The following is a 144179-nucleotide window of genomic DNA, read 5'->3' as shown; positions in this document are numbered from 1 at the left end:
ATATAGCTAATCCACTTCACTTGGAAATTTCTCGGCATATGCGAGATATGGGTTAATCCTTTAACCTCTAGATGCTTATGCTCAGGTTTCAAAGATCCATCAACACACATTTATCCTAGGGTACTATCCATCTCTAAGGTTCAAATTTCTTGTACAAAACACTTAAAATGAGTGAAAATATTATTAATAAGAAGTACCTTTGGAGGAATTTGAGATTGAGCTCCATTTGGATCTAGTGACTCTGCAACTGCTAGTACCAACTTGAAATTTGGTGCTTTCCATTCCACGCCTTTTACAAACATTTTGGAACCTCTTTTTGTCTTGCTTCTACTACTTCTAGATGCCATGGTTGCTCAGTAAATGAGAAAATTCTTTGAAAAAATCTTTGTTGCAAATTCACTTGAGATTGCTTGGATGCACTATAAAATCACTCTACTCTAGGTATACTGAAGTCACGATGAAAAATGAAGTCAAATTCTGCCCTTTTTGATGAAAATTTTCTATTAATGCTTGGTGCCATAATGACATAGTGCATGACAAATTTTTTGGAATATTCAAATAGGAAGAATTCTTCTGAGAGGGGGGGGGGTGAATCAGAAGTACTGTATTTTATCCATTAAAACTTTTTAACTAAAAGTAGATTGCATGCATATGAACATATCAGACAATTATGAAAAACACATAAGCATCACCACATAACACTTGAGATTTTGGTAACCCAAAACCCTCTAGGAATAAGAAGGTAAAACTGGGGTGGGGATGATACCCATAAAATCACCGTAGTAATAATATTTAACCACTTCTAATGGTCTGCCCTGTTAAAGGCCTGCCCTGTTAAAGGCTTTACACTGTATTTATAGTGACCTAGTTAAAGGTTTTACAAACACTTTACATGAAGTGTCATCCTGTTAAAGGATTTAATCACCTATTTAAAGGATCTACAAAATAGCTGTTAAGCTAACCTATCACCATAGGGTTTTTCATTCTAATAAAATTGCTAGAGAGTATTAGGTACAATAAACCTGATAGCTTGCAATCCTTTGTTTGCTGAATACAGACACTTGATCTGCTTTCTCTAATCTTGATCCTCTGAGATCTGATACTCTTTTCTCTAAAATAGTGTTCATTCCACACCCTTTGTACATCCATTCCTTTTTTTTAATGAGATTTCATCTTCCTTATAAAGACATTCGAAGAATTAGGGTTAGGTATGGATCTACGATCCATATTGAATCTTTGCTTCCCACTCATTCCCTGCACTTTTCTTATTGGTTGCATGCCTTCTCCATTTTTCTAATTGGCTGCATGTAGATTGCATAGAAAATACAAAATATTGGATCTTATCATTTAATCCTTCAAGATTCATCATATGTTAGCCATGAAAATGGTTTACATATGAATCAATGAAGTTACAAACTCATATGTACATTTTGTGTTACTCGACACTTGCTAATTTTAGATGCTTGGCACTAATAACAAACTGGCTTACTCGACTCCTGTTGCATTTTTGTATTGCTTGGCATCATCTGTGACTCGGCACTTAAATATCACTCTGCACTTGTATCATGCTCAACACCTAAAGTCATTCAACACTTGAACTTTTCTCGGCACTTGATCTTCACTCGACACCTGAAGGCTACTCGACACCTGAAGATCACTCAGCACCTGAAGTCTTTCCTAAATTGGCTCATGTTGTGGCTCTGCATACATGGTGTACTCAGCTCCAATATAGAAAGTGGTTAAGTGTATTGGCACTCAAGTGTCAAAAACCATTATGAGGTTAACAATCTCCCACTTTTGACATGAGTGACAAAAACACTTAATTGATCTTATGAGTACATTAATTAATCTGCTTGGTATATAAAGAGGTTTTAAAAACCTTTAATCAAAATTTGTGTAACTTACAATATATATACCTCAAAATTATTGTAACTCTCCCTGAGTTGGTTGTTTGTGCCATTATTTGTATATCATGCTCCCCTTGGTTTTATTTGGTTTTATCTCCCCCTTTGGTTTTATCTCCCCCTTTGGTTAATAGGATATATATCTCCCCCTTTTTGACACTTATGTCAAAGGATTTTAAGGGTTAAGATCATATTGTGCCAAAAATGTGCTATTTACCTCCATAATCATCTTGAGAGTTGCATCCCAATTGTTCAAAGCAATTTCCAGTGAATTGTGCTAGATGGCAGTCTCTATAGCAAGATGAATAAGTCCTTTTGAAGTAGAAAGATTGGGATCTTTCTTGAGAACAGTTTCTGCATAGACTTGTTCCTTATGGAGTATTTCTGAATGTGGGGTAATGGAGGACTAGAGCTATATCAGTTTTGCCTTGATATTGGCCTCATCTACTAATAATATAGCTATTTCTTTCTGAGTGTGAAGCAATTGAGAAAAATGCTTCTCACTTTGAGCTGGATCATTTGGTAGCTACATGCTTGAAATATTTAAATTTCTTTCCAAGCTCAATATCTTTTGGCTTGTCTCTTGTGTGAAGTATGAAAAGTCACACAACTTTTTGTACAATGAGAATATATTCTCAAGTACCTTTTTCACTTTGTCTACAAACTTTTCTAGTTCAACCTGGGAGAGTGCAATTTGACTTGATACTTGCTCATTTACTTTTCCCTGGAATTTTCTTTTAGACTATTCTACAAGTTTTACATTTGTCTCTTGGTCTTCATTTGTCACCAGGTCAACAATATCTAATAATTGCTCTATGATATGCTTTGACTCATTTGGTGACTACAAACTAAAGGCATCCATAAAGATTTCCTTAATCTCATCTAGTGTTTGATTTTGTTTATACTCCCTCTTGAGTATCTCTTGTCTCTTTCTCCTATTCAGTGCTTCCTACACCTCATTGATTTGATCAATGGTTATTGTTTTTGAGTCATATCCTAGTATGACTATCTCCTCATCTAATTTTGGGTCTCCATAGTGAAGTACCCTTGCAAATTTTGTAGTACTGGATCTTGGTGCAGATATTTGCAATGGCTATTGTGAAGGAGTTCCCAAGGTAGGAAAATTTATCAATGTTTGTATTGCCTCTTGCTCTTTAAGAGTTTCCTCTATTTTCTCCTCTTGTTGTCTACTTCCTTGATCAATTACGGTAATCTTAGGAAGTGCACCTTGTGTTTTTGCTGTAGGATCAGATGTAAGAGTCTGTCCTATTTGTTCTATTTCTTTTTCTAGAGCTACACTCGGCTTCTGTATTAAGGTGTTAGCTATGCCTAATGAAATAACTATGGGCATTTGAGGTTGATCACTAGTAGTTGTAGAGATGATGGAAGGTGGTTCTTGTGGATTCACCTTTTCTCTAACTATGCTTTCTACTAGTTTTTGAAGCTCATCCATACTGACCAATACTGGATCTATAGATAGTCTTGCTTGCTACATAGATTGGTCAAGGATTCTTTTGAGGTCTTCTATAGTTAATGGATTGATGTTTTGACCAGAAGTGTCAAGAACATCTTTTATAATTATAGTTTTTGCAGGTGTGATGGGTACATGAGGAGGGCTAGAGGGTGGCAATTGTGTGTCTTGCACACTCTGGTCTGGTTGTTGCTCTTGCTTAGCTATTTCCATTACATCTTGTTCTTGTGTCTCTTCCCCCTCTCCATCTTTCTTTTCTTCTTCCTTCTTCTCTTCTTCTTCTCCTTTCTTTTCTTCTTCTTTCTTTCTTTTCTTCTTCTTTCTTTTCTTCTTCTTCTTTCTTTTCTTCTTCTTTCTTTCTTATTCTTTCTTCTCTTCTTCTTCTTTCTCTTCTTCTGGTGGAGCAACTACTTCTTCCTTGTATTCTTCTTCAAGAAAATCTTCAATCTTTTTGTACAAATTTTTCCATGATTTCATTATTCTTTGAACAATTTCTTCCATCTTGTTTTGGAGAATAAAGAATGCCCTGTACTTAGGTGTAAATCTAGTCTTTCTTTATTTGTTCCTTAGTCAAATTAGGCAACACACTTGCTATGATTGATTCCCTCATCTCCTTCTCCATTTTCAAACAAAAATGCCATCTATCTTCTACAATTTTAGACAGTTCTTTTGGAAATTGTCCATCTAGTTCAAGAGGAGTGTACTTGAACTGTGCCATCATTCCATAACTGTTTCCTCTATCCTATTCTGTTCTTCTTTAGTAAACTTATTGAAATCAACTTTATTTAAGTTGCTTAAATCACCATTTCCAATCATTTTACATAAAGTATCAACTGAAAAATGGCTTACCTTTTCAGATCGATCTTCTTCATCAATATTAGGTTGAGCCACATATCTTCTTCTTTTCTTCGGCTCTTCCTATGTTTCCTTGATTGGTTTCTTCTTTTTAGCTTCCTCTATAGCCTTTTTAGTGGAGGCCCTTGTTGTAGCTTGGGTTGTTGGATTTTGAGGTGATGACATAGCATATTTCTTTGGTTTTTGTTGAGCTGGAGGCTGATCTATTGCCTTCCTTTTCTTTGACTCAGCTTCAGTTGGTGCTTCCTTGGCTTCTTCTTCCTCTACACCTTCCTCCTTGTCTTCACCTAGGCCTTGGGTCAATTCCATTGGGCCTTGTTCTTGTTCATCTTCATCATCATCATTGTCATCTTCATCTTCTTCTGCTTCAGCCTCAATTTCTTCACCAAATTTCTTCTTAATCTTCTTCAACAATTTGTCTTTCTTCTTTAATGTGGAGGTAGTATTTAACTCCATATTTATCTTTGATCTTACTACATCATAAGTGCCAAAGTGTGGAGCATTTTTATTTGTTCCTTCTACTAATAATGTAGTTATTACTGCAGAAGTTTCATCTATATTAATTTCATAACCAAATGACCTTAGCCATCTCACCCTTGGAATTACTGCTTGAATATAGGTAAAATCAATGTCAACTAAGAAGCACAAATTATTAGTATATTTTTCCACTAAGGAAACTGGTATTCTTGATCTTTGCTTCATGGATTTCTTGAAATCCTCAAAATAACTTGTCATCAGTGTATCAAAATTTTCTCCCATCTATTCTATATATTCATTGATTTGGGTAATGATAGTCTTATCATTCCTCCATGTAACTTTGCCGAAAGAGGGAAACTCATTCTGAACATAAAAGAATATGCAAATTAGAATTGCTCCAAATTTGCATTGAGCACCCTTTGTCCTTCTTATGGCAGCTAGGTTTTCAGTAATCTGTTGTAGTTGCAGTTCTGCAAGATCATAAGTATGACCCTTTTTCACCAATTTGTAACCTACATCTACTGCAATACATGGAACACTGTTGAGTCTACTGGATTGATAGAATTTATGGGCTATGACTCTAATAGCAAACTCAACTAGAGGATCCTAGATGGTGTGAATTGTCATTCTTCTTTTATTCCACTGAGCACCAGTGTTCTTTTCAATAACCTCCTTTGATTGACTTCTCAAAGTTTTGAATCGATCTAGGGTAGGATACCCAATTACCCTATGTATGATTCCTTTGGTTAATTTGATGGGAATATCTTCCAACCAAAGACTTCCACCATGAATTCTGCTTAACACAAGTTTAACTCATTCTGTCTTAAATACGGTGGGAAAGCTCAAAACTTGGGTCAAACCCTTCCTTTCAACAATTTTGAATTCATCTTTTAAGACTCCATCTATGCACAATTTTTCATAGGCTTTCCTTATCTCCATATCTCTTAGGGCTCCTATCTTACAAATGTAGCATCGTCTCACGTCTTGAACCATTACAACTTTTGGGGGTATTTGGGAGAGAGCTCTAGCTGGGTCATTTTTGTATGCAACTTTAGGGATGGGATGAAACTCAAGTTGCTTGACCTCATTTGACACTAACTAAACTTCAAATGACTCTTTCTCCTTAGTTTTCTTGGAACTTGATGCCATTTATGCAAACTAGGGTTTCCTTTTTTACGAAATATGAAACTGCATAGCTCGGCACAAATGAAAATACCTCAAGATTGATGAAAATGCATTGAGAGGTGTTGTAATCTACTTCAAATGCTGAATCTTCTTCTATGAAGTCACTCTGCTCTCTTTCTCTTCTTTGCTTCTTGATTGCGATGAGGAAAACTGATTGGAATCACGATAATATACCCTATTTTCATCGCATTAAATGCTCAACTACCAACTCAACTTTTGATGGAGTTTAACATTACTTGGCTTATAGTACACTTCCACTTTACTTGGCTTGCATTGGAGTTAACCAACTCAGCATCAGTTATCAACTCGGTCACTGTTGGGAACTCGACATGTATTGGAGTTTAGCTCGACATCCAAAGATAGCTCGGTAACATCATTTAGATTTTGTTTTGAAATCTTGTCTCATGTAGATTTATACTTTGCATTGCTTCTTTGTCTTGGGATTGATGTGTGATATAACTTTTTATATCAGTCCCATATACTTCTCATGCTTAGTTTGATGAAGTGTGATCACTTGACCCATTTGGTGAAGTGATCCCTCCACTTGATGTATTGCACTCATCTTTCTTTTTCCAAGTCTTATTCATTTGCCCCCTTTATCTTTTCAACATCAATCTTTTCTTTGCTCTTATTTTCTTCAGTCTTGGGTGCCTTTGACCTTGTAGGACAGTTTCTACTGGTATGCTTAGTTTTCAGACAATTGAAACATGCAGTTTGGCTCAATCATCTTTTATAGTTTCCCTTGAAATGTGTTCTTATCCAATTCTGGGGTGTATGTCCATATTCCTGACAATAATGACAACTATACCTGGTGTTGTAGTCCTAATGATAGTGACTTTTATTTCCTTTTGATTTTGCTGGTTGATTTGATGTCCACATAGGCTTTGATCTGCATTCAAATGCTTTATGTCCATACTTCTTGCAATTATGACAATGTCCTTCAAATCTTTGAGTCCTTGTGGCATTGGATTTGCAATCTTGTGTTACATGTCCTTGCATGTTGCACTTGTGACAATAACTCTTGCTCTTGAGTGTATTTGTTTGATTGAATCTCCTACTCCTACAAATGTTAGCAATATGTCCCTTTTTATTACAATAATGACAAGTGGGTTTAGAATCCTTACCTTTTTCACTTCTTTTCTCAACACTCTTTGATGATTCTCCAACTCTAGTGCTATTGTATCCAAGTCCTGATGTATCATGGGCAGATTTTGGGGATTTCAGCAACTGTTCAAAATACTTGATGGCTTCACTTGACTTGTTGAGATTCTTTGCTACCTCTTTTTCTCTTTTTAATTCATTCTTTAGTTGTTCATTCTACATCTTCAAAGTAGAGATCTGAATATCTTTCATATTGAGTTCATGATGAAGGTTCATCATTTGGGTAAGTGTATCCATTTGCATGTTTGAGATCCTTGATAATTCAGTACATTTTTCTTCAAGTCTGTTTGCAAGATTTCTTTTGTCATTTTCCATCATGACTTTGTCCTCAACTACTCTTTTCTTTTGTTCAGTGATTTCACATAATATTATGGCCTGTGATTCATGTTCCATTTTGAGAGATCTTATCTCTTCTGCTTGAACTTTGTTTTTGTCCATTAGTTTTGCTATTGCTGCATCAAACTCTTTGGTGTCTCCATTGGCACATAGTTTTGTGGTATCAATCTCCTTGTAGTTTATATCATTTTCAGCTATGGCTATATCCTTCCTTTTCTTCAAGGATTTTCTCAATTCCTCCCTTGCTTCCTCTACTTTGTGTAGAGCCAGTTGCACATCAATCACTTGATTGTCAATAATCTTCCCAAGTTTGAAGATTTCCATCTTTAGATCTTTTTCTCCAAGTTGTTAGACTTCTTCTTGTGAGAACCTTGCTCTGATACCAATTGTTGGAATATTCAAATAGGAAGAATGCTTCTGAGAGAGGGGGGGGGGGTGTGAATCAAAAGTACTGTATTTTATCCATTAAAACTTTTTAACTGAAAGCAGATTGCATGCATATGAACATATCAAATAGTTATGAAAAACACATAAGCATCGCCACATAACACTTGAGATTTTGGTAACCCAGAAACCCTCTAGGAATAAGAAGGTAAAACTGGGGTGGGGATGATACCCATAAAATCATTGCAGTAATAATATTTAACCACTTCTGATGGTCTGTCCTGTTAAAGGCCTACCCTATTAAAGGATTTACACTGTATCAATAGTGACCTGGTTAAAGGCTTTACAAATACTTTACATGAAGTGTCACCCTGTTAAAAGATTTAATCACCTATTTAAAAGATCTACAAAATAGCTGTTAAGCTAACCTATCACCATAGGGTTTTTCATTCTAATAAAATTGCTAGAGAGTATTAGGTACAATAACCTGATAGCTTGCAATCCTTTGTTTACTGAATACAAGCACTTGATCTGCTTTCTCTAATCTTGATCGTTTGAGATCTGATACTCTTTTCTTTGAAATAGTGTTCCTTCCACGCCCTTTGTACATCCATTCCTTTTTTTTAATGAGATTTTGTCTTCCTTATAAAGAAATTTGAAGACTTAGGGTTAGGTATGGATCTATGATCCATATTGAATCTTTGCTTCTCGCTCATTCCTTGCACTTTTCTTATTGGTTGCATGCCTTCTCCATTTTTTTAATTGGCTGCATGTAGATTGCATAGAAAATACAAAATATTTGATCTTATCATTTAATCCTTCAAGATTCATCATATGTTGGCCATGAAAATGGTTTACATATGAATCAATGAAGTTACAAACTCATATGTACATTTTGTGTTACTCGACACTTGCTAATTTCAGATGCTCGACACTAATAACAAACTGGTTTACTCGACTCCTATTGCATTTTTGTATTGCTCGGCATCATCTATGACTCAACACTTAAATATCACTCGGCACTTGTATCATGCTTGGCACCTAAAGTCATTCAACACTTGAACTTTGCTCGGCACCTGAAGGCTACTCAGCACCTGAAGTCTTTCCTAACTCGACTCATGTTGTGGCTCGGCATACATGGTGTACTTGGCTCCAATATAGAAAGTGGTTAAGTGTATTGGCACTCAAGTGTCAAAAACCATTATGAGGTTAACAATATCCCCCTTTTGACATGAGTGACAAAAAAACTTAACTGATCTTATGAGTACGTTAATTAATCTGCTTGGTATATAAAGAGGTTTTAAAAATCTTTAATCAAAATTTGTGTAACTTACAATATATATACCTCAAAATTATTGTAACTCCCCCTAAGTTGGTTGTTTGTGCCATTATCTGTATATCATGCTCCCCTTGGTTTTATTTGGTTTTATCTCCCCCTTTGGTTACTTGACATACCTTTCCTCCAGAGGTACACCTTGTTTGAAATGTGTTGGTTTTGAGTCATGGATCATCGATGACTTTCTCCTCTATGTCCTCTTTGGCTAGAATAATCATTGTCCTTCTCATCATGAGACTTTCTCCCATATCTAGAGATACTTCTTATTGGAATTCATTGTTAGCTTGGGCTAGGTTCACTGTGGATGGCCCTCCTTGATTCATGTCCTGCATGTTAAAATTGGAACATTTGAAAGCCCAATGTCCTTGTCCGCACCTAAAACAAGTGAGAGGCCTTCTCTAGTTTTCCCAGCCTCTTTCACTTTTGTAGCATTGACCTCTCTGGAACCCCCTTCCTCTTTCTTGATTTGAAGGATCTTGCCTAATGTCTATATTTTTCTCAAAACTTTGAAAAATCTCTCATTGACCATTATTAGCACCTCCCTAAAATGGGGTTGAGGTACCCCTTCAACCACCTCTATTCCTCTGGTTTTATATTGCCTATTCTAGTTTTCTTCAACCTCCAAAGCTAATTGGTAGGCTTCCTCCATACTGTTAACATAGTGCATGCTCAATTCATCCTAAATAGAGAATTTTAGGCCATTCACATATTTAGTAGCCATCTTCTCATTACTTTCTTGATGCTCTATGCACATGCTTGTAGAATTCATTTGTATAGTCTTGCACTGAAGACAAGTTTTGCTTCAAATTCTAGACTCTATGAAAGAGGGTTTGTGAATAATCCACGGGTAAGAATTTTTCTCTCAACTTTTTCTCCATCTTGATCCATGCATTAATTTTTTCTTTTTCATTTCTAGTTCATTCCTTTTGGAGGTGATCCCACCATATCATTGCATGTCCTTTTAACTTTGTGCATTCAAACTTCATCTTTTTTTCTTTTGTCATAGGCTTCCATTCAAAAAATTTTCCCATCTCATTTAGCTACTCTATTAGTTCTTCTAGCTTAAGACTACCAACATAGTTGGAAAAATCAATCTTTATTGCATCACTTCTTCCTTCTAAAGCCCTGAGAACTCTATCTTCATAGCTCATCTCTCCCAACCTTTCATCTACATTTTCTCCCTTTTCATTAGAGTCATTTCCTCTTTGTATTTCTTGATTATCCATTCGCTCATTGAGTCATTCAATCTCCCTCTACATATCCAACACCAATCTTTGCATTGACATAATGCCTCCTCTTCATCTTCCTCTTCCTCTCCTAGCTATCTTGTTGCTCTGATACCAAATGATGTAACCCTCAACTCTTCAAAGAATAAATTAGAAAATGACACAACACAAAAATTTTAGAATGCCATAATCTTTCATTAAACTTTCATAGCTCTACTCTCCTCTACAATGAAATAAAACTCCTACTTATTACAATTCCAAAGATTACCATATTTGGAAATTCTTTAGGAATTTTTTTTCTATTTTTGGTAATTAAAAAAACCCATCCTACAAATCCCATTTTTTCATAAGAAAAGCCACAACTAAGGCAAGATGAATTGCCAATTAATTGACGAAATCAAAAAATAGATTTTGGATTCATTACAAAAACAACTTTCTCAAAAAATGGAAAAAAACACAAAAAGCCAATTTTGGAGGTCAAGATGATCTTTTAGGCTCTCAAAAAAATGTTAAAACAACCACCTATCGAGCTGAGCTAGATTGACAATCCAAATAACTCCTCCTCATGTAATTTCCTATAAAATCTCAGACAAAAGCCACATCCGAGTCAAAAGTTATGACCCCCATAAGTAAATTTTGACCAAAACCCACATTTGACTCAACAACCTTGACCCTCAATGCCCCTACATCAATATGTGTCATAGAATCCTACATTTGGCATATTATGTAATATTTTTCATTGACATTCCAAAGAATATCATGTTAAGTTACACACTTGTATTGACAAATGTCCATCCCCTCATTCATATCTAACCTCTTGCATTTTGGCTATAAATTGAGCAATCTTACTCTCATTTTCCCCTTAGAACCCATTAGGTTTGAACTAGGCTTCTTGTATTCTCAACAGAATTCATCACATCAGTTTGTCATTAGCCTTTTGCTTTCAATTGTGTGTGCACTATAGGAAATTGGAGCTACATCAACAATGGATAATAAATAAGGGTATGGTAATTACACTTGAAAAGGGGGTTTTGTTGTTTTCAATCTCCTTATTTTTAATGATTCTAAAGGTAGATTAGAATAGATTAGTATATTTTATTTGAGTTTGTGGTTTCTCATAGTATGTTGTTATAAGTATTTTCTAGTCCTTCAAACACTAGACTTTAACTTTTCCTTTCCATGTTCTCAATGACAACTGTAGTCACTTGATGTATACTATATGACTAACTAATTATTAACATAATCACAACATACATGATTGTAAAATAATCAAACCAATATTATACTATAATAGTCCAAATCATTCAAGTGCCCATTGAATGCCAATATTGATTAAGTCTATCATCATACTTTCTTCAAATCTTCTTCATCAATAAAAAATGGTACTCTATTGAATTAACATAATGTATAACCAACTAAGGCTTGACATAAATGATAACATAATAAGTGATATGAATCTTTTACATACAATAACAAAATTATCAATTACATTATTAGTTGAGCCTAAAAATCCCTTCCTTTGGCATTGATGACAACACATAAAGATAATATTTTATATTATAAAATATTACACATAAGATAATCAAATGAATGCATTGACATTAATATAACTTTTTAGCTCTCTGACTTTATTCAAGTTCAATACAAAAAATTCACCATCAGAATTCAATTGGTCTATATGTTTAGCACCTTCATCTTTACAAATTCTCAAGTTATGATAACCCCCTTTACATAACATCCTCTTACTAATTCTCTCCTCTTATTATTTCTCTTCATCTTTAGTCATTCTCTCTCCCTTTGACAATAATGCCAAAGGTAAATATAAGTCTCAATGTGCAACTTATAAAACCTTGTACCTTTCATGTACTATTTACATTAGTTTCATTACAATCACTTTTACATCTTTAGGAAATATCCCTAAAGAGTGGAACTCTTGCATCGACTTCACAAAGATATATTTGATCATCTATGAGTTGATGTAATGTACATCTATGCTTAGTTAATCTTGGAGAGGGGAAGGAGCCTATTTTAACTCTTAGATATTCAAAAGAATCCTTAAGCAATGGCTTGGTAAATATTTGTACAATTTTTTCTTTAGACTTCACATATTTAAGCCTCACTTGCTTCTCTTATACTTTCTCTCTCTAGTAGTGAAACTTGATAGATATATTCTTTGATATGTTAATTGCACTAGTATTGTCATAGTAAATAGTAATAGGCTCAACTACCTCCTCTTGTATTCCTTCCAATAATTTATTCATCCAAATAATTAGAATAATTAATTGTAGAAACAACATACTCAGCTTAAATAGTATAATATGAAATAAAACTCTATTTCTTGCTTAACCATGCAATCAGTCTTTCTCCTAAGATGAAATCTACACCACTTGTACTCTTTATGTCATCCATATTACCAGTCTAGTTTGCATTAGTGTAAACTTTAAGTGTAAATTCACCATCTTATCTTCACCAAAATTCAAAATATTAAGTTCTTTCTAGATGTCTAAATATCCTTTTAACACCCATCATGTGTGTTTCCTTAAGATTAGAGAAAAACCTCGAAACAATTCCAACTACATGCACAATATTAGGTCTATTATGTACAACATACTATAATTTTCTAATTAGTGATCTATAATGTGTTTCATTTACCTTAGCTATAGAATCCTCCTTTAATAATTTTTATGTCATAGGTGTATCGATTGGTCTTGATTCATCCATTTCAAATGTTTTTAGGATCTCCTTCACATACTTAGATTGTGTCAATACATACCACCTTTTGTTTGATGAATTTATAAGCCAAAGAAAATTTTGATCTCACCAAACATGGAAATTTCAAAATCTTTTCTCATTTGATCAAAAAATGATTTGCACAACAAATTATTCCCACCAAATATGATATCATCCACAAACATTTTAGTGATCAACACCATATTATCAGTTTCCACTAGTACATTGGGGGGTCATTTTCAACCTAGATTTTTGATGGTAGACCATTTTGACTTGTCAAATTCATTTTTTTATAAAAATATGATCGCAATAATGTGACAAGTTAGATGACAGTTAATTTTATTATCAAAAGTTTGATGAAAGTTTAAGTTTATCATCAATTTTTTTTACATTGTTAGGTATATAAACAAAAAAAAGAAAAGTGAAACTTCATTTATCAATGTAACAAAGTGCAGGAGGTAGGCTTTAGAGGTGTGATGAAGATCTTTTTAGTGCCACTCAAGGTAATGGTTCATGGATTAACTTTCATTCTCATCCTCTAATATTTGGAACTTTCTTTCAAGGTAAGGGTTCATGGATTAACTTTGATTTCTACCAGATACATTGCCATAATCATTTTTTTTGCACTTTCTTTTAGTCTAATAGGAGGAAAGGGAAATTGTCCAGCTAAAAATGGCCTAGTGGAAAATTCCTTGACTCTATTTTCTTTTTTACAATAATTGCACCAATCTACATTGAAAACATTAGGCTCCTCTAGTTTTCACCCAAAGCTCTATGTCGATTTGCCTCTCCACTATAATTTGTTTGTCACTACATAGGCTTTATTATCTTTGCCTCAACCATATCAAAAAAACCCTCTCTAATTTTCTTGGCTAGTATTTTGGATAGGTAGGAGATGATGTGAGTGTTCATTCTCTGTTAGGTTTTATCATAGAGCCAGATAGATTTTTAACAAGCATTAAAAACCTTTGGAATGCACTAAGCAGGAAAGTTAATAAAAGTGTGGGTGAAGAGCGTGATGTCCATACCGTTTTGCCATTACTAGAGGCTCTCATTATCCCTAGCTCATGCTTTAAAGAATTTTATTACTGGGAAAGTTACTTGATAATAAGGTATTTATGAGATTTTTATGCTTCTATCTTCTATAATGTATAAGAGTTAAAATTATATCCATAAATTGATAATCATTAATAAGCACAATTATTTTAGAACAGTTTCTTGACAACCCCCATGATTCACTATTTTCTTTCATTTAGTTGGTTGGTAGAGTATCACACCCATGAATATATTTTATTTAGTAACTTGACAAAATTGCACACCCTTAATGAATCAATTAGTCAATTAATCCTAACTTTCACAACTAACTATTAAGCTGATAAACACTTTCAACCACAATTGTTTAATAGTTAGTCACAACAAGCACACATTATTAAATTAATATTAAGTAAACCTTTCCATCCTCAAAATTTTAAACAATAAAATTGAATATATTGCTAAAGATCAAACTATTGGAAGTGCAATAGCAACCTTATAACATTCTCAAGGCCATGAAGCTCTTTAGCTATTTGTCTGGGGCTTACTAACATGCCATAATTCTATCTTACTAATAGAATATGGTCTACTAGGCCAGTAGGTGGCTAATAAATCAACAATTATTGAATATGGTCTACTAGACTAGTAGGTGGCCAACAAATTGACAATTAGGAATGACACATGATTTTATGTAATTATGTAAATTTGGATGACAAAGGTTGCTCTAAACAAGTTCAATGTATGTTGTGTCAGAATACCCACCAACTAAAATAAGAATGAAAGATCTTCTAGCTAAGCTATCCGTCCTTATATGGGTTTGGTTACATGTGTAGGGATATGGTATGGCGGTTCACTAATGGTTTTGTCCCATGTTCCATATGATTTGGTCAAGGCAGTACAAATATTCTATCCATTTATATAAAATTAATTATAGTATACACTGAATAAATAAATTAAAGCACAAGATAGTACCAAAGGATGATGATATGATGCTATGAATCAGAAAATCAAAATGGTTTATAAAGTTATATCTTCTAGTAAATATAGGATAATAGACACTAGTCAAACTACATAGGACACATAGAAACTCAAAATAAGTCATTTTATTGCTCTTCATAAAGTGCATCAACATCATTGATCATATTTTGAAAGAAGCTAAAAGCCTACCAATAAAATTTGAAAAATTTATCTATAGGCATGCTTAGCAAGAAGTGAATTGGATATCTTGGATAGGAAGGGTATAGTTTTAGATGCTTTAATTTCTTTGACTAAATCCATGATGGATGATTGTTCAAAATTAGGTGGTTGTAAGATGTGGATCCCACCCCATAACAAGGTCCATTTTCATCCTAGAAGTATCTGTGGCCAATTTGGAAACCCTATAAAATCTATGACCAACTAAGTGTAAAAGGAAGCACAAATCTCTTAATGTTACCTTGACATGGGAGATGGTGGTCATGATTTGATAAATTAAAGGCTAGATCTTGAGTAGAAGCTTAATTAGATCCCAAAAAAATCAATTAGCTTCAACACTATAATTAGAAGTGAACAAATCTGAGGAGTTTTGGCTAATCTAGTTGGACAATTGGGAACCTTCACTTCAAGTTCATTCATCAACTTGAAATTGCATGATTAGTGAAGATGGTAGGTTATTAGGTACTAATTATCTCTTGTGAATATCCTCTTCAATTTTGGAAGTATCTAGGTTGATTTTTGCTCTCGTGAAATCTTAGCTAACTTGTAATCCTAAAGAAGTAGAATATCAGGGAATATTAAATTCTCTAATCTAGCCATACTCTACCTAGGTTCAAGATGAGCATCAATCCTTTTTTTTTTCAAAATATTATCAAGTTTCTTGAAGTTTCATTACCAGAAGAAAAATGGATCATATCATTTAAATTTATATCTTGAGAATCTTTATTGCTGCAAAAAGGTGACAAAATGGGTCAACAATATTGTTGGGAAGTAGAAACATCTAGAGTCCTACTTATGTTTTCTAGTTATAGATTGTTTGCATTAGGCAAGGAAAATGCACCAAATTCTGTGAGATGCATAAGCTTTAATGGTTCATTCTATTTTCATTTGTCTGGAGACAACCTCATGCAATGAATGTAAAGTTCTTCCACTATGAAACCCTTTTTTTCCCAATCTCTTTTATTCATAGTTTCATTATTTTATTTTCACGAATCCATATAGTGACAAGAATATAGAAGCCCTAGTAGATAGATTACTATATAAATTTAGCAGTGTCTATTTCAAGAAGATTCAGAATAGAAGAGTTGAAAAACTCACAACTACCCAAATATATTACCTAGACAATATAAAAAATAAGTTAACTCTTGAATCTTAGCCTTAGGCATTCCCAATTCTACTTCTCTAAGGTCCATTTGACTAAATTTAAAATAAAATTAGTAATCCTTTGTGCTTTCTATAAGCATTTTGAATTCCATGTCAGATCAAGTATCCCAATGTAATTTGAGGTACATTTTTCTGTGTCAATAACATAATGTGAAACTAGTGACATGAAGAACATAATGTGAAACCAGTAAGTAGATGTTGTAGACCCAGACATAAGATAGTAGAGAGGTATGATAAATGTTTCTTGGAACATCAAGTTTGTTCCCAATTCATAGAAATTCAAACAACTAAATTAATCATACCATTGACTTCTAAATAACAAAATCTCAAAAAGATGACTAGTGTCATTCAAAAGGCTATTTCTGGAAGCTTTCAAGTTCCAACAAAAAATTTCATGAAAGTTCTCACTCAATAATGTTGAAGTTGAGTTGCTTGAATCACATGTACTATTTTTTGTCCTTTTCCTAAAATGTCAAGATTGCCTAAAGTTTGATGCTTTAAAATAATGGTGTCTAGATTTTTTTTATCCTTCATACTATGCCTTCTACCTTTAAGTATTTCACATTGTACTTTGACTACTATATATGGTGGAATGTATATGACATGGATTAGTTTCAAAACTTATCGATGCATTATTTCTTATTTACTAAATTTTACATTTTTCTTAATAGGGAAGGTAGACAAAAGGGGAAATTCCCTTGAAGCCTCATTAATATTGGACCGAAAAATGTAAGCCTAAATGTTTCTTTACATGACTTTATTTCTTTAACTTATCCTTTCTAAATTTTTTTGTTTGATTAGTATCTATGTTATGACTTTGTCTTTTTTTCCCCTATAATTAACTTATTGAATTTATCTAAAATGACATCTAGTTGCATGCATATAGATGAATTTGATATGATACTTTTGAGGGTTGTATTATTCATTAGCTAATACTTAAAAATTCTTAATTTTTTTGAAGAAACTCTTTCCCTTGTTGCAGTATTCCCCTTTTGCCAAATTATTAGTTCTTCTAACTCCTATATTACAACCTAAAAATTTAAAGATTCATGCCAAGAATTACATGTATGCATATCCCAAAAATATAAGTTTACTCTGATTCAATGAAGAAAATGATAGGAAATAGAGACGAATTGTATTATCTTTACAATGTAAAGCATAAAAGTTTAACAATCAAATCGATCAAAATAAGGCAACAAACACAAAATGAATAAAGCATATGTATAATAAAAATTATAACTTTTTAAATAGAGCACTTTTATTTTTCATCTCTTAAGATTCCAAGTATAAGGAACTTATTTTCTATCTATAACTTGTATACCACTCTTCTTTATATCATAAATAAGTGTTTTTAATATTGACAAAGACTAATTTGTAAGGAGTATGTTGCTCAACAACAATTCTAATCTATAGTTGATAATGGAATTTACCTCCAATCAAAAATATTGACTTTATGTCCCAATTTCTTTATCCCATGTAAATAATATTGTAATAAGTTGATCTAATATATGTATTTCTATTCCTTATGTCAGCCTTAATACAATAGAATTACTACCCAATTTGTTGACATAACTAAGCCTTGATCTAATATATATATGGTATTCTTTATTGAGATTTTTACTATTGATCTAAAATATATCCAACCAATTTTGATATCTCTATGGTCTTGTATGAATCCCAGGAAGGATAATTAACATAGAAATGTGCAATACCAATATCATTGTTTTGATCTACTCATTCATGAGATGATTTTTCTACTTCAGACGTTGATTTTATAGAAAAGCCAGTCTAAAGTTCTTTTTCTTTGTCCTTGATATGATGCGTATTGCTCATACTATGTTCTATAGTTCCACTGACTAATCCAAATCTTCTCCATGTCATTGATATCTTTTATACCTTTACTAATCGTCTGATCTATATATGTCTTGATGTCATCAAACAGAATAACCATTTAACATACCATGAAGGAAAATCTGATGCAAACAATATTATGAACCCCTGATAAAATTACTACCATCAATGATATGGGTATTCATTAAACATAGTAGTCTTTATTTCTTCTAATGATTATGGATGAATTTATGGTCCCTGTTGCAATGGTTATAAAGTTTGTAGTAATTGTGTGCAATCATATTCTTTTCTTAGAATTGAATAATTCAAAGTGCTAGAAGAAAATTGTATCATTGGTTTTCCTATTTCCAAATTTTAGGTTCTTTGAATTGGAAGACTTTTGTGGATGTATAGATATTTCAATGCTTTTCGTATATGCAAATTTCCTTCAGCATGAACAATACCCACAATAACTAGTTTATTGGCACATATTCTATGTCAATATGGTGTATATTAGCTTGTGTGATATATTCCTCCATCCAATGTTTCTTCCTTTTTCCTCCCTTGTTGACATTGTCCAAGATAGGTCTACACTATGGGTCAACCCTTGTCTGAGACTCCTTCATTTAGATATTATCATGTTGTTCATATTCACCTTTGTGGTCATGACTGGTTTCAATAAAAAATATGTATCTCCTTGTTGTCATTGGCTTGGATATAATTTAATAATGTCACCTTGTTATTCCTTATTGCTCATTCTTTTTTAAACATTCATTTCATTTATTTGAATATCTCTACAGAAAAGTCTTGATCATTGATTTAGTTTTCTATACACGTTGCCACCTTCATAAACTTAGGCAAAGTTCATGTCTCCTTTTCTCCTTGTGGAAATAGTGGATTCCTCAATATATTCTATTGTTTTGGAATATAATTCTAATCTCTTTTAATATTATGTTTGACTATTTTGGAATGTATATTTCACTATCCAACCCTCACTATCCACGTATGGCTCTTTCTATCCCTAATTTTTATTTTGTGCAAAAGAAATTATTTTATACATTAAGAAAAAAATGAAGAAAAATCCTCATTTTCATTTAGAAACCATTATATATAGAGAGAGGAAAAATATGTAAGCACGACTCTAATCTAGGTAACCAACACATCAATGTGACTAATTGTATCTAAGAGTGATAGAAAAAAAGATAAATAGGGCTCTATTAAAGTCACAAATTTAGTCAAATAGTTTATACACAAAGTTTGTAATGTTTATTTTATATAGCACCTTGATAAACACCACACACCTTGTTTTTTTTGCATACTTGATGAAGAGAAAATGTCCAACATGGAGTTCTACATATGAAACCTCTTGTTTGACATTTTATCAAACAAGTCATGTGTAAAGGAGTGATTAAATGGTTGGTGTGTGGATGCAAAGGAATATGGACCCACCACAAACATTAAAAAGGATTTAAAAATAAAAATGAATATTATTAAAATTCTTGATTGGTTTGAAAGTGCTACAACACTTATTCATGCCCCCTCACCCCCACCCTGTAATGTTTCTTGATCCTAACCCAATCTTGCCAAAACCATCCATACCTTTAGTCACATTTGTTGCACCAACATATTTCGAGTGGAAACATACATAAATGAATTATTTCTCTTCAAAATCAATCCCAATATATAATAATGTTCAAAATCAATGCCAATATTTATATTTATAATTCATTTGATTTGTTTAGATGCCATCTTTACTAAAGAGATAGTAATATTTAATTAGTTAATTATTATCAATTATATACAAGATACTATTAATTCTTGTATGTTTATATTTTATATAATTTTATAGCCCAAATATTTTCTTGTGAAGAAAGTCCATGCCTAAAAATATGAATCCATAACAAAAGGTGACAATTGCTAGATTGTGGTCTCAATTCAAAAGAAATGACGATGGAAAATTTTATTGTCCTTGCAAAAAATGCAAGGGCTTAAAGAATCAAATATTTATAATAACAATAACTCAAAAAGACATTATAGGAAACATGATCACATTGAAGGGGGAAAGGATTTTTTTCCTTTAGTGAATGTGAATTTTGAACTGGTGGAACATGGAGGTGTGAATATTGAAGAAGAAGGTAATGATCCCATGGAAGAAGATGATCCTAAGATAGAGAACACAATTGAGTATGTTGGTATTAGTGCAGCTGATAATGTGCTAGAGGACAAGATTGAAGAAGAAGTTACTAGCACAACTGATGAAGATGATTAAGATAATGATAGTAATGCATCGAATGATGATGATGAAGAGAATCTTGATATACCTATAATTGATAAGACATATGAGCCCTTGACCAAGGCTTCCAAAAAAAAATTCTCTCCAATATATTATTGCTGGTAAACTTCAAGGTTATGAATGGTATATCCAGTCTAGCAATCTCACCTATGCTAAGGTATAATGTCATTTTTGTCATCTTCTATGTTAGCGTACCATTAATGTTCTTTATATTAACAATTCTTTTCCATAGGTTAATAGGGTAAGTGTTTGTTACCACCATCAAACATGCTACCTCACTCTTACGAAGAATTATTGACCATTATGAAAGATATTAGAATGGGGTATCAAACAATAGATACATATCCCAATGATCATATTATATATCATAAACAACATTAATTTGCAACAAAATGCACCAATTTTCACATTAGTAGATATCAAAAAGATTGAATAGGTAATACATTAAATATTGATGATATTATGCAAAAAATGTAGGGCATTAATTTTAATCTAGAGCTCATAGAAGAGGACAAATAAATTGGCTTCAAGAAAGGGTATAAAGTAGTGGTTACCCACCACCACATAGATTCTAGTGGCCAAACATATGTATAAGATTTTGGTGCACTGGTTCACACATAGGTAAATTTTACCTAATAAATAATAACATTAATTGAGAACTTCATGAGAAATAATCTATTTGATGTTAATTTGAAACAATGATAACAATGTGCACATGACATTTCATTATAGCCTACTACTTTGGGCACTGATCTTACTTATGATGACAAAGGAACTGATCCTACACATGACAAAGACCTTTATGTGCATCACAATGATATAGGTACATATTCAATTTCTATTGAAAGTTAATCATATTATTATTAATACAATTTAACATCTTAAATTACAATTGGTGTAACCTCTATGTGATAATTTTTGAGTATGTAGAGCATGATGTTAGTGTCGATCATGTTGAGGTTGGGGCTGAACAAAATGTGAGAGTAGATGATGTGGCACTACCAAGTGAATAAAAATCCCTATTATGTTCTTTAGATTAATGAAATACTTAAAGCATTAAAAAATGTTTACAATCAAACCTATTTATTTCTTATTGTAGGGGCACATCAACCTTGTCCTTGAAAAAAGAAGAGGAAGCCTCATGTTGTAATATTAGAACCACAAGAGCCACAAGATAATGCCAAAGATAGTTATGATGTTCTTATTAGCCTTTATCTTCAATAAGAGAAAAAACAAAAGAACAAATTAACGTTAAAAACCTTTTTTGATGGTGAATGTGTTGATGAATTTTTATGAATGTAATGTCATGTTGTTGAATATTGTTATGTGATTATAATGACTAATGTATTTATGAATTATTGATGAATGTTTATAGGTATTAATGAATTATATCACGTTAATGAATGTTATGTGAATATAATGATTGATGTGTTCATAGATTATTGATGAATGTTTATACATATTAATTAATTGTATGTCATGTTAATGAATGTTATGTGATTATAATGATTCAATGATATACTTCTAAAATGAATGAATGAAATATTTACTTAGTTGTTAATGGGGAATTTAGAGTGATTTGGTGGGGGGGGGGAGGAGAAGCCAAATGAGCTTCCACCTTCATGTGGTTGGCCTTTTTAAGTAAAGAATACAAAAGGATTCTCCAAACCAAGTGAAGCTCAAACTAAACCTACCGAGTTGGGAGAAGACCAGACTTTCAGCTTGGAGGCAAGTGACATCCTATAGTGGATTGGGCTAAAAGTAAACTAGACACTTTTTGATTTGGGTTATGTGTTTCAAGGTCTAATATTAGGTTATATGATTTTCATACATGATTGAGACAAATAATTTTTTATCAACTATGATGTGTTTTTAATGTCATATGATTTTCTTTTTGAAATGCAGGTTAAAATTGCTTTTGTTAGCAATCTTCCAATCAATGATAATGAAGAGTTTTAAAGAAAGTTGTTTGAACCCTTTGGAAAGGTATAGTTTTTTCTTCATTCTTTATTATAAAATGAAAATTTGACAATGGCCAATTTTCTTAGCTAGTTTTTGAGATATTTATGTGTGGCTACAGTTAGAAAGAGTCACTATATCCAGAAAGAGTAATGTGCCTGTTGCCTTTGTTCACTTCTCGACACATGCTGTAAGTTTAAAATCATATGTCACAACAATAATTTGTCATAAGTATGCTTTGTTGTTCTTTGATGTCACAATTTGATTGATATAAAATTACAACATTTTTGAACACATTTGATGTCTAATGTATTCTTTTGACTTATTTTTTCACATTCTATAATGGTTGTTATGCTTGGTTTCTTTGATGAGTGCGAATGGTGCATATTTTGTGGTTCATTGTAATAGGACCTTGATAAAGCAATCAAAGAACTTGATGGAAAAATGATTGATGGTCTTGATAAAGGTCCTAAGTTCATGGTACAAGTTATTTTTAAAATTTTGGAAGCTGAAAACTTTAGTAGATATGTGGATTTGTAGATTTTGAAGTTGAAAAGCATACAGTTCAACTAGGTAGGAAGAGTTTTTAATCCAAACTTCTTAAGCTGAGTGCATTTTATTTTCTAAACATGGTTATCTATTACAAAAAAATTATTTACCTTATTGTAGTACATATGGTTTGGGAATGTCAAAACTTTAAATTTTTTGTGCTATGATATTCTCCTCTCCCACTGCAAGATTTGGGTTATCCTCCATATTTGTTTGTCGATGAGTTTTAGAACTTTTTTCTTTTTATGTTATGGTAGCAAGATTTGTTCTTTTTATTTTTGCATTATGCTTTTCTTTTCATATTATTCCTTTACATTTTTATAATTTGAAAAAGAAGGGAAAGAGAAAAGATATTTCATCTAATTATGTTTCATCATGACTGCCTCCAACCTTGTCCATTGTATTTTATTTTTCCTTCTCACATCTGTATCTTCAAGAGTTAATGCCATCTTTAATTATGAAATAGATATCACATGAGGCACTCAGAATATTAATATATTTAACAATGGTCAAGCTGAAATTTTCTCTCACTACAGATTTTGGTATATATTTGATTTAATCCTTAACAAATATTAAACACATTGTAAAAAATGGTGATTCTTTTATTGATAGAAAGATTTTACAATAAATAATATTACTCCACATTATTTTCATATTTCACTATGTCAAATTTTAATATGAATATTTTGGATTATATTCATGATTTCTATATCTCAACTTCACTTTATATTTCTACAAGAATAGATGAATTACTCCTAAATCTCATTTTAGTTCATGATTTACACAAATAGGTTCACTAACTCACTTATAGCTAATATTTTCCTAGCAACTCACTTATAGAAATTTTTATGTTCGTAGTTGCGGAGATAAGTTGGGAGTGCAAATCACTCTTTATCACTATCAGTGTAATGTAAATTAGTCTATATTTCATCCATATGAGTATGTAGATTACAAGGTAAAGGTTGGATTGGGAAGCTAGGTTTTAGTTCTATGGAGAGATCTCATCATTAAGGTTTCTTGACATTTGGGTTAAATTATAATTGATAGAGAAGAGGTTAATTGTCTTCTCTTCCCTTCATTGTTGATATAATCTAATTATATTTATGCATTTTTTTAGTAAGGATATGTTAATATTTCATGCACTATGTTTTAAAGATTTGTAACATCCATGGACTCTTTTTGAATGGAATTATCAACAGTCTTATAACAAACCTCACTAAATATCTATTTGGTGGTTTTATCAATGTGGCCAAATTCATACTTGGTTCATGGTAGAATTCTTATCCATAGCCAATGGGAAGCTCTATCTCAAGCTATATAGCCACATATATCATGCCTAAACATAGCCTATCCTCACCTTATTTATATTCTTCTAAAAGATCATTTCAAAATGATGTACTTCTATTCATAGTGATGAGGAGATAATCAGACTGGATTATGTGAACTTAAGTAATGGGCCCTCAAACATGCTTAAATAGACAACTAGGTTCATACCCCTTGATATGGTAACTCAAATACTAACTGTTCTTGAGGGAAATTTAGATTTAAACAACTTTATAGAGGCCTATTTCAGATTGCAAGACTCAAAGTTCAACCCCTTAACTATTTGCATGACAAGATTCAAGGATCATTATCTCTTGAGTGTATACTCCTCTCCACTAAGTGGTAAAACAAGAATCTAGTACTTCAAGCATGTGTAGACCCTCAAGCTCCTATTCTTAGTCATTTGGATGCAAACTACCAAGGTTCCCAAACTTATTCTTTCTCCAAGATTTGAACTCTACACTTTAGGCCTAAAAGAGACCTAATTACAATCGTTGACCTCTCACCTACATATAACACAATATGAGCTTCAAAAAGTGGTAAAATCAAGAGGTGTTGTAATGATAAATGTAAAAAATGATGTTATTATAACCGAAAAAGAGTCAAAAATTATACATATCTAGTAATGATGTTATTAGCCTCATATACAGTGAGACTATTTGATTTTTTTAAAAACTCTAGCTGTCATCGATATTTCAACACGACCTATTGTTGATGTTATGATAAGCCCATCAAATGATCTCTAGATATCATCGATATTTCAACATAGATAGACATTGATGATATGCAAAACTGGATGAATCTTCTCTAATGGGAGTCAATATTTCAATTTGACCTACTATCAATGGTATGGCAAATTGATTGAATCATCTCTAATTATCATCAATATTTCAACATTTGGAACTAGTAGTCTGACACAGCCATGTTACTTAGATGGGGTTGATTTTTGATGGAGTGGCCTATCAATAAATCAACAGCCACGGGGTGTGTCCAATTTTTGACACAATTCTAGTGACATTGATTTTTGATGTTTAAGTGTCAAAATTTTGACCACCCATACATCAAAAAATAGGTCCAAATTTACTAGTGTTCACTTTTACAATATAGATGGCTATTCACTTGTTCTAAGAAATCAAATTTTAATCAATTACGAATACAACCTTTTGTACCATGCTCTTGGTGCTTGTTTTATTCCATAGAAATCTTTGTTCAATTTTCAAACCATGTGCAGACGTCTCATTAGGCTCAAAAAATCTTTTTGGATGTTCTATGTACACTTGTTCTTCAAGTATTCCATTTAAAAATATTAATGTAACATCCATCTGATATGTCTTTAATCTCTTGTAAGTAGCCAACAAATTTCTAACTCCCTCCAATATTGCAATATGGGAAATCATCTCAACATATTCAATGCCTTATTCTTTGGCATAACCTTTGCAAACTAGTCTTGTCTAGTTCCTCACAACTTCATCATCTTCATTCAGTTTGTGTCATGTCCCCTTTTCAAATAATTAAAAAAGAAAATCTTTGCTAAGGCAGGCAGGCCCAAGAAAGTGAAGTTTTGGAAAAGGGGGGTTAATCTTTGGAAACTGTTGGACTAATAAATGAAAATTATTATTAAAATAAGTTTCATTAACCTCTCTTGGACGTGAGTTACAGTTATGCCCTCTTTTAAGGGGTTTGGAGGCATTTTGGGCTCATTGCAGAACTTGATTTTTGCTCATTCTTTGTTATTCTTCAGAGGCTGCCAAACCTGTGGAGAAGGAGACCCAAGAATGGGAGTTTGCAGGTTTCCAGGGAGACCCAAGAATGGGAGTTTGAAGGTTTCTAGGAAGGCTAAGGATAGGAGTTTGAATCCATTCCATGTGCATGCTCATACAGAGTTTGCCTTTGTGCTGAACAGTGTAGATTTGTGGGTTTTTGGGTGTGTTTTTTGCATGAGTTTGGTGTTTTCAGTTGAGCATTTCATATCAATTTTGGTTGCTGCTATATTTCAGACTTTAAGCTGTTAAAATAGAGCTGAATATATGTATTGGGACATGATTAAACTTCTGAGATAGTTTATTAGTGTTGTGTGGTGTTTCCGGGCATTTTTGTGTTAATTTTGGGAGCCCGATGAGCATAGTTTTTGTCCTACATTTGAGAACTGTTGTGTAAAGGTTATATGGATCTGGAAATTTCATTTTGTAGGCTGTTATGCTACTCAAATTTCTGTAAAAATGTCCACTTTCAGATTTATTAATAATTGGTGAAGCTGTGAAGCTTTTGGCACAATTTTTGGCATACCCGATTTGGGGTTTCTTGAGAAATTTGGAGGATCTTGTGATATTAGTTGTTTGATCTTAAAGATTTGATTAAAGGTTGGAAATATCATACAAAAATCAGAAAAGGGGACATTTTAGTGGTATCAGAGCCATGATCTTGCCAGCCTGAGGGTTTGTAGAAGTTGCAGGTCAATTTTGACAACTACCCAGATCTTGCATTTCAGTTTTTAGAACTACCCAAATCTTGCATGCCATAATTTATGGTTGCATGTTGCTTCTAATCAAATGAATGTCAAAATTTATGGTTGCATGCTACTTAAAATCATTTTCATGTTAGTTCTTGGTGAATTTGGTGGTTGTAGAAGTTTGCATTTCAGTTTTGACAAGTACCCAGATCTTGCATGTCAGTTTTGACAACTACCCAGATCTTGCATGTCATAATTTGGTGGTTGCATGTTGCTTCTAATTAGTTTCATGTCAAAATATATGGTTTCATGCTACTTCTAATCATTTTCATGTTAGTTCTTGATGAATTTGGTGGTTGTAGAAGTTTGCATGTCAGTTTTGACAACTACCTAGATCTTGCATGTCAATTTTGACAACTACCCAGATCTTGCATGTCATAATTTGGTGGTTGCATGTTGCTTCTAATCAGTTCCATGTCCAAATATATGGTTGCATGCTACTTCTAATCATTTGCATGTTAGTTCTTGGTGTTTGAAGAAGTTATATCCTATTGGGGTTACACTCTACTTTATCTAGAATGGACAGGTATAGTACAGAGTCTCAGAGGACACGATCTTGGACAATTGATAACCAGAGTCAAAATAGTAGAAAGGTTGGTTATTTAGACATTCGAGATAAACTTATGAAAATAATCCATGACATGTCTGAACAGTTGGTTGAGCACCACCGTATAATGAATGACATGTTATCTGACCCAGCTAAGGTGGATAAGTTGACTGGATTTCTATTTGGCATATTTTCTCACAAGACAGATGACACAATTCCCAAGAAGTTGCATGAGGAGTTTGAAAAACTAGCTGATATCCAGGTAGAGGTCTCAGATTCTACTCTACCACAGGAGGTGGTGGGAAAGGATATTACACAGATTGATAGTAACGGTCAACTTGATACTCAAATTGAGACAATTGTTTACAGGTCGTCAAAGGGTGATGCCACAGGTATTCAGGATGGTATAGTTACAACAGGCAGTGACTACAGTGTAGTGGGTTTAGATGATGATTATGAGGATGTTGTTGTGCAGGATGGTGAGATACCTGGTAGAGATGAGCAGACATTGAGCATTCATGACTTTGCTGAGAAAGAGTACCAGACACAGTTAGATGCTTCATCACATGAGGTTGACGCTGGTAGTACTTCACATGATTTGTCCAGCCAGCTGAAGGTGAACAAAGATAGTAGTGTGACTTCATTATCTCATCATGATAGGTATGTGGAGTTAGTTGGTATTGGTCATATTACTCAGGTGAGGAGTTTTCTTGAGTTACCAGTTGATTCTAGTTTACGGATATGGACTCGAGATTGTTATATTGGCATTTGGGATTCAGTTGACTGGAGATCTTTAACAATTTTTGGTAGCAGTGTTTGTTTGGGTGCTATCATGGATTTGATTAGCAGATTACACGGTGTTGTCTTTTCTTGTGCCAGTATCTTGTCTGATGTTGGTATTAGTTTTTATACACCAATGTTGGGCTTTGTTCATATATCTAGTCGGCCATACTTGTTGGAATGTGTTGATGATATTTCATATTTGGCAGTGTGTATAGATGAGTCCCAGGATCATATTGGCATTGATGACATCCAGAAGGATGCAGTGGGCAGTTTTGAAGACTTAGTTTCCTTGGGTATAGAGGAGTTGGACAACAATGCTAATGTTTTTGATACTCCGTATGTTGATATGAGCTTTAGATTTGATTCACAGGATATGGATGGTAATACTCTAGAGACTAGTAACTTTGAGGACACTCCTTTAGACAGTGCATCAGAGGAGGTTTTTAGGAGACAGTCAAGCCAGTGCCATCATGTGTCTAATCAGTTGAGAGTTAGTGACCAAGACATTGCTATCACTTGCTAACATTTCGATGCTGCTCATCAGTTGTTAGCAGTTTATGGATGGGGTTCTCCTACTAGTGATGAGCAAGGAGGAAGTTATATTTCCTTGATAGAGATCCACTCTTTATGGGAGGCTATTCGGATTTTGAGACAGAATTATATGCAGTTGGTAGCCGACAGAGATTATCTTATGGAGTGGGGCAGTACAACATATGATGCATTGTTGGCCAATGAAGATGAGGTGAATGATCTTACTGAGCAGCTTGAGGTGACTTCTGAGATTCTTGAGAGTACACAGTTGGCTCTCAAGGAGTCATAGTTTCATTTGGCTAAGGTGACCATGGAGTTAGAGCGACTACAATCTTTACCTGATTCTCTACAGTCACAAGCTATGGTGTTTGGTGATTCGAGGATGTCCATGGCTGAGATTGTTAGAGACAGTGGAGATGGGGATGCATCCATCCTTGATACTAACATTGGCATATCAGGTTCATTCCCACTAGAGTCAGGTTCAATTGAGTTGGGTGCTGTAGCAGATTTTTGTGGTGTGCCTGACATGGTGGTGACCTCTAGTACTAATGGCACGAAGACTAGAGATGTTGTATCAAAGACCATGTGTGATGTTGGTGAGCTGATAGTTGGCATGGTTCCTACTAGTAATACTACTCCCTTCGCAATGTCTTTAGAGGTAGTAGTCAGTTCCAACTTGGTTAATGATCAGTTGCAGTTAGTTACATCTGGATTGTAGTCTGAGCCACTAACTGAGATTGGTGCATTCTATCGGCATTACACTGTGAGGTATGCTCATCTATCTACCTTTGATGACCATGTTGATGAGATGATGATACAAAGATGTACTTTAGTTCCTAGTGCTTATCATCAGTTATGGGATAGTTTGATGCCTCGGGATGAGAGTTGTGATGGGCATGACATGGTGATAGGTCCTGCAATTGACAGGTTGATAATACATGACTTAGAGCAGGAGTTTTGGAGTGATGCTTTAGCAGGGTATGTACATCAGTTAGCATTTGATCCTTGTGCTAAGGAGTTGATGGAAGACAAATTTGGTTTGGATTCCTTTTCTTACTCTTTATCTTGTAATGTCTTTTCACCATCAGTAGTGTATGGGAGTTATGGTTATGAGATAGTGGCCGATGATTTGCAGAGTTGTGTTGACTGCAGGAGTTGTACATTGTGTGGATTCTCCATACTTGGTACAGTTTCATTCAAGAGGGTTCACCATTGTTGCAGAGTTGGATTGTACATTCCATATAGGCCAGTGGGATGCGTTGATGGTATTTACTATGTTGGTAGTTTGATTTGTCCACTTTACTTGGGTTCTGATGTTCTAAGAGTTTGTGCCTCATGGGTTTTTGATTGTGGTAGTGGTGATTTCGAAGTTTGGTTGAGCTATAATTGTCAATTTGATTATGGATTCCTCTTGGTCATATTGCAGAGGATATTACAGGAGCCTGTGTTAATTGGTAGTAGTATAGTTCATGACTACATTTGGGATCCAGGTGGATTGATTGGTTTATTGTTCAGCCATTGCTTGAGGACAAGTAATGATTGGGAGGGGAGGACTTGTCATGTCCCCTTTTCAAATAATTAAAAAAGAAAATCTTTGCTAAGGCAGGCAGGCCCAAGAAAGTGAAGTTTCAAAAAAGGGGGGTTAATCTTTGGAAACCGTTGGACTAATAAATGAAAATTATTATTAAAATAAGTTTCATTAACCTCTCTTGGATGTGAGTTACAGTTATTCCCTCTTTTAAGGGGTTTGGAGGCATTTTGGGCTCATTGCAGAACTTGATTTTTGCTCATTCTTTGTTATTCTTCAGAGGCTGCCAAACCTGTGGAGAAGGAGACCCAAGAACGGGAGTTTACAGGTTTCTAGGGAGACCCAAGAATGGGAGTTTGTAGGTTTCTAGGAAGGCTAAGGATAGGAGTTTGAATCCATTCCATGTGCATGCTCATACAGAGTTTGCCTTTGTGCTGAACAGTGTAGATTTGTGGGTTTTTGGGTGTATTTTTTGCATGAGTTTGGTGTTTTCAGTTGAGCATTTCATATCAGTTTTGGTTGCTGCTGTATTTCAGACTTTAAGCTGTTAAAATAGAGCTGAATATATGTATTGGGACATGATTAAACTTCTGAGATAGTTTATTAGTGTTGTGTGGTGTTTCCGGGCATTTTTGTGTTAATTTCGGGAGCCCGATGAGCATAGTTTTTGTCCTACATTTGAGAACTGTTGTGTAAAGGTTATATGGATCTAGAAATGTCATTTTGTAGGCTGTTATGCTACTGAAATTTCTGTAAAAATGTCCACTTTCAGATTTATTAATAATTGGTGAAGCTGTGAAGCTTTTGGCACAATTTCTGGCATACCCGATTTGGGGTTTCTTGAGAAATTTGGAGGATCTTGTGATATTAGTTGTTTGATCTTAAAGATTTTATTAAAGGTTGGAAATATCATACAAAAATCAGAAAAGGGGACATTTTAGTTTGTCTCTAAAAATTGATTTTGTTTCTATTATATTCTTATCAACATGCCTCTATGTTTCATTTTTCAATGTGATCAATCTCTTCATTCATGGAATTTATCCAATACTCATTAGCAAGTGCATCTTTAATAGTTCTTGGTTCCTTTTTTTTGTCCATATCATTCTTGTCTGAAAACTCATCAATTCTTATATTTGCACATTCAACCATTATACTAGTAACCTTGTTCAAATATTTATAAGCAAGCACTTAGAAGAATATCCAAGGAAAACACCTTCATCACCTTTTGAATCAAATTTACCATTCCTTACATCTTTATGCATGTATCATCTACTTCCAAATATCTTGAAATAACTCACATTAGGTGTATGACCATACCAAAGTTCATAAGGTGTATTGTTTGTTCCTTTATTTAATTGAACTCAATTAAGAGTGTAGCATGCATTGCTAATACCTTCTCTCTAGAATATTTTAACGATTCCTTTCTTAATTAACAATGTTATTTCACAATCCATAACTGATCTATTTCTTCATTCAACAATCTCATTCTATTGTTGTGTCTTGAATGCCGACTTCTCTCTTAATACCATGCTTAACAACAAAGTTTGTAAATTCAATAGACATAAAATCACCACCTCTATCACATCTCAAATATTTCAATTATTTATTGGTATCTTTTTCAACTCTATCTTTATATAATTTGAACATATCAAAAGCATGTGACTTCAACTTCTTGAACATAATTGTCATCATCCTAGAATAGTTATCAACAAATAATATGGAATATTTGTCACCATAATAACTTTCTACTCGTGTTGGTCCACATAAATCAATATGCACTAGTTCTATAATTTCATTAAAAGTATGGATCTTACTTAAAAATCTTGAGTTTCTCATCTTACCAAGTTTTTATTGTTTTCACATTGTATTCTTAGGTTTATGCAAATTTGGTAAGCCTCTAACTCTTTTTTTCTACTGATCTTCACCATATTCTTAAAATATACATGACACAACCTCTTATGCCACAACCACACATCCTCAACTCATGGAAATAGACATATACAAACAATAGGATCAAGATAAAATTGATTATATTTAGCTTTCTCACTAGTGCCAATAAGATTTCCATCATCATTATAGATATTGAATTTCTTATTCCAAATTTCTAGCTTATGACCTATATTGTTCAATTGAGAAACACTCAAAAGATTAAATTTTAGTCCTTTCACCCAATATGCATCATCACATCTAATTTTATCATTCAATGCCAATGATCCTCTACTTTTTACTAAACATGGAACATCATTACCTAATAAAATAGTTCCACCATCACAATCCTTGAATTTTTCAAGCTTACTAAGATCTCCAATCATATGGTGTGAGCATCTACTATCAATTATCCATTAATCATTCTTACTAATATGTAAAATAATATCTTTATCATCCTAATACCTTTCCTCATTTAGATCATCTTTAACTACAATATACACTACTTCCACTCCTTTGTAATCTTCATTATCTCATTCAATGTGATCTTCCTCAATAATATATCATAATTTATTCCCTTTGTCCTTGTAGTCTTTGTTCCTTCTATAATTGTGATCTTTCTTATCATTTTTGTCACTCTTTCTCTTGTTAGGGCACCTAGCTACAAAATGATCTACTTGATTGCACTTAAAACATTTCCGATGTAATTTACCTTTCAATTTAGCTTTTCCTCACAGCAACCTCCTTGAAAGAAACACTTCAATATCATCCATATCAATTTTATATTTAGACTCACTTTCATTCTTACTACTCTTCTCTATCTTTGAATTACCAATGGTTAGTGAAGACTTGAAAGCATTCCCAATTGTAACCACACTATTATAAAAATTACTTAACTTGAATGTAGTCAACCAACCAACTAAACCATCAAGTGTAAGATCATTACTAGACATAACTCCAAGTCTCTAACCTATTGAATTTTAGATACTTTAATAGCATAAATAGGTAGAAGAGTCTTGAGAACTTTACTTAGAACTTTTATAGCATTGATGACTCCTCTAGAAAATTTGATTGCACTCACAACTTGATTTGGTTCACATACTCGACAACATTCTCATCTACTTTCATTTGCATGTCATCATACTTGCCTCTTAGAATTTTATCATTTTCTCTCACTGCATTATCATCACTACCATGCACAAGTACAAAATTGTCCCACATCTCTTTAGCAGTAATACAATTATTGACATCATCAAACTTGACATCATTTAGGGAAGATGTAATCTCAATCATAAAAATATTATGTTCTCTCTTATGTGTAACCTCTTCCATAGTCATAAGAGGGGTAGGAGAGACATAAGCATTGTCTAGCTAGTGTGTAGCATTATCTCCAATTCTATATAAGTGTAGCCTCATTCCGTTCTACCATGAGGATAAATTCTCCATGTTTATCTTAGGTACTTGTCTCTTGTACATCTTTAAATATTTAGCTCAAGTTCCTTCAAACTTCTTCCTCCAAGCACTTAACTTTGATACCAATTGTTAGATAATGGGGGGGGGGTGAATCAGTTATATCTAGTTATTCTACAAGCCTTTCAAACACTTTAGTACCAATTTGAACTTCTTGCATTGTCATAACAATACCTTAGTAACCAATTTCAACTTCTCAAATCAAACTTATAATATTTTATCATTAAATTTTTATCTTAAAAATAACATGAAAATCAACTTGCAACACCTAATAAATTAGGCATTTGACATAGATATTTTAATGTGGAAACCTTGTAAAGGGAAAAACAACTTGGCAATTGGCAACCCAAATATTTCACTCTTTTGAAGTGGGCACTATTAGGAGAAAAAGTTGTTAAAGGTTACATGCACATTTTAGTGTGTCCTAGTTAGAGGATTTTAACCAAACATCATTTAGACCTTATCACTCCTTGTCATTACCAAAGAGTGGCATGTTGTAAAAGACTTACAAATATCATTAATTTATGTTTACATATAGGATTTCAAAGACTTGTTAGGTCCACTTGTTTAAGATATTCTATCTACTACAATAGTAAGAAAGTAATAGTCAAATGATCTACTAGGTTTAGTATGACCTTTCTTGTTTAGATATCTACTTCATTCTATCTTATTTCTTATGATATTTCTCTAACTAATTCACACTCTTTCTCTTTTACTTTGCACTTTGTCTTCTTGATCTTTCTATTTATTCTCTTCTTGGATCACGTTGTTCTCCTTTCTTCTTTTTCACCTTCAATAGTTCAAACTTAATAACATCCATCAGCACCAATCAAAGTCTCAATCATATTCTTAAATAGATAACTTCTTCATTTGACATCCTTCTAGATTTTGTTTCTTAATCACAATCGTTGATCTCAAATTCATTGAACTTAGACATTTTTAAAATAGAACTTCCTTGAAATTTTTGCTCATTTTCATCTAGCATAAATATACTTCATCATATCTTATTTACATTTTCCAACCATAGATTGCATGACTAACTATTACTTTATCCTTTGATGTTCTAGATCATTCTTTATTTTTAGCATAAGTTGGCCCTAGATTCAATCTTTCTTAACTTGTTCTTCCTATTTATATTTAGTGAACATTTCAACTTAGTCAGGCAATATAACACTCTGTTAACACTAAAATTACTCAATTTACATTGGACTATAAATTTTCCTTTTCATCTTCTTAGTGACAATTGTAATCACTTAGTGTATATTGTATTTCTTCACTAAGCAACCAACAAGTTATGAACCTAATCACAACATACATGATTGTAAGAAAATCAAACAAAAATTATATTGTCATAGTCCAACTCATTCAAGTACGAATGTGGATCAACTCTATGATCATACTTTCTTCAAATCCTCTTCATCACTCAAATTATCTTTATTAATCAAATTATATGGTTCTCTACTGAATTAACATAATGCCTAACCATATAGGGCTTGAGATCAATGAAAACATAACAACTGATATGACTCTTTTATATACAAGAACAATGTTATCTAGTTATATTATTAGTTGGGGCTAAAAAATGCATGTGCAAAAAATTATATCTATATGAATGAATGAGTTGTGATATTTTATGTGTAGTGAAGTTTGGTTGTGTTATTAGAAGCTTTACCCTACTGAAAATGAGACTCGAGTTAATCAGTGCATAGTCTTGCTCAACTGGTAATGCATTAAATTCTATTGTGTAATGAAGGATATAATGAATTTTTCAGTTCATTGTTTATTCACACATTCAAAGAGATAGTGCAAAGGCTACAAAAGTGATCACTTGCAAAATTTAAGGAGATCTAAGCTATTGGGAAATATATTTATTGGTAATTTAGTGAAAAATTATGAGTCATTTTTAAAGTTTACTATTAAAGCCCTATTTTAACAATTTAGAAGGTATTTATATAATATTAAGATTAAATATTGTTGTTTAGTATGGAGCTTGATTTCCCAAGTGGGAGATTGTTAGATTGTGGTGACTAATCAAGAAAATACTGTACATACTTCATACTATACAAAAAAAATTTGGGTTTTGGCTGACGTTGTTGCCAACATATGGCTGACATGTTGTAACCCTAAAATGGTATAAAATACTTGTATAAAAGGTCTTAGGGTTAGGTATTTTCATTAAGTTGTGATGCAAAATTGGTTCTTGTGGCAGTACTGAGCAGTAAGGGATTACAAATTGTAATAAAGCTGTAATCACTAAATCATAATAATATCAAACTTGTTGTTTGGTGGACGTAACCTAGGGATTGGGTAAACCACATTAAATCTGGGTGCCTTGTGTTCTTTTTTGTGTGATCTATTATTTTTTTTTATTGGTTATATTTGCATGTAATTGTTATTTTTGTCTGTGGTTTAATCCTAACAAGTGGTATTAGAGTGAGGTTGTCTTTCAGTTATCCTCTGTGAGAAAGTATCACAATTAAGTAGGAGTCTCATGGTTGAGTGGGAGCGATGGTAGATGAGGCTAAGCTAAGGGTTGATAGGTTTAATGGGCAAAACTTCTAGTTATGGAAGATGCAAATGGAAGACTATCGTTATCAAAAGGATTTATGGAAGCCATTGGAAGGTAAAGCTAAGAATTAGGGATCTATATCAAATGTGAATGGGATCTTTTGGACAAAAAGGCACTTAGAAGCATTCAGTTATGCTTGGTACCATTAGTGGTATTTAATATTACAAAAGTGAAGATGACAAAAGAGCTGATAAAAACCCTAGCAACACTGTATGAAAAGCCCTCTGCTTCAAACAAGGTATTTCTCATGAAGCATTTATTTAATATGAAAATGGTAGAAGGTGGATCTATTGTAGATCATTTAAATGAGTTTAATACTATTACTAGTTAGTTATCTTCCATGGGTATCAATTTTGATGAAAAAATTAGGGCTCTCTTGATTTTTTGTTCTTTGCCTGAAAGCTAGAATGGCTTGGTAATGGCTATGAGTAATTTTGTTCCTAGATCTAGTACCCTAAAATGTGAAGATGTGATTAGTGTTGTTTTGAGTGAGGAAACTCATAGAAAAAACTCAAGTGGATCTACATCAAGAAGTGCTTTGAATGCACAAAGCAAGGGCAGAATGACTGAGAGAAGACGTAACTTTGGAAATTGTGGGAAATCAAGAAAAAAGTCAAAGGGGAGGAGGTCTCAATTGAGAGGACCGAATGACTACTGGTACTGTGGGAAACCAAGTCATAAAAAGAAAGATTGCTAGAATCAAAAGAAAAATGGAGATAAATTAGATGGAGACAAGGAGGCAAATATGGTAAGTAACAAATTTGAAGAGCATGATTTTCTTCTATCTTTAGAAAGTGTTGATGATTCATGGGTGTTAGATTCTGATGCTTCATTTCATGCTGCATCTCACAGAGGTTATTTCATTGATTATGTCCAAACGGATTTTGGGATTGTCTATTTGGGGGATAATGAACCCTATTAGATTATTGGAAAGGGAAAAATTAATATCAAGTTGTAGAATGGGAATCATTGGCTACTACATGAGGTAAGACATGTTCCAAGGCTGAGTAGGAATTTAATTTCAGTAGGAAACTTGGTGATGAGGGTTGTGTAGTTACTTTTAATGATAAAAATTGGAAGGTTTCAAAAGGTTCCCTTGTAGTAGAAAAAGGTGTGAAAGTAGGCACCTTATATCTTTGTATAGGTCATATTGTTCCTTCTACTTTAATTATTTTGGAGAAAAATGAATGTTCAAGAACAATTGCTACAGTTGAGTAGGGAGAACAAATAGCTATTATAGATTCTAATACAACGATGTGGCACAATAGACTTGGGAATTTGAGTGAGAAAGGTATGAAAGTACTTCATTCAAAGAAAGTTATACCAGGTTTGAAATGTGTCAATATGGATTTATATGAAAGTTGTGTTTATGGAAAACAAAAGAGGGTAAATTTTGTGAAGACCGGGAATGAAGACAAAAAGGAAAAATTAGAGCTTATGCATACAGATGTATAGGGACTAGCTCAAGTATCTTCCCTTGGAGGCTCTCATTATTATATTACATTTATTGATAACACAACTAGAAAAGTATGGGTTTATTTTCTTAGACAAAAATTTGATGTATTTCAAACTTTTAAGAAATGGAAATGCTTGGTTGAAAATGAGACTAGTAAGAAATTAAAATGTCTCAGATTTGATAATGGTGGTGAGTATTGTAGTCATGAATTTGAATATTATTGCTCCACTAATGGTATTCATTGATAGAAAATTGTTCCAAGGACTCCATAGGAAAATGGAGTGGCTGAACGCATGAATAGGACTATAATGGAGCACGCAAGGAGCATGAGGTTACATGCTGGGTTACCCTTACACATGTGGGAAGAGGCTCTCAATACTACTACATATTTAATTAATAGAGGTCTCTCTACTCCTTTGGGCTATGGTATTCCAGAGGAAGCATGGACTTGTAAGAAGGTGAGTTATTCTTTTCTCAAGACCTTCGATTGTGAAGCATTTGCTCACATACATTCTAAAAATAGAACCAAGCTAGAAGCTAAGTCAAAAAAATGTGTATTTGTTGTCTATGGCATTAATAAATTTGGTTATAGGCTTTAGGATTTTGAAAATCATAAAATTTTAAGAAGTAGTGATGTCATATTCAATGAGAAAGTGTTGTACAAAGATCTTTTGCAACAACATGAGAAGAAAGAAGATGATTATGTAGTTTTGGATAATACTCCAAAAGTTGTCATTCCAGCCATTCCTCATGATGTGCAACAACCGCAACAATGAAAGACAAAATGGACTCTCTACTGAAGAATAAGACATGGGATTTGTGTAAGTTTCCTACAGGTAAAAGAGCTTTATAGAATAAGTGGGTTTATAGGTTGAAAGAAGAGGAAGGGGGTTAGAAAAGATTTAAAGCTAGGTTAGTTGTAAAAGGATTTGCACAAAACAAGGAAATTGATTTTGATGAGATATTTTCTCTTGTTGTTAAAATGACTTCTATCCGTATTGTTTTAAGTCTTGTGGTTACTGAAGATTTGCATTTAGAGCAACTGGATGTTAAAATAGCCTTCCTTCATGGTGATTTGGATGAAAAGATATGTATGGCTTAGCCACAATGATTTGTAGTCAAAGGTAAGGATAACTTAGTGTACAAATTGAAGAAAAGTTTATATGGCTTGAAGCAAGTACCTTGACAATGGTATCTAAAATTAGACAATTTTATGCATGAGCATGGTTACAGTAGGTGTCATTCAAATCATTGTGTCTACTTTAAGAGGTTGGATGATGATAGCTACATTATTTTATGTTTATATATTGATGATATGCTTGTAGCTGGGTCTAACATGGATCACATTAAGGGGCTGAAAAGTCAATTAGCACATGCATTTTCTATGAAGGATTTTGGGGCAGCAAAAAAAATCCTTGGTATGAAAATTTGCAAAGATAGGAAGAACAAAACATTGAGGCTATCTCAGGCTGATTATGTGGAGAATATGTTGCAATGTTTCTCTATGGAGAATGCTAAAGCTATCAACACACCTTTACCTGGTCATTTGAAGTTGACTAAGGAGATATATCCTAAGACACAAGAAGAGAAGGATAAGATGTCCAAGGTACCCTATGCTTTAGCTATAGGAAGCCTGATGTATGCTATGGTATGTACTAGGCATGATATTACATATGCAATGGGAGTTATTAGCAGGTATATGAGTCATCTAAAAATTAAGCATTAGAATGTAGTCAAATGGATTCTCAAATATTTGAGATCAACATCTAATAAGTGTTTACACTTTGGGGGCTCTACTATTGATTTATAGGGCTATGTTGACTCAAATTTGGTAGAGGATATTGATACTAGGCAGAGTACTATAAATTATGTCTTTACTGTTGGTGGGGCAGCCATGAGCTAGGTTTCTCGATTACAAAAGGTTAATACTTTATCCACTATAGAGGTAGAGTATGTTTCTACTATAGAGGTAGCCATAGAGATGATATGGCTTCAGTTCCTTTTGAAAGAATTGGGATACCCTCAGAGGGATAATTATTTTTTTATAGATAGTCAAAGTGCAATTCATCTTGCAAAGAATTCAGCTATGCATTCTAAGACCAAACACATATATTTGGGGTACCATTTCATTCAGTTAGTTTTGGAGGATGGATAGTTAAAGTTGGAGAAGATACATACAAATGATAATTCAATAGATATGTTGACAAAGGTAGTAACAAGGGAGAAGTTGAACTCCTCTTTAGCTTTGGGTGGTCTTCTAGACTAGCCATGAATAAAAGAATAACAGAGTTCAAGGTGGTTAGATCTAGTGGGAGCCCCATGTAGTAGTGGTATAGCTACAAGATTAGTCTCCAAGTGGGAGATTGTTGTTTAGTGTGGAGCCTAATCAGTCCCCAAGTAGAAGATAATTGTTAGATTATGGTGACTGATCAGGAAAGTATTGTACATACTTCATAAATTCTTTGGGGTTCAGGGCCACAACTGACATTGTAGCTGACATGTTGTAACCCTAAAATAGTATAAAATACTTGTATAAAAGGGCTTAGGGTTAGGCATTTTCATTAAGTTGTGATGCAAAATTGGTTCCTATAGTGGTATTGAGCTGTAAGGGATTACAAATTGTAATTAGGTTGTAATCACTGAATCATAATAATATCAAACTTTCTATTTGGTAGTTGTAGCTCAGGGATTGGGTGAACCACGTTAAATCTTGGTGCCTTGTGTTCTTTTTTGTGCGATCTATTATTTTTTGTTATTGGTTATATTTGCATGTAATTGTTATTTCTATTTATGGTTTAATCCTAACAAATATAAATCATGGAAACACATATTGATGTCAATGTTACTAAGGTACCTAATCAAAATTTAAAAGATGTCCCTTCAAGTTGACAAATATTGATCACATGGATTCCCTATGATGTGATGCACATTGAGGATGTGAGAGGCTATATCTAATATGACCTATATAATCTTGGTGTGATGTGTTGGAAATGTAAGAGGAGTAATTGAGAGGGGAGGGGTGAATCAATTACTATAAAAATAAATATCAGATCCCTTAGATGTTAGTACAAAATGCAAATAGATAATTGAATATTGCTAAAGTTTGGTAAACATGTAGAATGTTGTAACTCGATAATAATTGCATTATCTTGATAAATGATTAACAAATAAGCCTTTAGATGTTATTTCTGATTACCATTACTTTAAATTAGTTGCAAACATATAAAAGAAAATAGAAAAGATTTAATGTGGAAACCCAATTTGAAAAAATCACCAAATGCAGCTAGTTATTGTTTTCACTCTTCTGAAGTGAGCCCTATTAGGAGCCAACCCTATTAAAGGTTAAAAAATACACTATTATGTGTGACCTTGTTAAAGGATTTAATCACCCTATTAGGAGTGGCCTTGTTAGAGGTCTTGAGAACAATTCAATGAAATTGCCACCTTGTTAGAGGATTTGCAAATAGTTGTTAAGCCAACTCTATCAGGATCTATTAGGAGATTTAGATCACTACTGCAATGGTTAGAGAGTAACAATGAGATGACCTAATTTGAATGCAAATGATTTTTTGATTACAAATCTTTGTTCTAGCTTGTACTTGATCATTCCTAATCAAATATATCTTTGTTTCTCCATAAGGATATTTTTCTTATCCTTCAAATTTGGTTCCTCTTCTCATCATTAAATCTTCAATCACATCACCATCACTTTCACACTTTGAAATCATAACTTGACCTTATACTTATATCTTTCACTCTATCAAGTCAGCTCAAATACAACTTAGAATAATCAATATTCATCACCTTAGTCGACTGGAATCAATAAATAAATCGATTAAGCTTAATATGCCTAAATAAGAAAATCCTTTGTTAGTTGACCTAGCTTAGTAGAAACTAACTTAGAAATGATTTCCTTTTGTTAACCAACAAAAGCTTGGTTAACACTACAAACTTGTGAAAATTCTTTGTCAACCAAGTGAGCTCAGTTAACACTCACTTTTTGCAACTTTTCCTTTGATTCCCAAGTGAACTCAATAGACACTACCTTCTAAACTAGGCAAACAAAGGAACACTTAGTAGACACTGAGAACTATCTTCACTACTTAAGTGAGCTAGGCATATATTGACTGATAATGATATGGCATTTGTGTAACATCAAATAAAACACACAATCAATCAATTGTATCCAAAAATCTCCCTCTTTAGCATTAATGACAACACAACATGTCATAGCACAATGAAATTTTTGATTTGGCCTTGAGAACTACCTTTGTCAATATGAACTCTTCCTTTTACTAGATTCTATCTGCAATAGTTTCTACCAAGTTCATTCATAACATACTACCTCTTTTAGCAAACTTCTTCTTTGTAAAAATTCTCCCTCTCTAGTTTCTCATTGAATTCTAGCTTCAAAAATAATTTCTCAGAGATATGAAAATAAACTTCTCACTCTTTGACAACACATGCCAAAGACAATATTTCTATAAAAACCAATGTACCTTAAGTACTGATCCATCTATAATATGCCCTTGCTAATTCTACACCAACCTATCAATCTTCAATAGGTTTTGTTTGATGCATTCACTAAACTTCATTTAGTAAATTTCAGAAAGGGGAATGACCCCTAGCTTACCTCTTAGATACACAAATGCATCCTTAGGTAATGGCTTGGTGAATATGTCTACAATCTATTCTTTTGCATTCACATAATCCAATTTGACTTTATTTTGCACTAATTCTCTTAAGAAATGATATTTTATAGCAATATATTTTGTTTTGAAATACATTATTGGATTCTTTGATATGTTGATTGCACTGGTGTTATCACAATTTATGACTACTAGATCTTTGATCTCTACCTTCATTCCTTCCAAAACTTTTTTGAACCAAATAATGTTAGACAATTGACTATTGCTACTACATATGTTGCCTCTACTATGGATTGAGATGTACAATATTGCTTCTTTCTTGTCCAAAATACTAGTTTCTTACCAAGAAAGAATGCTCTAGTGCTAGTGCTTTTTCTATCATCAATACTTCCTGCCCAATCAGCATCAATAAACACCTTCAAGTCCAAATTGCCTCCCAATTTGTAAGATAACCCATATTCTTTAGTACCTTTCAAATATCTCATGATTCTCTTGATTGCCATAATGTGATTTTCTCTTGGATTTGCTGAGAATCTTGCCACCATACCAATTGCTAATGCAATATCATGCCCTATATGCATTACATACTACAATTTTCCAATCATTGATCTGTATGTGGTTTGATCTATTGCCTTGGAATCATCATTTTTGGGAAGCTTATGTCGAGTAGACATAGGGGTTCCAATAGGTTTTGAATCTTCCATTCCAAATTTCTTCAGTATCTCCTTGATATACTTGGATTGAGTGATGTAGATACCATCTTTGTTCTATTGTATCTACAACTCAACAAAGAATTTTATTTCACCAAACATGGACATCTCAAATTCTTTACTCATTTCTTCTGAAAATGTTTTGTATAAGTCATCATTTCTTGTAAATAGAGTATCATCAACAAATATTTCTGCCAACATAATCTTCTTATCTAGTCCTTCTTTGATATACAAACTACTATTGTCATTTGTCCTTTGAAAACCAATCTGTACCAAGTAATTATGCAGTCTTTCATACCAAGCTCTAGGGGCTTGTTTGAGACCATATAATGCTTTGTGTGGTTTGCAAACCATGTCTCTTTTGCTAGGATCTAGAAAACCATCTGGTTGTTCAATATAGACTTCCTCATCAAGAATTCCATTCAAGAATGCATATTTAACACTCATTTAATATACTTTAAATCCTCTATGTGTTGCATATGCTAGTAAAGTTCTAACACCTTCTAGTCTTGCTATAGGAGCAAAAGTCTCACCATAGTCAATACCTTCTTGAGAATAAACTTCACATACTAAGCTTTCTTTATTTCTTGATACTTTTTCATCTTCATTCAACTTATTTCTAAATACCCACTTTGTACCAATTACTTTTTTATCCTTAGGTCTATTAAAAAGAGTCCAAGTTTTGTTCTTTTCTATTTTTTCTATTTCTTCATTCATTGCTTCAATCCAACTTTCATTTTCCAGAGCATCCTTAACACTTCTAGGTTCAACTTCAGCAAACATGTACCTTTTAATTTGCTTCTTGTCATTGTTTCATATGAATTGTCTCCAATGATCTAATCAAGTGCATGATGCCTTTTGACATATCTTGCTAACATAGGCTCCTTGGTCTTTAAATGAGTTCCACCATCTTCTTGAATTTTAGTTTTAATATCAAGCCCTTCTATTTATGACTCGGGTCCATTAGGCTTGGTTTGAACTAGCTCGATAGCCTCTGCTTGTGACTTAGGTCCTTATAGCTCAGGTTACACTATCTACAACTTGGTAACTATTGAAATTTTTTGGAACTTGAGAGATGAAGCTTCTTTTCTCTTAGATATATTTGTTAGAGTATCAAGTTCATAATAAACATATCTTCTATAATCTTTAGGTTCCTTGTTGCTTTCTTCTTCACTCTATTATGCAAATACATCAATTATGATTCACTTTCTATAATTTTGTGAGTTGACAAATTCAAACATTTGTATGCTTTACTTCTATATGAGCATCCTAGAAATATGCCTTCATCACCTTTTACATTAAATTTTCCTTTTCTAGATTCTTTCAATATATAACATTTGCTGCCAAATACTTTCAAGTAACTTACATTAGATTTCTAGCCATACCATAGTTGATAAGGTGTTTTGTTTGAATCTTTCTTCAACTGAACTCTATTCAAGGTATGAACTACAATGCTCATAGCTTCCTTCCAATGTTTGAGAGAAACATTCTTTTTAATCATTAGTGTTCTTGTATAGTCCACGATAGATCTGTTTCTTCTTTCAGTTATACCATTTTGCTGTGGTGTACTAGGGGTTGATACTTGTCTTTTGATTACTCTTTTAATGCATAAACTATTGAATTCATGGGAGATGAATTCATCACCTCTGTATGATCTTAGCATTTCAACTTCTTTTTTAGTTTCTTTTTCTACTCTAGCCAGATACCACTTGAATTTTTGAAAGGCTTCTGATTTTTCTTTTAGGTACCTTACTGTCATCATTCTAGAGTATTCATCAACAAAAAAGAATGAATTTTTTTTCTCCACTATAACTCTCTATTCCAATAGGTATACATAAGTCTGTATGAACAATTTCCAAGACTTCTTGTAATTGATAGTCTTTTCTCTTGAACCTTGTCTTTCCCATCTTACCAATTTGGCAATTCTTGCATAGACCCATGTTAGGTTTCTTCAAACTAGGAATACCTCTTACTCTTTTATGTTTTCTTATTTTAACTAGATTATCAAAATTCACATGACATAGCCTTTTGTGTCATAACCAAATTTCCTCTAATTGAGCAATAAAACATGAAAAAATAACGAGAATAGGATAAAATAGATTACCTTTTGTTTGCTTGCCAAATCCAACCAGATTTCCTTTCTCATCTAGTAGTTTGGCCTATCCATTCATGAATTCTATCTTGAATCCAATGTTGTTCAATTGTACCACACTTAGTAGATTATGCTTTAGTCCTTCAACCTAATAAGCATGATCACATACAAGTTCTTTAGTCAACAAGATACATCCTTTTCCTTTTATGTTACAAGGTTCATTGTTTCTAAATCTTACACTACTTCCATTATAATATTCCATATGCTCAAATTTTTTTTTTGTCACTAGTCATATGATGTGAGCAGTGACTATTAATAATCCATATGTCATTTTTTCTAACATGAGAGATTAGTGTCATCTTATCTCCTTCATCATCAAATTCATCTTTCATAGTAATATATACCATTTCATCTTCAATGCTATCAGAATCTTTAGCTATAAAACAAGATTTCTTACCTTTGTCTTTGAAGTTCTTGTAGTTCTTGGAGTCCTTCTTGCCTTTATGCTTGTTTCTTTTCTTCTCATCCTTGATTTCCTTATTTGGACACCTAGTAGTAATGTGACCAACTTCTTCACAAGAAAAATAGATTAGAGTAATTTTACCTTTGTACTTTCCTCTACCTTTGGAATACTTCCTTGCAAGTAGGGCTTCAACAACTTCAAGATCATTGCCTGAAATTTCTTCTGATGTTCCATCTTCTTCACTTCTTGATTGATTGGACTTTGACTTTTGACCCTTTTCTTTGAGTGTGAGCTTAGCTTTAATTGTAGATTCAACATTCTTTGAAGCAGGAACATAGTTATCATAGTTATCTAATTCAAAAGCTGTCAATCTTTGAACTAGAGCATCTAAGCCTATTCTATTATTTAGATCACATCTCTTTTCTTGAATAACAAACACTCTAATTGCATAAATAGGAAGAAGAGTTCTAAGCACTTTACTTACAACAATTTCCTTAATGTCTCCTCTAGATGCTTTGATTGCATTTACACTAGCCTTGATTTTTTCCACATATTTTGCAATGTTTTCATCTTCTCTCATTCTCATTTGATCAAATGGTCCTCTAAGGCTTTCTAATTTGGTTCTTCTTACATTGTCATCTCCTCCATATATATCTTTTAGTTTGTTCTACATTTCAAAAGCATTTTGCAATCCTTTACCTCATCAAATTCAGCATAACTGATAGCAGATGCAATGTCAATCATCATGATATTATGATTCTATTTTTTAGAAATATCTTCAACTAATAATGTTCCTATGGGAGTTTTGTATTCAGCATCCAGATATTTGCAACCTAAATCACTGATGGTAGCTAGATGTAATCTCATTAGTCCTTGCCATGCTACAAAATTGTCTATGTTCAGCTTGGGAATCTTTCTTTTGTAAGACATCCTGATCTTTAGCTTAGGTCCTTGAAACCTTATCTACAAGCACCAAAAGCTTTGATACCAATTGTTGGAAATATAAGAGGAGTAACTAAGAGGGGAGGGGTGAATCAGTTAGTACAAAAATAAATCTCAGATCCCTTAGATGTTAGTACAAAATGCAAATAGATAACTAAATATTGTTGAAGCTTAGTAAACACATAGAATATTGTAACTCGGTTATAACTAGATTAGCTCAGTAAATGATTAGAAAATAAGCCTTTAGAAGTTATCTGCGATTACCATTACTTTAACTTAGTTGTAAACACATAAAGAAAATAGCATGAACACATTTGACACTAGGATTTTACATGAAAACCCAATTTGGGAAAAACCATTAAATGCAACTAGTTACTATTTTCACTCTTCTAAAGTGACCCCTATTAGGAGCCAACCTTGTTAAAGGTTACAAAATACACTATTAGGTATGAACTTGTTAAAGGATTTGATCACCCTATTAGCAGTGGCCTTGTTAGAGGTCTTGAGAATAATTCAATGGAATTTCCACCTTGTTAGAGAATTTGCAAATAGCTATTAAGCCAACTCTGTTAGGATATTTAGATCACTATTATAATGGTTAGAGAGTAACAATGAGATGACCTAATTTGAATGCAACTGATTTGCTAATTATAGATCTCTATTCTAGCTTGTACTTGATCCTTCTTAAACAAATATTTCTTTGCTACTCCATAAGGATATTCTACTTATCCTTTAAATTTTCTTCCTCTTCTCATCATTAAATCCTCAATCACATCATTGTCACTTTCACACTTTGAAATCACAACTTGACCTTATACTTATTTCTTTCACTTTGTCAAGTCAGCTCAAATACAACTTAGAATAATCAATATTCATCACCTCAGTTAGCTGGAATCAAGATATAAATCAATTAAACTTAATATGCCAAAATAAGAAAATCCTTCATTAGCCAACCCAACTCAGTAGAAACTAACCCAGAAATTATTTCCTTTGTTAACCAACATAAACTTGGTTAACATTGTAAACTCACAAATTATCCTTTACCAACTGAGTGAGCTCAATTAGCATTGGATCCATCCAACTTTCCTTCATTAATTGAATAAGCTCAATTAACATTCACTTTTTTTAACTTTTTCTTTGATGCTTGAGTGAACTCAATAGACATTGCCTTATGAACTAGGCAAACACTGGAATGCTCGATAGACACTGAGAACTGTCTTCACTACCTGAGTGAGCTTGAGATATACTAACTGATAATGATATGCAATTCATGTATAGTTAGTTGTAACCAACAATAATGATAATATTTGATCAATACAAGGACTATGAAATGTAAATTTAGTTTTAATGGAAGAACATAAGGTCTTTTTTGATAAAGGATTGATGAACATGATGTATTTCCTAAAAGACTTTGAGGATGTGTAGATAAGGTATTTCTTGCCAAAATTTCATCACCATTTCATGTGGTTTTACCAAACATACAAGATCGCCAAGGAAGCAATCCATGTAGTTATTGGATAATATGTTAGTAGTGAGGTCCCCACACTTAGAAAAAAACAACAAGATGAGGTCACCCTGTTGACTAGATCTAAATGGGACAAGAGAGAAATGATAGTGAATGACACCACTGATTCAGTAGTAAGATTTACTTTAATGATAATTGGTTTAACATTATTTTAATCAAGTAGAATGAATATCATACCAACAACTACCTACATATAAAATGGTTGAGGAAAGTGAAAAAATAATAATTTGTGTGAGGCAATGAGAGAAAAACTATGTTCTAATCTAAGAAATATCAAAAACAATAAAATATAACCATTAAAGTATAATCAAGTTCTAATAGGTTTATTATTTTACTTCAAAAATTTACTTCTTGGCGTAGGTGTTGTCAATTAGTATTGTGCCTATAGCAAGAGGTGATTTCTATCTATCTTGTTGGAACATGTAAACACTCTTAGGCTGTGGATAAACTATAGGAAGAATAGATTTCTAGATTAAGGTCTAGCTTCCGTTGATGATCACCCATGCTAAAATTATATGGGAAAAATAGATAGGAGGATATGCACATGAAATTAAATATAAAACTAAAGGGTGATGCACCAATTTAATTCACAAACTTAAAACTAAAACTTCATATAATTATTCATAAAAGAACACCACAAATTAAAAAATCAATTAGACAAACCTTATAGAAATGAATCTAAAAAATGTTTTGGTATTCTAATGCTTGAAGAGGAAAAACTAATATTTTCCTATACTCAATCATCAAAATATAAAAACACAATCATAAATTTGCATCATGGGATATTGAATCTACATGTAACACTTATAAGGATATTGACCAAATCAAGGTTATGAAAACATAATACTTGATTAAATAGCTCACAAATGAATGGGATCAGAAAAAAATAGGGAAGGAATAATCTCTACATATAAATAATCATGAAATTAACTAAAATTTGCATGCCCAAAAATTGTATTATAATTTGTGAGGTGTGAAATTATGTCAAAAAGTTAGAACCCTCTATAATGAGGTGAAAATATAATAAATAGGTATATAAACCCCAAGAGTCAAATAGAAGATGAAAAAAGGAGGGGTCAAACTAATAGTAACATGGAGTTGACCACCTCAAAACTCCCCTAGAGCCAAGTACAAATAATGTAGAAACTCAAACTAATGTACAACTTCTCATAGCTAACTCAAGGCTTCCAAGAATCATGTAAAAGTCATGAACTCATATGTAAGAAGAATCCCATACAAATTGGGAACATAACTAACAATAAATAAAGTCAAATTACTCAAGAAGGTTTGCCAATGATAAAGAACTCAAAACTTGCCTCTAACTACCAATAAGTGATCTAAGATTAAAAAAATCTCTTAAAGAGTCCACTAATTTTGCAAGAAAACAAAACCCCCTCTTTGACCATATCTTCATGTATAAGAAAAATAAAATACCCTCCATTCCCCTAAAAAATGGACTCAATTCATATGAAAACAAACTAAAAAACTCCATGCACAATGTTTTGTATTTTAAAATTAAATATTAATAAATTAGTTTATAACATCACCATTTAATTAATCTTAATTACAATATGACATGCAAAATAGAACTAATTTCTAAGATCTATTTCATGCAAAAATAGGCTCAAAGAATAAATCTAATTTGACATTGTATCCTCTAACCACAAAAAATGTACTCCACAAGTGCCCAAAAAATTAGAACTCCACTCCACAAAGTCAAAATATCACTTGGAAGGTTAATAATAGAAGAGCTCTTATTTTTATCATAGTATAGTTTTCTTGCATTCAACATTTAATACATACCATTTATTTCATAATTCGTCATATAGTAAATATTTATTACAAATTTATTTTAAAGAAAGAAAAGAAAAGGAATATATTTTATATTGATATATATTCAAGAAATATGTATATACATACATACATACATATATGTACACACACACATATCAAAAGCCATATATAGATGAAACAAAATAAGAAAGAAATAAAGGTACAAAATTTCCTTTGGCTAATGTCATATTAGAAAAAAGAAAACATTAAAGAAACATTCATTACATTTCATTTAACCTCTCACTTTCTGGGGACTTCTTCTCTGTCATTGTGAGGATTTTGGACTTTCAACATTTGTTTATGAAGGTTCTTGAAGGCTTTGATGATGTTAATATGGTTTGCAAATATAATGTAAAATTTGAAGACTTCTAGTCTTAGTCTAAAGGTAACACTACTACATTTTCCATGATTTGTAATGTTTCTCAAATATATGGCATTGAAAACTAATATTGTGGAAACTCCACCACTTATGGATATATTATTGTTATGGAGTTTTCTAAAAAGTTTGTGCTATGTAATAAGATCACAAAGAATAAATATGCATGTGGGTTTTTTGAGAGAAATTTTTGTGATGAGTGTATTTTGAAAATAACACATTATTCAACACTTCCCAATTGGTTTTAACATCTCATGAATTCTTGCAGACAATTACTAAGTTGTGAAACACCAAAAGTGATAGAAAAACCAATAAAAAGTCATTTGTTCACCAACTTAAAAACTATATCTTGGCACAAAGTCATGAAAAAAAATTTAAATAACCTCCTATCAACTTCCCTAACAATATTTTCAACTTCCATGGTCATTGGGTGAAGTTGTCCCTTCATCTTCTAAAAGTTGTCAATGTTACCAAAAAGTTGTCATGCAACTTTTTGATAACTTTTATAAAAATGTTACAACTTTTGTCAAATTGCACATTTATTCATGCCTATTATGTCATTGGTCTCGTAAATGGGTCTTATTACATTTTTACTTGTTACTTAAGACCTTATTATCTCCCAAAATAAACCTATTGCATCTTGATTATTCATGGTTCAATGTTGCTAGAATGTTGTGCAACATTTTGACAACTTTTGCAAAATTAGTGCAAATTGACTTCAAAATTGACCAATTTTTTTTCTCAAGTAACTAAAAACACTCTAAAACCCTATCTACCCTATTTTTAGACTATCTAGGACCTATTGACCAAGTTTGACCATGATTGATTATACATACCTATGATGTCATTGGTTTCATTTCTACTTGTGCCTTAAGACCTTATTCTATTTCAAAATACACCTATTAAATCCTTATCAGTCATGGAATCTCATGAGCCTTCAAGTGATTGTATGGTCTTCATAAGGCTCGCTTGCAACAAGGTCCTAATAAAATTTTATTTTGACCCATGCCTCTTCAAGAACTTCCCTTTGAACCTCACTTCTCATTATGTTACATAAATCAATATGTGTGTGTATATATGTATGTATGTATGTATGTATGTATACACACACACACACACACACACACACACACACACACACACACACATATATTGACACGTGTGTCTATATGTGTATGTATGTTTATATACATATATAAACATATATAGACATATATATATATATATATACATTTGTATAGATATATATACATATACATACATACATACATATGTATGTATGTATGTATGTACGTACGGATGTATATTTTGTCACATGTTGGGAGGGTAGAAACCTTGATGGTCCCTCTTGTAGAGAATTTTTATTCTCTAGTCACATTAATACCATCTATCTTACTTTTATTAATTAGGAGAGAGGTAAAGAATTAGGAATTTAGTGTGTTAAATAAATCAACAATTATTTATTAATCTAATTTAGATGCATAATTACACATTTTAATGATAAATTATTGATAAGTTTCTTAGTAGGAAACACTAAGACTAAGCCAAATTTACATTTCTCAAATGCAATCCAAAATTTATTTGGGAATTTCAAAGCAGACCGAGAAAATTTCCAAAATAGGACAATACATACTTCCATTATTTAATTAGGAAAATGAAAACATTTATTTAATTTAATTCATTTCAAATTTTATTCCACTTTGAATTCAAATTAATTTTGAGTCAGATTCCTATTCACACGTCACTATTATTGTACATTAACTACCTCTATAGCCTTCTCTAACTAACCTTATCCTTCTTCTAAATATGTCTACATTCTAGTAATTACCTACCATAAGTAGAATTTCATATAGAAAGACACTTGTCATGGGTACTTTTTCCACTTGCTCCTTTAGTGGCTTCACCCAAAGATTCAAGTTATTCTCATAACTTCTCCTCAACTCTAATGGAACATATTTGAAATTTTGTCCATAAATATGAATTTTCCTTAATTTTGCCAAAATTGGGATGAAAGAAAGCACCAGTCTCTAATTTAGTTATTTTGATACCTAGTTTAGGATAACTTTTTGATTTTTTGATTTCAGAAGAACAAACTCCCATGAAGAGAAAGGATTGTTTGATTTCATGATTTAGCAAGGATCCTTAAAATATGAGTTCAAAGTTTTAAATTTTGTAATTTCAAAAGAGAATTTGCATGGTAGATCCTTCTTCTGGTATTTCTATGCAAATAAAACCAAGAAGGAAGCCATAAAAAAATCCTTAAAGAGTTGACCTAGGAAACATAGTTGTTACTAATATTTTTGTAGATGTTGAGCTTATAAATTTTTTAGAAAAACATTATGAACATGCCACCAGAAGAGTGAGAAAACTAGATGGTATGCCCTTCATAGTAACTACGAAGTCATGTATGGAAAAATGTTTTTGATCGAGCACTCAAAACATCAAAAGATTTAGAGAGAACTGTAGAAGCTCAAAAATGGTTCGCATCTACCTTTTAATCACTTTTTCATACTAACTCATCCCATTTTCTCATTTCACTAATTCTGATCTTTTGGCGAACTTGATTATCATTCGAGCATAGTTTGACAATATCCTTCATTATTTGTATCCCCTTTCAAATCAATTGTAGACCACTTTGAAACTGATTCCCATTTCATCCAAACTTTTTGGAATTAACTCAAAATCATCTCAATCAACCCAAAATCACCCCAAAGACCCCATAATAACCCCAAAATTTGTCAAATTTCTAAAATCAATCATCATTTTCCAACCCTAGGCATTGCCATGTCCCTCAGTGCATTGACAACCTATCAAATCTTATCAAAACCATCAAATTTGACCTTAATATTGTCATGTCCCTTAGTGCTAGGTCAAATATATCATTTTCATCATCTGATATTTGAAATTTTCAAGTACCTAAGTATTAGATTGTGACATTATCCAATTAATTTAATAACATTGACATTCTTCATTAATGTTGTTATAATCAACGCTATCAATCAATTTGGATCCTATAGCATTTGCAATGTCTAATAAATGTTACATATCCTTAATTTATGTCATGTGTCCTTGGCATGTTATCAATTCTAATCAATCAATCAATTTGATCATGGCTTTGATCTACCACCATCATCCTAGTCAATCTACATAACCATCACATTTCATCAAAGGATATTATCACATTTATCTAATCAAATTGGCCAACCATTTACTAATTTATCCTATAGGATTAGATAACCCATAATTTAATCCTATGTTGGTTCAATCATTTTCATCATGCACCACTAATTATTCTTGCTAACCAACATTCTTAATTAATTGATATTATTAATTAATTGGTTCACCTTCACAAACTACAAGAATTCTCATTTTCTTAAGTACTATTTTCCACCTCTAACTTCCGTTTGTGTGGGTATATGGATTTTTAATTCAAATATGCCACCTAGCCTTGACACGTGGACATGATGCATCATAGATATTATCCCTATACTCGGCTAAAATATGTGATATTTTGATATATTTTAATCCTTATACATGTCTATAATAAGCCTCTATCATCATAGATTCTTGGCTACAAGTGGCTTTGAGGTGTCATATGCACATCATAGATTCTCCTCCACTTTTAGCCATCTTGACTTTCATGTGTCATAGAATCCTACAAGTGGCTTTGAGGTGTCATATGCATATCATATATTCTCCTCCACTTTTGGTAATGTTGACTTTCATGTGTCATAAAATCTCATATTTGGATTATTGTGTCATGGTTGTCATAGATATTCTAAGGAATATCATGCCAAGTTGTCTCTCCTCTTGCACATTGGTTATAGATTGAGCCATCTTGCTCCCATTTCTGATCCTAAGAGCCATATTATTAGAGTCTTCATCTTTAGCATTCATTAGGCTTGAAATCACTCTTCTAGTATTATTAATAGAATCATTTCATCAATAGGACTTTTCTTTTAATTGTGTGCACTATAGGCAATTGAAGCTATATCAAATGAAGAAGAAAGAAGGACATGAGAGCTACAATTAAAAAGAGGGAGTTTTATATATATTGCTTTCTTTTTTTAAGTTAGATTTTATGGTAGATTAGAAGGGGTTTAGCATATGTTTATTGAGTTTTATGATTTCTCATAGTATGCTAGATGTTAATGCATTTTCTATTCCTACAATTGGTGAACCCGACATGAAGATCATGCTTAACTAACATGGCTTTCTTTGTTTTGTGCTTGTAGGTGCAAGGAAAGAGCTCATTTGGAGGGGTATAATGCTTATTTTATCTCTCTTATCACACCTAGTCTAATTAGGAGGTCCAATAACATGTTCATGTCCTTCATTTATGCATTTCTATAGCTTGTTGTCTTAGGTGTGCACTCTTCTCTATCAGAGCACACTTGGGGGCCTTTAGGAAGCTATTTTAGGGGCCTAGGATTCACCATAACCCCTATTTTCTATTCATACATGACCAACTACACTCCAAATACACCAAATGAACCATTATGGTCCCCAAGTGCACTAGGGGCACACTCTACACTATCTTAGGACACTTGGTTGAGTAGTTTTAACATTTCAAGTTCCGAGTATTATTTTGGCCTCATTTCCCCACAGTCTGCCCTCACTTTTCCAATTGCACTTAGAAACTACCAAATATGCTCAAAATGGCCCTAATTGCAACAAGGTCACAATTAGCACTATCTGAGTGCACTTGGGAGCCTCCTTAGTCTTTCTAGCATTCTAGGGCACAATTTTCTCTACTAGAGCATAGTTGGTTTACATAAAGCACATGTTTTAATTAGAATCTATATCTAGGGTCTCAATTTGATTCTAGGACCTCGGATAGATGTTTTTATATTATTTATCATCTATTTATAGTATGTGGAAATTTTTTGGAGAAGATGTATCAATTACAAACTACTTATGCTTTCTTTCAAGATGTTGTTGAAGACCTATGTGCTTGTCTAAACCTTGTGTGTGGATTTATTAGATTAGATAACACCTCATTTGGTGCTCTAAATTTTTTTTTTTTTCTATTTGGTCTCCATGCATTGTTTAAAACCCTAGGAGTTGCATAGACATATCCTCTTACCTTGCCATTTTAGGATCTTGGACGCAAGAGAAATCTGTGTAACTTATTTAGAGAGGCCAAACATAGACACAAGACTCACCACTTGGTAAGCCCTAGGGATGAACTCAAAGCAGTAATGGGCCAAAGCTAGGTCAACATTCTAGCTACTTTAAAAAACTCAATATGGTTAATGTCATGTTGGTGGTATTGATGTGTGATAACTCTCCTCTAGTACCCTTGTGGTGTGTCAAACCCCAGTTCTCAAGGCTGGGAGACCTTTTGTGGAAGTTTATCATTCACTTGTTGAATGGAATGCCCAAACTAAATACCTTGTCTTAGATGCCAAAAACCTTTCTATCCACTAGCTCAGGGGGTCACCTATGCCCATGAAGACATTCCACATACTCATGGTCCTTAGTAGAGGCAACAATCACTTCAGAACTAATGTAATGCCCCACCCAGAGATCCTTGGAATAAGGATGAGATACAAGAAAGATATTTTTTTTTTAAAACCAAGTGTAAGTGCACATGATAACAACCTACATAGATCATAAAGATCATAATGGAAGATTGACAATCAACCAAACACCAAAAGATCTCCAAACACCACTAATAACCAAAACATAAATAAGAAATCATTTGAGATCAACTAAGTTGATAGACAAATGCTGACTCCTAAAAATTGGCTAAGTTTGAAATCTTGATGCCCTAAAATTTGGCTAAGTCTAGATTTTTGAAGTCCTAAAATTTCCTAGAATCTTTATCTTAGTTCATAGAGGTCTAGAACCTATCTCAAATGAATCGTCACATATATTAAAATATATCTTAAGTATAAAGAATTAAATATATTTCAACTTATACTTCAATAATATATTTTAAACCCCTTAAGAAATTTTTTTTGAACTAGGAAGGTGTAAAACAAAAAGTATACCCAAAACCAAACTCTAAACTTTTTCCTGACAATCCTAGATAGCCCCTATTTTCTGTACGAAGCTCAAAAATACTAGATTTTTGAACAAAGAAGTTCCTTCTCATGCAAAGAAGTGCATAGTGTCATGTGAAGAAGTGTCCTCTCACACAAAGACTTATGACCAAAACACCTAGACTGGTGTAAGGTTTTGTGTAATGAATTGACTAGCCACATAAAGAAACCCACCACACTACATGAAGACTTGCATCCTCACATGAGAAAGTGCAATCTTGCACGAGAACTTAAATCAACATGCAAACACAAAAAGAAATAAAAAGCTAAGGAAACTACAAAACAAAGTTCCTCCACACTGGGGAGTGTCAGATCCACATATCAAGGTGAGAAGACTCGAATCATAACAAAAAAATTGGAAATTGGAAGAAAAGTCTAACCATCTAATCAACAGCAAAGGAAATGACAGAAAGAAACATCGTAGTGTACTGAAAGCAACATCACATTTAAACATAAATAACACCATAATGAGAGAAATAACCAAACTAGGTACGTGGTTCCTCCCAACCATAATAGCATCATTAGACCATCATAGGTCCTAGCCATCCCCCCCATGTAACATTCCCAAGCCACCAATCAAATCGTTAGTACTATCATAATGGAAATGTCACTACTAAACATGCTACAAAATGCAAGGGAAATCTAACATGCTAGTAGTAAAGCATAAGATAATATTACAAATTAGATAACATAACCTACCACATGCTAGTCATCATAATAAGGAATGCATTAAAACTAGCATCATCTAAACACGATAAACAACATCTCAATGAAAGCATAAATTGCAAGGAAGCATACTCCATAAAATAAAGTACCAAGTGAACACATCCAATAATGATCACACTAGGACAATAGACCATCTCTATACACTAGTCCCTAGTAGTGGTGAAGGTAGCTACACCTCCCAACCATGGGGCACCTATAGGCCCACACTCGCCATGCTAATGGAGGTAAAGATCCAACCACAAACACACCCAAAACAAACATCCATGGCTAACACTCATGCCAGGAAGTATGATGACTGAAACCAAGATAAAGACAATGCATAAACTATAAGTCCTAGTTAGACATCTCAATGGGCTACTATGTAGGGACTGACATCATGGAGAGTCGCTTGGCATTAACAAGTCCAAGCTTGGATCATGTATTTCAACTCCTGAACGAAGGGCCTTGCACACACATTTTATTATCTTAAGTTTTATTACCACCATATGTTTTATTTAATTATCACTTATTTAAATCTTCTTCATGCCAACCCTATTATACAAGGTCACCAAGCTGTGAGATAGAAGCCCCCTCCATATGCTACCCTACCCTACCCATGCTCATCTAGTGATGAGTGCCTGTAGGCATGCAAATTTCCAACCCAACCCCAATGATCATAACTTCCAAAAGTACCATGGAAGATCAGGCCCCATAGGTCATCGACAATTGTATGTGTACATACTTTTGTGTGGCACACCACCATCACTAAGATCAACACAAGCATCACTAAGATCAACACAAGGACTAGATGAGAACACAAACCTAAAGTCACTCAACCGAAACAAACTCAGGAGGACAAACACAATACACATCCCAATGCAACATAAAGTGAAAAAGTGGTATGTTGGATATCCAAATAGATCATCTAGGTCCACAACCCACATTATGCAGGGAAAACATGAGAAAATAGGATGGTATGCAAAATGAGGCAAAAACCTAAAATTTTGGAAAAAATCTAAAATTAAAACCCATTTGGCATTTGGGTGCAAAAACCCCCAAAAATCCAAAAATAAATGAAATCAGACATCTTATGCAAAAATGGCCAACATAATGGCTCAAAAAACCAAACTCCCATTTCAAAAATAGGGAAAACATTCATACCCAACCAACTGGGTAGAACCAACATACAAAAACAAAGGGGAATACTAGTTCCTAGCCTCCTAACATACTACTAAAAGAAATGCAAGCTGAAATGGAGTAAAAAACAATTAAAAAAAAAAGCCCTACCTATCAACAAAGGGGCAAATACTGAAAACAACCAGATAAAAAAAATACCCTGTTGAATTTGTTGAAAGTGATGGCAAAGAAAGGTCTTCCCAAGCTAGATCCAATGAGACTGGTCTCGCAAAATTTCCATGCACACAACTTGCAGAACGAACAAAAATCCAATCCTTTAGAAGAGGATTTTCCAAATTAGCTCTCAAATTTCTATTTCTAAAAAGTGAGAAGTGAATAATGAATTCACTTTTTCAATACTGATTCATTTTTTGAGTGAATAGTCAGCTATGGAAAATAGCCAGCTGGAGTAGCTAAACTCCAAATCGGCCCAAATAAAAATAGTTTGTTATCCATAATGGAAATTCACCTAAGTAAATTCAAAAAGATTTAAAACTTGAAAATCCAAAATTACAAAAAATCACATAACACTTTCATGACAATGTGAACCTCTAAATGCATAGACACACTAATTGGTCTAATCACATAATGCAGATGAGTTCAAATTTACTAGTCATTGAAAGGTTTTAATTAAAACAATTAAAATAGGGATACGTCAACCATATAGGGATGACATTGGTAAAATATGAATAGCTGAATCACTAACTCCATGTGCCACTACTAGGGATATAATTCCTGCACACTAAAATACATGATCAAGTGCAATTGCATATAATATCATAGCTAAAGCAACATGTATTAAAATACCTATTTAATACATTTGCATCACTCACATTCATAGAAAATGTAAAGATAAAATAATGAAGTAAATAACCATAGCATAAAATTCATCTCATAACATAATAAAAAAATATGTCTAGTAGATCATATAACTAGATATCCTCATAGATCTACCATCATCTCAAAATAGCATCAACATGCAAATGTGATAAAATGAAACACATATCAGTAACACATCTATGGTACTAAATCAAAATATCTCTTGAATCAAAATAGACAACAAAGTATAGATTGCAAACATGAGAGGGACTACATCCTCCCCCACTAGCATAGGCATACTCTTGGAAGCCAGCAAAAAGATAGGGGTACAATCCCATCAGTTGTGTAGCATCCTTCCAAGTCACAGAGGTCTCATTGCTTGAGTCCCATTGGACCCTTACCTACTCTATGTCTCAACCTCATAAGGTCAACTTCTAGTGCTGTAGGATATGAATGGGATCCAAAGTAAGCTACCCATTCACTACCTACAAAGCATCCCAATCAGGAACATGGTCCACATTTGGAATATTCTATCTCAACACAAAAATGTGAAAAACATTGTGGATGAATGATAGGCTAGGTGGAAATTCTAGTCAATAAGTAATAGGACCAATCCTCTCAAGGATCTCAAAAGGTCCTACAAAATGTGGTGCCAACTTAGAGCCTTTCCCATAATGGATGGGGCTCTTCCTCAGATGCACTCTCAAAAACACCCTGTCACCAACAGAAAAATGATGATCCAACCTATGGGCATCTACATACTTCTTCTACTTGTCCTAAGTAGTAACCAAATGCTCCCTAATGCAAACAACCTACTGCTCCATATCCTAAAACATCTCTAGACCCAAAAGAACTTTGTCCTCTAGATGATCCCAATTGGCCTAAAAAGGTGACATGCCAAGAGAACTATGATACTTGTTGTTGTATGCAAATTCAACAAGGTATAAATAGTCCTTTCACTTCACCTACCTATCCATAACATACATACAAAGCATATCCTCCAAAACCTGATTTACTCTCTCAGTCTGACCATTGGTCTCTAGGTGATAAGACAAACTAAAATTGAGTTGCATGCCCAAAGCATGCTGGAGAGACATCCATAGTGCATAAGTAAACACTAGATCTTTGTCTAAAATGATCTGATGAGGAATCCCATGCAAATAAACAATATCCTCCAAGAAAACATGCACTATAGAAGAGTTGTGTAGGATGCCCTCATGGGTGAAAAATGTGCTACCTTGGACAACTTTTCCATTGTCACCATGAAACAAACATGTCTCCACAATGACATAGGCAACCCTATAATAAAATTAATAGATATTGTATCCCACTTCTACTCTAGAATGGTATGTGGTTGCAAAAGACTCATTGGATGCTGATTCTCTCCTTCACTCTTTGGCACTCAAGGCATCTAGCATAAAAATCAATAACATCACATCTAATTCCTATCTAAAAGTACAATTGTTTGAGATTAGCATGCATCTTCTTGACTCTAAGATGTGTGAAATATAGTGCATGATGCACTTCTGACAAAACTAAGGTATGAAGATCACTAGACATGGGCACATAAATACACCCCATGTGTCATAGTAGTCCATCAAACTCAAGATCATAACTAGAAAACCTCCACTCAAGGGTATGTCTAGATTCAATCTTCGCTTTCACCTCCTAATCCCAAGTGTCACTAGGCAAAGCCTCCAAGATACAGCTTCGTATGTTCACTCCCAATGACATCACTGATACCTCATGTTGTCTCCTACTTAATGCATCCACAATGACATTCTCCTTCCCTTTGATGTAATGAACATCAAAGTCATACTCACAGAAGAACTCCATCCAATGATGTTGACATGCATTTAGGTTTGGCTGAGTAAAGATATACTACAAGCTCCTATGATCACTATGCAACTCAAACTTGTCCCAAAAGAAAATGCCTCTAATAGAGAAGGGCATGCACTATGATCATGAGTTTCAAATCATGAGTGGGGTCATTAAGCTTATGGTCCTTGAGTTTTCCAGACTCATGCAATCACTTGACCATCCTACATCAACACCACACCCATGCCTTCCAATGAAGCATTTGTACAAACCATGAAATCACCTATAGGATTAGGCATTGCAAGGATTGGTGTATAGGTCAAACACTCCTTAATAGTATTAAATGTTGCTTCACATTGGTCTTACCAAACAAACTTCTTCCCTTTCCTCTGAAGGAAAGTAATGGGATGGGCTACTCATGAGAAATCCTTCATGAAGTGATGGTAGTAACCCACCAATCCCATGAAACTATGAACCTCAGAGACATTAGTGGGTGTTGGCCAATCCATGATAGCATGAATCTTCTCTAGATCCACTGCAATTCCATCACCAGTGATGATATGTCCCAAATAATTCACCTTAGATTGGAAGAACCCACATTTACTCAGGCTCCCATACAATTGATGGTCTCTCAAGAACTATAATACCTGACATAAGTGGACTTCATGCTCCTCCTTAGTCTTTGAATAGATCAATATATCATCCAAGAATACAATGACACACTGATTGAGGTAAGTATGAAATACACCATTCATCAAACTCATAAATACTGATGGCACATTGGTTAACGCAAAGGGTACAACTTTGAACACATAATGCCCATACTATGTACAAAAAGCTATTTGATGAATATTATCCTCTTGGATATGAAGCTAATGGTATCCCAACTTAAGATCAATCTTTGAGAACACTCATGCTCCCTTCATCTAATTGAACAAGTCATCTATCCTTAACAAAGGATAATAGTTCTTCATCGTCACCTTATTTAATTGCCAGTAGTCAATGCACAAATGCAAAGAACCATCCTTCTTCTTCATGAAGATGATGGGTACACCCCATGGGGATACACTAGGATGAATATGGCCCTTGGCCAAAAATTCCTCCAACTACAATCTGAGCTCACTCAACTCCTGAGTAGTCATGTAGTAAGGAGCTCATGAAATCAGCTCTACTCCTGGTACAAGATTGATCCAAAAATCAATGTCACGCTGTGGTGGCATACCTAGAATCTTATTAGGAAACACATCTTCATACTCATGAAGGAGTGGGTGATCATCAAGTGTCATTGTACATCCCTTGGCTTACTCAAGATCACTGAGAGACATAAGGAACAACTAGCAACCCTTTTGCACACTCCACTTTAGCTGATTAGCTAAGATCATATGAAGTGAGTTTGGTCTTTGGACTCCCAAAAGTTCCACTTGCCCACCTATGTCATCAACATACTATACCACCTTAAAATGGCTATTGATATTCACCTAATAGGAGGCTAACCAATCCATGCCCAACATAATGTCATACGATCCCAAAGGTAGAATGTGTAAATCCACTATGGTGGTGAAGGTTCCCAAATTCAAACAACAACTCCTAACCAACAAGTCAATAGCCACCGTAGAACCCATGGCTAACTGAGCCTACCACCTATCAACCTAACACATTTCCACTAGCCCACATCGTTGAACAAGAGATGGTGATATAAAAGAATCTGAAGCTCCAGAGTCAAAAAAAAAAAAAAGTTGAAAAACCATGTAATGTACCTATAGCCTCAACTACCATACCTTGATGCTTAGCTTGATGGTTGTCAACCACCTCAAAGACTCTATAATCCCTATCCACATCTCCTACAATAGGCTCAAATCGTGTTGCACCCTTACCAGGTCTTGTAGATGGTTTGATGGAACACTCAAAAGATCTATGACTAGGCTGATCACAAGAGTAATAGTTCTCTGTAAAGTTGGGATTTGTTCCATCTCCACCCTAAGTAGCATTAGGATAAGGTGCACTGCCTTTGCTAGAATTTTTCTATCCACCCTACAGAGGATGATCCTATTGAGATTTCTATCCTCAATTTTGGTTATCTCCTTTCTTTCCTAAGGTACCAGAAGATTTACCACCTTTGGTCCAATAACCCTTCTATCAATTATGATGAGAACCACCCTAAGAGGGTGTTGACTAGGTCTGTCCCTTCCCTAAGGACTAAGAATACTATGCATCCTAAATTGAATTCTTTGCACTCTAGTTCTAAGAACTAGATCTACTACTGAAACCTCTAGCCTTATTCTCCTCTACAATATGAGCTTTCTCAATAGCAAGAACAAGAGTCCTAGGTTGATGTATGTGAACTTCTCCAATGAGGGAATCCTTAAGGCCTTGAATAAAATGATGAGCTAAGAGTAAATCATCATTTTTGTAGCATTAATACTGCTTAAGTTCAAAGAATCAAATTTTGTACTAATCCACAGTCATGTTTCCTTGTTGAATTGCATGGAACTCATCAGCATAGGCCTCTTTGAACTGAGGAGATAAGAATCTCTCTCAAAATCTCTCCTCAAAGATCTCCCAGGTGAGATTTGCAACACTAACTTGAATCTTTTGACTCTCAATATTCCACCAAATGGATGTGTGTTCCCTCAAATGCATAATTGCATAATGGTACCTCATGTTGGTTGAATATGGATACATGGTGAAGCAAAACTCCATGTCCAACAACCAAGTCTCAACCTTGAGGCCACGTCCCTTTCCATCATACAGTGGCGGTCTAGAATTCTGAAGGGACTTCATGATATCCAATCTGATGGAATCCTCATTGTTGTAGTCTCAACCACTTTGATGGTGCCCTTTTCCATCTAGTGGAGTAAGAGAATGCTCACATTCACATTCCTCCTCTTTATGCTTAGAGTGATGGGAATCCCAATGATGAGATTCCTCTTCTTGATCGTGATCCTGTTGGTACTCCTCAACATGAGGGCCCAACTAAGTGAGAATCTCTTGGAGTGCTAGCAAAAATACCCCCATGTCATTTTGATTAGAATTATTACATTATTCCCCCTCTCCATCCTAAAATTCCTCTTCATGGTGTTCTTCCTCTTAAACAACCTGTCGGTTACCACCCTAACCAAACCTATGTATAGGAAGCATCCCTATGGAAGCAACAAGGAAAAATCAGACATAAGGATCACAAGCATAAGAGTTAGAACATGAACCCAAGAGATATTAAAGTAACAACATAATATAATAGTACACAACAAAAATCAAAACCATAGTGGAAGCATAACATAGAGATCCCAATGTTGCAACATGGGCTTTGATACTAGATGTAATGCCTCACTTGGATATCCTTGGAACAAGGATGAAATACAAGCAAGATTTTTTTTTTTAAACCAAGTGTAAGTGCACATGATAACAACCTACACAGATCATAAAGATCACAATGAAAGATTGACAATCAACCAAACACCAATGGATCTCCAAATGCCACTACTAACCAAAACATAAATAAGAAATCATACGAGATCAACCAAGTTGTTAGACAAAATGATGACTCCTACAAATTGGCTAAGTCTGAAATCCTAAAGCCCTAAAATTTGGCTACGTCTAGATTTTTGAAGCCCAAAAATTTCTTAGAATCTTTATCTTAGCTCGTAGAGGTCTGGAACTTATCTCAAATGAATCATAATATATATGAAAATATATCTTAAGTATAAGGAATTAAATATATGTTAACTTATACTTTAATGATATATTTTAAACCCCTTATGAAATTTGTTTTGAACTAGGAAGGTGTAAAGGGTACCCAAAACCAAACTCCAAAATTTCTCCTAACAAGCCTAGATAGCCCCCATTTTTTGCACAAAGCCCAAGAATACCAAATTCTTGTGCAAAGAAGTGCATAGTGCAATGCAAAGAAGTTCCTTCTCACATGAAGTCTTGTGACAAAAACACTTAGAATGGTGTAGGGTTTCATGGGAGGAATTGCCCAACCACACGAAGAAACCTACCACATAGTGTGAAGACTTGCATCCTTGTGCGAGAAAGTGCAATCTTGCATGAGAACTTAAATCAACACAAAAATACAAAAAGCAATAAAGAGCTAAGGAAACTATGAAATAAAGTTCCTCCACACTAGGGAGTGCCAGATCCACATTTAAAGGCAAGAACACTCGAATCATAACTGAAAGAAAAAAAACTAGAAGCAAAGTCTAACCATATAATCAACAATGAAGGAAATGATAGAAAGAAACATCGTAGTGTATTGAAAGCAACATCACGTTTAAACATAAATAACATTGCAATGAGCAAAATAACCAAACTAAGTATGCAGTTCCTCCCAACCATAATAGCATCATCAGACCATTATGGGCCCTAGCCATCCCCCACACATAACATTCCCAAGCTATTGATCAGATCCTTGGTACTATCATAACAAAAATGTCACTACTAAACATGCTACAAAAAGAAAAGGAAATCTAACATGCTAGTAGTAAAGTAGAAGATAATCCTACAAAGTAGATAATATCATCTACCACATGCTAGTCATCATAATAAGAAATTTGTTAAAACTAACATCATCTAAACATGATAAACAACATCCCAATGAAAGCATAAATCACAAGGAAGCATACTCTATAAACCAAAGTACCAAGTGAACAAATCCAACAATGGTCGCACTAGGACAATATATCATCTATGTACATTGGTCCCTAGTAGTGGTAAAGGTAGCTACACCCCCCAACCACATGGCACTCATAGGCCCACACCCACCATGTTGATGGTGGTAAAGATCCAACCACAAACACATGCAAAATAAACATCCATGGCTAGCACTCATGCCAAGCAGTATGATGATTGAAACTAAGACAAAGACAATGCATAAACTATAAGTCCTAGTCAAACATCTCAATGGGCTATTATGTAGGGACTAACATCATGGAGAATCACCTGGCATCGACAAGCCCAAGCTTGGATCATGCATTTCAACTCCTCAATGGAGGTCCCTGCACACACATTTTATTATCTTAAGTTTTATTAACACCCAATATTTTATTTAATTATCACTTACTTAAAAATTCTTCATGCCAATCCTATGGGACAAGGTCACCAGGCTGCAAGATAGAATCCCCCTCCATATGCTACCCTACCTTACCCATTCTCATCCAGTGATGAGTGCCCATAGGAATGCAAATTCCAAATCCAATCCCAATGATCATAACTTCTAAAAGTACCATGAAGGATCAGGCCCCATAGGTCACCGACAATTGTATGTGTATGTACTCATGTGTGGCACACCACCATCATGAAGATCAACACAAGGACTAGATGAGGACACAAATATAAAGTCACTCAACCAAAACAAACTTGGGAGGATGGATGCAACACACATCCCAATGTAACATAAAGTGCAAAAGTGGTCTGATAGATATCCAAATGGATAATCTAGGTCCACAACCCACATTGTGCCAAGAAAATCTAAGAAAATAGGGTGGTAAGAAAAATGAGGCAAAAACCCCAAATTTTGGAAAAAATCCAAAATTAAAACCCATTATTTGGCCTTTGGGTGCAAAAACCCCAAAAGTCCAAAAATAAATGAAATTGGACACCGTATGCAAAATCGGCCACCATAATGGCTCAAAAAACCAAACCCCCATTTCAAAAAAAAGGAAAATGTTCATACTCGACCAACCAAGTACAACCAACAAACAAAAATGGAGGGGAACACTAGTTTTTAGCCTCTTAACATACTGCTAAAAGAAATGGAAGCTGAAATAGAGTAAAAAAAATAAAATAGGAAAGCCCTACCTGTCAACAAAGGGGAAACTATTGAAAATAGCCAAATAAAATAAATATCCCACCAAATTTGCCAAAAGTGATGGTAAAGCAAGGTCTTCTTGAGGTGGATTTTTCAAAATAGCTCTCAAATTTCTATTTCTAAAAAGTGAGAAGTGAATAATGAATTCACTTTTTCAATACTTATTCATTTTTTGAGTGAATAGCCAGTTGGAGTAGCTAAACTCTGAATCAACCCAAAAAAAAATAGGTTATTATCTATAACAAAAATTCACCTAAGACAAAGCTAGTAGAAATTAAATCTGAAAAGATTTAAAACTTGAAAACCCAAAATTATAGAAAATCATATAACACTTTTATGACAATGTGAACCTCTAAATGCACAGACACACTCACTGGTCTAATCACATAATGTAGATGAGTTTGGATTTCATAGTCATAGAAAGGTTTTAATTAAAAAAATTAAAATAGGGATACATCGACCATACAAGGATGACAATGGTAAAATATGAATAGCTAAATCACTAACTCCATGTACCACTACCAGGGATATAATTCTTGCACACTAAAATACACAATCAAGTGCAATTGCATATAATATCATAGCCAAAGAAACATGAATTAAAATACCTATTTAATCCATTTACATCAATCATGTTCATAGAAAATGTAAAGATACAAGAATGAAGTAAATAACCATAGCATAAAATTCATCTCATAACATAATCAACAAATATGTCCAATAGACCATATAACTAGATATCCTCATAGATCTACTGTCATCTCAAAATAGCATCAACATGTAAATATGATAAACTGAACTGCATAGTAGTAACACATCTATGGTACTGAATCAAAGTATATCTTGAATCAAAATAGACAACAAAGTATAGACTACAAACATGAAAGGCATTACAACTGATGACCCTTGGGATTTAGATCTTGGTAGCCCCAAGAAGTGAGTGCACTATAAGGGGGAGCCTGTAGTGCCAAGATCCTAGGCTATCAAATCTAGATAAGCATGTCTAAACTTTGGTTCAAGTAGGAATTTAGTGGATGTAGTCTTAAATCCTAAGTTGTACTATGTCTTTTCAATTTAACAACAATTATTCTTGTTTATTGTGCCATGTGTGTGAACAACATTAATCAAGATAAAGCCAAAATTGCAAATTTACACCAACACACATGTGAGCCTTGGATACTATCAAATGTTACCAAATAATTAAACCTCTTGTCAAAACATTGTAAACTTTTTCCAAACACTTGAAACTTTGAAAAGATGGAGACTTGTAACCTTAGGAGTGCTTGGGATGACTTAGATTCCATCCTTGCATTACATACCATTACACTTGTCATTATTTGAGCTTCATTCTTACATTCTCTAGGCCTCTTTTTTTATTATATTAGGTCTGATTTTGCATCCATCTTCTTTCATATTTCATTCCTTAGGCTTCATGTTACATCCTTTAGTCTTTGCATTCTAGCCATAAATCTGCATCTTGCATCTCCCAACTTGCATTCTTGCATACCTAACCTTCATTTTGCACATCTTAACCCTCATTATAGGTGACCTAACCTTAATTTCATCCTTCTTATGATAATAGAACTCTCCCCTATCCTCTAGGTCTCTGCAACAATAGTCTCAAAGTCACCAAACCCAAAATCTCCTTAGTTTTAGATTACTTTACCAAGCATGCTCTGAAACTACCAACTATGCTCTAGCTGGCCTGAACTACACCATGGGCACAATCAACTCTATTTTAATGAAATTGGTTGATAGAACACCTATTTTAGACTTCCAGAGAGAATTTTGGGATCATTTAGTTGTCACTAAGTGCCTAGATAGGTCCCCCTTTTGATCATGTCCTAAACTTTACTCTGCATGTCCTAACCTTCATTATGCACACCTTAGGCTTCATTCATCAAGTCATAAACCTTAGTCTACATCTCTAATCCAATCATAACATCATTCAAAATAACCTATCAATCTGATCATAACATCATTCACAACAACCTGTCTCTCTAGTATAGCAATCTGATAATCATCTAGTCCATAATCAACAAGCTTTCAACCTAGTCTCCCAAGTGCATTATGAAACTACCAATTGCACTCAAATTGGCCCTAAGTGCACCATAGGTACATACCAAGTTTGACCAAATTTGACCATTTTAACTGATTTTACCCATTTTTTGACCTCTTTCTATTATTTTGGGCATGCAGACAAAGTTTCAGGCCATTCTAAGTCTAGTCGGATTGATTTTGGCCCCTGGAGCCTTCTGGGGTGCAGTATGCATTGTCAAAGCACAATTGGGTTTCCTAAGTATGCACAGGGAACACTTGGTCATATTAGAGCACACTTCTCATGACCAAGTGCACTCTCAATGCACTTAGGTGTGTTTTCGGAGCACTTGGGGCAGTTGGATGCCCAAAACTACTTTCGAGGCCCCAATTGACCCCTGTTTTGCACTCGAGACCCCATAAATTTTGCATTTGAGTTTTGATTTGTGATCCATTAGTTGTGTTGGTCTTGTCTTCTCTTTTCAAAAAAATTGACATATAATTTTCATTTTTTATTTAGTTTCTTGAGGGATCACCCATGGAACTACTCCTGAGGCCTCCATTGATTCTCATTTTGTAGTACAAACCCCATAACTTTTGCATTTGAGCTCCAACTTCTGATCTGTCTATTATGTTGGATTCATCTCTTCATTTTCAGAAATTGACCTATAATTTGAATTATTTTTCCAATTTATTAAGGGGGCACCCATAAATATCACCCCATTAGGGCATGCTTTTATGTCTTTTTCATCAACATTGTTTGACAAAATGCTCTAAATCACATTGTATCAAACAGGGGTAAAATGTAGATGCTAAAAAATGGTTCACATCTACTATTTAATCACTTTTCATTCTAAATCATCCCATTTTTCATTTCACTAATTCTAATATTTTGGCCAATTTGATTACCATTGGAGCATAATTCGGCAATATCCTTCATCATTCGTATCCCTTTACAAATCGATTGTAGACCAGTTTGAAATTGATTCCCATTTTATCCAAACTTTCCATAATCAACCCAGAATCATCTAAAATCAACCATAATCAGTCCAAAATGTGTCAAATTTCTCAAATCCATCATCATTTGTCCAACCCTAGGCATTGTCATGTCACTCAGTGCTTTGACAACCTATCAACCTATCCAATATTATCAAACCCATCAAATCTAACCTTAAACTATCATGTCCCTCGATGCTAGGTCAAATATATAATTTTCATCATCCAATATTTGACATTGTTGAGTCCCTTAGTGTTGGTTCATGACATTATCCAATTAATTTACTAACATTGACATTATCTATCGATGTTATTATTATCAATCATATCAATCAATTTGGGTTCTATTAAATTTAAAATGTCCATTAAATGTTACATATCCTTAATCTATGTCATGTGTCCTTGGTATGTTATCAATTCTAATTAATCAATTAATTTGATCATGGATTTGATCTACCCACTATTATCCTAGTTGATCTACATAACCATCACATTTAATCAAAGGATATTATCACATTTATCTAGTCAAATTGGTGAATCATTTAATAATTTATCCTATAGGATTAGATAACCCATAATCTAGTCCTATGCTAGTTCAATCATTTCCATCATTCATCACTAATTATTCTTTCTAACCAACATTCTCAATTAATTGATATTTTATTAATTAATTGTTTCACCTTTGCAAACTATGGGAACTCTTGATTTCCTAAGTCCTATTTTCCACCTCTAATTTCCATTTTACTAATCTCCATTTGTGTGGATGTATGAATTTTTAATTCAAATATTCTACCTAGCCTCAACACATGGATATGACACATCATAGATATTATCCCTACACTTGGCTAAAATATGTCATATTTTGATATATTTTATTCCTTACACATATCTATAATATGCCTCCATCAATATAGATTTTTGGCTTCAAGTGGCTTTGAGGTGCCATATGCATCTCATATATTCTCCTCCACTTTTAGCCATGTTGACTTTCATGCATCATAGAATCCTACAAGTGGCTTTGAGGTGTCATATGCACGTCATAGATTCTCCTCCACTTTTAGCCATGTTGACTTTCATGTGTCATAGAATCTCATATTTGGCTTATTGTGTCATGGATTTCATAGATATTCTAAGGAATATCATGCTAAGTTACACAATTTAAATGAGAAGTGTCCACCCTCTCATTCAAATCTCTCCTCTTGCACATTGGCTATAAATTGAGCCATCTTGCTCCCATTTCTAATCTTGAAGAGCCATATTCATAGAGTCTTCATCTTTAGCATCCATCTTATCAATAGGATTTTTCTTTCAATTGTGTGCACTATAGGCAATTGGAGCTACATCAAATGGAGAAGAAAGGACATGTGAGCTACAACTACAAGAGGGAGTTTTACTTTTCTTTCTGTCTTTGTTTTAGTTGAATTTTATGGTAGATTAGAAGGGTTTTAGTGTATGTTTATTGAAGTTTGTGATTGCTCATAGTATGCTAGATATTAACCCATTTTCTGGTCCTACTAGAATATTTAAAGAATGAATATAAAACAATCATAAAGTTTGGGAAATATAGCAAAATCGCTCATTTAATGTATAGGGGTCATAATAATAAACTGCTATGTGTAGTCAATATGGTCCCTCATTCAATTAATTTATTCATGAGATTTTTAAAAAATACCTTCTATGCATGACTTCAATTTTTGAAGAATATGAAAAACAAAAGATTCACTTAGACTACATGTACATGTACATGAAGATTCAAAATCTACATTCCTACTTAAAATTTGACTTTGCCAGTGAGATTGAAAAATGTTTGCACAATAAGTTAGTCAAATGGAAAACTTCAAGGTCATTAAAAAATTATTCACTGTTGTACCACTTAATACTATACTAGAATATTGACCAGTTTGAAAATTCTATAAAGTTAATGACTATTGATGATGATGGTAGTCCTATGCCCATACAAAGGTGGTGCCCACTTTGGGATACTCATACTAGAGATGGGACTTCAACTGATGTATTTGTGCAATGAATAATTAGGATGATCAGAGGACCCATAACAAAGATTCCTCAATAAATAAAGAATATGCTAAGGCCTAAGGATTGCCATCTTGGTAAAGGTTTTCTTTTCAATTTGGGAGATTGGATTGTAAAGCATGAGTATAGATTGCTGAGAATATATGGTTGTAGGCAACCTCCTCACAAATTGCAATTATTGATTCTAGAAATATTAGGTTTTTTGGAATTCATTTGGCAGATGATGTGGGTAGAAGGACATAACCCAACTAATTAGGAAGGAAAATATGCTCCAAAATTTTATTCAATTTGATGGTTTTATTATTGGGTATAATATGATTATGGAGGTAAATGACTATATTAATAATAGTTACTAGTTGGAAGGTAAAAATAGTAGTGAATATGATCTCGAAAGACACATTAGAAGTATTAAAGCTAGATATATCCATTAGTTGAACCTTGAAGATGATGCTATCAAAAACTATGATGATATGATCCACATTTATTAAAGATTAAAGAAATGGCATGTCTTGTACAAAATTGAGGAGAAAATGGTTAAGGGTCTACCTTGATTTTACTCATATATGGACTTAGAAGTGATGAGATTTGAAAAGTTCATTCAAAAATTTGATGACTTATATGAAGAGTACATGAAACAAGAAAAGGCTAAAGATATTAAGGAAACATCAATGCCCCATCAAGCTAAAAGGAGAAAAGTGGATACAATTAAGCCTAGCACTAGCACTTCTACCTCCTTACTATAGAAGGATGAGGGAACCATCATATTATTAGTTTCATATGATGATTATGCTGATGAAGAATCTCTAGAGATTTTTCAAGTTCTTGAGAGGTTGAAGGATGATAAAGGGCCTAGATCCTTGGGGCCTTCCCTTGAGTATTCTAAATAAAATCATGGATATCATGCCTAAATAATGGAGAATGATAAAATAATAGACATTAAAGATGAGATGTGATGACCCACCTAGAGATCCTTGGAAACAAGGATTCATTTCAAGACAAGATATTTTTTTTGAACAAGTATGAGTGTACATGACAACAACATACACAGATCATATAGATCACAATAGAAGACTTAACCACTATCCCAACAACTAATGAATCTCTAAATGCCACTACCCAAACTAACACACACACACACACACACACACACACACACACACACACACACACACACACACACACACACACACACACACACACATAATAGGAACTAAAAATCAAAAGACAAAAAAACAAAGAATCTAAGATCTATCAGAGCATGGTAATTTAAGTAAACCCAAAGGGTACTAGAATCACCAAAAATTGATCCCTGAAAACTAGTGGAGATAACTCTTGTTTTCCATGTAAGGACCACAGACTAATAGGTTATTGCATAAAGATGTGAAGCATGCCCCACGAGAAAGTGCATTCTATGTGAGGATGTATGTAATATGACACTAGAAAGTGTTCAACCAAACAACCCAAGCACCCAACATTGGTGTTGGGTTTTGCACGAGAAAGCACTCAGCCACGTGAAGAAACACAACATGCCATGCAAGATCTGGCATCCTCACACAAGGATGCACAATTTAATGTGAACTCCTAGAATAGTAATGAATGATAAGATCACAAAACTAAGGGATAACATTTCTCCACACTAGGGAGTACCAGATCCACAATTCAAGGTGTAAACAATCGAGTACATAAACAACAAGATGCCATGAAATAAGAAAAGGAAACACCTATCCATCTAAACCATATCAATAAAAGAACTTACTGAAAGAAACATTATAGTGTATAGAAGCAACATAGCAATGTATAGAAATAACATCACAATAATTGAACAACCAAAATAAGTATGTAGTTCCTCCCAACCATCAAGAGCATCATAAGACCATTGTGGATCCTAGCCATCCCCCACATGTAACATCCCAAACTACTGGTAAGATCATCATCATTATCTTATAAGGACATTACTACTGAAATGTGCTACAACATAAGAATAAAGAAATTTAACATGCTAGAAGTAAAGCATTAGATAATCCAATAAATCAACCACATCATCTATCATATGTTAAACATCATATGAATAGGAAATGTAACATGCTAAACCAATAAACAATAGATACACCAAAAAAGCAATTCACATCATCTAATCATATTCTAGAGCTATATTATAGGAATGCATCAAATAAACCAACATCATCTAAATATGATAGCCAAGAATTCCAATGAAAGAATAAATAACAAGAAAGCATACCTCAGAACTTGAAGTATCAAGTGAAAACATCCAACAATGATTGCACTAGGATAAAAGACCATATGTGTACACCAGTCCCCAGTAATGGTCTAGGTAGCTATGCCTCCCAATCATGTAGAACCTATAGGTCCACACCTACCTTGCTAATGGAGATAATGATCTAACCACAAACACACATAAAGCACAACATCCATGGCTAACACTTACACCAGACATGATGATGATTAAAACTGAGAACATAGACAACGCATAAAGTACAAGTCTTGGTTAGACACTCAAAGGGCTACTAAGTAGGGGTTGACATCATGGAGAGTCACTTGACATTGACATGCCCAAGCTCGAATCATGCAGATTCAACTCCCTCAATGGCAAGGCTCTAACACATATTATTATCTTAAGTTTTATTACCACTCACACATTTTATTTAGTTATCACTTAGTTAAAACTTCCTTTGCCAACCCTCTAGGCACAATGATCACCAGGTTGCAGGCTAGAAGCCCCCTCCATATTCTACCCTACCCTACCCATGCTCATCTAATGATGAGTTCCTATAGGCATGCAAATTCCCAACCCAACCCTAATGATCATAACTTTTGTAAGTACCATAGAAGATTGGACCTTACAAGTCACCTGACAAATGTACATGCATGTACTCATGTGTGGCACACCACCATCATGAAGATCACAACACAGGGACTAGATGAGAACACAAGCAATATATCACTCAAGTGAAACAACTTAGGAGGACAAATTCTACATGAATCCCAATAACAATAAAACCATACATCATGAAACCACTCAATCAGCCTCAATCTAGGAGTATGGATTCTAAATGAATCCAAATAATGCAACAAGACAAAACATCATGAACTCACTAAACTAGCCTCAATCTAGGAGAATGGATTCTACATGAATCCTAGCATCCATGAAACAATAAGAAAGGTCCAAAAGAAACCATTAGCACCATATACAAAATCACTCAACCAAACACAAAGTTAGGAGTATAGATGTGGCATGCATCCCAATGCAAACATAAAATTGCAATAATGGTCTAACTAACATCCTACAGATAATCCAAGTCCACGACTAACATCATACCAAGAAAACTAGAGAAAATGAGGTGGTATGCAAATTGAGGTGACAAACCTGAAAACTCAAAAACTTTGAAATTAAAACCCATTTGGTCCTTGGGCACAAAAATTTGAAAAATCCAAAAATAATTGAGTTAAGAAACCATATGCAAAAATGCCAGCATAATAGTGAAAAACCCCAAACCCTTATCCCAAAAAATAGGGAAATGCTCATACCTGACCAACCAGGCAAAACCAACAAATAGAAACAGAGGGGAACACTAGTTCTCAACCTCCTAACAAATGGCTACTAAAAATAGAAGCTAAAATTGAGTAGAAACAATAAAATGGGAGAGCCCTACCTCACAGTTAAAAGGGCAAAATAAGAATCTAAGCCATAAAATAAAAACCCCACAAAAGTAGATAAAAATCATGATAATCCAAGGTCTCCCTAAGCTGGATCCAATGAGACCAACCTTGCACCGATCCCATGCTCATAGCTCCCACAATGAACAAATTATTAAATTATCATGAAGAGGATTTTGGGTTTTACTCTCCAACTTTCTAATTCAAAGTTGAGAAGTGAGGAATTAAATTCCTTTTTGGATACTTATTAAATTTTTGAGTGAATAATCAATTAGGGCAAATAACTAGCCAACCTAGGTAAACCTCAAATCAACCCAAACAAAAATAGGCTATTCCTATAAATAGGAATTCATCTATGGCAAAGCTGCCAAAATTTAAATTAAATTAAATTAAAAGCTTGAAAACCCAAGAACACATAAACTTCCTTAAGAACTTTTGTGATAATGTGAACTTCTAAATGCACATACACACTTACTAGTCTAATCACATAATGCAAATGAGTTTGGATTTAATAATCACCAAAAAGATGAATTAAATAGTTAAAATAAGGATAAATCGACCATACATTGCTAAAATATGAATGGCTAAATCACTAACTCCATGTTCCATTGTCAGGGATATAAATTATGCACACTAAACAACACAATCAAGTACAATTGCATATAATAACATAACTAAAGAAATAAATGCATTAAATCACCTCATTTAACCATTTAATTAATTATATTGAAATAATCTATTTATATCACTCACATTTGCATAAAGAATAACAATGTAGGAATGAAGTAAATAACCATAGCATTAAATCCATCACATAACATAATCAGAGATATGTCCAAATACTAGATAACCAAATATCATCATAAAACACACTGTCATCTCAAAATGGCATCATCATGCAATATGATCAATTAAACAACATAGTAGTCTAATATCTATGATACTAAAATCAAAGTATAACATTTGACCCTTAGGTCATCTCAAATATAAAATATAACATAAGTAACAAATATCTCTTGGATCAAAATATAACAAGGTAAATATCCACAACACAAAACCAATGAATCCAACATGGACAATCCATTTCTAATTATTTAAGCATTTAATAATAGTTATTTGAAAAATATAAAAAGGCACATAAAAGATATAAGTGAACATAGTCATAAAGATGACTAACCATTGCTACAAGAATCTAGTCTAGTGTAGCATGCTAATAGTACGCAGTGTAATCTTTGCACACATCTCAGGGTAATCATAGAATAACATCACAATACCACATCAATCCTGGTAACCACTGGCACAAACCTTAGTGAACCAAAGATCACATAATAATCACAAAAATAAGTCAAAGCATAATCAAAGCAATTGATACCAAAACATAAATCCAATCACCACAAGGGTCCCAATCACAATCCATCACAATGAAAGATCAATAAGGTTGCATCCACTAGGATGAATTATAGAAGTCAAATGGGAGAGGCACTACATAAGAGAGAAGCTATTTCTTTATGCTTTGTTAAATAGAATTTTTTTATTCAATACAGTAATTCAAGGATTTCTAGATTAAATACAAAATGAAGGATTTTAAGCTGCAAAAGGCCAAGTGACTTGAAGGAGTGGATGAGTCACATCATGCTACAATTATACATAAGATAATTAGTGAATTAGATCTGGAAAATTTCACTTGCACTGAGGATGAAGCTAGAGAAGTAGTTAAGAAGAATGATATCCTAATTTTTCCTAGTTTGACTCTCAAGGAGTTGTTCTTACTTGATCAGATAAGGAAGTATGAGGATTCTACCTTGGTATCATAATTTGAGTCATTAGATAAGGTGGAAGGAACACGTTATGATCCAAGAATAGAGACATTGGCCACTTGGTTAACATTCAAGGGAAATAAACCAAAGCAGATTGACATTTCACAAGGTGAAGAAGAAACTGTACACTCGAAAGTGTCCCACTGTAAACCCTTCTATCCAAATGATTCCATGAGTTTGGAATGCTTGGATGCCAGCTTAGAGCTCCCTATCCACGGAGTTCAAGAGAGTATATTTCAAGAATAAGAAGGCTCTTAGATGAGCCTTAGAGATACTCTTCTTGCTAGTAAACCATGCAATGGGAGGTTCCAAAGACAAGATGCAAGAATGTAAATGTCTTAAGGAGTTCCTCAAGAATGCAATGCAAATGAAAATTAAGCTAGAATAAATATGAAAAGTGTAGCTATTTTAAGCATGGATGAGAGTGTTATAATCCAAATATTATACTATATGATTTAAGCTACATGTAAAAATGAAAGCTAAGCTAAGCTAGAATGCCATGATGCCATGGATGAGAGAATGTAGACAAGAAAGAGAAGTTCTCCACAAAGCTCCAAAGAAACCTGCAGCATAACAATATTCAAAATGAGGATTGATTGAGGGGGAAAGCTCTCTCCCTTTTAAAGATGTATGGATGGTAGATATCAGATGAAGATGGTGGATGATCAATGGTGGAATTCAAAAAGAGGAGTGATCCATGTGCACACACAAGTCAACCAATAGAATATAAGTTGACTTGTCATATAAGACAAAAGTCACAAAGCCTTTTCTTTTAATTGCAAAATAGAAAAAGGACTTTATGTGTGCACTTTAAGTGGGTTAGAAGAATGGGGTCTTTTATTTAATTAAAAGGGGACATGTTCTGTTAATCAAATAATGAACTTAGGATAGCATAATCAAACTATAGGTTATAATCAAATAAATTGATTATTAGCAATTTGGCTTAGGTAAGTGATTAAATTAATTTAGCCAAAATGTTGAAAAGGGGGCTAATAGTCTAGATGACCATTTTTAGGTGATTACATTTGCCCCTCTTTGACTAATGCGTGATCGATCTGGGAACAAATTATGTCCAAGAAAATTGAAGCCAAGTAGGCGATGATAGATATAGATGTCTAATTTCGATGAGCGAAATGCAGAAATAGATAGCAAGTCCTGAATGCACAGCCTGATAGCAGTAGTACTGAACATTAGGAAGATGATGTTAGGATCCAAAAATAATTTTAACACCTAGCAAAGTGAATAAATTGAGAGCAAGTGATAAGGTCAAACAAATGCTCCTAAGAAATAGATAGCTGTAACAATCAGCAATAGAGTATTTCTGCCCCCTCGGGATCGAAATTGAAATGAGGTAAGGGGATGCAAAAATTGGCTAGACATGAGAAAAATAGAATAAAGCAATGTCCAAGATGACAGATAGATGATTAGAACCCAAGAATGACTATAAAAACTTGATAAAATGCCCCAGTTTGACTAGAGTTGACCTTGAAGGATATAGCATAAAAATTAGGTCAAAATGAGTAGAAAGGTGATTTTAGACATGAAATAGTGGATTTAAGTAGATATGAAGTATGAAAATGATGAAGACATGAAGATGCCCCAGTGATGATTCAGAGATTAGACCTCAAAAGGTCAGCGAACTGCTCAGAAAAAAGTAGAATTTTAAAAGACAATTTTGACCATCAAGATGAACTCAAATTTGGATTTTGATCCTGAAAATGAATCTAGGACGTCAAAATTATATAAGAGGTCAAAACTTTATATAATGTGATGACAAGATAGAAAAGAGATGAAGCGAAAGATTAAGAAGGTGAAAAGACATGAACAAGAAGAAAGTAAAGAAATATATGAAAGGAGTTAGCTGATATGTCCACAAAAAGATGAAGAAAGAGAGCTCTCCCCATATGCAAGAATGCAAGACTAAGCTAGAAAATGAACCTAAAATGAAAGCTAATATGCAAAGTGGTTTACCAGCAAGGAGCGCATAACATTTAGACTCTTAATTTCATCATTAAGCATTTATTAGGGACATCATGAGATCATACAACCATCACTAGTATAACTATGAGGATATGAATATGATCGATATCAGATAGGTATGTGGAAATCCAATCTAAGCATCAAAGACATGTAAGTCAAGATAACTACGTGATTAGATTCCCTAAGTTTAATTTAGCAAGATTACACTTGTATCAAGGCATAAGTGCCAGGATAAACCCTAAGTGCAATCTTGCAAAATAGTCAAGGATGATACATTTGTAAGTCAACGTGTTGAATAGGACCAGCATAAATGCTTACAACACTATAGACAAACAAAGTATACCCACAAGCAGAAATCAAGAAGACATGCCCCATGCCCCTAGTCTTCTAGTCAATGACATCCTCAAAAGACTATTAGGGAGGGAACACATGGCAAAGAAATCATCATAGATAGCACACAAAGTAGATAAATGTCAGCATAGCTCAGTCGTTTAAGTGTTAAAGTGCGTGTGTGTAAGTCACTTGGCTATTTCTTCCAGACTTGATTCTGATAGTGAGAAATATCGTGACATCGAAGACCGTAGGTAAACTATCTGTAAAGTGTTGAAAAACACTTGATGTCAAAGTGGGGGAAGTGTTGAGAAACACTATTTTGTGAGTTGTCAAAGAAACCCTAATGCACAAGAATACCTTAATAGGCTAAGTAGCTATGACCCCAAGATGAGGACAAGAAATAATTCCAAGCTAGGAAATGTGTAGCGAAGTGGATGATTGAGATTGATAGACATAGGTGCAAGGGTTTCAAGTAGTGCCTATTTCCAGGTTTTCACCACTTTGACAGATTTTTTTTTTAAATTATTTTTTTATAAATTTTTTTGGGTGATACATCAAAGTGAAGTTTTCACTAAGATGATCATTTTTTCAAGACATTTTCTGATTTTTAGGATTTTTTCAGGCTCATAGATATATACAAGATAGCTGAGCAGCAAGCCTCTAAGTATAGAACTTCTTCAAGTGTAGGATGTTGATAGGTTCTACAAGTTCTTCACCCTCTGAAGTAGACAACTAGTAAGCACCAGACCCAAATGCTGCTGTGATAATGTAAGGACCTAACCAGTTAGGTTCAAATTTCCCTTTCTGTTCTCAATTTTGCTGATTTTTGGGATTCTCTCTAAGCATGAGTTCACCAACTTGGAACTCACGGGGGTGAACCTTTTTGTTATATTGTGTAGACATGCACTTCTGATAAGCTCTCATGTGATCAAAGGCAGCCTTGCGACATTCATCCAGAGTCTCTAATTCCTGTACTCGCATAGCTCTATGATCTTCATCGGTTATTAACCCATGTAAGGAGACACGCAAAGAAGGTATCTCGACTTCTAATGGGAGAACAACCTCAGAACCATAGACTAGAGAAAAGGGTGTAGCCCCTGTAGGAGTACGAATAGAGGTTCTATAGGCCCAAAGTGCCAAATTTCTTTGCAAGTGCCAATCTTGCCCAAATTTGTGAACTGTGCGGTGTAGGATTTTTAGTAGTGTTTTATTAGAGGCCTCAACTTGGCCATTCCCTTGCGGATAGTAAATGGAGGACCAGTGTTGTTTAATTCAAAACTTTTTGCATAGCTGTTTTAAGTCCTTATTCTTGAACTGCCCTCCATTATCCGTAACAATAGAGGATGGGATACCATATCAAAAAATGATGTGATTCAATATAAACAGGGCAACATGTTTTCCTATAGCAACAGATAATGGTACAACTTCAACCCATTTAGTGAAATACTCTGTTGCTGTGATGATGAATTTATGACCGCTGGATGAGCTTGGATGAATCTTTCCTACCAAGTCAAAGGCCCATTGCTGAAATGGCCAGTATGTCACAGAAGGGATTAATTCTCACCCAGGAGCATGTATCAAGTTACCGTGGAGCTGACATTTCTGACAGGACTTTGCATAGCGCACAGCATTAGCTTGCATGATGGGCCAGTAATAACCCATCCTAAGCAGTTTTTGAGCAAGTGCAAGGCCATTAGAATGTGCCCCACAAATGCCATCGTGGACTTCGGCAAGTGCCTTCTCGAACTCTTCTAGCTCTAAACATCTAAGCAACGTTCCGTCTAGACCCCTCCTATACAAGTCACCAGAGGCCAAAGTGTAGTGTGAGGCATTACGAAGGAGTTGGCATTTTTGGTTGCGCATGAGGGTTTCGGGAATAACTTGATCACGTAGGTAGGAGAAAATAGCCACATAGAGGGAGGAATCATGACCCACAACAGTGTAGATCACCTGGTTATCTGAAGAATCATAGGCTGGATGACACAATTTTTCCACTAGGAACTCAAATCATGATTCATGTTCTTGTAATTGGAGGATAGATGCTAAGGTGGCCATAGCATCAGCAGCCTTCTTTTCTGCTCTAGGAATTTGTTGGAATGTTACAAAGGTAAAATAATTCCTTAGAGCATCTATCAACTTTTTATAAGGGATCAACTTATCATCCTTTGTTTGATATTCATTATTCACTTGGTTCACAACCAGTTGAGAATCCCCATAGATGTGTAGCTTAGTTGTTCGCCATTCAAGGGCCATTTTGATCCCATTTGTTAATGCTTCATACTCTGCAATATTGTTTGTACATGGGAACAATAATTTGTAGGACTTTGGGATCATATAACCATGAGGGGAAACAAACAACACCCCTACTCCTGCTCCATTCTGTGTATGGGATCCATCAAAAAACATTTTCCATGTTCTGTTAGTAATGTTCATGATTGAGGCATCTGGAAACTCAATTTGAATAGGTGCTACATCTTCAAGTGGGAAGTCAGCCAACTGGTCAGCTATGGCCTGTCCTTTGATTGCCTTACGTTCAACATACTAAATGTCAAATTCGAAAAGAATCATCATCCATTTAGCAAGGCGACCAGTAAGTGTAGCTCTACTTAATAAATATTTCAAAGGGTCTATCTTAGCAATCAAGTGAACTGTATGGGCCAACATATAATGCCAAAGTTTTTGGGAGGCAAAAACTACAGCAAGGCATGCCTTCTCTATACTTGTATAATTTAGTTCATAAGCCACCAAAGTTTGACTGATATAGTATATGGCTCTTTCTTTACCCGTCTCATCACTTTGGGCTAAGAGTGCTCCTAGAGAAGAATCTGTAGCTGAAATGTACAAAATCAAAGGTTTTCCCAGAATGGGTGGCATCAAAACTGGAAGTTTTGCCAAGTAGCCTTTGATTTGGTCTAAGCTTTGTTGATAGTCACTATTCCAAATATGGATAGATCCTTTATGCAGATTTTTATTGAAAGGTAGAGCCTTATTAGCTAATTGAGAGATAAATCTTCTTATGGATTGTAGCCATCCTTGCAGACTTCTAAGCTGACTGATAGTCTTTGGTGGAGGCATATCCATGATAGATTGGACCTTTTCAGGGTCAACCTCAATGCCTTTTACTGAAATGATATAACCTAGCAATTTTCCAGAAGTGACACCAAAGGCACATTTTTTTGGATTCAACCTAAGTTGGAATTGTTCCATACGGTCCAATATCAAACTAAGGTCTTTGAGATGTGTGTCTCATTTCTTTGATTTTTCCAATGTGTCATCAACATAGTCTTCCATGTTTTTATGCATCATATCATGAAAGATGGTTGTCATTGCTCTTTGATATGTAGCACCAGCATTTTTGAGCCCAAAAGGCATGAAATTCCAGCAAAAGGTACCCCATGCACATGTAAAGGCTATCTTTTCTTGGTCTGCTAGAGCTATCTTTATTTGGTTGTACCCAGAAAATCCATCCATGAGCGAGTACATCTCATAACCCGTAGTCATGTCCACTATCATATCGATGTTTGGTAGTGGAAAGTCATCCTTGGGGCACACTTTATTGAGATCTCTAAAATCAATACAGACTCATATGGATTTGTCATTCTTGGAGATAGGTACAATGTTGGAAATCCACTCAGCATAATCAATGGTCCTAATGAAGCTTGCATTCAATAGTTTTTCTAACTCTGTCTTGACCAGTAGAGCCACATGTGGATGCATTTTTCTTAACTTTTGTTTGACAGGCTTGACATCTGTTGAGATTGATAAGTGATGCATGATGAGATCTGTATCAAGCCCTGGCATGTCAGAGTATGTCCATGCGAAGTTGACCTTCTTGTCTTGAAAGAACTGAGCAAAATGTGTCTTTTCTTTGTCTGACAAAGATTGAGATACATGGATAATCTGAGGACATTCTTCTGTTCCCAAGTTGATAGGCTGTGTAGGTTTGACTAGAACTGAAGATCTATCCTAGAAATAGCTTGGCAGACTACCAAGTACCTCATCTACAGGTGCCTCAGAGAGGTTTTCACCATTAGATACGTCTTTATTTTTACTTTTTTGAGGGTCAGACACCGCCACAATGTGGTTTTCACTATCTGATCACTTATTTTTTCTTTTAATTTTTTGACTGAGGTACTTGATATCCTATTCTGTCATGTTAACCGCAAGTTCGCTGGTGGAAGAAATGACAAGTTCAATTGCGTTTAGATAACAAGCGATCTCATAGTCATTTTGGAAAGACCGTATTTTTAGGTTTTTAATTTTGGATAGACCAATCTATGAGATCTGGGTAAATTAGCAAGAGTGAGGGAGAAGTTTCAATGTGATTGATATGGAAGGAGTCATCTCTAGTGACCTATGAAGTTGAGCCTATAGAAAATGTCACAAAAGAGTCCAGCTCAGGAATAGTCCTAGAGGAACTAGCATGATCCATTGAAACATGTTGTGAGTCAAACTCATCCGACCCTATACTAGACTGTTCGACTACATCGGGTTGGGTTGCATAGGCATGAATGACATCCACCCATAGCTTGCAAGATGCATCAGAAAGGCTTTCCCACTCATACTCATGAGAATTTGTACTTTGACCCCTATCTATGAGATGAGCAATATTCTGCCTAATTCATCCTCTATTTATGTCCTTAGAAGTAGACCCTTCTTGTTCCTGTTGTTGGGAGGTAGAAGCTTCTTCATTATTAGCAGTAACTATTTCTTCTCCCCAAAGGAGGGAAGTGAGAGGAACAAAGTCTTCATCTTGTGCAGTAGTAGCAATTATGGGAGAGTCATCATCTTTCGATTCACTAGACATGAGTAATCTTCGATCACAGTTTGGTGTATTATTGTCTAGCCCAAAGCCTATACTAGTGGTGTCTCAAGAATCATGACCTTGAGTGTGACTTAAAGGTTCAACTAGAGAGTTCTTACAACCAGTTAAGGACCCGTGGCCCTGGTAGCCCATTTTTGTCAAAAATTTATAGCCTTTTCCATATTTTTTGGGAGAAATAGGGGTAGTCATTGTAACCTCCTTGTCTTCCTCTTCTCTGTAGATCCAGTCCCTAATGGCTTGTTCTTCCTTCTTTGCTTCCAGTATTATGGAAGATTGCACAAAAGTGCCAAAAAGTGTCATAGCAGAAGCAGAAGATTTCTTTCCAATAGTTGGTTTCCCATAAGACCGAGGGGAAATTGGTAAGGCAGCAATAGAGTCCAAAGTGTACTCGCCCATACCAAGGCTCATCATTTTCAGTTTTTGTTCACATTCTGTGAAAGATGGTGCTAGCTCATGAGAAGAGCGATTGTGCGGGACTAGCGTTTTGACAACAGATAATGTGTTGATAGACATGGAGTTGTCACCAGGGACAACCACTTCAGTACCATTAAAAGGGAACTTAATGCACTGATGGTATGTAGAGGGTACTACTTGCATATCATGAATTCATGGTCGTCCCAACAATAAGTTGTATGCAAGTGGTATGTCTAAGACTTGGAAAATGACATTCTTCTCAACTGGACCAACTCTGATTGGAAGTACAATTAGACCTTTAGAAGGCCTTTCAACCTCATCATAGGCCTTTATAGTGATCTTGCGCTTAGGATCGATTGCAAATTCAAACATGCCCAATTGTTGGATTACATTGAACAAAATGATATTTAACCCTGCACCATTGTCTATCAAGACTCGACGAACACGGGTACGAAAGATTTGAACTTCAACATGAAGAGCAAGGTTATGGGGATGACTGAGAGCTAGGTCATCTTCTTCAGAAAAGGTGAGATAGTGGGGCGAGGAGATGTCAACATTTTTAGAGTGAGAAACATGGTCAAAGCCATCAATAGACTCATGAGTACCTTTGATAGGAACAACATTTTTAATAGTAGCACTTGAAGCTTGAGCACAATTTTGAAGTGGATATGGAGAAGTAGAACATGAGGGGATGCTTTGATCTTGACAAGTAGCTTTGGATAGCATATGAAGAGAACTTTTCTCATAATTTTTAGTAAGCTCAAGGGAGATAATGGAAGTGGTATCTTCATCATACTTAGGAGGTGGACTAGCTATAGGATATGGAGGGGAAAAATCTTGAAAGAGATGAAAGGGTGCTTGATCTTGATCTTTCTTGATATTTGTAGCTTTTTCTTTTTGAGAGTCCTCTTGACATGGAGCCACTTCTAAGGACAAGGGAGAATGAAGAGTGAATGGAGTAGTGCTTGGATTAGGCATAGTAGTGCATGAAGGTTGAGGATGTTTAGGATTGGTAGCATGGAAAAGGTTTGCAACCAAGTGAAGGTTAGCTTGAGTTTCTTTTAGAGGTAGCCCTTGAGGATACATGTAGTCAATGTGGAAAGCATTAGGTTCTTTATTTGATAGAGGCATGTTGGAAAGATTTGAAGTTTTGGGAGATGCACGAGTGTTGGAAGAAGTGGAAGATGTAATAGAGCTACTACTAGACATAGGTTCATTAATGTAATATTTCTCATGAAAAGTATCCTCATCGCATGAATCATTAGAGGTATCAATAATTCCATTATCAATAAGATCTTGGATTTTATGTTTTAGCTCAATGCAATCTGAAGTAGCATGGTCATTAGATTGATGATAGGCACAATAGGTATCCAAGAATGGATTTCCATAGGAGCTAGACTTAGGCAACATGATGATCTTATTGCCAAGAAGTTTTTGCAAAGTGTCATCATAAGAATCTTCCAAGGGAGAAAAAGTTCTATTAGAAGTATGTCTAGAGTCCTTTTGTTGTTTCTCAAGTGAATGGTATCCATCCATGTCTTCATCATTATCTTGGTCAAAGATAGGTCCATCATGAAATTTTAGCATAGGCTCAAATGAGGTATCACTTGCTTGTTCTCTAAAGAGGTCTTCAGATCTAGAAGATGAAGACATTTGATGGCTTGAAGTAGAGCATGTAGACCTAGAAGAAGAGGATGACCTCAAAGAAGGTGACTCACATGCATGTAAAGACCTTAAGGAAGATTCATGTAATTATGCAATCTTCTCCTTCAACCTTTTCTCAAGTTTAGACTTCATTTCTTTCATGTGCTTAGAGAGATGAAGGTAAGAAAGATCATTTGTCTCTTCTAGTTATTTGTATTGCACATATAGATCTTGAAACTCTTTAGTGACATGGAGGATATCATGATCATCTAGATTCGGTTGAATTTTGGTAGCACAAGGTTTAGATCCCATAGTTTTAGATGCAACACCAAGCATAAAAGAGCCTAGAAGATAACTTGATGTTGAAACTATAGGAGGTAGAGTGTTCACTTGACAAGATAGTAGAGAGAGATTATAGTGACTTGTCAAACAATATGTCCAAGAAACTTATGACATGAATGACTTAAGTCAATAGCTAGGAAAGATGCCCAAATAGCCAAATAGATAGAGCAAGCAAGGTGACAAGTGAACAACTCTCCAACCCAAGAGTGTAGTCAAGAAATCAAGGTAACCATTTCAACAAAAATATAACTAGCAAGTGGACATAGACCATGAAGATAGAAAGACCAAGAACACCAAGACCAAAGAGTCACTTTAAGCATGTTCAAGAACTAGAGACCTAAAAAATAAAAATCAAATGATGAGACTCCCCTTAGCAAGAAACACAAGAAAATGTTTGCATTTGATGTTTTGACTTGGTTGACAAAGTTTGACAATAGTTGATAGCATAGCAAATTTGATGTTCAAAAGAAATTTATTTCCAAGCAAGATAGTGACACATGGAGTAGTCTTCAAACAATCAAGCAAGGGACAAAGCAACCTTGCATGATACAAGCATATGCGAGGTCTTAAAAGAAACCTGTATAACTATCATCATGTGTATGTTCTAAAGATTTCCACAGGTCTAGCACATTTGAGAACACATCAAGCAATATCTACCTAAAAGTCATGGTTAATTACTTAACAACTTGGCCCAAACTTGATGCTCCTTTGCCTCACACCAAGTGGTTTCCCACAAGATATATTTGCTTTTTCATGGAAGTTCCATAAGCACAACCAAGGGAACACATATGGTGAGTGTAAAATCTTGGGGTGATCTGGGTAGTCCACTAGGATCGATCCTTGCACCAAAAAGTTGAGCGGCTAAAAAAAGGTAGTTACTAACTTAGGGTGTTTAGATAGGGCTTCCATTCATAAATTTCCTCTTGCTCCCAATTACGGGACACCTCACCTTGCGATGAGTAACCGATCTCGTGATCACAAGAGTACCTTAAGCATTCTTGCCTAGTGATCTCCCTATGGTCAAAATCCCATAAGTGATCACACTAGGCGAAGACAAATATTACGTCTACCAAAGTTTTGTGTCCTTGGTAACCTTGAGTTTATAGTGGGTTGGAAGAGCTAGGTAATCAGCTTGTCCCCACTTGGGTCGTTCCTCTCAGGTTGTCCGAGAGCAGGCCCTCTAAAGGATTCTAACTACACAAAGTGGATCAAATTTTGAAAGTCAAGATTTCTGGTTCACCACAAGGGTGAAGAGCATACTCTCCTATTTCAATAATTTTCTCCCAAACATGCCAAGAAGATTCAGTTATCCCTTGCTTTTGAAACCAAATGGCAAGTCAAGATTTCTTATTCACCACAAGCATGAAGAGCATACTCTCCTATTACCAAAAGACTCAAATCACAAGTTTTATGTGCCTATGAAAAATGAACAATTAGTCAATGCCACATATGAAAACAAAAAAGCAAGAAATTTTGAGATTTTATGCTTTGGGCAGCCCTGCAAACAATGTTAGTAGCCCTTGTGCATTTGAAGCTTTGACATGCGTTCTTTTTATGCAATGTTTCAATTTTTTTTTTTCATAAGGATGGCAATCTGTAATCACAACTTGTTAGCACCAAAAGTTAGTATGAAATAACATAAAAATATACAATAAAAAGTGGTGAGTTGCCTCAAAAATCCAATTTATCTTCCAACCAAGTGCATGCAAAGAAAGTGCAAGTTAATCACAAATGCTCTCATTTTTACTCTTTGATTTTGACCTAGTCAACAAGATTGGACTTGTTTACTATGATTTTGTATCCAAAAATGAAAATGAAAAGAAGAGACCCCTATTTAAAATCAGAGAGCTTTCTAAAAATGCAAGAAATTTTAAAAAATCTCTTCATTTGCACTCTAGAGATCAATTTTGTCAAAATAGACCAAATTTATCAAATTGAGTTTTTGATCTTTAATATGATTTCAGAATTCAAAATACAAAGAAAGAACCCCCATTAGAATTGAAATTTTTTTTTGAAAATGTAAGTTTTTAAAAAAAAATCACTGATTTGCGATCAGAAATGGATTTTTATGAAAAATAAAGAAAAACTCATAACTCCCAAAAATCACGTCAAAATGCTCTACAAATTGGACTAAGACATTTTGAGAATATAAACAACCTGAAAAACAAATTTTAGAACCAAAATCTAAGTGGTTTAAAATATATTATCAAATCTTTAAACCAACTAAGTTTTTGGCTTTCAAACCAATTTACTTATGGGTTGGCCTTAAAACCAAAGTGATAATTCTACAAAAGCATTTGATTAGATCCAATATGTTTTTGTAAAAAAGCAAAGATGAAAAATAAAAGCAAATGGAGCTAGAAACTTGATTCAAGCCCCATGGTGGGCGCCAAAAATGTACACTCGAAAGTGTCCCACTCTAAACTCTTCTATCCAAACGATTCCATGAGTTTGGAATGCTTGGATGCCGGCTTAGAGCTCCCTATCCATGGAGTGCAAGAGAGTATATTTCAAGAATAATAAGGCTCTCAGATGAGCCTTAGAGATACTCTTCTTTCTAGTAAACCATGCAATGGGAGGTTCCAAAGACAAGATGCAAGAATGCAAATGTCTCAAGGAGTTCCTCAAGAATGCAATGCAAATGAAAATTAAGCTAGAATGAATATAAAAAGTTCAGCTATTTTAAGCATGGATGAGAGTGTTATAATCCAAATATTAGACTATATGATTTAAGCTACATGTAAAAATGAAAGCTAAGCTAAGCTAGAATGCCATGATGCCATGGATGAGAGAATGTAGACAAGAAAGAGAAGTTCTCCACAAAGCTCCAAAGAAACTTGCAGCATAACAATATTCAAAATGAGGATTGATTGAGGGGGAAAGCTCTCTCCCTTTTAAAGATGTATGGATGGTAGAGATCAGATGAAGATGGTGCATGATCAACGGTGGAATTCAAAAAGAGGAGTGATCCATGTGCACACACAAGTCAACCAATAGAATATAAGTTGACTTGTCATATAAGACAAAAGTCACAAAGCCTTTTCTTTTAATTGCAAAATAGAAAAAGGACTTTATGTGTGCACTTTAAGTGGGTTAGAAGAATGGAGTCTTTTATTTAATTAAAAGGGGACATGTTCTTTTAATCAAATAATGAACTTAGGATAGCATAGTCAAACTATAGGTTATAATCAAATAAATTGATTATTAGCAATTTGGCTTAGGTAAGTGATTAAATTAATTTAGCCAAAATGTTGAAAAGGGGGCTAATAGTCTAGATGACCATTTTTAGGTGATTACAAAAACGACCCTAATCAAAACTATTGAGAATACAAACCCAAAACTTCCTGTTGCCAGACTCACTCATGAGTTCAAACAAACTCAAATTAGTCATATGAAAGAAATGATAAATATTTACAGAAAATAGAAATGAACATGAATTCTATCATTAATATAATGCATGTAAAGACTCAAAGGATAGAAAAGGAATTTGAGTGAAAAGGGTTCGAATGAAGTTTTCAGTGTAGTGGTTATTCGAGAAGCTCCTATCATTGTTGAATAAGAAAGTTCTACCATAGGATTGATTGACCATCATGATTGAATCGTCAATAAATTGAAATAAGTTCTTATGTACAGGGCAAGTGTTTTTTTAATGAAAAATGTAAGAAGGTTTTTGAGGGATACAATAATATTTCAAGCATTTTAGATTTCTTTACAAAAGGGATAGAAAGGTTATCAAAACTGGACAAAAAATGGGGTTTGTCAATGTTTGAATAAAATAAGTTGTTTGAAGTTACTAAAAGGATCTTGCTACACCTATATATATTATATATAAGGAATACTATTGATTTCTTTGACACAATAGCAAAAAAATGGCTTATATGAATCAAGAAAAATAGAAACTTGGCGAGAAGAAAAAGGAAATCTCTGTTATTGAGCATTTATGTATTTCTTAAATTGTTGATGAAAATGGAAAGATTAGATTCATAAATTTCAAATGTTTCCATAGTTAGTAATAACAGGATACAAGGATGACAAGACCTTTTTTATGTATACATTTCATAGATTACTCAACAAGTTGATTATCATGGAGAATAAGTTTTCCAAATTCATCACTGAGGTTAAAATAGCTCAAGGAAAGAGGTGGAGTGATCTACAGTCTTTCACCCTAATAATTTCTACTTTCACACTGCCCACTCATGCCTAGATAGCCAAATGGATTGAAGTGTACATGAAGGTGCCTGAGGAGGTAGAGGATGTGACTGCTACTGTAGAGGAAGATCTTAAAGAAGCCCAATAATTATCTTATATTTAATGTATTTATTTTTGCATAATTAGTAATTAGTTTTAGTTATGTAAAGGTCTAAAGCTTGTTCACACCTTTTCATTTTGTAAAGAAAAGGTACCAAGACCTATATTTATTAGAATAGCATTTTGAAACTATGGGATGACGAACAATATTGGAGAGAACACTTTACAATTTTGAATATGAAATAAATACTCTTATATCCATGTATTTACTAAATAGCTCTTGAATCTGAACTCCTCTTTTTGTATTTCCTTATAAAAAATAAAAACAATGATAGTAATTTTAAATCTCTTTTGACTAATGGTGTATTAAATGTCTCATATTCTTGATTATTGTATTAGATTAATACTACTATATTGATGAATGAAAATAGTGCATGAACTGGTTCTACATTGGTCTTCTTAATTTGGGGTTAACTTCATCTAGGCATGGGATTGCATTTATCTCTCCTTTTATTTGGTGGTTGATGGGGTGCACACTATCTCTAAGGGTTAAAATAATAAGATTATGTGAGAATTAAATCTATTTTCTCAAAAGGAATTATTACTGGTCATTATATGTTTCTTGTAAGTATATATGTATGGTTGTAGGGTAGTAAGGTTCAATCCACTAGTATTGCACAAATTCCCTCATAATACTTTCTTTCTTTCTTTTCAACCACCCAAATTACTCCTTCACAATTCACCAACTCAAGAGTATCACTAAGTACACACTTACAATTATTATCCCCCTCTATCATAGATACAACTACCTAGGTCTTGCAGAGCCTGAAGTGTGGAGGTTGGACAAACAAAGATTCAACCTTCTTCATTGACCAAAATTGTGTTGAGTTTCCCAACATCGAGTAGGCAAGCTCGTAGTAAGTCAACCAATAGTTTTGTGCACTGACAAATTAGAAACTCTACTAAGGAGAGTTGCAAAAAACATATTGTGTAGTTATCCATAAATTTTTAGTTCCATAGACTAGAAGTAGAGAACAAAATAAGCATTTGTATCAAATTGTTATTTTTCTAATAAAGAGCTCAAGAAATAAATATTTCTTTTCTTTTAAAGAAAAGTGGCGACTCTATGATGCAGACTATGTTTTTACATAAAAGAAAACCCTTAATCCTAGATAACCTCATGCCATCTGATCTAAGGAGATTTGTATACAAACTAGAAAAATTATGTTCAACTTTGATAAAAAAATGTACCAATATTCTATAGGGTGTGGAAAGGATAAGTATTTGATCACTTGCATGCATTCTATGATTATGTTATTGATAACCATAATTGCAAAGATGATAATATAATGGTTCTTTTTGCAAAATATCTTAAGGGAGATGCAAAAAATAAGTATAGTTTATTTATAGCAGGAAGTGTTTCATCATGGTTCTAATTAGAGGGATGGTTTATTCAAACATTTCAAGCTTCTAGTATAAAGATACAAAATCTAAAATAGTGTGAAGATCATGTACTTACTAAATATGAGATTGCTAGAGTAAGGTTTCCATTGCACCAAAAGACTAATCTTTCAATACCCAATACAACCACTCAGCTTATAGTACATAAGAGGAAGTTATGCCCTTGTCACAAATCCTAAGGGGTGTACTAAAAAAATTTCAATAATCTCCCCCTCAACATCACCCAAGGGTTTGAGGACTTGAACCTATGACCAAACTATGATACCACTTGTTAGAGTGGGGTTGCCATTGCACCAAAAGACCAATCTTTAAATTCCTAATACAACTACTCAACTTATAGTACACAAGAGGAAATTAAACCCTTGTCACAAATATTGAGGAAAGTGTTGAACAAATTTTCAACAAAGATTTCAAGATTATTGGACATATAGTATCAAAGTAACATGGTAGAACAGAAAAATATCCCTTTACAAAATGATGGTCTTTGATTGGAAGTGATAATATTTGATGAGGATGTGAATGATGATGACTTTCTATTAAGAGAAATCCCATGTTGTGGTGATACTTCATCTATTGAAGAAGTTAAAAATCAAGATCAGCCAGCATTTTTTTCCTTGAATGAAATAATGGATGATAAGATAGAAATCATGTCTTTGTGTATTCAAAGAAGAGAATCTCCCCATTTGCACACAAGAGTGAATGGAAATACTAAGGAACTTCATTGTGATAATCAAGGTGATACAATTTCATGTAAAAAATACCTAGAGTACATCATTTCTATAAGGGTTATTTGTGATAAAGAGGACACATGCATAAAAATATACTATCAAAAAGAGATTTTACCATTCTAAAAACTCTCAAAAGGTGTAAGGCCTACTTGACAAACCAATCTTGTATGAACAAGGACCTATTTAAAAAATAGACTATGCTTATGAGATATATAAGGCAAGCAAATGTTTCATCCCAAAAATGTGTGCTTTTATAGAAATATCATATAGTGATAGAGGAAGATAGATGTTGGTATACTCCTTCATGAGATAACTAAGATCCTATCATGTCTAACGATAAGCCATGTGTCTCTAGAAAGAGCCTCTAATGGAACATATTTGAAATTTTGTCTATAAATATGAATTTTCCCTAATTTCATGAAATCAAGATGAAAGAAAGTACTAGTCTTTGATTTCATGATTTTGATACTTGATTTAGGATCATTTTGCAATTTTTCAATTTTGGAAGAACAAACTCCCTTTAAGAGAAAGGACAAATTAATTTCATGATTTTGTAGGGACCCTTAAACTGTGAGTCCAAAGTTCCAAAATTTTACAATTTCAAAGAATAATTTGAAAGATGATTCTGTAAGGGAAAAATTGATATTAAAAGATATTGAAAGATTGAAATATTGATAACCACACTTGAAATAAATGGTTGAGTACTTAGTAATATGACATATGGAGAAAATTATGGATTCTAAAATGCACAAATAGAGAAGCACATTAAATGAGAAATGTCTTGAAGTTGATAAATCATCTAGAATGAGTTATTCCACACAAAAAAACAAAAAATATGGGGCAAAGAAGATGATGAAAAATTTGGATTTCACCTCTACAAGAAATTAGCTTTCAAAATAACAACTTATAATTTCCTCTTGTCTAGCTACAATTTTCTCAAAATACCTACAAAGAAAGATGTCAGAAAGGAACAAAAAGAGGAACTAACAAAAAAATTGATTCAAAAAATGTTGTTAAAAGTTTTTCCTAGGCCATCATTATGAAATCAAATGTCTTTATTTCAAGATGAATTCAAAGAGTGTAAGGATTTAAAATTGCCTCTACATGGTAGATCCTTGTTCTGGTATTTCTATGCAAATAGAATCTAGAAGGAACACATAAACAATTCTTGGAGACTTGACCTAGGCAAAAAAGTTGTTCCTAATGTTTTTGTGGATGTTGAGTTGATAAACATACTCGAAAAAATATTATGAACTTCCCACCAAAATAGTGAGAAAACTAGATGACATGCCCTATTAGAAACTTATGATTGGAACAATTATTATTTTGTCATTGATGTCAAATCTATAGATGAGACATATTGCTTCCTAATCTCAATGTCATATCTATTTGATTGATGAAGAGGATTTGAGAAGTTACTCAAAACTATAGAACCTAGAGGAAAGGTTGAAGTTATGAAAAAGAAGTTACAATGGATATTTGATTAGATAGACTTTGATAAAGAAAAGTAATTTTTTATGTCAAGAAAGCTAAGCCAAGAAAAAGAGTAAATTACTAAAGAGTGCCAAGTAATGCTAGTGTCAACCAAGCCACACTTAGTGCTGAATAAATCCAATGTTGATTGAGCATTAGCATTGATTGAGAAAGCTAGCTAATGCCAAGCCATAAATCTTAAACAACAATCAAGTATTTCAATGTTGACCAAGTAATTTAGTGATTTTTGAGTGACACTAAAAGATCAAATTCAAAGGAATCATAAGATCAAGCTAGCTCAATTGATTTATTGGGATAATTAAAATCTATTGAAGATAATATTAATGAGTTGGATCATTAATTCAAGGTGTTGATTAGGTAAAGACTTAACAAAAGGATTATAGATAAGTTTCTAGAGGATGATCAAGAAGTTGTACAGATACATTGAATCAAGTTGAAGTTAATTGTAAACCCTAAGATCTATGGTGGATGTAGAAAATGGTAAAGCAAAAATTGCCTATTTAAAGGATTACTAAACCAAATTTTAAGTATCATGTCTAGTCAAGCCTAGCTGAGCCTAGTTAATGTGTATAAGGGAATTTATATACAGAGAAAGGTTGATCAAAAGAACACAATATTGTGAATGCGAAGCTAAAGGAGAAGGCTTGGAGATGTGATGTTGTCATTGATAAGTGATTTTGAGTAGAAGGCTTATGTGTTGATAAGAAGAGTAGACTAATTTCTTGAAAGGTGTCCAGGAAGATCAAGATTAGAGATGAAAATGAAAGGCTTATTAGTGAACCATTAACATAAGGACTGAACAAGAAAAAGTGAGTTGTAATCATACAGATCAAAACCTACTATTTTCTTTTTATCATTATAAACAATTTGTATTGAAATCCTTTTAACAGAGGTTGTCCTAATAGTCATTAGAAGACTTAACATTTTATGTAAATCCTTTAACAAGGTGACATTATTAATAGAATGATCAAAGCCCTCTTACAAGGACACTCTTGATAGGGTGATTAAATCCTCTAACAAGATCACATTTAACAATGTGTATTGTAAATCTTTGAGAGGGTTGGCTCCTCACAAAGCTCACTTTGAAAGAGTGAAAAAGAGTGACATGTTGCAGGTGGTTTTTCTCAAATTGTCTTTCCACATAAAATCCTCATGTCAAAATATGATGAATGACTTATGAATGTTTTACATGTGATAATGTTTTTCATTATGCAATGCAAGTTAAGTTTATGATAATACAGATTGAGCAACAACAAGTTAAGAAAGATCAACTAAACATTGATGTGTTTAGTATTTAATAGTTCAAGTGGTACATATAGACCTTGAGCAACTGATTCAACCCCCCCCCCCCGCTCTCAGTTATTCTAAACATTTCTAACATATCCTTTTTAGTAATTACAAAGTCATGTATCGAACAATGTTTTGGATTGAGTACTTGAGTCATCACCAAGATTGAGAGAGAAAATTTCAAGAATGAATGTAAGAAAATCATGAAGTTTGGAAAATATAGGGAAATTTCTCATTTCATGTGTAGGGTTCATAACAAAAAACTGATGTATGTGGACAATATGGGCCCTCATTCAATTGATTCATTATAATACCTTCTATGCATGGCTTGAACTTTTTGAAGAAGATGAAAAGAAAAATATTCCCTTGGACTACATGTACATGTGTATGGAGATTTAGAATCCACATACCTACCTAGAATTTGAATTTTCTAGTGAGATTAAAAAGAGTTTGTACAATTAGTTAGTTAAATGGAAAACTTCAAGGTCATTCAAAAACTATTTTTTAGGATTAACCCATAGACAAAAATAAAAATTACAAGAAAATATAAACAATATCAGAAAATAATAGATCACACAGAAAAGAACACAAGAATCCAATATATAACATGGTTCACCCAATCCATGGGCTATATCCACCAAATAGCAAGTCCAATATTATTATGATCTAGTGATTATAACTTGATTACAATTTGTAATCCCTTATAGCTCAATACTACTATAAGAACCAATTTTCACATCACCTCAATGAAACAATCCCTAACCCTAAGCCATTTTATACAAGTATTTTTACCGCTTTAGTGTTACAAATTCTTTTTGGGGCACTACCCTGAACCCCAAAGAATTTATAAAGTATGTATAGTACTTCCCTAATTAGTCACAAAAAACTAACAATCTCCCACTTAGAGACTGATCAAGCTCCACACTAGAGAATAATCTCCCCCTTGGAGACTAATCTTGTAGCAATACCATTACCACATGGGGCTCCCATTGGATCAAACCACCCTAAAATCTGTTGTTCCTTTATTCATGCTCAGTCTATAAGACCAACTAAAGCTGAAGAGGAATTTATCTTCTCCCTTGTCACTACCTTTGTAAACATATCTATTAGATTGTCATCTATATGTATCCTGTCCAGCTTTAACTATCCATCCTCCAAAATTGACCAAATGAAATGGTACTGCAACTGAATGTGTTTTGTCTTTGAATGTAGAGCTGAATTCTTTGCAAGATGAATGGCACTTTGACTATCTATAAAAAAATAATTATCCTTTTGAGGGTGTCACAATTCTTCTAAGAAGAATTGAAGCCATATCATCTCCTTTTCTCCCTCTGTAGCAACAAGATACTTTGCCTCTATAGTGGATAAAGCATTAACCTTTTGTAACTTATAAACTCAGCTCACGATTGCTCCACTAATAGTAAAGACATAACCTATAGTACACCACCTAGTATCAATATCCCTTGCCAAATCTGAGTCAACATAGCCATGTAAATCAATAGTAGAGCCTCCAAAGTGTAAACACTTATTGGATTTTTCTCTCAAATATCTAAGAATCCATTTGACTACATTCCAATGCTCAATTTATGGATGACTCATATACCTGCTAATGACTCCCACTACATGTGCAATATCTAGCCTTGTACATACTATAGTATACATCAAGCTTCCTATAGCTGAAGTATAGGGTACCTTGGACATCTTATCCTCCTCTTCTTGTGTCTTGGGACACATCTCCTTAGTCAATTTCAAATGACTAGGTAATTTTATGCTAATAACTTTAGCATTCTCCATAGAGAAATGTTACAACACCTTCTCAACATAATCAACCTGAGATAATGTCAATTTTCTATTCTTCCTATTTGTACAAATCTTCATACCAAGGATTTTTTTTGTTACCCCAAAATCCTTTATAGAAAATACATGTGCTAATTGGCATTTCAACCCCTTAATCTAATCCATGTTGGAACCATCTACAAGCATATCATCAACATATAAACATAAAATAATGTAGCTATCATCATCCAACCTCTTAAAGTAAACATAATGATCTAAATGACACCTATGATATCCATGCTCATGCATAAAATTATCAAATTTTAGATACCATTACCAAGGTGCTTGCCTCAAGCCATATAAACTTTACTTTAATTTGCACACTAAGTTCTCTGTACCTGTTAACTCAAATCTCTGTGGTTGAGCCATATATATCTCTTCATCCAAATTTCCATGAAGAAGGTTGTTTTAACATCAAGCTACTCTAAATGAAAATCTTTAGTAGCCACAATACTTAAAATAGTATGGATAGAAGTCATTTTAACAATAGGAGAAAATATCTCATCAAAATCAATGCCCTTTTTTTGTGCAAATTCTTTTACAACTAATTTGGCTTTAAATCTTTTCTTAACTTCATCTTCTTCTTTTAACTTGTAAATGCACTTATTTTGTAAAGCCCTCTTACCTCTAGGCAACTTGCATAAATACCATGTCTTATTTTTTAGCAAAGAGTCCATTTCATCTTTCATTGCAGACTCCCACTGAATCTTAGTATCGACCTGCACAACTTCATCATAACATTTAGGTTCACCAAAATTAGTAAGTAAAATAGAATACAAAGAGGGATAAAACCTTTGATGACATCTAATTAGTCTTGTTGACCGTCTAACATTTACTACTATGTGTGGTATTTTTTGTTTCTATTGTTGTACATCATGAGGAATGGTTGGAACATCATCTTTTAGAGTATCATCCAACACTACATAATCATCTTCTTTCTTCTCATGATGATGCAGTAGATCTTTGTACAACACTTTATAATTGAATATGACATCCTTGCTTCTTACAATTTTATGATTTTCAAAATTCTAATGCCTATAACCAAATTCATTAATGCCATATCCAAAAAATAAACATTTCTTTGATTGAGCTTCAAGCTTGGTTCTATTTTCAGAATCTATATGAGCAAAAGCTTCAAAACCAAAGGTTTTGAGAAAAGAATAACTCACCTTCTTATTAGTCCATGCTTCCTCTAGAATACTACAACCCAAAGGAGTAAAGGGACCTCTATTAATCAAATATACAATAGTATTGATAGCCTCCACCCACACATATAAGGAAAACCCAACATACAACCTCATGCTCCTTACACACTCCATTATAGTCCTACTCATGTGTTCAACCACTCGATTTTCATGTGGAGTCCCTAGAACAATTTTCTATCTATAAATATTATTAGTAGAGAAATAATCTTCAAATTCATGGCTGCAATACTCACCACCATTATCAAATCTAAGACATTTTAATTTCTTACCAGTCTCATTTTCAACCAAGCATTTCCATTTCTTAAAAGTTTGAAATACATCAAATTTTTTTCTAAAGAAATAAACCCATAATTTTATAGTTTCATCATAAATAAATGTAACATAATAATGAGAGCCACCAAGGGAAGATACCTGAGCTGGTCCATATACATTTATATGCACAAGCTCTAATTTCTCTCTTTTATTTTCCTTCCTAGTCTTCACAAAACTCTCTCTCTCTCTCTTGTTTTCCAGACACAATTTTCATAGAAATCCATATTAACACATTTCAAACCTAGTAAAACTTTCTTTGAATAAAGTACTTTTATTCCTTTCTCACTCATGTGCCCAAGTCTATTGTGCCATAGTGTTGTATCTGAATCTACAACAACTATTTGTTCTCTCTACTCAATTGTAGCAACTATTCTTGAACATTCATTTTTCTCTCAAATGATATGACCTATACAAAGATATAAAATGCCTACTTTCACACCTTTTGCTACTACAAGGGAACTTTTTTGAAACTTTCCAATTTTTATCATTAAAAATAACTACACAACTATCATCACCAAGTTGTCCTACTAAAATTAAATTCCTACTTTGCCTTGGAACATGTCTTACCTCATGTAGTAGCCAGTGATTCCCATTCTGCAACTTAATCTTGACTTTTCCTTTTCCAACAATCTGACAAGGTTCACTATTCCTCAAATAAATAAGCCCAAAATTTCCTTTGACATAATCAATGAAATAATCTCGATGAGGTGTAACATGAAATGAAGCACTAGAATCTAAAACCCATGAATCATCAACACTTTCTAAAGATAGAAGCAAAGCATCCTCTTCAGATTTGTTACTTACCACATTTGCCTCCTTGTCTCCATCTAGTTTATCTCCTTCATTTTTCTTTCGAGTCCAAAAATCTTTCTTTTTATGCCTTGGTTTCCCATAGTGCTAATATTTGTTTGGTCCTCTTGATTGAGACCTTCTCCCCTTTAACTTTCCTCTTAATTTCCTGTGATTTCTAGAATTACTTCCTCTCTCAATCATTCTACCTCTACTTTTTGCATTCAAAGCATTTCCTAATGTAGATCCACTTGAGGTTTTCTTACAAGTTTCCTCACTCAAAACAACATCGATCATATCATTATATTTTAGGATACTAGATCCAAGAACAAAATTACTCACAACCATTACCAAGCCATTCTAGCTTTCATGCAAAGAATACAAAATCAAGAGAGCCCTAATTTCTTCATCAAAATTGATACCCCCAGAAGATAACTGACTAGTAATAGTATTAAACTCATTTAAATAATCCACAATAGATCTACCTTCTACCATTTTCATATTAAATAAATGCTTCATGAGAAATACCTTGTTTGAAGCGGAGGGCTTTTCATACAATTTTGCTAGGGTTTGCATCAACTCTTCTTTTGTCTTTTCTTTTGTAATATTAAATGCCACTGATGGTGCTAGGAATAATCAAATGCTTCCAAGTGCTTTTTTGTCTAAAAGATGCTAGTCATTATTTGACATAAATTTTTGATTCTTGGTTTTGCCTTCCAACAACTTCCATAAATCATTTTGATAAAGATAATCTTCTATTTGCATCTTTCATAACTAAAAGTTCTACTCATTAAACCTGTCAACCCTCAGCTTACCCTCATCTACCATCACTCACACTCAATCATGAAACTTTCTTGTAGAGGATAACTAAAAAACAACCTCACTCTGATACCACTTGTTAGGATTAAACCACAGATAGAAATTACAATTACATGCAAATATAAACAATATCAAAAAATAATAGATCACACAAAGAAGAAGACAAGACACCAAGATTTAATGTGGTTCACCCAATTACTAGGCTACGTCCACCAAACAAAAAATTTGATATTATTATGATCCAATGATTACAACCTAATTACAATCAATAATCCCTTACAGCTCAATACCACTGCAAGAACCAATTTTTGCATCACCACAGTGAAATAATCCCTAACCCTAAGCCCTTTCATACAAGTATTTTTACCACTTTAGGGTTACAAAAAAATTTCAAGGTGCTGCCCCAAACTCCAAAGAATTTATGAAGTATGTATAGTACTTCCCTAATAAATCACCACAAAATAACACTATTCACTATTGTGCCACTTAATACTGTACCAGAATATTGGCTAATTCAATTTTTTATGAAGTTAATAACTATTGATGATGATGGTAGTCCCATGGTCATTCAAAGGTGGTGCCTACTTTGGGAAACTCATGCTAGAGATGCAGACATCACTATTTTTAGAGATATATTTGTGCAATGGATAATCAGGATGATTGAAGGATCCATAATGAGGATTCCTAGAGAAATAAAGAATATGTTGAGGCATAAGGATTCTCAGTATGAAATTTTTTTTCTTTTCAATTTGGGATATTAGATTGTGAAGCCCGAGTATACATTTTTGAGAATATATGGATGTAGGAAACCTCCTCACAAATTGCCATTATTTATTCTAGAGAGATTAGGTTTTTTGGAATTCATTTGGTAGATGATGTGGGTAGAAAAGGACATAGCCAAATCGAGAAGGAAGGGTAATATGCTCCCACATTTTACACAATTCGATGGTTTTATTATTGGATATAATATAATTATGGAGGTACGAGAGTATATTAATAATAGTTACTCATAGGAAGGTAAAAAGAGTAGAGAATATGATCTTGAACAAAACATTAGAAGTATTAAAGCTAGATATACCCATTAGTTGAACCTCAAAGATGATGCTATCAAAAATTATGATGATCTGACCCAATTTTATTAGAGTTTAAAGAAATGTCATATCTTCTCCAAAATTGAGGAAAAATAGTTAACTAAGGATCTAGCCCAGTTTTACTCAAATATGGACTTAGAATTGATGACAATTGAAAAGTGCATTCAAAACTTTGATGAATATACCAAGACTATGTGAAGCAAGAAAAGGCTAAAGATATTAAGAAAACATTAGTTCCCATCAAGATAAAAGGAGAAAAGTGGTTAAGATTGAGCTTAGCTCTAGCACTTCTACCTCCGTACCACAATAGGAGGAGGGAACCACCATATTATTAGTTTCATATGATGATTCTAATGATGAAGTATCTATAGAAATTGCTCGAGTTCTTAAGAGTTTGAAGGATGATAAAGGGCATGAATTGTTAGGGCCTCCCCTCAAGTATTTTGAAGAAAAGTATAGACATCATGCCCAAAAAATGGAGAATGATATAATAATAGACATTGAAGATAAGAGAGAAGCCATTTATTTACACTTCACTGAATAGGAAAATTATATTCAATCAAAGGAATTCAAGGATTTTTGGATTAAATACAAAATGAAGGATTTTGAGGAGAAAAAGGCCAAGAGACTTGAAGGAGTGGATGAGTCACAAATGTTGCAATTATACAACAAATGATGAGTAAATTAGATATGGATAATATCACTTAAACTAAGGATGAAGCAAGATAAATAGTTAAGAAGAGTGATATCTTGATTTTGCTTGTTTCAACTCTCAAGGAGTTGTTCTTACTTGACTAGATAAGGAAGTAGGAGGATTCCACCTTGGTGTCAAAATTTGAATCATTAGATAAGGTGGAGGGAGTAGTTATGATTCAAGAACATAGACATTGGCCGCTTGGTTAACATTCAAGGGAAATAAACAAAAACTTATTGATATTTGACACAATGTGAAGAAGGAATGACCCTAATCCATATTGTCAGAATATAGACCCAAAACTTATTGTTGCTAAACTCACTCATGAGTTAATTTTTAACCAAGATCAAACTAGGAATATGAAATAAATGATAAAATTGTTGAAAAAAAGAGAAATGGACATCAATTCTATCATTAATAAAATGCATGTAAAGAATCAAAGGCTAGAAAAGGAATTGAGGGAAAATGGTTTCGGTGAAGTTTCTAGTGCAATGATTATTTAGAAAGCTTCTGTCATTGTTGAAGAAGAAAGTCCTACCACATGAATTATTGATAATCATGATTTAATTTTGAATTCATTGAAAGAAGTGCTTGTGTAGAGGGAAAGTTTTATTTTAGAAAAATGTAAAGAGATTTTTGAGGGATACAATAATATTTCAAGCATGTTAGATTTCTTTGCAAAAGAGATCGAAAGGTTATTAGAACTAGATAGAAAATGGGGTCTGTCAAAGTTTAAATTAAATAAGTTGTTTGAAGTTACTAAAAGGGATCCTGATGCAACTATATAGATCAGGAATACTATTGATTTCATTGATACAATAGCAAAAACTATGGCTTATATGAATCAAGAAAAACAAGAACTTGAGGAGGAGCAAAAGGTAATCTCTATTATTGAGCATTCATGCATTCCTTTACATAAGAAATAATTGATTGTATCAATGATAAAAGAATATATGAAGAAGTAGAAGGTCCTATTACGGTTAAATTTAAGAATTCCAAGCTAAAAGGACATGCTAGAATACAATGGAAAGAGGTCTAGTTAGAAATAAATAGTAGATAGAAGGAAAAGATAACAAAATGTAATCATATGGTAAAAAAATTGAAGAGAAAATTTATTCTTATTGATTTTGATCTTGATTTACTAAATAAAATGTAATAGTTGAAATAGGTAGAAAGATATGTCCAATAATACATAAACAAGTTCTATTGAGTCCTTATAAAAAAGGGTCATTCTAAAGCCAACAAAGAGAAGGTTTCCCATTACATTAATTGGTTATGACCACGTATTCAAAAATATTTGATAATAGTAAGAATGAGCACCATTGAAGATGCATATCAAGTTTCCTTAAAGGTAGAAGATAAACATAAGAAGAAGTTAGAGAGTAGACAAACTAGAAGAGGTTATGGTAGAAAAATGAGTGGGTAGTCTTATGGAGACCAAAATAAAAACCAGAAGAAGAATGTTTCTTCTAGTAATAGTGAAGAAATAATTTATATCACTCCAAGATCAAAATAATAGAGATCTGGGAAGCAGAAGAGGTGGAGGTCCAAGAAGAGGAGGTTTTTGTGGGACATGCTTCCATTGCATAGAAGAAGGGCATCGGGCTTATGAGTATCCCTAATATAAGTGGAGGAAAAACATACAACCAAAAGGAAATTCATAAGTTACACACATATATGAGGATGGAAAGTCTTCACATTTTGAAGATTTTGAAAGAAGATATGCCCTTATTACTAGAAGAACCTTTCTAAATGATGAGGAGGAACTTGAGCAAATCAAGAACTTGTTGCGTATAAGATGAAAGTGTCATCATTAATGGTGGTATTATTAAAAAAATTGTTAAAGAGGAAATAATCAATACATTATAGTTAGAGAGAAGGAAGCACCTGAATCCTGACGAGATTTATTGGTTGCAAAAGATTCACAACACTTTGGTTAATGAGCAATGTCTAGTAAATATAACATTTCTTGGTTGCAAAAGGATCACAACACTTCGGTCAGTGAGAAATGTCTAGTAAATGTAATGTCCAAAAAGTTTCACTATGAAAATTCATCAATTATTAAATTTTATTTACAATGCTAGAGCAAGAGATAATCTAATAGTTCAACTAAGAAATGGTGAAAGTTCAATGTGAAGAAATTTCATAGTGATTTACCTTTTTCATTTAATTTTATATTTATTGTATAATCTCACCAATATTGTGAAATATCCCCTCTCTGATTTTTACATCATATTTGAATTCTCTAATCAGATTTTTAAAATTAAACAAACAACATTTCAAAAGATTATATAATTTCTCAAATAAACCCAAATTGGGTATGCTCGAAATAGTGCCGAAAAACTTCATAGCTTCACATATTATTGATAAATATGAAAGTAGACATTTTTAGAGAAATTTTTCCATCATAATAGACTAAAAAATGAGTTTTCTAGATCTGCAAAGAGTTTTGAAAACAACTCCAAAATGGAGCACAAATACAATTCTCATTGGGCCCCTAAAAACAACACAAAATAGCCCAAAAACACCATAAAAAACTAGCAATCTATCATAGAAGTGGAATAAAAACATAAGAAATATATTTAGCTCTATTTTAATAGAAAAAAAATATGTAATACAAAAAAAAACCAAACTGATATAAAAAACTCAACTGGAAACACCAAACTCTTACAAGAAACACACTTAAAGACTCACAAATCTACACTGTTTAGCACAAGGGAAAACTCTACATGAGCTTGCATATGGAATAGCCTCAAAATACCATACTTAGCCTTCCTAAAAATCCACAAACTCCTATCTTTAGGTATCCTTCTCCACAAGTTTGGCAGCCTTTCAAGAACAACAAAGCAATGAGCAAAAATCAAGTTTTAGAATGAGCATGAAATGTCTTCAAACCCCTTTAAAGAGGGCATAACCCTAACTCACAACCAAAAGGGGTGAATAAGATATATTTTAATACTATTTAACATTTATTAATCCACTAGTTTCCAAATATTAGACCCTTTTCCTAAAATTTTGTTTTTGACCCCACCAACCTTAGCAAAAATTATTAATTTTTTAAATTATTTTGAAAAGGGGACATGACAAGTCCTCCCTTCCAAATATTTCTTTTCCTCAAGAAATGAAGGTTGGCATGCTCAAAAATATGTGTTCCTTCCCAATTGGAATCCTCCAATGGTAATCCTTTCGATTTGACCAAATGCTCCATGGTGCTCCTATTTCTTAATCTTTTTTCTCTTGTATCCAAAACCTCTTCTAGTATTAAAACCAATTTACCTTCATCATCAAGAGATTTTAATTCTATAGATACTATGATTTTTTGACCTAGAACCTTCTTTAGGCAAGAGACATGGAAAACATTATGTATTTTTCTATTTGGTGGGAGTTCTAATTCATAAGCTACCTCTCCTATCTTCATAATGATCTTATGAAGACCATAGAACCTTGACTTGAGCTTCTCTGCCCCACTCCTCTTCAAGGTGATTTTCTTATATGGCTGAAATCTAAAAAATACCAAGTCTCCTACCTTGAAAGATCTTTTAGTCCATTTCCTATCAGCATGCAACTTTTGCTAGTTTTGTGCATGTTGTGGATTATCCTTGAGGGACTTTAATATGTCTTGGCTTTGCTTACTGAAATCACCTACTGCAGGTACTTTGCTATCTGAAAGTATTAAATCAGCAATGGAAAGGGCATCATAACAATAGATAGTGTGAAAAGGAGGCATACCAATAGACATGTGATGAGATTTATTGTAACAATACTCCCCTAGGTGCAACCATTTTACCCAAGCATGTTGTTGATTTGAAACATAGTTCCTCAACTATCCCTCAATCCATTTATTAACAATCTTTGTTTGTCCATCTATTTGAGGGTGATAGCTAGTACTGGGAGTGATTTTAGTTCCTAAAAAATGAAATATATCCTTCCAAAAAGAGCTAAGGATTCTATTGTCTTGATCACTGACAATGTTTCTAGGCAATCCATGTAGCCTAAAAATTTCTTTGAAGAAAAATTCTACCACTTATGATGCCTTGAAATTAGATGCGATGGGAAAAAAATGTACATAATTTGTTAGTATATCTATCACCACATATATGTAATCCTTACCTTGAACCTTGGGCAACCTAGTGATGAAGTCCATGGAAATAATTTTCCATTTTTGTCTAGGATTAAGAAGTGGTAGCAACAACCCTACAGGAAATATTTGCTCACTCTTGTTTTGTTGGCATACCATGCATTCCTTAATGTGTTTAAGGACATCCCCCCTTATACCCTTCCATGAAAACCACTCACAAATCTTCCTATATGTCTTGAAGTATCCTTAATGACAAACCAAAGGTGTGTCATGAAAGGCCCTCAATATCCTTTCCTTAGTATTTGACCCTAGCACTAAGAACATCCCGTTCTTGTAATAAATCATCTCATCAACAACTTATACCTATCATCATCCACTAAATTATCCAAAATATTTGTGGAAAAGGAATCTTTAGAATATTCTAAGATAATGGAGGCTTTCCAATCAATAGATATAGATGTTACGAAACACAAGGTGGCCTTCCTTGAGAGAGCATCAACAACCACATTATTCTTTCCTTTCACATATTCAATATCAAAATCATAAGCTTGTAATTTTCTTATCCATTTTTGTTTGGGATCATTCAAATCCCTTTGGTTCAAGAAGAAATTGAGGCTATTATGGTCTATCTTTACAATGAATCTCCCACATACCAAATATTGTGTAAACTTATAAAGTGCATGCATGATTGCCAACATTTCCTTGTATAGATGGAATAACTTTTATCTAATTTATTTAATTTTCTACTCTCAAATGCTGTTGGATGTTCCCTTTGAGTTAGGACAGCCCCTATACCTTCTCCAAAAGTATCACATTCAACAATAAAAGGTAAAGAGAAATCTAGAATTGCAAGCACAGGGCATGAGCTAATTACCTCTTTAAGTTTATCAAATGTTTTTTGTGCCCCTTCTATCCAAATAAAGGCTCATTTCTTTGTCAAATCAGTCAAGGGGGTAGTAAGATGATAAAATCCTTTGGAAAATCATTTGTAATGGCTACACAAATCGAAGAAGCCTCTCAACTATATAAGATTGGTAGGTGGAGACCAATCTAAAATTGCCTAAATTTTTTGTTGATCAACTTGTACTCCTTTAGAGATTATTACATTTCCCAAATATAAGATCTCAATCAAACCAAACTCACATTAAGATAACTTAGCATAGAATGATTGCTGCTCCAAAATTCCCAAAATAGTGTCTATATGTTCTAGATTCTCTTTCCATGTTCTATTGTAAATCAAGATATCATCAAAGAACATCAATTTTTTTTTTGAAAGATGTTAATTTAATACCTTATTCATACAAGATTGGAATGTTTCTAGTGCATTAGTGAAGCCAATTGGCATAACGAGAAATTCAAAGTGCCCATACTGACATCTGAAAGTAGTCTTTTCTACATCTTCCTTCCTCATGTAGATTAGATGGTAGCCCGATCTTAAGTCAATTTTTTAAAAGTATACAACACCATGTAACTGATTAATGAGTTCATCTATGCATGGTATGGGAGACCTATTTTTTGTGGTCTTCTTTTTTAGACCCTTGTAGTCTATGCAATTCCCAAAATAGTGTCTATATGTTCTAGATGCTCTTTCCATGTTCTACTGTAAATCAAGATATCATCAAAGAACATCAATTTTTTTTTTGAAAGATGTTAATTGAATACCTTATTCATACAAGATTGGAATGTTTCTACTGCATTATTGAGGCCAATTGGCATAACAAGAAATTAAAAGTGCCCATACTGACATCTAAAAGTAGTCTTTTCTACATCTTCCTTCCTTATGTAGATTAGATGGTAGCCTGATCTTAAGTCAATTTTTTAAAAGTATACAACACCATGTAACTGATTAATGAGTTCATCTATGCATGGTATGGGAGACCTATTTTTTATGGTCTTCTTTTTTAGACCCTTGTATTCTATGCACATTCTCATTATAGCATCCTTTTTCTTAACGAGCACTAAAAATGATACAAATGGACTAGAGCTAGGCCTTATGAACCCCATGTCCAGGAGTTCCATAATAATATTTTCTATTTTCTCCTTATTCCCTCTTAGATGGTGATATGGAGTAGTTATAATAGGTTTGGAAACTTGCTCTACCTCTATTACATGCTTAAAACCTCTATCTGGTGGCAATCTTGGAGGCAAATCATTGAAAACTATACTATGCTTATCAAGAATATTTTGAATTTCAAAATGGAAATTACCTTGATTCTTTGGAGAGCTTTCTAGGTGGATTATGACTCTTGCTGCCCAAGCTACTTTTCCTCTTCAAAAATTCCTCTCCATCCTCTTTGTAGTGACCACCCTAGGCACTTCATTCGATAAGCCTCTCAATAAGACTTCTTTCCCATTGGAATGAAATTTGAACTCAATGGTTTGGTAGTTCATGTAGTACCCTCCAATAGAGTGCAACCATTGAACACCTAATACAAGATTTTTTTCCCCAATTCCAACAACATAGAAGTCATCACATGACTCATAATCTCCTAAAGTCATCCTGAGTTGTTTCACCACTTGTGTGCAAGGCATTGTGAACCCATCAAAATTCTCTACTTTAAGCCCTCTTTTGATGACAAATCCCTCACTAATAAAATTGTGATTTGCCCAACTATCAAAAATAATTATCAACCTTTTCCTTACAAGTACCCCTTGAATTCAAAAGGGATGGTATCTTGGGACTCCTAATAATGCTGCCAAAGTGTCATCCTTGCTGATCTCCTTTACTTTGTCTTCTTCTTCCTCCTCCGCAGTGTCATGAAATTTCTCATGCTCATCTAAATTAGATTCTAAAGCAACCTCAATATAATACACTTGACCTTTCCCCAAACATCTATGTCCTAGAACCCATGGCTCTCTATAAGTGAAACAAAGCTTTTTCCTTCGTAGTTCACTCCTAGTCTTTTCATCTACTTTCTTTTTCACTAATTTTTCACATTCTTTGGTGGTGGTTTTGGAAAAGTATTTTTCTAAAAAATTCCCTTATGTTGCCAAAGATTTAGGCTTTTTTGATTAGTGATTGGTTTCATAGGCACACAAGTTTCAAGATACAAACTTCTTTTGATAGCTTCCTGTAAGGTTGAGGATGAGAAAGCCTTAACAAAGCCCTTAATAGAATGTTCTAAACCATCAAGAAAAAGATAAATAATCATCTTTTCAATCATATTAGGTACCATAACAACCACTTTTTAAAATTATTCTACATACTCATTGACTGATTTGGTTTGTCTCAATTTTGAAAATTCTTTAAAATATTCTTTATTATCCTTGAGATCAAATCTATCTATCACTCTTTGACTAAAATCATCAAATATCATTACCTGATCATGACCTTGAGTAGTCATTCTATGACACCACCAATCATAGGCTACATCTTCCAAGTGTAGACTTACAAATTTAATGACATCACTCTCCTTCATGGGATTAAGTGTGAAGAAGGTCTCTAATTTTTGTAGCCACGTTCTAGCATAAATTTTATTTGTTCCATCAAAAGTAGGTTTTGTAAACTTTCTTATTTCATTTTTGAGCTCTCTTCCACTTATGTCCTACTCCCTCTTGTACTCTTTCTTTGGCATCAAAGTGTTCATCATATCCTCATATTCTCTAAAAGGTATCAAACTGCAAAAGTCATCATCTAATCCATTGTAAGTAGCCCTTAATGCAACCATGTTACCTGTAACCTCTTCCATAGGATTAAGGGATGGATTTGGTATTGATGGCTCATATACATGTAAGAAAATATTCTTTGTTGATTTTGATAATTTCAAATTTCTTGGCTACTCTGAAGTGCTTCCTCTCTCATTAGTAGATATAGTTCCTTGGAGTTTTTCTGTCAACAATTGCAAAGCCTCTCTAGTTTCTACTAGACTATCCACTGTTTGCTTTTGAGTGTTCTGGATGTCCTAGAATAATTTTTTTTCCATCTCATCTAGGTCAACCATACTTTTTCCTTCCTTGGGTTTTGTACTTTCATTATTAATTGGAGGTTTGATCAAAATTTCTTTATTCCTTTCTCGTTGTAAGTATCTCTTTTCTTTTTCATTTAGTTGCATGTAAACTTCTACAAACCTTTAAGCTGGCAAGATCATACCTTTGATACTACTTAAATATCCCCTTTCTAATTTTTACATCATATTTTCATTATCTAATGATATTTTTAAATTAAACAAACAACACTTCAAAAGATTATATAATTTTTCAAATAAACCCAAATCGGGGTATGCTCGAAATAGTGCCGAAAAACTTCACAACTGCACACATTATTGATAAATATGAAAGTAGAAATTTTTATAGAAATATTTCCAGCATAACATCCTAAAAAATGAGATTTATAGATCTACAAAGAGTTTACTCAAAAACTCCAAAATGGAGGACAAATACAATGCTCATCGAGCCCCAAAAACAACACAAAATAGCCTGAAAACACCATTAAACACTAGCAATCTATCAAAAAAGTAGAATCATGACCCAATACATATATTCAAATCTATTTGAATATAAAAAAGGCTAAAATATAGAAGAAAACCAAATTTATATGAAAAACTCAATCAAAAACACCAAACCCTTATAAGAAACACACTTAGAGACTCACAAATTAAATCTGCACTATTCAGCACAAGTGAAAACTCTGCATGAGCTTGCACTTGGAATAGCCACAAAATTATGTCCTTAGCCTTATTGAAAACCTAAAAATTCCCATCTCTAGGTCTCCTTCTCCACAAGTTTGGTAGACTCTAAAGAACAACAAAGCAATGAGCAAAAATCAAGTTCTAGAATGAGCCCTAGATAGTTTTACACTTTATATTACACAAGATAAAAATATTATTACTTTATATTAAATAATAAAAAGAATACTCAAATTATTACATTCCTTGTTTCATACAATTAAATTATAATTTCCTTTGCTAACAAATTACTAGCATATCTATTATATCCTTCATGATATTAATAGACATTTAAAATGCAAAATAAATAGTTCATATGATTCAACTTGATTTATCAAGTATACCATAGTAAACATATCATCAAAAAAAGGTGAAAGGTAAAAATATTAACAATGAAAGGAAAAAATACTAATAGTGAATTCCATCAACAGATAGTGAATAGGTAAGAAACATTGAAAATCATATAGAAAGCTCAATCAATCATTTCATCATAAAATAAGTATATTTTATGATTCAACAGATTCTATTAATGAAAAAATATTTTTAGCAAGCAAATTACATTAGACTTTCCTTGGGAACTTTGGTAGTGAATCATCTCCCTTTAGCAATCAATCAGCTTGTGAAGGAGACAACTATATCATTGGTCAATATTTGGTTGTTTCAATGGAAGAAAATTTAATATAAAAGGAAAAATTATGATTTTTCCAATGAATCACTTGGAATGACTAAGAGTTTCATATTTTTCATTATTAGGTAGATTTCATTATTGCTAGTTGTGTATGGTTATTTAGTAACTTGGAGCATTATCACTGAAAGGTATCTTCTATTCTATAGGGTTTTATTACAATTGAAGAAATATTATCAAACAAAGAATGAAAATACCTATGACAATATGATTGCTCAGCCATCCTTCCTAAAAGTTATTCAATAATCAATTTTTCTTAGTTTCACACAAATGGACAACAAAATAGAAGGTCATTATCAAAACAAAAAATATGCAAAAAAAAAAGAATTATTTTTACAATTCTTTTGGATCTTTTAGATTGATTAGCCTTAGCAATTCTTTCTATAAGATCTTTGCAAATGTCTTAACTAATAGAGTTATCAAATTACTTCTAGAGATTATTGCGCCTCAACAATTGGGTTTTTTCCCTGGTAGAAAATTTTTGGACTCCATCATTGAGGTTCATGAAGTTATTCATTCCTTTGAAGTTAGCAAATAGGAGGGTTTTCTACTCAAAGTTGATCTAAGGCCTATGACAGGGTGAATTGGGGTTTTTTGAATAGAATCCTTGAAGCTTTTGGTTTCAATGTGAGAGTGAGAATGATTATCTCCCTATTGGTTTACATCCTTTCCTTCGCAGTCATGTTTAATGGGACCCAATATAACTTCTTCAAATATTCTAGGGCTCTTCATCAAGGTGATCTTTTATCCCCTATCCTCTTTATCATCTTGACTAAAGGTTTGGGCAAGCTTATTCATTCTAAAAGGAGCAGAGGGGATTTGGTGGGCCTAAAACCTTCTTTTGGCCCCTTGGTTTTCACTCACCAACAATTCATGGATGATACCATTTTGGGGGGTGAGGCCTTAGTGAGAGAAGCTAGGACTATGAAATGCATCCTCAATACTTACTCCAGGACCTCTATGTAGCTCATCAACTGGGACAAGAGTCTGGTGCTCTTCTTCAACACCTCTTTAGATGGACAAAAGAAAATTTTTGGCATTTTGCGCTATAATATTGGTGCCCTCCCTCCCATATATTTAGGCCTCCCCTTGGGGATTAATCCTCTTGATAGATTTTGGGACAATCTAATTGTTGAATTCAATAGGAAGCTGGCAGGATGGAAAGGAATCACTCTGAGTTAGGCTAGCAAAGTGTTGTTGATAAAATCCACTTTGTAGAACTTACCCACTTATGCTCTTAGCCTCTTCTCTATCTCTTCTAAGGTGTCTGATCATCTGGAAGCTATTTAGAGGAATTTCATGTGGTTAGGTATTGATGAGAACAAGAAATACCCTTTATTGGCATAGGACAACATCTACAAATCTAAGAAGAAAGGGGGTGTGGGGATTAGCTAAAAAAATTCAAATGTGCTCTTCAAGTGAAATATATTTAGATACTCTTTAATATTAATGGTGAATGGAGAGATATACTAAAGTTAAAGTATACTACAAATCTCAATCTCAAATAGTTCATCAATAGGGATCCGGATCCTAGAGGCTCTAATATTTGGAATGGCTTTCTGAGGATGAAGAGCTTAGCCTTTGAGAAAGCAAAATGACAACTAGATAATGGTGAGGATATTAATTTTTGGCATGATGATTGGCTTAGATCTGGACCTCTTTGGGATATTGAGCCTTTTAGTAGATGGTCTAATGCTTGTATTAAAAGATTTGGGAGTAGGGTGAGTGACTATAGGATTCATAATGACTAGATTGATCTGGCTAAGATGTCCCATGAGTTCAAGCTACTAATGGAAATTATTAGGCATATTAATTTGACACATAACAAAGATTCCATTATCTAGGGGGAGACTATGAATGACACTTATATAGTGGCCTCTAGCTATGAGACTTTGCAAAACAATGACCTAGCCTTTATGTGGACCAAAGCTTGGTACCTAGGGCTTATACCAAAAATTAATATTTTCTTTTGAATTATGCTCCAAAATCATATCCTTATGGTGGAAAACCTCACCAAGAGGGGAAATATGATGCCCAATATATGTATTTTATGCAAAAATCACTGTGAGACTATTGAAAATATTTTTATACATTTCCCTTACATTAGAACCATCTGGTCTCTTTTCCTGTATTTTTTCAACATGTCTTGGTGCTTCCCTTCAAACATCTTGGGACTCTTTGAAAAATGGCATCTTGGGATGTTGGGGAGTGACACCATGGCTTCATGGAACTAGACCTTACCCCATGTGTATTGGTGGGTTTGGAAATAGTGGAACAACAAAATTTTTAGAGATAAGGAAACTAAGGTAGACATTTCTTTTCACAAATTCCTTAATGCCTTAATCAGAAACTACACCAAAATTAAAGGCCTGATCTCCCCTCTCGGTACAAAGGGTAGGGACAATAACACAAGGGATGGATGTATATGGTCTCTTCCACCTAAGGGGTGGCATAAGGTTAATTTTGATGGGGCAGCCAAAGGCAACCTGGGAAAGGCTAGGGTGGAAGGCATCATCATAAATGCTTTTGGTATAGGGATTATTGCATTTGCAGCTCCCCTTGGAATACAAACTAATCATTATGAAAAGGCTATAGTGGCTCACCATAATATTAAACTAACAAGAGAAATGGTAGTGAAATATCTCTGGCTAGAAGGAGATTCAAAAAATATTATTGATTGCCTAAATGAGAAGAATAAGCCAACATGGACAACTACAAATATCATTGATGACTATGTCCAACATCTCAAGATCTATGTCACACATGAATACTAGGAAGCCAATCAAGTGGTGAACAAGCTGGTTAACTAGGCAATTAAGTACAATGAAGTGGCAAAGTGGACAGATGGCCATAATATCCCATTAGAAATTTATGAGTTAATCGAAAGGGAAAGGATCCTAGGTAGATTGGGTATGGTAAAAAGTTCATTATGATTGTTAATGAGTTATGGGAAGTAGTCAGAAATATAATGTGTAGATTTATTATGATTGTTAGTGATTTATGGAGAATGTGTAGAATTACGATGTGGACACACAATAGAACTTGTACTTCTCACATCAACAATTTCCATCAACTTATTTCAAGGACCAATTTTGGGAAGAAAATTCTCAAGGTAGAAAAAAGGTCCAAGAAAATGAGGAGCACCAAAGTTTTTCTAAATTTGAAGGGCTTCAACATTGGTGATAAAGCTTGCACAGAGTAGGATAACATGGTGGAAGAAAGACATAGGATGGAACTAGAGAATGAAGCCTAGAAGTGGCAGAGGCATTGCAAAGTGTGGAACATTCTAAAAAAGGTGAAATCATAAATTTCATTGAATGACTCCATGGTTGGAAACCCTCCATTACTAGGAGTATGGTAAAGAGCTAGAAGGAGGGAATAGTTAAAATTGATGGGGTGGACTTCACGGTGATGGAGGACATCATATCTATTGTTACTAGTATTCCCATTGTAGGAAATAAATTCTATAGAGATAGGAAAATCTCAAGGCAAGTGGTGGTGGAATTCACATAGGATTAAGAGGAGAAAAAAGAACTAGTGAAGAAAGGAACTCATTATCTTCCAAACTTCATCAAGCCATTATAGTGGTTTGTGCTACAGGTTATCATCAAATATATATCCCTCAACACTAAATTTGATCACCTTTGGTCACCACTTTGTGTTACTCAACCACTTTAGGTATGGAGAAATTTTTTCTATTACCTTCTAACTATGCTCTTCTATGAATGAGAACTTTAATGATTATCAAGAGAAGCATACTAGGAATCTAGCACTCCATAAGGGGGTTTTACTATTAATCTATGAATTCTATAAGGCTAGGGCAATGGGAAAAAAAAAAAGTATAGGAAGGAGGGAAAGAAGGTCAGAGGGGACTCCAAAGAATTAGAAGAGGACTATTTGCCTTCTAATATAGAGGATAGCCTTGAGATGCATATAGACTTGGAGGGAGATGACTCCCCTCAGCGAGGATCTAGCAAAAAAATCATCAAAATAGAAAGGAAGGAGAAAAAAGCTTTTCCTGAACCCAAGCAGGGCCTTGACAGCTCCTTGGATAGGGACTATAATGAAAGGGTTGAAGGAATGGATATGGGGGAAAAAGTGTAGAAGGAGAGGAGGATCTTAGAGAAGGGAAAGGCATGGAGAGGAAAAGGGGCATGTGAAAAATCATCATCAAAATATTGACTAACAAAGAGGATGAAGTCACAACATTGTAGAGCTATAAAAGGAAACTCTCAAGGTCAAGGAGGATAAATAGGGGGTGGAGAAGGAGGAGGTGGAAGGGGACCTCAATCAAAGTGATAGGGAGGAGTAGGAGTAGGGCTATGTGGAATTTGGCACCAGAAAATATAGATGCTTGATCATGGGGAAGGATAGGAATGTGGTGTGGTAGAATTTTGACACAACTTCTGCTAGAATGGGGATCAATTGTGAGTTGATTAGAACTTTGGTTAAAGAGAATGAGGAGGGTAAAATACAAATGGAAGAGTTGATTGACACTACCTTGGTGATTTTTAATGACACTACTAAGGAAAATCTAGATATGGATGTCCTCAATAATGCCAAAAATAGCACGGTGGACAACTTCTACACCACCAAGTGGATTTTTCATGAAATTTAAGAGCTCAAATATAGGGTGAGTAGCTTGGAAAGGGAGAACTACAACTTGAAGAATAGGATAATGAAGGAAGAAAAGAGCATGGACAATAGAGTGGAGGAGGTCAAGAACACAGTCCAAATGATGGAGAGCTCAATGCAAATTATAGTGGAACAAAGCTACACTATTCTCAAAGAGGCAAATTAGAATATTAAGTTGCTCATTAATAATATAGAGGAGCAAAGAATCAGTAAGGAGGTGGACCTTGCCCCCCACAATGCAAAGGATAAGACCCTTGATGATATCTCAAGGAAGTGAACTAGATCCAACATGAGAAAGAAGGACACCCTGGAACTTGACCAAGAACTTTTTGAAATGAAAGAGGTGGTTGGTAGACTAACAAAGCTAGAAATAAGTGCGGCAAAAATGTTGAGAGATATCTCCTGAGTGCCTTGGCTATTTTTGGCTAGTCCTAGTTTTTTGTCTTGACTCCCTGGCTTTTTACTAGTTTTATCTTTTAGTTTGGGGAGTTGTTTCAACTATTTGTGTTTAGTTTCTTTTGATACTTTAAGTGTTCTTTTTTTTTTTGTCTGTTCTATGTATTGTATGGGTTTCAAGGCCCAATTAAATCATGTTTTCCTTAATAAAAAATAAATGACTTATTTTTGCTAGATGAAATATGGAAAATCACTTAATAGGAAAAAACAAATAAAGTCTTCAATACCTTTGTTCTATAGTAATATCTTCAACATCATAAATAATCTCATAGAAGGAAATATTTCAAAGCTACCAAAAGATGGAGAAAATTAGAATAAGCATGATCTACTCAAATAAATAAATCACCCAACTCCATCAAAAATTAAGGTAGTAAGATAAACAAAGAAAACAAAGAAGAGAAGGAATGGATCAAAATTGAAAGACATTACAAGCTAAATAAGGCAAACCATGATGAAAGTGCATCAAATTAATACACCTAGAGCCAAAATAATGTATAGAATCACTTGGAAGCAAAAAATTTAAAGGAAAAATATCTAAGGAGAATAAAATAAGTATCAAAAAATGTGCAACCCATTTTGAATGTCATCAAAACCCTAGATATGAATTCGGAAGCAGCTAAACCAAAAGGAAAGGAAAATTTGCAAGGGAAACCCTAGCCTCCAAAGGATCATAATCAATGGAAAGCGATGAATGAAATCATGGGTGATTGATAGGGCTTCTACTCTAAAACCAAATATGCTTAATATAAAAATTGGATAATCTATTATCAGCATATCAACCCAATTATCAAAGGCATAAAAGTAATGTTAGGCATATTCCTAAAAAAAGATAAAAGATATACATGCTTTAATATTTAGTAAATTATTAAGAATTAGTTTGTCATGGGTAATGATACTATTGCTAATCTATGACTAATATTAGAAATGTTGACATGGTAAAAATAATAATTTGAGTGGTAGCTACTATTATTATCGAGAACATCACAAAGATTCTTCTATGAGAAGGCTTTATAGAGGATGTTAGGAAATATAGAGAAGGTCAATTCTTTTTGTTTTTTTTTAACTTAAAAATCTAGGGGAAGGATACAAAGAATTATCGAATTAGGTATGACAAGATAGAGGTAAGTAACTTAAACCAAAACTCATATTTTTGTAAAAAAGAAAATAGCTTAAATTTGAAGAAGGAAATAAATGGTTTTAAAAAAACAATACCCTCAAGAATTTTAACATTGATTTGAAACAAGATGTAACAATCAATAGAATAATTCTAGACCAAATTCATAATTTAATGAGAGATATTAATAATATAGATCACTCTTATGTAAGCATTCGTAATCACATATCTAACTCACTTATTCCCATTATCAATAATGCACAAAAAATCCTCATAGTTAGTATCAAAACCTCTATATCATAAAAGAAAACTTGGAAAAATGAAACATGTGAACACAATAATCCCTTCTATTCTAATACCCTTAGGAAGAAATTGATTCATAAATCTAAGGATTTAAAGGCCCATAAACAATTGCAAACCAAGAATGATATCCTAGGATAATTTCTTACTTCCAATATCAACCTACATAAATGTTAAACTATCATTCAAATCTAGATAGAAATCCATTTACTAATCATAATATTAACAAAAATCTAACAATAGAATTACAAAAAGTAGAAATTAATATAAGAAAGAAGCTTGCAAATAATTCTAATAATGAGTACAAAAATGAGAAAACTTTAATTATTAGTAATGAACATAGTGAAAATGATTAGTTCAAGTGTGAAAAATATAGAATATTTCCTTTTTGGAATGGAGCTGATAAAATAAAATAAAATTTTGGAAAATGGTTAGAATATTCTTGCAATGATCAAATAAGTATTTCTACTCTTTCAAAGCAATTGGTATATCTTCAATGTAGGAATAAGAATATTAGAGACATATTTCTATCTGGGTCTCTTTGCTTTTACAAAGGGTATAGTGTGAGTTTCTTTAGATGTTCATTCCTTACCTTAATGTGAATTCAATAAAAGAATTATGTACTCCAACATGGATAATATTTAAATCCTTATCCATATTGGAATTTATAGACTCCTCAATAAGAGAATTTGTAGGTTTTGAAGATAATTCGGAAGGAACTAACAATATTAAAATTATAGTTAAAACTAAACCAATAAATTTAGACTTTAAACCCATCAAAATTATAACAAAATGCAATAAGGTCAATTATATAAAATGCAAAGAAAAAATCCATAATGTAAGCATCTTGGATTCAAACAACATAAGCTTTAAAATCTTTAACAAAAATTCTAATTTAAGAAAGTTATTCCCTACAATTTATAACTTAAACAAATACAAGGTAATGGAATCTACATATGAAAATAATATGATTCAAACCAATCCAAAATATGGAAAATATAATTACGATAATATTAATACAACTAAACCCACTCTAGATAGAAAGATTTACAGCCTAGAAGGAATTATAAAAGAAGGGGAAATAATGGAAGAGGGCACACTTCTAGAACATGAAAAATACTAGGAGCTAATTAACAATAAATTGTCTAAACCAGATCAGCCGCTAAAAACCTCAAAGAATGATGACAAATTCTCTTAAATTTAACTCTTTTTTAGAGAATGTTAATAAAGTCCAACATTATGATCAATGTAGCCATAACATGTTTATTGAAGATATCAAAGAAAACATGAGGAAATATAACCAATTACTTCAAGATATTTCTTTAATAAAAAATAATATAAAAGATCAAATAATTATTTGGGAACAAGAATAAAAAAAAGTCATCAGATATCTCGAATTCCTCTAAAAAAGACATGTAAGGAAAATAAAGATATGGTTAATCTAGGAAGTGAGAAAACCTTACTATAAGACTTCAATATTGGTCACACAAATAAAGAATCAATAGTATTACCTTATAATTAGGTCACAAAAAAATATCTAGAAAGTATAAGGAAAGAAAAAATAGCCACATGCAAGATAATCCTAAGAATCTAGAGATAACTTATGATCCAAATGACAACAATATTAAAATAGAACTTAACATCTATAGAAATAATGACATTTTTCTAAAGAGGAAATAGTCAAAGAAAGTTTAAATAAAGAAGTTAAGTTTTTCATATCTACATCAGATATGAAAGATAAAATTGACAAAACTACAAGCAATAAATATAGGAAAATAATAAAAGAAAAGAAAAAGAAACTTCACAAATTTTTGGAAGACACTTGAAGGAGGTAGATATCCTTTTGATGGCAGAAATATTCCACTTAAAAACTAGGTAAAAGGAAGTAATAAGGAACACATATCCAGTCATATCCCAATGGATGTTGAGACTTATATTAGAATTAGTGAGATAAGTAATCAAGAGAAAAAAATAATACCTTAGAAAAAGAAGACTTAAAGAAAGAAAAATTAACAAGTAAATATTAGGGAGAATTTGGAATTTACAAAGCTCCAAAAAAGTACAAAATCCTTACATCAGTAATAATGATCAAGAGTAACTAGTCTATAGAGTAGAGTTGGGAGGAAATTTGAATAGGATTTTGAGTGGAAATATTGCCAAGCTAGGGCAAGTCAACTAGTCTATAGGTCTTGAGTAGGAAAAGGACAAGAGAAAGGGGATGCAATAGAAGATGGTGACCCACATGCTTTGCAGCCACACCCATGAGAAAAGAATATCTCTATTCCACTACCAAGGACATCAAGAGGAGGGTCCCCAGGGGCCTAGGGGAGATTGACTAATCTATTTGGAGTCAAACCATCAGGTGGATCCTCTTTCCCTAAAATCAATGATAAATTTGATAAGGATAAAGTGATTTTCACCTTAGAAGTTCCCACTAAAATATTAGACATAACATTCTTGGTATGTCTCCCACCTTGGCGGGGAAATTTATTGGCCCTGACAAATGTTGATCTGGTAAGGATTTTCACTAGAAAAAAATGGGAGTTGAAAAGTCAAGTTTAAGTAATAGCTATGGAAAAAGGCTTTATGTCTTTTAAGTTCTCTTGCCCAGAAGATTACTCTAGGATTCTTTGTTCAGGTAACTAGACAATGGGAAAATCTTCTCTTATACTTTAAAAGTGAACTTCCAACCTCAACCTGAATAATTATTTTCTAATCTAGGCCTTGATCTAGATTAGGTTGTCAAAGCTACCCTTAGAGTACTGAATTGAAGATTTTTTTGATGGTATTGCCAACTCTTTTGGGGAACTTCCATCTATTGATCTTGTCACTGGAGCCAAGAAAGGACTCATGCATGCTATAAGCTATGTTGGGGTGGTTGAAGGCTAGGATATGCCTCAAGTTATTGAGTTTTAGTCTTGTTTGGGTAGATGGGTGTAGCAGATTGACTATGAGAATGTTCCTTTTACCTAATTCCATTGCAAAAAGGCAGGACATAAAGCGAAGGCTTGCCCAATTTTTAGAGAGAAGGAAAATGCTTGTAAAGCTCAAAACAAACAAGTAAAGAACAAGGACAAACACAACCAAGTTGATGCACCCAAAAAGGTGTGGAAAGAAAAATCTATAAAAGGAAAGGCGTCGGGGAGAGAAGCTAATAAAGAAAATGACAAGAGGGAACCCCCACTAGAACATAATGCTCTAGAAGGAAACAAAGTATCTAAGGAGGTACAACAAAAGGCTTTTTTGACAAATATCAATAGGGTCTTGATTGATGTTGTGCCAAGTCCCAAAATCACTTCATAGGAGAATGGAGGGAAGGATGTGGTTGGTATTATCGTGGGTGTAAGGAAGAATTCCATTGAGGAAACCATAGAGTTAGAAGCCAATGATGCCTCTTATGTTCTACAATCTCAGGATGGGCCTCTTGTGGAGGTTCTAAGACCTCTTTCACAAGATTCCAACTTTAGGACAAACAAAGGGGTCTCCCCTACAACAGTCAACCGATTCCTTGAAAGGATTTCAATCACCACTCTTGGTCACCTTTCCTAGTTGGAGGCCCTCTTTGATAGCTACAAGGAAGCTAAGAAAGGACCATGGACATTAGTGAAGCATAAGAAAAAGGAAAATAGAAGGGACCCTTCGCTAGTCTCACCTATAGCTACTAGGAGCAGGGTGAAAGCTGATACTATAAGAAAATATAGTATCCTAGGGAGGAAAAACAAGAATCAAATTAGAAAGGAAGAAATAAGGAGGAATATTTTGACTAGGACCCAAAGGTGTTAGAATCTGAAAAGATTAATAACCCAGAAAACTAGTGCAAAGAGTAAATATCTAAACTACGAATGCAAATGATACAAAATCAAAATAGCATCCTAGAGTTAGTCTCCAAGAGAGTAATGCAAATGCTAGAAGCAAAATAGCATAAAGAGGATGCAAAAACAAGAGATGCAAATACAAGCCAGGTAGCATGCTTATATAGGCTAGGAAGAGGGAGGAGGTGACAACACCAACCAATGAGGAGCAACCATCTATCAGACTAAAGATAGAAAAGTATCTTCCCAAGATAGCTAATGGATGCTCACATGTAGGAAGGTGACACCTGACAACCATTCACCTAATAAGACATGCTTTATTAACCTAAGCGAGATTACTAAAAGTGTAGGAAAAACCTAGCAAAATAGGAAAAATAAAAAACTACACTAACACACGCCCCCCCCCCCCCCCCATAAGCGAAGCTTAGGTGGATGTAGAAATGGCTCCCTACAAGTCAAGCCTGATGAGGTACCCATGTACATAAAATTCCCCCAAAAGAGAGAGAAAAGAGACTCCCTAAAGAAAATTAGGACTTCAAGTGAGAGGAAGAGCCCCCCCCAAAAGATGAAGCATCCCGCACCTCAACCAAAGCTTGCAAATTTTGTCTGATAGATCCACTTACATCGAACAAGTTTTCTTCCCTTAGGAAAAGGGACAAGATCCCAAGCATGGTTCCTCACCAAGGAACTATACTCTTCTTGCATAGCTGTATCCCACTCAGAAATACCAGAAGCCTCATGAAAGGACTGTAGATTTGAGGCAGTAGCAATGAAGATATGTAGAGCGTCCTGGAATTGTGAATGAGTTTGCTTGGTGTCTGATGGATCCCCAACCCAATCACCTGCAAACTGCAAGGTTTGTCTAGCCCAAAGTGGACCAGAAGATGGAGAATCTAGAGGAGAATCATCAACCTATAAATGATGACTGGGAGAGGAAGGAGGTGAGTCCTCGAAATCACTCTGTGCATTAGAAGTGGAGGTAGAAGACTGCTCAAGTGAATCTGACCCATTAGAAGACCTATCATGTATTCCAAATGACTCCAATGTCAAAGTAAAAGGCAACCCTGTGACCATGCTCTGCTGGTTAAGCTGATGCAAGTAGTGGAAGTTAAGATGGCCAAACTGCTCATGCCATAATCTGCTCACATCATTAGAGTGAGTGAGTGAAACAGTCAAAGGAGGATCAGGAACAAAGTGAGAAAACATATAGAGTCATGACTGATGATCTGCTCTCCCAACTGCAATTGTAGAATCATTATGCAACTCACGTATCTCCACTGAACTAGGAGTGAACTCAACCCACTTGCCTAAACTTGTGTGAGTGATCTGGTGTACCGATAGGAGATTAGTTGACAATGAGGGTACATAAGGAACATCATAGAATGTGCCATCCCCCACATCAACAGACTCTCTCCCACACACCTCAATAAGAGTGTTATCACCCATCAAAATAGAAGGCATAGTACACAGCTCCAAGGATGCAAGTTCTTCCTCAGATGAAGCGATGTGGTGTGAAGCACCTGAATCAAGAACCCAAGTGGATGGTGAGGAAGCAACTACAAAAAGGGCCTTGCCCTTTCCTTTCCCCTTGTTGTTTTCTTTTTCCTTGTTAGACCCTTCATTAGAACTTTGTTTGATAGACTCAGGAACACTGATATTATTCTTCTCAAGAATGTATGTCAAGTGATCAAGTTGTTTTTGCAAACATTTATGCTCATCATGACCAGATCTTTTACAATAGGCACATTTGACCTTTTCTTTCTTAGGCTTATCGCCCTTGAAAGATGGTGTATCAATAGTTGCTTTTGAAGAAACTAATATATGATCCTTCTTCTCCTCGCTATTCTTTTGTTTCTTGTCCTTACTATTGTTGTTACTACTTTGTCCTTGTTATTTTTTTGTGTCTTGGTTGGCAACCAAAGCATGTGACTTAGAGGACTTAAGAGTGCCCATCTAGATTAGCTTGTCTTGTTCTCGAGTGAGATTGATAGAAAAATCATCTAAAGATGGCATGGTGAATTGAGTACCAAGTGCACCCTTAGTAGCATAGAAGGTAGAGACAAACACAAAATATTATGAACTTAGCTTAGAGAGAATACTAAGAATTAGTTGTTCATCTTTTTTTTCAATTCCACATTGTTTTAACTACAGCCTTAGTGATTTTAATTTGGTGAAGAAATCTTGGATTGTGTTGAAATTTCCCATACTTAAACTAATTAATTCATTTTCCAACACATGACCCCTCATTGAATCTTGTGTGCCAAATAGTGTCTCTAGCTTTGTCCATACTTCATTTGGTGTATCCAAAGACTCAATGTGAAATAGCAAGTCAGGAGAAATAGACAAACACAATGTTCCATATGCCTCATCACATTTGTTAAACCACTTAGGCTTGTCTTCATTTTTAGCAAGTTCAGTTTTAAGTCCCATAGTTATCCTATTTAATCCAGCTTTCCTTAAGTGAATTGTCATGCATGATTTCCACTCAAAGTAATTGTATGAAGTTAGGATGGGCATATTTGTTTGATCCATGATGAAGAAATGCTAAAAAGAAGAGAACTCAGCCACGATAATGCCCCCCCCCCCCTTTTTTACTCAATCAAAGAAACCCCCCAAAGAAATATGATTTGGCACTTTATTTTAGTGCATTTACAACTACCACTAGAAATAAATACTTAGTGGTCTTGATTTCAATGCATTACAAACTCTCATGAAGAGCATATGTTAAAAGTGAAACTTGGGCACAATAATCAAGGAAACAAATAGCACCACTACGATCTACTCAAAAAATCATGCACTTTCAAAAAAAGAATCACCTTGATACGAGGTCGTATGAGAAAGTTATGATCCTCTAAAGTTTCCAAAATGAGAACTGTGCACAGTCATGGCTAAGAATCTGAAATTTTTGAAGAATTCATGCATGAAAACCAAAAAACAACTCCACTAGTGGATAGAGCACAAAAAAATAGCCAAGTTCATAACAAGAATCATAAAAATTGGAGTCAGTATGAGCAAGAATAAGACATTTGAAAACTGCATTCAAATCTGTGATTGCCAATGGAGAGGGGTATGGCTGTAGCTTTGCATGCTTGATTTTGCAAAATATATTGCTTTCATGCAAAATCTAAAAGATACCCAGATGGTTTTTCAGGGCTATGAACAAAACCCAGAAAGAATTTTTCTTTTTAATGTACAAAAGATGTTGCTATAGTGTAAATTAGATGCCTTTAACAGTATAAAATGGCTCCAAAAATTTAAAAACGACCCCAGCAACCAGAATATGACATGCAAATGTTGGATCAGCTTCCTAAGTCCATCAATGACATGCTAGAACCTACAAAATTGATTGAAAACTCCAAATATGCATGTTGGTTGTCAGATTTGAGATTGAAACCCCAGAAAAAAAATATTTTTGGTCAAAACTTTTCTGATTCTCAAGATCATCCAAAGATGCAAGAGAAGATCATACTTAATTTTTCAAAAAACTACAATAAAGTTTGGTAAAGGAATGAGGAACATGACTATTGACTCAGATGGTGCTTCAGGTGGTCTGCTAATAATATGGAAGGAAGCCTTTAAAGCCAACATCATCTTTGATGAAGGTAATATGTTTCTCATGAATTTTTTTAATCTTAAGGATCAGGATAGATGGTTTCTTTTGAACCTTTATGCCCCCCATACTAAGAATAGCAAAAGATTTTTTTTGATTTTTTTTTGATTTGTTAGCTTAGATGGGTGATTCAAAGGGCATTGTTATGGGGGATTTCAATACCCCTCTCTTGGCTTCTAAGAAGTTATGTGGGTTATCACTTGATGTGGATAATAGGCAACACTTGGATGACTTGATAAGGGACTTGGCCCTTCTGGATGTAGATCTTAGGGGATGTAAATTTACCTAGTCCAATAGGAGAATTGGTCCAGAGTGCATCTAGGTGAGATTGGATAGAGCTCTTATCACTTTGGATTGGATGAGTCAATTTTAGTGAAAGCTTTCATCTCTAGTGTGGCTTGGATCAGGCCATTCCCCTATCTCTCTTACTCTTGATAGAGTCAATAGAAAGAAGGCTTTCCTCTTGAGATTTGAGAAGATATGGTCAGTGCACCTTGGCCTATTTGACAAAATCAAGGAGTGGTGGGGTATTGAGGTTGATGGAACAACCATGTACAAGGTTGCTAAGAAACTCAGGTTTATTAAGTTAGAAATTCAAAAATGGAACAAATTGGACTTTGGCAATATATTTCATGCTAAAGAGAGGATTTTGGAGGAACTTGTTGAGGTTTCGGAAGAGATCTAGACTTGGGGTTATGATGATATTAAGATGAATTCTAAGAAGGAAATCCTTGCTGCTCTTTACAATATAGTGGGGAAAGAGGAAATGTTTTGGAGGTAGTGGTCTAGATCGATCTGGCTAAAGGAAGGGGACAAAAAACTCTAGATTCTTCCACCTACCCACTATGAAACGTAGGGTAGCCAAGAAAATTTGTGAGATTAAAAAGGGAAATGGCACTATCAAGGAAGATAATGAGATAATAAGGGAGGCTATTAGGTGATTCTCTTCTATCCTTACTATAGATCATAACTCAGAAGAAGAGGACAAAAATGTTAATCTCAACACCATTCCCAGTGTTATTAGTGAGGCTTAGAATTGGGCCTTAGTGGCTATCCCAAAGCTTGAAGAAATTAAAGAGGTAGTTTTTTCTTTGCCAGCTGAGAAGGCCCCTAGCCTTGATGGTTCCCCACCTTTTTCTTCTAGATGTAATGGGAAATTATTTAATTTGATCTTATCAAAACTTTTTAGGAATTTTTTGGTGATAAGAACCTACTAAAAGAAAGCAATGCTACTCTTTTTGGTTCTGATCCCTAAAGTCACTAGTACAAAGTCTTTTGGCTCTTTCAAACTGATTAGCCTTTGTAATTCTTTTTATAAGATATTTGTGAAAGTCTTAACTAATAGAGTTATCAAATTACTTCCAAAGATTATTGTACCTCAACAATCAGGTTTTGTCCCTGGTAGATAAATTCTAGACTCCATCATTGGCGTTCATGAAGTTATTCATTCCCTTGAAGTTGGCAAACAAGAGGGTTTTGTGCTCAAACTTGATTTGTCTAAGGCCTACAAAGTGGATTGAGGATTTTTGGATAGAATTCTTGAAGCTTTTGGTTTCAATGCCAGAGTGAGAATGATTATCTCTTAATTGGTTTCCACCCTTCCTTTGCGGTCATGGTTAATGGGACCTCCTCTAAGTTCTTCAAATCCTTAAGGGGTCTTTATTAGGGTGATCATTAATCCCCTATCCTCTTCATCATTTTGGCTGAAGGTTTGGGCATGCTCATACATTCCAAAAGGAGCAGAGGGGATTTGGTGGGCTTGAAACCTTCTTCAGGTCTCTTGGTTCTCACTCACCAAAAATTCGTGGATGATACCATTTTGGGGGGTGAGGCTTTGGTGAGAGAATCTAGAAATGTGAAATGCATCCTCAATACTTATTCCAAGGCCTTTGGGTATCTCATCAACTAGGACAAGAGTTTAATGTTCTTCTTCAACACCCCTTTAGGTAGACATGAAAAGAAAATTGCTTGCATTTGAGATTGTAATATTGGTGCCCTCCATTTCATTTATTTAGGCTTACCCTTGGGGACTAAAAATCTTGATAGCTTTTGGGACAATCTCATTAACAGATTCAATAGAAAGCTAGCAAGATGGAAAGGCATCACTCTGAGTCAGGCTGGAAAAGTGTTGCTAATTAAATTCACATTGCAAAACTTACCCACTTATGCTCTTAGCCTCTTCTCTACCCCTCCTAAGGTGGCTAATAATTTGGAAGCTATTCAAAGGACTTTCATGTGGTCAAGCACTGATGAGAATAAGAAATGTCCTCTAGTGGCTTGGGATAACATTTGTAGATCAAAGAAGAAAGGGGGACTAGGGATTAGAAAGTTCGAATAGTTCAACTATGCTCTACAAGTGAAAAAGATTTGGAGACTCTTCAATGCCAATGGTGAATGGAGAGATATATTAAATTTAAAGTATGCTACAAATCTCAATGTCAAATAGTTCATCAATAGGGATCCTAACCCTAGATGCTCTAATATCTAGAATGGCCTTCTGAGGAAATAGATCTTAGCCTTTGAGAAAGTGAAATGGTAACTAGGTGATGGTGAAGATATTAGTTTCTGGCATGATGACTTGCTTGGATTTGGACCTCTTTGTGATATTGAGCCTTTTAAAAGATGGACTAATGTTTGTATAGACACATTTGGGAGTGGGGTGAGTGACTATAGGATCCATAATGAGTGGATTGATCTAGTTGAGATGTCCCAGGAGCTCAAGCTACTAATGGACATGGTTAGGCATATTTCTTTGTCCCATAAGAAAGATTCCATTATCTAGGGGGAGAGTATGAATGGCATTTATATAGTGGCCTCTAGCTATGGGACTTTGCAAAACTATGCCCAACCCCTATGTAGGCCAAAGCTTGGTACTTGGGACTCATCCCAAAAATTAACATTTTCTTCTGGATTATGCTACAAAATCACATCCTTATAGTGGATAATCTCACCAAGAATGGTAATATGATACCTAATAGATGCATTTTATGCAAAAATTATTGTGAGAGTGTTGAGAATATTTTTATCCATTGTTCTTTCATCATAACTATTTGATCTCTTTTCTTATCTTTTTTCAACATGTCCCGATGCTTCCCGTCCAACATTTTGGGGCTCTTTGACCAATGGCACCTTGGAATGTTAGGGAGTGACATCATGGCTTTATGGAAATAGACCTTACCCCATGTGTGCTGGAGGGTTTGGAAAGAGTGAAATAATTTTTTTTTAAGGGCTGGTGGAGATGCACTCGATCCATTTGACATGAGAAAGGCAAACATTTTTTCCACAAATGCCTTAATGCCTTAATGGAAAACTACACCAAAATCAAAGGCCCTATCCCCTCTCTTGGTACAAAGGGTGAGGAAAATAACAAGAGGGATGGGTGTAGATCATCTCTTTCACCTAAGGGATGGCATAAGGCCAATTTTGAAGGGGTGGGAGGCAGCATCAGAAATGCTTTTAGTAAAGAGATTGTTGTAGTTACTACCTCCCTTGGAATACAAACTAATCATCATGTAGAGCCTATTGGGGCTCACCATACTATTAAACTGGTAAGAGAAATGGGAGTGAAGTGTCTTTGGCTAGAAGGAGATCTAAAAAATATCATTGATTGCCTAAATGAGAAGAATAAGTCAACATGGATGACTACAAATATCATTGATGATTGCATTCAACATCTCAAGACCTTTGAAAAAACCCATGTGGCACATGAGTATTGGGAAGCTGATCAAGTGGTAGATAGGTTGGCTGATTGGGCAGTCAAGTAGAATGAAGTAGCTAAGTGGATGGATGGATATAATGTCCTATTAGAAATTAATGAGTTAATCATAAGGGAAAGGATCTCGAGTAGATTAGGTATCATAAAAAGTCCATTATGATTGTTAGTGAGTTATGGGGAGTAGTTAGAAATATAATGTGTAGATTTATTGTGATTGTTAGTGATTTATGGTGAATGTGTAGAATTGTGATGTGGAAGTATGATAGAACTTTTACTTCTCACACTAACAATATCTATCAACTTATTTTAAGGATTGATTTCAGGTAGAAAATTCATAAGACAAAGAAAATGTCCAAGAAAATGAGGAGCACCAAAGTTTTCTTGGATTCAAAGGTTTTTGATACTTGATATAAAGCTTGCATAGAGGAAGATATCATGGTGGGGGAAATACATATGAGGGAACTAGAGGATGAAGCCCAAAAGTGGTGGAGACAATCCAAGGTGTGGAACATTCTAAAAAAGGGGAAATCATGAATTTTATTGAATGACTCCATAGTTAGAAACCCTCTGTTACCAGGAGTATGGTTAAGAGATGGAATGAGGAAATAGTTAAGATCAATGGAGTGGATTTCATGGTGATGGAGGATGTCATAACTACTATTATTGGAATTCCCATCATGGGAAATAAATTCTACAGAGATAGGAAAATCTCGAGGCAAGCGGTGGTGGAATTCACAAAGGATCAAGAGGAATAAAAGGTGGAACATAAAGAAAGGAACTCATTATCTTCTGAGCTACACAAAGAAATTATCAAGGTTCATGCTGCGAATTATCATCAAATATATCTCCCTTGACACTAGATTTGATAGCCTTTGCAACCACCACTTCATGTTACTCAACCACTTCCAATATGGGAAATAAATTTCTATTCCCTTCTACCTATACTCTTCTATGAATGAGAACATTAATAATTATCAAGAGAAACATATTAAGAATCTAGCACTCCATTAGGGGATTTTTCTATTAATCTATGAATTCTTTAAGGCTAGGGCAATGGGGAAACAAATTAAGAATAGTAAGGATGACAAGAATGGAAGAGGGAACTCTAAAGAGTTAGAAGAGGACTATTTTGCTTTTGATATAGAGGATAGCCTTGAGATTCATATAAACTCGGAGGGGGATGAATCCCATAGCAAGGCTTTGGTAAAAAAATTATCAAAATGAAAAGGAAGTAGAAAAAATCTCTTCCTAAACCCAAGCAAGGCCTTGACACATCCTCAGATAGGAACTATAATGAAAGGGTTGAAGGTATGGATATAGGGGAAGAAAGTGTAGAAAAAGAGGAGGATCTTAGAGAAGGGGAAGGCATGGAGAGGAAGAGGGGCAAGGCAAAAATCACCATCAAAATTTTGACAAATAAAGAGGACAAGGTCATGACATCCTAGAGCTAGAAAAGGAAACTCTTTGAGACCAAGGAGTATAAATAGGGGGTGGAGAAGGAGGGGGTGGAAGGGGACCTTAATTAGAGTGAAAGGGAGGAGTAGGAGTAGGGCCACAAGGAATTTGACATCAGAAAATATAGATGCTCAATCATGGGGAAGGATAGGAATGTGGTGTGTTAGAATTTTGACACAACTTCTACTAAAATGGGTATCAGTCATGAGTTGATTAGAACTTTGGTCAAAGAGAATGAAGAGGGTAAAATCCAAATGGAAGAGTTGATTGACCCCACCTTGGTGATGTTTAGCAACACCACTAAGGAAAATATGGATATAGATGTCCTCAACAATGCCAAAAATAGCATGGTGGATAGCTTCCAACCACCAAGTAGATTTTTCATGAAATTTAAGAGCTCAAATATAGGGTGAGTAGCTTGGAAAGGGAGAACTATAGCTTGAAGAAAAAGATAACAAAGGAAAAAAAGAGCATGGACAATAGAGTGGAGGAGGTCAAGAGTAGGGTCCAAATGATGGATAGATCAACGTAGATTATAGTGGAACAAAGATATAATATTCTCAAAGAGGCCAATGAGAATATTAAGCTACTCATTAATAATATAGAAGAGAAAAGAATTAGTAAGGAGGAGGACCCTTGCCCCATAATGCAAAGGATAGGACCCTTGATGATAGCTTGAGGAAGCATACTAGATCCAACATGAGGAAGAAGGACACCTTGGATCTTGACCAAGAAAACTCAAACATGAAGGAGGTGACTGGTGAACTCTCAAAGCTAGAAATAAATGCAACAAAAATGCTAAGAGATATCTTCTGAGTGCTCTGGCTTTTCTTGGCTTGTCCTAGTTTTTTGTCTTGACTCCCTAGCTTTTTACTAGTTTTATCTTTTGGTATGGGGAGCTATTTTAGTTCATTTATTTTAGTTTCTTTTGATACTTTAATCACTCTATTTTGTCTATTTTATGTAATTTAAGGGTTTCAAGGCCTAGTTAAAACTTTTTTTCCTTAATAAAAAATAATGATCAAGAATAACATCTGGATCACATTACATGTAATCATGTTCAATACTCAAGTGAAAAAACAATTCAATAATTAAGAGAGGAAAAGGAAGAGAAAGAGGGCATATCAGTAGAAAGTAGTGTTCATAATGGCAACAATAATAAACAAGTTAGGCATTATAGCTACCCTTGAAGGTATAGATTATCCAAATTGTGGCAAATAAAGTTAAAAACATGGAAGAAAATTTATAGTTAAATTAAGAATGGTTACATGAATGGTCAACAATAAAAAAAAGATAAATGAGTTCCTTAAATGTAGTGAAGTAAAGGTTTCTTCCCAAAGAGCCATGAAAATCACTATTGGAAACTATAATTGAAACAAATGTTATGTTGTCATTGATGTCAAACCTATTAGTGAGACAATTTTCTATTTAATTTAAATTTCATATCTATTTGATTGATGAAGAGATTTGAGAAGTTGATCATAACAACAAAATCTAGAGAATACGGTGAGTTAATGAGGAAACTACAAATGGGCATTTGATTAGTTGGACTTTGACAAGATAAAGTGATTGTTTAAATCATGTTACAAGTGGAGAAGATAGTAATTTTTAAGTCTTGAAAGTGTAAATAAAGATGGATAAAATGCATAGGCTTGACCAAGTAATAGAGAAGAAGTTAAAAATTTTGTGGTGCATGCTGAGTGATGCTAGTGTCAACCAAGTCATAGTAAGTGTTAATAAAATTTCATGTTGATCAAGCATCAATATCAACCAAGTGAAAGTGCATGTTTAGAGAAAGAAATTTAGTAGTGGCCAAGTAACCCAGTGATGACCAAGTAACCTAGTGATGATCGAGTAACGTAGTGATGAACGAGTAACCAAGTAATGATTGAGTGTCAAAACTTAGTGTTGGCCAAGGAACACCATTATAACTATTTATGAGAAATCCTAATGTCTAGTCGACTAAGGTAATTTGTCAGAATATGGAAAATGTGTTGAATATTGATGAAGGGCCAAACCACCCTTACCAACTCACAACTAAAATCACAACAATATGGAGACAAAGAGATGAAAAAATGCTTTGCAAAGCATGCTTTTATTATACCTAAAATTTACTTCATTACAATATTTTCTAAATGAGAGAACTCCCAAATAAGAGTTTCCACAAGAAGAGTCTTCACACTAAGAGCTTCACCAACAGAACTACCACCAAGAGAACTATCACCTCCAAGCTTTCCTACAAGAGATTACACTCGAAGAGCTTCTACTTTTTGAACTTGATTACAAATGATCATAAGCCTTGGTTAAATAGGCACTTACCAGCCAAGACATTACAAACAAAACCAATGTGGGATAAAAATTAAATACAACTACCTTAAAATAAATATTAATTTCCCATCCAAATACAACTAAGCACTCAACAAATATTAAATAAATGATTTATCCATAACCTTCTAGAATTCCACCTACACACCTCGATAAATGGAATGACAATTATTGTTCTTATTTTTCTATTCATGATACCTATGCACCTTGAAAATAAAAATTCCTCTTTTTTCTCATTTTCTATTTTAATTTTTTTTCTATTTTCGTCACTTTCTCTCTCCTCCATAAATTTTGTTTTTTTTTAACTTTGAAGATGCCCACTTTTTTATTTTCATCATGCATCAAATATAAGGATCAATGAGTTGGATCATTTAATATTAGGAGAGGATTAGGTAAATAATCTAAGAGATGGATTCCAAGAGAAGTTTCTAGAGAAGAAGAGATAAAAAAGATGGTGATTAGATACATTATTTATTATGGATCTAATCATGAACCCTAAGATCTATGGTGATGTTTGAGAGGCAAAAGATCAAAATTACCTAATTAAGGAAGTACAGGGGAAATTTTTTGATAAGTTCTACAAAGGAAATGTTTCAAAGAGTTGGAGTAGATGATAATGTTATTAACTAAAAAATCTAAGTAAAAAGTTGAATCGAATTGAGAAGAAGTGAAGGGTGATTACTTGAAGGGTTGCCAAGTGAATAAGAAATTGAGATGACAATGGAGGCCAGATAGTGAATTAGTTTATGAATAGAACGAAGATCTATATATGCAAAGTGAGTTGTGATTAATAGATCAAACCTATTGTTACATTATAATTATTGTAAACTAAATTTGAAATCCTTTAATCAAGGTTGACCTAATAGTCATAGTGACCTAATAGTCATATGTAAATCCTTTAATGAGGTGACATTCTAATGGGATGTTCTAAAGTCCTCTAACAAGGCTACTCCTAATAGATGATTAAATCCTTTAACAAGGCCACATATAATAGTGCATTCTATAACCCTTAATAGGGTTAACTCCTAACAGAGCTCACTTTAGAAGAGTGAAAACAAGTGATATGTTGCTAGTGGTTTTTCCCAAATTGAGTTTCCATGTTAAATCCTAGTTTCAAACTTGTGTAGATGTTATTGTGTTGTTTTACTAACTAATGTTTACATTCTACAAGTCTATTATATTTAGAATAGTGAACAACTATTTGATGTTGCTAAGATTTTAAAAAAGAGACTGAGTAATGGAATGATTAGATCTAAAGTTGTTTAAGTGAATTTTTATTCAATTGGTACATCTAGACCTTGGATAAATGATTCACCCCCTCAATTATTCTAAATATTCTAACAATGGGTATCAAATCATTGGTGCTTGTAGAGAGATTTTTAAAGGTAATCAAAGATAAAGATCCTAACATACAAAAAGGAGGTACCAAAGTTGAACAAAGAGAACTTTCCTACATGGAAAATGTTGATGATGCTACATATAGCTAGTATTGATGATGCTCAATTGGATTTTCTAGATAATGCATATATGACTATTACAATAGTCTCTCTAACTACTCAAAAAATAAAGGAAAAGAAAGAGCACAATCAAATGATGTTGGAGATTTATTAAGCCTTAAGCTATGTTACATTTGATGACATAAAAGGGTGCAAGAATGTAAAAGAGATGTGGGATAAACTAAAGACCATATATGCGGGAGATGAAAATGTCTTGAGAGATAAATTAGAAATTCTAAGAGGTAAGTTTAATGAAATGAGAATGATAGAAGGTGAGAACATAATTTAGTACTATACAAAAATCAAAGAGGTTGTTAATGATATTCAAGGTGTTGAGGATGAAACAATAATAAGAAATGTAGTGGTAACTCTACTTCCTATTTATGCTATTAGAGTTTTTGTAATACAAGAACTAATATGTACACCAGGTAATGACCTAACTTTGGAAAGTTTAATTGGTAGGGTTACTACTTTTGAGATTTCTAATTTTCATAATTACACTCTTGCTATTATTGAATATGCTTTTAAACCACAACTAGTTCTTAGAAAGAAAGGAAAAGGAAAACATGTGAAAAGTGATAGTGATACTTCTGATGATGAACTTGAGGCACTAATAACTAGGAGATTTGGAAGAGGAAAAGGAAAATACAAAGATAAACTTCCCATAATCTATTTTTCATACAAAAAGTTGTTCAGATTGCTACAAGGTGTCCTAACAGAGAAGACAAGGATGAAAGAAAGGAGAGAAAGTACAAAAGAAGAAGAGAAGACTCATACTATAAGAAGAATAAGGACTACAAAGACAAAGGTAAGAAAGCTTGTTATATTTTTGAAGAAGAAATTGATATTAAATCTAAAAGTAATGATGAAGAAGTAGTCTATGTTGTGATGAAAGAAGATGAGAAAACTACTTTAATCTCTTATATGAACAAAAGTGATAGATGGATAATTGATAGTGGTTGTTCAAATCACATGACTAGTGATAGAAGTAAATTTAAGAACATTGGATTGTACAAGGGTAGTTGTGTTAAATTTGGTTATGATGTTCCATGTCTTGTGAAGGGTAAAGGATCAATTCAACTAATTGATAAGATCAAATGTGACAATGTTTATTGGGTTGAAGGACTTAACTATAATATGTTGAGTGTTTCATAGTTAAATAAATCAGGAAACAAACATGTATTCAATAAAAAAAAGGCCAAAATATTTGATGTTGATGGTGAACTAATTAGAAGTGGTGATCAAACAAGAGGTAGCTTGTTCTTTCTAGATTTATTTGATGAGACATGTTTGTTTTCACAACATGAAGATATTTTAGTTATGGCACAAGAGGTTATGTCATGTAAATTTTGATAATTTGGTTATTATTAGGAAAATGAAAAGAGTAAGAGGTTCTAAAAAAAAAAGAAACCTAACAATGCTATGTGTAAACAATGTCAATTGGGGAAAATGATAAAGTCTAGTTTCAAGAGAAAAACATATTCATTTGATGATATTTTTGAATTGGTTCATACTAACTTATGTGGACCTATTGGTGTTCAAATTTATAGTGGAGACTAGTATTTCATTAAATTTGTTGATGACTACTCTAGAATGATGAATGTGATGTTTATTAAAAAAAAAATTGATGCTTTTTATTTATTTAAGTGGTATTTGGCCAGAGTTGAAAAGGAGATAGGGAAGAGTTTGAAGTGCTTGAGATCTAACAGAGGTGGTGAATTCATTTCCAATGAGTTCAACATATTTTGCAATGATAGAGGAATCAAATTATGGATGTTAGCACCTATGAGCCCTCAAAATGGAATAGATGAAAGAAGGAATAGATCAATAATGGATTGTGCTAGAACATTGATGATGGAGAAAAATGTTTCACAAAAACACTAGAGAGAAGTTATAAGTATAGTTGTTTATACTCTAAATAGAGTGCAAGTGAAGAAAGGTACAAATGCTACAATTTTTGACCACCTAATGTGAAATATTTCAAAGTACTTGGAAGAAAATGTTACATACTTAAAGATAATAGAAATGGAAAACTTGATGCCAAAAGTGATGAAGGTATATTCCACTAAGAGAAAATCTTATAAGTGGTTGAACTCTAACACTAACAAAGTTGTGGAAAATGCAAATGTGAAAGTTAATGAATATACATAGAAAAATGAAGTTAAATGCAAGATATAAGTTGGAGATTATAGCTCATACATATATGTGAATGATAGTGCTCCCAACACTCCACCTAAACAAGAAAATGAAGCTGCAAATCTTCAGTAGAGTAAGAATGTCGAGTTGCAACAACTAGTTGCCAAGAATAAGGCTATGGTTGTTGAGCAATAGGTAATTGATGTTGAGTCATAGATAAAGGAAGCCAAACATTAGGAAGGCAATGCCAAGCATGCAGAACATGAAGCAAAACCTGAACAAGAGAGAGTAATGAGTTTGAAATCATTTTTCAAAATGAATCTATTGAAGAACAAAGAAGGAAAGAGCCTATGTTAGCAAAATATGTAAGAAGACATCATGCACCTAAATAAATAATTGGAGATAAATAATCTAGTTTTATGATAAGAAAAAGACTTAGAAGTGCTTAATGCTTACTTTGTGAGTTTGAGCCCAAATCTATGAAAGATGCTTTGGGGAGTGAAAATTGGATATAAGTAGAAGGCTAAATTGAGTTGAGAAGAAGTGACGAGTGATTTCTTGAAGGGTTTCTAAGTGAATTGGAGATTGAGATGAAAATGGAGGCCAAATAGTGAATCAACTTATGAATAGAACATAGATCTGTACATGCAAAGTGAGTTGTACTTAATAGATCAAAACCTGTTGTTACTTTTTAACCATTGTAAATAGTATTTGAAATCTTTTAATCAAGGTTGACCTAACAATCATATGTAAATACTTCAACAAGGTGATATTCTTATGGGATGTTCTAAAGTCCTCTAACAAGGCCACTCCTAGTAAGGTGATTAAATCATTTAACAAGGTCACATTTAACAATGTTTTTTATAACCTTTAATAGGGTTGGCTCCTAACAAAGCTCATGTTAGAAGAGTGAAAAATAATGACATGTTGTTGGTGGTTTTTCCCAAATGGAGCTTCCATGATAAATCCTAGTGTAAAACTTGTGTGAATGTTATTGTGATTTTTTACTAATTAATGCTTACATTCTACATGTCTATTATATTTAGAATAGTGAATAACTAGTTGATTTTGCTAATAGTTTATGGTAGAGACTGAGCTATGGAATGAAAAGATCTAAATTTGTTAAAGTGATTGTTTGTTCAATTGGTACATCTAGACCTTGGATAGTTGATTCACCCCCCTCTCAATTATTCTAAATATTCTAACAAATGACAACATGGAATGTTAGGGGCTTAAATCTGTAGACACTCAAAAATAGTTTGTGTCTATGGTTTCATCACATTTTCATTCTATTCATCCCATTTTCTCATTCCATTAACTCTGATCTTTTGGCCAACTTGATCATATCTCAATAGTGTCTATCATCATTTGTATCCTCCTTCACCTCAATTGTAGATAATTTTGGAACCATTTCAAATCAATTAAAAAATTATATCAAATCAACTTGGAATCACCCCAAATCTACCTGGAATCAGTCTTAATCAACCTAAAATGTGTCAAACATCCCAAATCTATCATCATTTGTCCAAGCCTCAATAGACTAAGAAGCTCGAGTTGCAACAACTAGTTGCTGAGCATTAGGCTATGGGTGTTGAGAAATGATGTTGAGTCATAGACAAAGGAAGCCAAACATTAAGAAGGCAATGTCAAGCATGCAAAACATGAAGAAAACCTGAACAAGAGAGAGTAATGAGCTTGAAATCATTTTTCAAGATGAATCTATTGAAGAACAAAGAAGGAAAGAGCCTATGTTAGCAAAATATGTAAGAAGACATCATACACCTAAATAAATAATTGGAGATAAATAATCTAGTTTTATGACAAGAAAAAGACTTAGAAGTGGTACATGCTTACTTTGTGAGTTTGAGCCCAAATCTATGAAAGATGCTTTGGAGAATGAAAATTGGATATAAATAGAAGGCTAAATTGAGTTGAGAAGAAGTGATGGGTGATTTCTTGAAGGGTTTCCAAGTGAATTGGAGATTGAGATGAAAATGGAGGCCAAATAGTGAATTAGCTTATGAATAGAACATAGATCTATACATGCAAAGTGAGTTGTACTTAACAAATTGAAACATGTTGTTACTTTCTAACCATTGTAAATAGTATTTGAAATCTTTTAATCAAGGTTGACCTAACAATCATATGTAAATACTTTAACAAGGTGACATTCTTATGGGATTTTCTAAAGTCCTCTAACAAGGCCACTCCTAGTAAGGTGATTAAATCCTTTAACAAGGTCACATTTAACAATGTGTTTTATAACCTTTAATAGGGTTGGCTCCTGACAGAGCTCATTTTAGAAGAGTGAAAATTAGTGACATGTTGGTGGTGGTTTTTCCCAAATGGGGCTTCCATGATAAATCCTAGTGTAAAACTTATATGATGTTATTGTGATTTTTTACAAATTAATGTTTACATTCTACAAGTCTATTATATTTAGAATAGTGAACAACTAGTTGATGTTGCTAATAGTTTATGGTAGAGACTAAGCTATGCAATGAAAAGATATAAATTTGTTTGAGTGATTGTTTGTTCAATTAGTACATCTAGACCTTGGATATTTAATTCACCCCCCTCTCAGTTATTCTAAATATTCTAACAAATGACAACATGGAATGATGGTGGCTTAAATATTTAGACAGTAAAAAATAGTTCATGTTTATGGTTTCATCACATTTTCATACTATTCACCCATTTTCTCATTCCATTAACTCTAATATTTTGGCCAACTTGATCATATCTCAATAGTGTCTATCATAATTTGTATCCTCCTTCACCTCAATTATAGATCATTTTGGAACCATTTCAAATCAATTCAAAAATTATATCAAATCAACTTTGAATCACCCCATATCTACTTGGAATTAGTCTTAATCAATCAAAAACATGTTAAACATCCCAAATCTATCATCATTTGTCCAATCCTAGGCATTTTTGTGGCTTTCAATGCCTTGGAAACCTATCAATCTATCAAATCTTATCAATCTGACCTTAGCATTATCATGACTCTTAGTGGTAGCTCCAACTATCATTCACATCATCTGATCTTTGACATTATTGAGTCTCTCAGTGTTGGATGATAGAATTTTCAACCATTTAATAATATTGAAAGTATTCGTTGATGTTATTTGCCAACAAATCTCAATCTTGAAGCATTTTACAATGTCAGTTAAGTGTTACGTGTCCTTAGTTCATGTCATGTATCCTTGGTATGTTATCATTTTTCATTAATCAATCAATTTGACCATGTCTTTGGTCTACCCATCATCATCCCAGTCAATTTGCATTATCGTCACATTTCATCAAAGGATACTATTGCACTTATTTAATCAAATTGGCCAATCATCTAGTAATTTTCTCTATAGGATTAAAAAACCCATAATTTAATCCTATGTCATTCAAATAATTATTCTTCTTAACTAATCTTCTCAATTAATTAATTTTATTAATTAATTGATTGATCATTCACAAACCATAAAATTTTAAAATTTCCTAAGTCATATTTTCCACCATAAATTCCATTTTTTTACTAATTTCTGTTTGTGTGGAATAAGAAATTTTTAATTCAAATATTCTACATGATATTAACATCACAATGACATGTGCACATGACACATCATGGATTCTCCATTTACGCTTGGCTAAGCTATGACATAATCCATATATCCTTATTCTCTTATTCATGTCCATATTTGGTTTCCATTCTCATAGATTATTGGCTTTAAGTGGGTTTGAGGTGTCACATGATGTGTCATAGATCCTCTTCCATTTTAGCCATGTTCGACTTTCAAGCATCATACAATCCTAAATTTGGCATCTTATGTCATATGCATCATGAATTCTGAAAGGAATCTTTTGTGAAGTCACATATCCAAGGTAAAAAATCCAAGGCTCTCATCTTTCCTATTGATTATAAAATGAGCATTCTTCCTCTCATTTTTAGTCCCTAAGTCCTTCAAGTCTTAAATTTTTCAAGTCCCTAGCTTCTAAGGTTTTGTATTTGGCTCCCTCAAACTTAAATCACATCTTCTAGTATTCTCATAGCATTATCATTGTCATATGTTTTTGCTTCCTAATTGTGTGCACTATAGGCAATTAGAGCTACATCACATGGAGAAGAGAGAAGGACATGGGAGCTACAAGTGAAAGAGGGAGTTTTAACTTTGTGTACCTCCTTTTTTTTATTTGGCTTTCATGGTAGACTAGAGGGTATCAATGTATATTTAATGAGTTTGTGATTTTCTCATAGTATGTTAGATATTATCCCATTTTTTGGTCCTACAATTGGTGAATCCAACGTGAAATAATTGGCTTAACTAACTTGGGCTTCTTGTTTTGTGCTTGTAGATACAAGAAAGGAGCTCACTTGGAAGGGTATAACAACTATCTACACTTCCTTATCATATCTAGATTAATTAGGTGGTCTAGTAATATGGTTATATGCTCTCATTTTATGCATTATGTTAGCTTTCTATCCTAGCGTTCACTCTACTTTGTCAAAGCACACTTGGGACCTCTAGGAGGAAGTTTTAAGGGCCTAGGAGTCACCATAACCCCCATATGTTGTTCCTAGCTTACCAAATGTACTTAGAAACTACTAGCTACACCCTTATGGGCACCAAATACACCATGGGAATAGTCTACACTATCTGAGCACACTTGGAAGGGTAAGTTTCAAAATTCTAGTTTCTAGATATTATTTAGGGTTCATTTCCCCATAGTCTGCACCTAGTCTCCTAACTGTGCCTAGAAACTACCAATTGCACCCTTCTAGGCCCCAAGCGAGCCATGGGTGCAATTAGCACTACTTGAACACACTTGGGGGTATCTTGAGCCGTTCTAACCTTCTAGGGTGCAGTCTTCTCTGTTAGAGCGCAGTTGGTTCACAGAAAGCACATGTTTCAATCAGAATCTACATCTAGGGTTTTTGTTTGCTTCTAGGACCTAGATTAGATGTTTTGGTGTTATTGATGGTCTATTTATAGCATGTGGAAATAATTGGATGAATACATAATCATTACAAACTACTAATTCTTATTTCTAAGACGTTGTTGAAGACCCTATGTGTTTGTCCAAAACTATGTGTGTAGATGTTCTGGATTAAATAACACTTTTTTTGGTGCTTTAAATGAACTTTTTTTATTATACTTAGCATGTTTGTGGTGTTTAAAACCCTAGGAGTTATGTGGACATATCCTCTCCTCTTTCCATTCATGGATCTTGGGTGTAAGAGAAATCTATGTGACTTCTATAGAGAAGCCTACCTTGGACCAAGATAGCCAATATTTGGTATGCCAAGGGATGAATTTAGAGAAATAATGGGCTAAAGCTAGGTCAATTTTCTAGCTACTATATAAAATTTGATATAGTTAATGTCATGTCAGTAGTATTATTGCATGATAGCTCTCCTCCAGTACCTTTGTGGTGCATCAAACCCTAGTTCTCAAGGCTGGGAGACCTTTTGAGGAAGTTTATCATTTACTTTTCAAACAGAATGCCCTTGCTAAAAACCTTGTTTTCATGGCCAAAAACCTTTCTATCCACTGGCTCAAGGGGTCACCCACTCCCATGAAGACATCCCACATTCTCATGGTCTCTAGTAGAGACAATGGTTCCTTGGGAAGTCATGCCCCTTGGGAAGTGGATCTTGGTAGCCCTTAGAAGTGAATGCACTGTAAGGGGGAATGTATGATGCTGATTCTAAGTTGTTCACTCTAGATAAGTGTGGCTAAATTTTAGTTCAAGTTGGAATTTAGTGGATATAGTCCTAAAGCCTAGGTTGTGGTCTATCTTTTCACTTTAGCAACAACTATTCCTATCTTATTATGTCTTGTGTGTGGGTAAAACATTAATCAAGATAAAAGAAAACTTTCAAATTTACACCTTGGATATATTAAAAACTTTTCAAAGCTTTATACATAGTCAAAACATTACAACCTTTGTCACAACTTCACAAACTTCGGTCCAAAACCTTTAAAACTTTGAAAACATGGAAGACTACATTCCTAGAAGTGTTTGGCATAACTTAAGTTTCATCTTTGCATAACATCCAATTGCATTTACCATAGGTGGAACATCAAACTTGCATCATTTAGGCTTATTTTAGTCCTCATTTAATATCCCTCATCTTATTACATCCATTAGGGTTTAGTTTGCATTCCTTAGTCTTTGTATTTCAACCTCAAAATCTGCATCTTGCATCTCCCATTTTCATTTTTGCATTACCCAAACTCCATATTGCACACTTTAACCATCATTTTAGGTTTCCTAAACATCATTTTGAATCTTCATTCTGGTCTTATAACTATCCTCTATTATTTAGCTCACTGTCACATCAATCTAGAAACCACAAAACCCCAAAATCACCTTAGTTTCAACCAAGCTTCCCAACTATGCTCTGAAACTACCAACTACATCCAAACTAGCCCCAACTACATCATGGTTATATTTTGGTACTATCTAAGCACACGTAGGAGTTTGAGAACCTAGTTTGGAGTTCTAGATAGCATTTTGAGGCTTCAACAGTGTCCTTAGATACTTGGATACACCCCTTGGTCTCAACATGCCCTGATCTACATTCGACATGTCCTAGCCATCATTGTCTTCACTTAGGGATTCATTCCTTAGGTCATAACCTTCATTTTTAATTTCCTATCCAATCATATCATCATCCCCAACATCCTAGCTCTCTAGTATAACAACTTGGCAATCACCCAACTTAGAATTAGAAAACATTCAACCTAGTCTCCCAACTGCGCCATGAAACTATCAACTATGCCCAAACTATCCCCAAGTTCACCATAGGTGTATTTGGTGTTGTTGTAGTGAACTTGGTACTATCAAAGTGTACTTGGGCACTTGCATGACCATTTTAGGCCTCTAAACTACATTTTGGGACCCTAAAACTGCATTTAGATGCCACTGTAGGTCCTCATTCTACATCTCACC

Source organism: Cupressus sempervirens, chromosome 9 (assembly GCF_028749045.1).
Source record: "Cupressus sempervirens isolate cs-2001-9-10 chromosome 9, ASM2874904v1, whole genome shotgun sequence".
Lineage (NCBI taxonomy): Eukaryota > Viridiplantae > Streptophyta > Pinopsida > Cupressales > Cupressaceae > Cupressus > Cupressus sempervirens.
The sequence above is the reverse complement of the archived record's forward strand: the minus strand, read 5'-3'. Positions refer to the sequence as shown.